General features: G+C 40.8%; 2 protein-coding genes across 11 annotated transcripts; both read left to right on the top strand.

Moving 5' to 3' along the window:
• The first annotated feature begins 3173 nt into the window (after window positions 1-3173).
• Window positions 3174-19790, top strand: tfr1a (transferrin receptor 1a). Its single transcript, XM_069164584.1, has 18 exons — window positions 3174-3294; window positions 8929-8978; window positions 10590-10827; window positions 11163-11349; window positions 11479-11704; window positions 11792-11914; window positions 12089-12184; window positions 12844-12983; window positions 13132-13283; window positions 13369-13488; window positions 13640-13725; window positions 14445-14508; window positions 14624-14691; window positions 14793-14857; window positions 14978-15071; window positions 15209-15430; window positions 16347-16505; window positions 17148-19790. Exons 2-18 carry the CDS (start codon window positions 8946-8948, stop codon window positions 17388-17390), a joined length of 2316 nt encoding a protein of 771 aa, XP_069020685.1. The 5' UTR covers window positions 3174-3294; window positions 8929-8945; the 3' UTR covers window positions 17391-19790.
• Window positions 19791-23535: 3745 nt separating this feature from the next.
• tnk2b (tyrosine kinase, non-receptor, 2b) lies at window positions 23536-81992 on the top strand. Of its 10 annotated transcripts, XM_069164573.1 has the most exons (20): window positions 23536-23742; window positions 33003-33222; window positions 47207-47421; window positions 59020-59197; window positions 61273-61343; window positions 64875-65144; window positions 65363-65515; window positions 65918-66081; window positions 67378-67497; window positions 67848-67974; window positions 68086-68232; window positions 68461-68555; window positions 69452-69646; window positions 69952-70043; window positions 71516-71560; window positions 71939-72369; window positions 72512-73738; window positions 75211-75306; window positions 77701-77831; window positions 79346-81992. In XM_069164573.1, exons 3-20 carry the CDS (start codon window positions 47341-47343, stop codon window positions 79350-79352), a joined length of 3630 nt encoding a protein of 1209 aa, XP_069020674.1. In that variant the 5' UTR covers window positions 23536-23742; window positions 33003-33222; window positions 47207-47340; the 3' UTR covers window positions 79353-81992. The 10 variants fall into 10 exon arrangements, with proteins under 10 accessions (XP_069020674.1, XP_069020680.1, XP_069020683.1 ...); XM_069164579.1 differs by lacking the exon at window positions 47207-47421; XM_069164574.1 differs by lacking the exons at window positions 23536-23742; window positions 33003-33222 and adding an exon at window positions 45571-47077.
• Window positions 81993-117015: the final 35023 nt, after the last annotated feature.

Genomic DNA, 117015 nt, shown 5'->3' with positions numbered 1-117015 from the left:
GCAGTAAAACGCAGTCAGTACAACATCACTTTTAACTATGAATTCAATAACAGGCACATGAATTTACACATTTCTGATGATGTCACCAAAAACTGAGCTTCAGAAAGAGAGATGATAGGTCACTCTCTTGTAGCAGATTGGATTACATAATATAGATGTACCTAAAAAAAAAAAGTGGACAATGGATGTGTTTCACTCTGAACCACAAATGTCAACCTTGTGTGCCAACAGGAAAAGTCAAATAATCACTGAAGTCAGTAGTGTGCAAAATGTCGTGGCAATACACCTGGCAGTTGTTGAGATATTTCAGCCTATTATTATATTTCTTCCCTGGAGCCACACAACTAAAGTAAAAACAAATCTTCTCTGGAGTCTGATTTGCAGACATGATACAACTCAGCAGGAAGTCAGAAATTCATTGTTAACTTTTAAAATGAGAAAAACAAGTGCATCTGATGTGCTTCAGCATTGGACTATATTCAACAATTGAATAATGTTAGAAATGAATAGGTTTTCACAAAAGAGGATGTTTTCATGAGTAGGACGAGAAGTAAGTTGTTGCATGAGGTGTTTCTCAATGATTTCATAAAAGTGGTTTATTCTTGCAGCCTCCTGAGTCTCTGTGTTCTTCTTAGTTCATTTTTTTTTATCCAGACATTTCCAGTGAAGGTCCAGAACCAACTCCACTTTGCAATGGGTTTTTTTGTTCTAAGAAAACATTTCCTCCTACTTTTGCACAGTTGGAGTTTTGTTATGGTGCCAAGAGTGGTAGCTACAGTTACCACACCTTCTTACATGTTTCTCGACACCTGCCAGAACACATTAGAGCGTGAATTAATGGTAACGCAGATAAAACACAATTAAATCTGACTACAGTCTCCTTGGTGACTTTGCATTCTTGGCCCTAAACTACATGAAACTACAACAACAACATGCTATAAAAAATGCAGCTGAACTTTCAGAGCTCTAAATCCTTTAAAGTGAGACCCCCTTCTGTCCAGAAGTGAACTGAATAAAGTCCCATCATGTCCACTGCTTTGTTTTGCAGAAGTTATATAGTGGAGTGATTTTGGGCACTAACACGCATGTTCTGAAAACAACCGCACTTTAAGGTGGTTGTCGTGGACACCTGGAAAATATTCGTACTCAGTCACATCAGCTCCTCTTTCACGTCTCTTGATTTAATGAAACAAAATGTGGGAAAATTGTGTCGTGGGAACATTAATAAAATCTGAGTTCACGTCACCTGACTACTTTGCCCAAAATACTTGTTAGCAGCCTCAGACCGTGCATAAACATACAATTACTGAAGCCAACCCAAAAGAGCAATTAGAGGGACAGCAACCCAATCTTACTAAGGCTGTTTTGGTTCAATAATCAATAATTAAAAGTGATGGTAAATAAACGAGATTGCAAAACCAGGTATCAAAAAAATAAAAAGAACTGCATGTTTACAAAGATTTACTAATAATTTACCTTCAGTGGCGACAGCTTTGCTCCTGCCCACCACAAATGCCCAATCACAGGAGTTGTTGATTTGTCAACCCTGTCACACAGCAGTGAGTAATATAATAACTAAATTATCAATATTTACCCCTTTTCAGCTGCTGGCATAGAATTTGTGGGTGTTAAGTAAAGGCCAATCAAACTGCCTCTGTCTTCGCACTAATTCATGTCCCATTTTGGCTTTTCAAACTGAGGGTTGATGGTCTCCGAACCTTGCCCTGCAAGCATGAATTGTATAATATCGGACCATATTACTTCTGGATATCAACGGTGTCAAGTACAAAAAAGGAATAGAAATGGTCCCAGACAAGTAACTGGAAAAAAAAATCTGTGTCTGACTTAGTCAGCAGACTGACCACACTAGGCCTGTGCTCCTTTTCCACAGGGCTAACATTTTCACAGCTGCAGTAGGAAAAAAAACACTGTTTTGTGGACTTTGGGGGTCTAACAAGGTAAAAGTCATGGGCAGACTGGTGTTATGTTTGTTCTCATTTCAAGGTGAGCTGTGGATGGAAGTCGCCCATTTGTCTGCAACACACTGGGGGTTATTCAAGGTGATCCGTGGTTTAAACAAACCCTCTGCTTCCTCTCAAATCAAAATACATGGTTATAATATTTATATATTAAACTAAAAAGAGTGTCCAGTGACATGAATTGGACTCTCTCATTGTATGGCTATTATTAACTTTGTAGATTATAATTGCCATGTGCACATTTCGTGTCTGTGGTAGGTCATATCGCAGTCACCAACAGTGGAAAAAGGAAAAAGCACATTGTAAAAATAGGATTCTTTAAATACCTTAATTCAAGATTACACTTCATTAAAAATGAGTATTGTCAACAAACTATACTTAAAGCATTAAAAGAACGTCAAAGTGCTCATTGCTATGCATCGTTGTTTTCATGGATTATATCATAGGATCTTGCATTAATGTGTAAATGGAAATTTTACTGTTGCTGACTGAAATGGAGCTGATTTTCAATAGGCTACTTTATACATAAATGTCAGGCTAATTAAATCTTAATCTGCAAAGCCATTAAATGAATGCAGTGACTATTTTCCTGTAATGAAGCGAGGAACCTTAGTAGCCTAATAGACATATAACAACGATAATTTCCTCCACTGACAGTGACCTGAATTGTTTCAACGTTATGTCTTTCTGTTTGATCTCATACAGAGCAGTGTAGTTTTTGCTTTGCAGCTGTAATATATTATCTTCTCGAATCTATAATATTTTCTAATATATCTTTTGTATATAATATATCGTTGTTGGTTGTTTGTATATAATAAATATAGATATATACTGTACTGTATATACTGTGCATTTTATATATTTTTTTACTGCTATTTTATTGCTTTTCTGTTATTCTATTATTATCTTATTGCTTCCTGTATGCTGCTGTAGCGAAACAATTTCCCCTCGGGCATTAATAAAGTAACTAACCTAACCTAACCTACAACAGCAGTTCAGTCATCGTTACAATTAGTTTAAACGTATGCGGTGAGGAACATTTAGTCCTCCACGCACATTTAAACGTCACACTACCAGTGGCGAGGAGCCACAGAAACATGCGCGGGACAAGACCCGACAGTGCCGACATCGATCTCGCGATGATTCATTTTTTGGCGCTGACGTGAGATCACGCTCATTGGCTCCGGGCAACCGGAGAGATAAAACTGGAAGCAGCGTGGCGGCTGGAAGAGACGCGATAGCGGCAGAGAGAGGAGCCTCGAGTCGAAGGGCTGTCCCAGAAGAAGTCGATCGGTTTGAGCTGTGTTGAAGCGAGGTGAGATTTATTTTAATTTATTTTCATAAACAGTTAGGGTGCAGTAGTTCAATTCAACCCGAGCTGCCGGGGTGCTAAAAGCTCGTCGTTATGAAAGGAGTTAACTCCCCACATCTGCAGACGGCTATAATCCCTCGTTTTTCCTTTGGAGAGCGCGGCTTTAAATTAAATTAAATTAAATTTAAAAACTCCTTCTATAATACATCTTCGGTGAAGGCTAAGCTATGAATGAGATGCTAACCTCATGCTCAGACGGTTGCCCCACCTGTCACTTTCATCGTGACGCTCGTTTCCTGTATTTCACCACAACCGGGACTCGTTTTAAACCACGTTGTTGATGCGACGGACGCCATCATGGTGGAAGCCGGTAGTCACGTTTCAACTAGGACGGGTGCTAAGATGCGGCTAGCGCCTCTTGAGTGTCTCTTCCTGCACTGACCCGTGTCAGCAGGTGGACATTGTCCCCGTCCCTGTTTTAATGACCTTGACGGAGATGACATATCCTGATGGCAACCTCGCCCCCAGACGCGTTTCACCGTGATCCGATTTGGAGCTGAAAATGGCTCACAGACATCTTGAATATGGTTGGACAAGAACTGGATGTGGTCATGGATGAGCTGCCTCCCAGCAGGTCCAACTCCTGGTTTTGACCTTTCTTTGTCCTGAAAAGAACCATTATTGTCTCTCCCATTTCATTTGAGGTCAGATAATGTCAAAGTGGTGCACGTTTTGTGGTATTTTGGATGAGTATCCATTAGTTCATGTGTTTTTTTAAATTTTTATAGCCTGCCACCAAAGGTTTAGTGTGTGCCTCTTCATCATGCACTGTGTTTACCACCTCGTCGGGGCTGCTGTGTTTTAAAACGGCACAAGTGACCACTATTACCCGTATTGTAGAGAAAAGCCAGTTCAGCTCATTGTCGACCTCCACAGAACGGGAACAAGAGCGTCCCGTGTTGCTGCTAATGTCTGTAATTCAGACTGTGCTGCTGTTTTACTTGTGCAGGCCTAATAAATGGGATTTGCTTGCCTAAGTGCTCAGCTTCCTGCTCTCTTTCCCATGAGCTACTTGAAGCTTTTCCACAGTATGACCGTCACATGATTTGCCCCACTGCATAATGATTCCTGCGCCCCCCGACCCTTCTTCTGCTGCCCCTATCGTTGTTCTCTTTTTCTCACCACCTCTTTGAATCCACACACCCCCATCGGTGTCTATCTACCAGGCACGGGGAGATAGACACCGATGGACTCTGTTGCCTCTCCAACGAGGCGAAGTTGCATTAAAAGACTTATTTTGCAAGACATCTTTTTTTTTAGTATTGGACAAAATTCAGATTTGGTCCTCATAGTTGTGGCTTTTTGGTTAGAGATAAAGAAGAGGGGAAACAAATACGAGTGTTTCTCCATGTCCATATTTAACGGTTATATGTTGCTGTATAATTGTCTGTTTACAGACGGTTACATAATTAAGTGTTGGAAATGCAAAGCACCACACTGGAGTGTTAACGACAAAGTTTAATAAAGGTGTTATACTGATCATGTATTGGTTTTGTTGATTAATGCTCAGTAGAAGTAATAATTATCTTCAATAGCTGTATTTTAATGAAATAAATATCTAGCTTATATACATGTCCAGATAATGTTATACAAGATATTTAACACTGGTTTGTCTCGGCACCTATGATTTACTTGAATCTACAAATGGCTGTAGACTTGGATTTAAGACAGCGTCATTGCCATAGTCATGTTTTCATATCCTGGTGTCATTTGCATTGTTTGTGGTTAGAGTTCAACTACTGGTTTAACAAGCATTTGGCCCGGACGGTGTTTGGCTTTAGGGAATGCACACGGGTGTAGTTTCTCCTCAGAGCAATTAGTGTTACAGGAAGAAAACTGTTATCAGTAAGTAGAAAATGTGAGAAAGTCATGTCATGCAATGCTACAAATGATGGTTCTTGAAAGAGTGCTGCTTCAATGCCGTAACATTGCAAAACATGCACATAAACAAACCTTAACCCTAACCTTTACACGGACAGGTGAGGTTTTAAGCACCATCATTATTGCTTCATCTACCATGTTGTTATTATGAATATGGTGGATGTATTTACAGTTGCACTGGCCAGTAATTATGCAGCCTCATAGTGCAGTGATAACTGATAATTTATCAAGTCAGCAGTTTAAACTGTATAACTAACAGTGGAATAACAATGCATGTTCACACTTGTCCCGGTGGTTGTTATTTTGGGATTAAGTTATTGTGTGAGAGAAGTGTGCTTTCACCTCTTACCTTTTTGCCACAGCTTCTTTAACCTTCTATTCATGAAGCAATGATTTCTTCATTTCTCAAAGGGGATTTGTTCTAAGAACAGTATGAGGAAGCCGTTTTTTGCAACATGTTTGACCAGAGAGGAAATCAGCTTTCAAACAGTCAGTGATATTTAATCTGTCTGCAGGGATCTGCAGTCCTTCAGGGTGAGTTTCAGTTATGCTGAATTAGACACTATTTCCTGGCTCTTTACAAAAAAAAACATCACAATCTCTCTGGATTATTTTGAGAAGAATAATCTCTAATGGGTGAGAATGGCTGGCTGTCCCACGTATTTTGTTTTAATAACCTTGAGCACAAGTGCACAGTATGCAAACTTCATCCGCCATTACAGCGCACCACAATGTCTGGCATGCCCTTGGCAGAAGGGTGTGACCTGACTTTGCACTTACTATCTCTTGCACACACACACGTGTCTTAAAATTCTACAATGGAGATACAGCATAAATAGGCCTCTTCGTTGCACTCGCGGTTCACGGACTGCTGTAGGGATATGGACCTTTTTTCAGTGACATAAAGCACCAGCTATCTCTTTTCTAGTGAGGTTGTTAGCGTAGTGCGTTTGTTGGTTGTCGTCCGTGAACCCATGAGTTCTTGGTTTGTGTTCTGTTTTATGGTGTTAATATCCATAGGTTTCTACATGTGAAAGAGTAGCTAATCTGATTAAAGTATTAACTCTGCCAAGGTCCGGTATGTTTGGTATGTAAGATTATGGACGTGGCTTTGCCCACCTTAGAGCGCAATTAGCTTTACACAGCAACTAATCCTTGCCTGATACCACTTTCCAAAGCCCACATCAGTCAGACTTAAAGTTACGTTACCAAGCAGGCTGTGAACAAGAAAAATGTGAGGCTGCTCATTTGTTGTACTTTGTGACCTTTAGAGCTAACATACTGCTCTTTTTAGTGGGGTTGATTCAGGCCACAAGGTTGTACAAGTCACGACAGTCCTGAGGCAGTCTAAGGCCAAGCATGTTCTAAAGTTAGCTCTACATCATAATGCCAAGAATAGTCAGAGCGTTTTCCGACCAAAGTTATGGTATGGCCAGCATCCAACACGTCTGCACCCTCTTTTACTTCGTTGAAATACAAGGTGAAGCTTTTTATGTATGCTACGATGGAAGCATGCTGCTGGGAGTTTATCAAGGACATTTGTTGGTCCTGCAAATTACGGCAGGCCCGCCTGCTGCCTGAGTGTTTTGTGTCCTGTTGGCATTCGCCCACACGAGCCCTCCTCACGCAATGTCCAGGCAGGGATCTCCAACCAGTGGTTGCAAATTGGCCCGAGGTTGGTTTCACAGTTTGTCTCTGCTATTTGTTTGCACAGCACCCATCCTAATAACTACCAGGCAAGCTCCACGTCCTTTAGTCTCCTTTCTTCATGTCTGTTGTAATACTTGGTTTAAACTGCAGCGGCAGTTACAAGATGGTCTGCAAATATAGTTGAGCCAAACTGGGCGCGTGTACTTGAGCATAATGTATACCAAGTGCTGTTACAAGTTTTTTTTTTTTTTTTGAATTTTGAATTTAGTCCAAAGTTCATTGTTGTAATGGTTAACCACCTTTGGCCATATCTTTCTCAGATAGGTTGATAGTTAAAAACTGGATTAACCTGCTTCAGGGTTTGATAAGACGAGGGTTGTTTCAGAGATTCTGGTGTGTTTTGTTCTTTTCTGAAGGTCAGACATGATGGAGGTTGTGAGAGTCATCAGTCAAATCATGCTGTCTGCGCCCTCGAACTGGGATTAGAGTTGGTTGAGCCATTTATGATAGTTTTGCATCGAAACACGAGTCTTTCATGTGGTCATCTATGGTAGAAATGCACAAATGCTTGGGATGCATAAATCTCAGTTGGATTCCTTTAATTTGGGTGAGCGAGAGTGTTGCAGGCAAGAGATGGTAAATATCATGATGTTGTGCAGCAACTACTCCAATGCAGCTCATAGACATGGTGGTGTGTTTCTTACCCTATTTTTTATTTATTTATTTTTTTGTAGGAAAGAAGGCTCGTAAAAAATGGTGCCCTTTTGAAAGCATTTTTAAAGGGCAATTTTCTTCTTGTCAATACAGGCCTCTGTAATCAAAATGGAGGGGGAAGCACTGTAAAAATGTGGCTTGTTCAAAACTGATGTTAACAAGAGAAGCAAAGATCCACCACCCTTTTCTGTAGTAATGTGATCAGTTGGGTAATATCTCCAAAGGACGCAAGAATCACTGCAGAAATATTGCAGCTTGCTTTTGCAATCTTTTATCACTGAACAACTGTGTGCACGTGTTTCCAGTGAAGAGCTCTTATTGAAGTTGAATGTGTGTACGTGTCGCCATTTCAAATCATTTTGCTTTTTTTTCTCTACAGTCTTTGTTTTATTGTGAAAATTACTACAACAAAAGTGTTTATATTGGTCAATCTGTAGACGTCTGACCATTGCATTCACATGCTGTGTCTGACTTCCATCAATCCACAGGTAAATTTTGTCTTTCATACTTGGATTACTAACCTGAGTCACCTGTCGGGTTTGAATAAGTGCTTCCTCAAAGGCAGTCATCAGCTGACATTGGAAAACGGCAGTGGAAGGCCAGGAAGCGATGATGCAGTGTCAAATATCAATGAATCATTAGACAATTCACTGTGGTCAGAAATTATATATTGTAACATTGCCTCTTATGTCCATGTTTAATAGGAAAAAAAAAAAAGAAAAAAAGTTATTCTGATGTATGCATGATGGTGAATATATAAGAGCTGCGCAAACATGATTGAGTTGTGATAAATATAGAGGTTTCAGCTCATCTCACTACATGTTTGAAGCACCTGACAGAACAGGCCTCTCTCCTGGGGACGATCACATGCCTAGCTCTTATTCCACTTGTCGTGGTTTACAATATTTAAGAATATATACAGTAGACTTGTGTTTCACGTTTCGTTGCTTTTGTTAAACTGACACTTGCTTTGTTTGGTAGATGATTTGAACTGAAGCTAGCGGGAGGCTAGTTATTCTGTTATTGTATTCTGCTGGCGATGGAGTTCACATGGAGGCAGGGAGTGTGAGTTGAACTGTGTAGGACACTGGTCTTTTGTGCCTGGAAACAGTGCTGCCTTTCTAATTTGCAGCATAGGAAACCCCATTGATGTTTAGACAAGAGGTGGGACGTGTTCTTTGGACACAGTGTTGTTCTCACAAGTGAATGAATAAGAGACTTCACGCGCTGTTAAGAAATATAAGTAAAAACCAAACTGTTATACTCCACCTAAAGTTGATCTTTTGAGTATTAAATGCACAAGTCTGACTTTTTTTTTTCTTTCCTTTTCAGAAACCTGTGAAGCAGCAATGGACCAGGCAAGGTCAACGATATCCAAAATTGTAAGTAGTGCAAGTCGCATTACAACCGAAATCCTAAAATAACAGGCTTTTCTTTGTGGTTTTATTCCTCCCTTAACAGGATGTTATCAAATACAAAGCAAGTTAGGGAAATAATTGTATCGCAGATTTAAAAATGCTCGGAGATACAAAGTATTACACTTTTAGAAATAACTGCTTTTAAAAGTTGATTAATCTCCTGAAAAAAAAAAAAACTACCTTAAATACATTCCAATGAGTGAATTACTGCTTTTATAGATCAGAAAACTATCAAACTAAATTCAGAAGTGTTATTTTATTGGGCATCTCCTTGACCATGGAGTTATCATTGACAAATATTTGTTACAAAATTCTAGAGAGGCAAATTAATTTCTGTTAGTGGAATAAAATACTGTTCTGCAGTATACTCAAGTATAAATGCAGTAAATCTCCTTCATTGTAAAATTCATAAATCTAAATGAACATTTTCATTGCAACTAATCATGCATCCACTCAGAAGATGGCCTACTAGTATATAAACACCAAAATGTCCCTTCAATAACTACAATGCATCAAGACAGCAAGTCAAACAAATGTACAAAAAAAATAGAACCTGCAGTTATTGCAGAAAGTTGAAAAAGATGGAAAATAACATCACACAGATCTTTTCCACCAATGGTGAACTACTTCCTGTTAGACTACTGCAAATGGCAAAATGACAAAATAAATTAAGCCGTGAAGATGAAAGGAAAGAGATGTTGTTCTCTTTTTCTTTTTAAATCAGTTACTGCTTAGTTTTCAGTTTCAGTCATCAACCATCATTTATTTGTTATCTTTCAGAAAGCATCAGCCGTAAGTTCATTTTTATTGTTCTGTTTGCTTTACTTTCAAATTTCATGCATATTATTTTTTGTGTTTTTTTTCCATATGAGCATATAATAAGATTGTACTTTTCTAGACTGTCTGCAATGTGCCCAGACTTAAAAGGTACCAAAGTCCGTTAAATGCTATGATCATATCAGATGAGTAAGAACTCATTAGAAAATAAATTAAATGGGCTGTTTTGGTAAAACAATGATTGAGACCAGAAAAATTGAGCAACAGTATGTGGCGCAAAGGTAAAATTAGACATAACATTTTTAATTGGTACTCTATCAAGTTTCAAAATTACAAATAAATTGTTGTTTATATACTCATTAGTTTAGACAATTGAAATTTCATCTATATTCAAATTGACGGCATCTTGCTGCTTCCTAAAAGAAAAAGGAAAGGGGATGTTGCACAGATTACAAATCAAATAAACTTCAATTAAGGACTTATTTACATGAGGTAATGACTTTACCAATTCAGGAAAGCCATTAGCTTAAATTTGCAAACTCTCTCATTTACAGAATGGCTTATGTATTCCTGATAATATAACATTTATGGGTGATGTCTGTTATACCTTTTCATCCATAACCCGTTAGTCATCGTCACAACTTAACAAAAACCTAAAAAAAAAAAACATTCACGCTGGTGAAAGATTTCTGCTTGAGTCTTTAAATCTTGGGGCCCCTATCAACAAAAACATGTTTTCTTTGGTAAATAATAAAACCATATATTCTCCTTATCCCTGCATTGTTTTGTTTTTGATAGTTTAACGGGGAGCCGCATTCCTACACACGATTCAACTTGACCCAGAACATGGAGGGTGACAACAGCCACGTGGAGCTGAAGCTGTCGTCTGACATGGATGAGGAGGTTGAGGGGAACGGTGTGGGAGACCACCTCAATCACAACTCCAACCGCAAACCCCACGTGGCTCAAAAGTTTGGATGTACACTCAAGAACCTCTGCTTCCTGGCAGCTGCCACCTTCCTCATCTTTATCATCGGTGAGAGGGACGGCCATTGAATGAAGAAACTGTTTTATTATATGTTTGTATCACTCTTGAATAATGTTCGGAGTCCCTCAGGGATCAATCTTGGGGCCAGTGGTTTTCTGTACTGTGTAAGCTTTTGTATCTCGCAGTCAGGATTTTGAATTGTAGTACCGGTAGTTATTCCAGTAAAATGTAATGTAATACTCAGAAATTGTTTGTCAGGAGCTGTGAGGTACATTCTGTGCAGGTACCTTTGGTCTGTACTCTGTCCCCTCTTCCTTCATGCAATTTCGATTGTTCCTGTTGGTCTCTTTCTGTTTCTCATTTGAAATCACTGATCCTTTCAGGATACTTGATCGGCTACTTGGTTCATCGGGGTAAGGACTCGTCCCCCATCTGTGCAGCCTCGGTTCTTCCTGCTGAATCTAAAGTTGTTGCCCACGAGACCGGTGCTGCCCCCCTCATGGACTGGGATGATGTCAAAATGCTCCTTGCTAAAAAACTCACTGCAGCTAAACTAGATTCTGTCCTCAGGTGAATAGAAACCCCACACCGTGCTTGTAAAACATGGTGGAAGATTCAATATTTGCATTGCAATTTTAAAGGGAGAAATTGTGTCCCATCTAATTGTCATCATTTTCTTTTCCCCATTTTCTATCTCAGTGAGTTTTCCAAAGACCACCACCGGGCTGGCTCCTCTGGTGATGAATTGCTGGCAAACATGGTGCTCAAGAGGTTTAAGGAGAATGGGATGAGCACCTGGACTGATGAGCACTTTGTCAAGGTTCACGACCCCCCAACGTCAGGCTTCAACAGAGTTGTTTTCAAGAACGGGTTAGAGGAGAGGCCAAGCGGATTCCTGTCCTACAGTGCCACTCGAACAGTCACGGTAATAAACAAGCGAAATGAAGACGAGCAAAATGTCCAAATTCAGAAGAGAAAAATGGAGTTAAATTTATTCCTCTTTTGGGTCCAGGGTGCTGTGCTGTTTGCTTATTATGGGCGAGAAAATGACTTCCGGATGCTGCGGAACCAGAACATCAACCTGAGTGGCAGGGTCATGCTGGTCAGAACTGGGAAGATCAGCTTTGCTGAGAAGGTGGGTGACTTCAGAGAGGTTACAGAAATCTTATGAATCACTCCACAGGATGGGACTTGGTATACATTATTTTGCTGTTAGTGAAAATAATAATTGATTAATTACAGTGAATAGATCTGTATTTTTTTCCCCCGCTACATGTCTTTACATTGTCGCCTTTGTTTTTGCTTCTAGGTAGCCAATGCTGCCAAAATGAACGCCTCTGCTGTGTTGATCTACCAAGACCCCACTGACTACTCTGTTGGAGAGAACGCTCAGCTGTATGGACATGTGAGTGAGGGATTTAAAGCTTAATTTTGGAAGATAAAACCCTCTGAATTCATTTAATGTCTCTAAAGTCTTCAGTACACTAAACATATGCATCTTTCCAATGGCACCATTTGGCATTTTGGACAACTGAGGATGTTCTAGAGTGATTGACATCTGCCTGTCATGAGTGATTTCACTCACATTAATGATGGCAGTTAGGTGCCAAGAAATGTAGGAAAAAAGGCAGGAAAGATGAAGACTGGTTGCCATTGTGAGAAATAAAAAGAATGCCAGTTTGAAAAAAAAAAAAGCAATAACATTCTTATGAACAAATAACATTGTTCATAGGAAGAAACAGTTGCACTTATAAGGTGGATTTCATTTGGGTGTTTTAGCAGTAAAGGGAAGAAAAAACTTTTTTCTGTAAAAGTAGAGCAGCCTGCCATTAATGGTATGGGGGAATAAACTTCCAGTTTTAACAAGAATAATCAGTCATGTAAGAGTGTAAAAATCATTGTGTAAATTGTCTGCAAGGTTTCTTCATATCATTTTCTGAAATACCAGTTTAGAAGACTTTGTGCTGTTCTGAAGATTCATCTGGAAGACAAATGTATTTCAAATGTAGTTGTCATACCACAGCTCATATTTCCATCTAAGTTTCTTGTGTCTGTGTCCCTCAGGTCCACTTGGGCTCTGGGGATCCCTACACACCAGGCTTCCCCTCCTTCAACCACACCCAGTTTGCTCCGGTAGAATCTTCAGGCCTGCCTAAAATTGTGGCTCAGACCATCACGTCAGACTTCGCAGCCAAGATCCTGAGGTAACGTACTCCGTGATGCAGTGTGGTTAGGATTATTAAATCTTGTAATATCAACTTCGAATATTTGTCACGCACTGTGTTCGTCTGCTGAAGTTTCCTCTGTAGTAGCTTACATTGTGTTTTAATATTGTCTGTCTCCAATCCACAGGCAGCTCGGGGGGCACAGTCTGCCAGATGGGTGGGAAGGCTTCAACAGACTCGGAAACGAGAGCGACACCGTCACCGTGGAGGTCAACAACGTTCTCACTGAGAAAAAAATCAACAATGTGTTCGGGGTCATCAAAGGCTTTGTGGATGCAGGTACAGTAAGGTGCTAAATTAAGATGAGAGGAAGTCGACCTATTAAAAAGAATATGAATGATGAATGTACTCTCACTGTCTTCAGATCGTTATGTGGTCATCGGGGCCCAGAGGGATGCATGGGGTCCAGGTTTTGCCGCGTCAACCGTTGGCACCAGTATCCTTGTGGAACTGGCACGTTCCATCTCAGACATGAAGAACAACGGTGAGTGTCAGGTGTTTTGTTTTAACAGTGCAAGATTTTGACTGAAACTATATATCATGGAGGAGCTAGAGAAAGTTCTCACTGGATGTGCTCTTTGAAAATCGGTTGCACTGCTCTTCAGTTAATTTACACCCGTTATTCACTTTGACAGATGGATTCAAGCCGAGGAGGAGCATCGTGTTTGCTAGCTGGAGTGCTGGAGAATATGGGAGCATTGGCGCCACCGAGTGGTTGGAGGTGAGACATGCATGACAAATTTAGTTTGGAGTAATCATCATGTGCACATTTGTACACGTGTTTGCCTGATGTTACCCACGATGCCAGTATGGCTATGAAACAGTCTTATGCACTCGACTTACAATTTCATCCTCACTGTTACTGCAACCTGGAAATCCACAACCTGATCCAATGGAGGCTTTGTGCAGTCTGAAAGAAAAATAAGAACACTATTATATTGTTTTTAACTTTTCTCTTTGATCATTTTATATTTAAATGTAGCTGAAATCACAGCACAGCCGTTGTCTTTAAATTCTGTCTGTACTACTGCAGGTTGGAAGTGACCACTGATTCGCTTGTTGTTTTAACAGGGCAAATTTCAGTCCCTATTTCACACTCGTCTTGCTGTTTGACAACAAAAACAGAAAATAATGTTAATGAGAACAGCTTTATTGGGAATTAGGCTTTATTGAAATATAGTATGCGTGAGCACAGCATAGGAGACAAACAACCAGACAATAAGAGCTGATATCATCTGACAATAGGCATAATGCAAGTACGTTGCATTGACATCACAAATCTGACAATTAGTGCTTAGCCTTTATATAGCAACTTTTATTGTTTGTTGAAAAGCTCCCGCCAAAAAAAGGATTTTAAAATTTGACATGTATCAATAGCGTTTATATAGTAGTAATAATACATGTACTTAGTTGTTTTTTTCTGTATTTGTTTTTATCCAGGGTTATCTGTCTTCTCTGAGCATGAAAGCCTTCTCCTACATCAACCTGGATGGTGTTGTAACAGGTATTTACTGTGCAACACCTTGTCTTTGTTCAACTCTTGAATATTTAACATTCTTTTTATACAATATGCTAGATGTGCGTTTTCAGTATAACTGAATAAAAGTCTTCTCTGTCAGGTCGAAATGGATTCAAGGTGGCAGCCAGCTCCCTGATGTACAGCCTGATTGAAAGCACTCTGAAAGAGGTAAATCCATAGTAGATCTGCCAATACCATTCCTTCATTCATCAGTTTGTTTCTAAATTTTTCAGAATATTACAGCACATGTACAATTGTTTTGTTCTTAGGTGAAGTCAAGCGACGGCAAGTCCCTGTCTGATCAATATGTAAAGCAAAGCTGGGAGTCAGATGTGTAAGTCAGTGACTGTACATCAGCGACATCACCGCTTTTCTCACCAGGATCACGTCCACCACAGCAATGTGTTGGCTGTCATTCTCACTCTCTCTTCTTTGTCATGTGTTTCTTTTTAAGGTCGGAGCCTCTGAGGATGGATAGTGCTGCATATCCTTTCCTTGCCTTCTCTGGCATTCCCTCCATGTCATTTAGATTCACCGCTGGGAATTCAGTGAGTCATTCGTCTGTGCTACAAGTTAAATCTTTTTGACCCTTTTTTTTTTTTTTTTTTAATTTTTTAAAAATTTTAAACCATAACTGATGATAAATAGTCTGTAATTCTCAAACCATCTTTGTTTTCCTTCTCAGGACTACCAGTACCTTGGCACAATGCTGGACACCCGGGACAAACTGAACGCGGGCACGTCCAGCACGGTTCCTCAGCTGGCCGAAATGGCGGGACGATTCGCAGGTCATATCGTACTGAGGCTGGTCCACGACCATCTGCTGCGGCTGGACCTGAAGAAGTACGACGAAGTTATACGTGGTCACGTGCGGCAGATAAATGGGAAAGTCAAGAACGTTCTCAGGGTGAGTTTGTAGTTGCAGCATAGCGTTGTGGCTAAAAGCAGCTTTGCCAGTTTCGGTCTGGTCCTGGGAAGAGTGGTCTGCAGGGTTCATACTGGATTAGTGGATCGGATAAGTATTTTGGACCCCGGCCATTCAATGATTTATGGACCAGTTAAGGTATTTTAAAGTCGATCCTTTCAGAAAGTGGTAGCCAACGAAGCGGTCTGAGGACTGGAGTTATGTGCTGAGCTTTTTTTGGTTCTTGTTGCAGCCCTGGCAGCAGTATTCAGAATCAGCTGAAGCCGTTGAATTGATGTCTTGGGCAGAGCTGTGAACTGTGCAACTTTCTCTGTATCATGTTTTGACAACAGGTCTCCGATCCTACTTATATTTTTGAGCTGGTAGAAGGTTGGTTTTGTTTTTGACTTTTAGTACTGAATTGAGGATAATCCTGAGATTTCTAGTTTTTTTTAATTCTATTTTTTTCAGTGACATTGTTGAGTTAAATACGGACTTTATCTCTTTCTTCTGTTGCCCAAAAACATGAACTTCAGTGTTATTCTCATTGAACCGGAGGAACTTTTGGAGAATTCAGCAAGTCCACTTGTAATTGCACAGTTCCAGGAGTTAATTGTACTATAATTGTTTGGCGACATAGCTATATACATATATATATTTGTGTATAATCGGCATACATGTGGTATAAAGTTGTAATGGAAGCATGAAAAGATGAAATAACGGCGGTCATAGAGTCGATCCTTGTGGGACTCCACATTGTTTTAGCCAGTTTAACTTTTTTTAGGTGCCATTTCATGCATTTTATCTTATTACTGCTTTGATCGTAGAACTAAAATGTGCCCAGAAGATGCAAATCTACTTCAACTCGTTTTTATTCAGAACACTGAACTCTCCCTCTGGATGTTGTGTGTGCTTACAGATGCAGCCCCAGCTGTTGCCCAAGTCCCTGACAGTGAAGTGGTTGATGTCCGCCTCCGGCTCCTACAGCCGTGCCTCTCGCGACCTGGAAGCCTACATCAATAACAGTGACATGGAAGACGTCGAGATGTGTCGCCTCATTAATGACCGCATCATGGCGGTAAGACCTCTAAAACTCGGGGATTATTATCATTATTATTATTGTTATTGTCATTATTGAGATCCCTAACGCACTAACTTTGGTCCAGATTGAGTCAAGACATGAATCTTTAATCTTGACATCAGTTTTGAGTTTAAAAAGAATTATTCCTTTTTAGTAATTTGCAATTTCCGTGAAAAATGTGATTTTGTTGAACACTTTTTGAATGTGCAGTAACCACAAATCACAGCTAAAAACCAAACCAACCCTCTCTTCGACTGCTTTCATTGTGTTGTGGTTTGTGCTGCTGCAGTCGCCTGTGAGCCGTTTTGTATTCCTCAATGTCACCGCTAACTAAGAAAAACGAATTGGACATGAACGCTAAAGAAAGCAAGCAGCTCAAACTAAAGCTACTTTTTATCGTTTGTTTTTGACTCTCGTGTAACTTGTGAGTGTGGTGTTGTTAAGCTACCTTTGGGTCATATATTTAAATGTATAAAATTGTGTGTTCTGTATACAGTAACGTGTATTGGTAGTTTGGACACGCTCGCTTCACTGCTTCTGCAGTAACCAGTCTCGGCCATTAGAGGGCAGAGGCTTCCTGTGACTTTAATGAAAGCGTTGTAAAGTTCCTTTTTTGCGTTTCTTGTCTTGATTTTGTAGGTGGAAAGAAACTTGCTGTCCCCCTACGTTTCTCCCAGAGAGACTCCTTACCGTCACATCCTGGTGGGCTCCGGCTCTCACACCCTCAAAGCTCTGTCCAACCACCTAGAGGCTCTCGGTACCAGCAACCCCGAGGCCGACGCCAACCTGTTCCACAGCCAGTTTGCCCTGGCGACCTGGACCATTCAGGGTTGCTCTAACTCACTAGCAGGGGACATCTGGTCTTTGGATAATGAAATTTAAAACCCATCCCGTCCGTTGTTCATGGTTTGGCCTTCTTGTCACAACCGGCAGTGTGAAAACTAGTATGCTGTCGTAATTACACAACACTTACACAACTTTTAAGATCAAATCAGGTTTAGAAAATGATGCAAAGAGATATTTCTAAATGGACACCTAAATCTGTCATCATCTCAGTTCCATAACTTTGATGCTTGGCGTTATGTAAAATTCAATCCATGATAAAATGTGCAGAAGCCTTAAAAAAAAAATTGGAAAACTAACTTCTTTCATTTGAACATGTGGTACCTAAATATCACAATCTTGAATACTTTGGTGCTTGTAACAACTACCTTCACATGCCCATGTTATGTGGCAGTACTACTTACCTTGGTGTGACCCTCTGAATGAGTTGAATGTAAATGAAAGTGATGTTTTTTTGGTTTTCTTCTCCAGCACAGTATCGGATCACAATCACAGTAAAGTCCGTTTTTACCAGCTCTGAAACACAATGGGTCGGCATGATAAATAAGCTGTCAACTTTCCATTTGTTACGATAATAATTACTGGTATTTCCACTGTTGCTGGAACCTAGTGATCAAACCTGAGCTGGGGTTTGCTGTCTATACTTTCATACTGTGCTGGATTCTGCTCTACAACTTGACATCAGAGATTCAGAAGTTGCTGAAAGGACTGAAGATCAATTTACAATAATACAGGCGTTGTGCCGCACCGGGCACAGATGTAGATTTGGGACAATCCGCTGCGCAGTTTACGATTTCAGTCGTATCAAAAAAAAGTCTGAATTACATGCAACAATGGGAAAAAAAAAGAATATATCTGAATCCTCCACCTGGTGGCATTAGAGCTCATCTGTGAAGGCCTGTCCAAAAGCAAGGGAGAAGATCTCCAACCTTGTGGCACTGAAACAGAAACCGTATGTCTATTTATTGTTATTTATTTATCAGTGGCAGGGTTCACTATAAATATTTTTTTTATTGCCTTTTATAAAAAATAAAAAAAAAAAACCTATAATTATCGGGAGCAGTGCCTTCCATAATTATGACAGTTATACTGTTGAAATGACAAAAGCAGCATCTGCTAAATGAAGCGTACATGTCGACCGACAGCCGGTACTCGACGCACAACTCTGAGGGCATGTTTTCCAAAACTGACACTGGACTGGTCTCTTAGCAACGCCAGCTCTCGTATCCCTCCCGAACGGCTCCGGATGCCTCGGCAGTACCGACTCTCGTCTACATGTACGCTTCTCCTCCTGACAACATTATCGGGAGCAGTGTCTTCCATAATGTGGAAAACAAGAAGGTAGTTTTTGCCTACCAGTGTGTGTCCGTATCGGAGGCAGTGCCCTCCATATTTCACTGTAGGGGTGGATGTTTTTATTATCGGGGACAGTGTTTCCCATAATGTGTATATACAGTTCATAGCTTCACAATGTTTGCATCTTCACGGCGCTTCCCTATTTCCACGCTCGTGTCTTTTTAAATGCGTCTCTCTGGCTGTTTGAGGTTGATCTCACTCTGTTGTCTTTTCTTTGCTGCATATTGAAGGCGTTTTCTCTTTTGAAGAAAAGCATGTTTGGGACCGCTGCGGTGATGGCGGCGTGGTCCGGGATTTCCATGAAAGATCACCACTCTATATTATGGATTTAGATTTCAAGGATTCAGTTAGTGTGAAAATACATTCTACCTTCTGTTTTGATGTGTTCCCTCTTCAGATTTCCTCGTGCCTTTCTTGTTTCTACATCCAGTACTTAGAGGTTTTGGAGGATGAATATTTGGATTAGTTTTGTTTAGTTATTAATGTTTTTTGTTTTTTTTCTCCCTGTTGTCAGCTAGAATCAGAAGTTACTGGGGTTAAAAGCTACAACACCTTTAGGTTAAAGAGGAATTAAATATATATATATATTACAAAAAAAAAAAAAAAAATCTGTAAATGTTTTAAAATTCCACAGAGTGTAAAAGTAGTCAATATGGCCTTCCTTTGTTTAGCTAATCTGCTAAACCAGTTCACAACGTCGCAGTTATTTATTCAAAATTGTAACGCCTGAGCAGAAACACGTGAATGAAATTTTTCGGTATGGAGGTCTTTTTCAAACGATCTATTAACCATTCATACATTGGTCTGTGGTGTTGTACTGAGGCACCACTGGATGTTGCACCTCTAACATCGGCAACTTGCTGCCCAACCAGAAAAAAAAAAATGAAGATGTAGAGTTGGGAATTGGTCATTTAAAAAAATGTCTATTTATTTGGAGGGTATATAAAAAAATTCTGACATTCCCGATGATGTTTGAAAATTGTCAAAATAATAATGTACTTTTTTTTTTTTTTGTCAAACTGTAGAAGTGTTCTTCGCTTTACATTTTTTGTTGCTGCAATAAACAATCGCATCTGCTTAAAACCTCGGCTTAATAATTCTCATTTATACATAATTGCTATTTTAGCATCTATAAATACGGCTTTATTAAATGTTACATCTTGGCTTTTTTAAAATTTTTATTTTGACAAGAATCTGAATTAAATGTGTATTTCCAAATCTGAACTTTGAACTGCATTAACACCATTACACCATTCCTAATTTTAAACAAACATTTGACATTATAAAGCCTTATTATTGTGCAAGTAATTTATTTATGAGCCAACAGTATTCCCTAAAATCAATAATCGATTTGCTCTTTCTATTCTGTTAATTTATGGCTGCTGTCTGCCCTTTCAGAAGAATCTGAAGCTGTAGTGACTGTATTTGACCAGATGATGGAGACAAAGTACAGGATAAAAGTGTTGTAAAGCTCAGAATTCTTTCAAAAGAGGGCTATCAGAGGCTCCCAAATCTTTTCCTCACAAACAACAACAACAAAAAAACACATTTAGAAAATTTGAAATGGATTTTGTGAGATGGATGATCGACCTTCAAATTTCATCACTTTTTGTGCTGCAGGTAGGCTGAGTACCACAATTTTGTCTTCAGTAACTATTTTGGGGTCGTGTTTTAACTGCATGAGGTGGACAGTAACTAAGTACATTTACTCAAGTACTGTACTTGACTACAATTTTGAGGTGCTTATATTTATTTGGAAGCTTAGTTACTTTTCAGGTGAAGAGTTGACGCAATAAATAATAGAACAAGTTATCTAAATACAGCACACAGTTAAAGTGGTTAAACCAGTGGTTTCTTTCATCTCCCAGTAATCATCTGACCACCCCTTAGATTTATCTGCTGTCACCGGATATAAAACTGTATGTAGAGTAATACATGATGATTTCACTAATTTTCTAATTGCCACATGCATACAGAAACTATTAGTTTGCCAATTTTGCTGTCGTCTAAATGGCAGGTCAGGACGGAATTCCACCAAAAAAAAATACAGCTGTGAATTGTGAGTTTGACTGATCAGTTTCCATCAATAAATGCTTGTCCGAGCCCGGTCTGAAATTAATCTGTTAGCTGCGGGATGTTGAAGCTTTTCAGACTTCACTTAAACTGCATGTGCAAAATATGTCCCTCAACATTCCCTCTGTTATACATGATGATCTACATATTGTTGGTGTTTTTTTTTTTTTTTTTTTTTTTAACAGGGACTGAAAATGAAGGCTTATAGTTTACACCCGTGTGTTTAACACCAGCGCCTCTTCACCACGGGAAGGACACCGCCGCCAGAGGATCTTTGTGAGAACCAAATTTAGTAAGTGTGTCTATGTAGCATAAATATCTTTCACAAAACAGCTTACAATCGTTATTATCTACTTTGCTTTTTTTTTTTTTTTTTTTTCATTCCCATAAGATTATTTGGGAATATTTGTTGGGGATAAGAGGCAAGGTCACCCACCCAAGCAAAAAACAAATGTGACAATTTAAAAGCTAAATACGAAGTGGGAGAAACAGTGTTGACAGGATTATTGTGTAGTCACATACCAATATACACACTTTTCAGTAAGCCTTGATGTTAAATATTATTCTGAAACATAAATATTGTGTTTCATAAGTTAGTTCTCGACCACAGAAGCCGCAGGACGTGACACACACAAAAAAAAGGGAAATCAACTTGAAAATCAAATCAAGCCAAATCGACTTGGCAGTGGTTTGTCTTCACGAATGAGCCATTAAAGCAGTTGATGGCCGTTTTAGCTTTTAATTGCATCAAATACAAAGCACAAAATATCATGCAGCGGCGTTGAAATGAACTGGGCAAAGCTGAGGAAGACGTTAGTGTTATGTTGAAAAGGTTTCCCAGATAAAGACTCAACTTTGATCTCTACGATATGTTTTGCATGTTTACACCCCTTGAAAAGAGAGAAAATCGGAACAGAGGAAATTTATACTCGGCACCGGTTCGAGTGAAAAAGATTCGCAGACAGGATTAGAATTTTAGAAGCAAAACACCATCCTTCTAAAAATCGATCCTTAAATATCTGAAAAGGGCACCCAGGGACCTTCTGCTTGGCCTTTTCCCCTCTAAGGTTCAGACTACATTACCTGGTCTCCAGGTTGGTGGTGCAGTGAGGACATGGATCCTGATGGTCTGACTGTCTTCACATTGAACACTTTGCGAGCCCAAACCTTTGAAAGGAACTTCCTGCTGGGCTACAGGCAATGAAGTACCTCACCACTGTCCATGTTTTTGTAGTTTGATTAAGTCTTTGCCCTGTGCCAAATACAAAGGCAGTCACATGAAATACATGATGCTATGTTCCTTTAAGAGTGGGTTGACAGCCTGAAAGTGTTTCAGAGATACAATAAAAACACAGAGCTCTCACTTCGCTATTGATTCCTGCTGTAATAAGACATCTTTAACATTATCCAGTGTGGTGATAGAAATGCAAAACATTGTCTTAGACTGGAGGAAATTCGAAGGAGCATAGAACCATTCAAGAACAATAAGACAGGGATAAATGTATGAATGTTAACAGCTCGCTGGTCCAACAATCACCAGCACAAAACATGTACAGCATTATTTTTCTTTAGTGCCTAAACATTATTGCAAAGTGCTGTATGTTATAACACCGTAGCCGCATTAGGTTGATTTAAATGAGTTCTTTTTACTTATACAGTATGTTGATTAATGAATAAATAGGCACACTCTTCTTTTTAAACCAGAAGGACACTCTAGTTCAGTTCAGACCTTTACCGAGGCCAACCGTGCACTGATATGCAGCTGCAACCATTATTACATGTCTAGATATACTCCCAAAACTATTACAATGATGTCAAAATACACTTGAGCCCATTGAAGTCTCACCTACCAGCTGTTGCACCAGTTCTTTCCTCTGAAACCAGTGTCCCCGAGTGCTCCATGACAACTGCTTGCTGTAATAAGTTTGAGAAAGGACATGTGTATCCCAGAGGATTCCTAGTACCGATGAATGTAGATTGTGATATGGAGTCATCACATTTCTAAATTAGCCTATTTCTTTTTTAAAAAAATTTACTGACATCTTTTAGATGTACTGCATTTAGTAGGCCAAATGTCCTCGCAGCAATGACAATGAAAAATAATTTGTGGATTCACTTGGATCTACACCAAAATGTAATGATTTATCACTGGTCCTTGTTACAACCTCTAACTAAGTTTCATAAAAATGGGGCTCGTAGTGTTCCCGTAAACAAACAAATAAATAAACAGAAAAAAAAAAAAAAAATCACACCAATTAGGCTCCATAATCTTTTGGATGGAGATAATAAATTAAACAATTGTACCTTATTTTTTGGTAATACCTTACCATAGTTGGCATGGTTTTAATATAAATTTAGCATTTGATGATTTGATTATTTTCATGCCCCCAACCTCTTACATTATGAAAATGATGTAAGAATGCAAAAAACAACAACAACAACAACCCGATTCCCTCTAAGCCTCTGGAAATGTGACGTTATTCTTGTAATGCTATTGTTGCAACATATCGTATTGTTGTATGAAACGTATTGTGAAAAACAAAGTCAAATATGTTCATTCAAACAAACAAAAACAACAACAACAACAACAACCGAGGAATCAAGCTAACGGGGAAGAGAGCTCAAACAAGAGTCGGTGTGTTTTCCCTCGACGGAGTGATCCATCTTCAGGAACACAGACGATCTTTGCGCTGTGCGCAGACAGTAGAGAAGTGACGGCAGCAGCCCGAGCAGCACTTCAGCCCCGGCCGCGTTACCGGACAGTGTGCAAAGTGAACCGTTCAGCCAGCGCGGAGTGGCGCAAACTCCCCTCACCTTCATTCACGCCGCGGCCGCCGAGGAACTTTAAACCTTTGGAGATACCAATGTTGTCATAGTTTATAGACGGTTTGTTGGAACAAAACAAAACAAACAAACACCGGAACAGAAGGTGACAGCAAGTGACTGGAGCTGAGATTGACAGGTAGGAGCACTAATTGAAAACACAACGAGGACTCCTTTTTTTTTTTTTTTTTCCAGATACAAATGTTAATTCCGCTATTAGAAGGTAATGTTAACTTGTGAGAATGACTTGTGTGAGTCCAAAAGCCGGTTTGCGTGACGGGAAGGAGGCAGCAGGTGAGAGCTGCTGTCACTGTCTCTATTGTGAAACACTGCAGCACCTTGTTGCACAACGGTGGTCACTGATGGAGACAACTTTAACTGCACGAGCTTGAGACGGTCCTGCATGTAGCTGTGAAGTAGTTAAACAGCACAGGTGTCTCAGTGTCAAGTGACAAGGTCAGTAAATATAAAACCAATATAGCAGTAAATATACTCGGTAAATGTAATAAATATTATAGTAAATATACTGTGAATACAGTTGTTATACTCAGTAAATATAGTAAATATACTCAGGAAATATAGTAAATATAGTAGTAAATATACTCAGGAAATATAGTAAATATAGCAGTAAATATAATCGGCAAATATAGTTGTAGTTATACTCAGTAAAAATAGTAAATATAGTAGTAATTCACTTAGTTACTATAATAAGTATAATAGTAAATATACTCAGTAAATATAATGAATATAGCAGTACATATACTCAGGCAATATATCTGCGAATAGACGGGGAACCCCATGCAGCAAAATACTGTCCTTAACCAGTAATGGGAGACATTTTGATGTGTCACATTAAGAAATCTTGAAATAATCAAATAAATGATGTGTAAATTCCTGGTAGCTGCTTTTTCTTCTGAAAGTCAAAATGCGTGCCGATAAAATAATAAGTCAAAGTTTCACTCAGACTACAACACCTGACTGCAGGAGCTCGACCTGTTTCTCCCTCTGCAAGTAAACATGACTATTTTAACTCGCTCACGACGCCTCCACCCAGGCTGCGACTTATTATTTGGGCAAATAAAGCATATACCTGATGAGCGAAGGAATAAAGCAACACTTTCAGCTGGTAAGAAGGCAGAGAGGGAATACATTTGAACTACAGATATACATTTCACAGTTAGTCCATATAATCCTCATCACTTGTGATGGGATGTAACTAAGTGCGTTTACTCAAGTACCGAACCAATACCAATTTGATTTACTTTATTTGTGTTTCCATATGGTGCTATTTTATACTACTAATACTTCTCTACTCTTACTCCGCTACAATTCAGACGGAAATGTTGTACTTTTCACTCCCCTTCATTTGTCTGACAGCTTTCGTCAGTTACTTTCATTTTCTAGTGAAAACCATATATTCTCAAATTTGGTGATTTGAATTTGATATTTGTATGCTAAACTGAAGGATTAAATGTTTCTTTGTGGGTCAAAACAATTCTCCCACTTCTTCAAGCTAAATACTGTGAAAAACAACTTGAAATAGATGGAAAACGTCACAAAGCTTTTTGAGACACCTGGTTCTCACAGGACAGCGACGCTACAAACATCTGGCCTTCTGATCGTCTACATCACTGGAGATCACACCACCCAACAGTATATAAAGTAGTTAAATTAGCATAACCTTAAATACACTTTCATGCAGCAGTAATATGAATCCATAAACATCATAAATAATAATAAAACACAAACAGTGTGTGGTATTCGTACTTTTACTTAAGTAAAGGACCTGAATACTTCTTCCACTCTACTCATCACGAGGAGTCTTTTCGAAATTTCCTTCAGTAAATCCAATTGGTTTAATAAGATCAGCAAACATCATCAGACTCTTGAGTTTGAACTTCATTGTAGTTGTGTGTTTGACTTGTTTACTCTTGCAGTTATGTGTAGTTACTGGATATTAAAGATGTGAATAAAACACCTGCAAGTCAAGAAAATATGTGCTGGACTCCAGCAAGACAAAATATGCAGCTCAGCTTCATAGGGGCTGTTCTTGTTCCCACTTGCTGTGTGTTATCTCCCTCTCTTCCTGTTCTCACACACACACACACACACACACACACACACACACACACACACACACACACACACACACACACACACACACACACACACCTGACAAAACCTGGTGTCAAATGGGAGACCTGAGGGCAGCAGAACAAAACTCTCTACCTCCTGCTTTGTAAGTGCAACTTCAGCTGGCCCAGCCTACCTACATCACATACACACACACACACACACACACACACACACACACACACACACACACACACACACACCCACACCCACACCCACCCACACCCACACACACCCACAGCCAGCTTGCCATAATAGTTGTCCTTATCTATAGATCTGAGTCATGTTTACAGTTTTATTCTTGCCATAATGGATGCTATTTGCTTTTTTAGTGAGACAATTAATTTTAATGCACGCTGGTGTTTGAGAGTAAAATCTGACTGACCCAGTGTCTTCTAACAGGACAAAGTCCAGGTTACTATCGTACAGTAGATAAATCACACAGTCACCACTGAAAGCTGCATGTACCTGTGTGATCGGTTTTCATTTATATTAATGTGTAAAAATCACCTTCTGTCTTCTGAATGCAGCTTGGAATCAACATTTGGTAAACACCTGACTAGAAAAACCCTTCAAGTGTGATGAGTATTAGTGGCCTTCTGTTAAAAATAAAATTTCATGACACTCAAGGTTGAAAAAAAAAATCTGGAACTTAGGTGGAATCTGTGTCAACCTAACTTTCAATTTAATGCAGGAAATATATTACTCTATGCTAATGTCTCTGTATTTGTATTTCCTAATGAAATATTATAGGATAAGTTGATGTGACACCAAGTTAACCAGCTTCAAGATCAACAGCAGGTTTTCAGCTGCTTAATGCATTCATCTTTGTATTAATTAGTTACATGACAGTAGATGATACGAGATGATGTTTGTTCTTCCACCATGTTGAATTGTGATGTGGGTGACTCGTCACTCTTGCGATTTCAGTCAGACAGTTGTTTCCTGATCTGCATGATGGAGATCATTACACAAGCGGAAGTTGTCTCCGCACCAGAGGCTTTACCTCACACCGAAACTCTGTTACTGCGGCGGGCAGATGTGTGATTGGCTTAGATATGAACGGCGAGATGTTTGAGTGAAATGCAACAACTGTTTTGAAGTGTAAAAAATGACAGCAATGGGAGTACTTTGTAAAATATAACGTGATTTATGCGACATGAATTTAACAGTGTGGTGTGCAAATTTCCTACACTAGTGCTGAAAGAATACTTGAGTTTGGGCACAAAATAGACTTTGTGCAATTGATTATGATATATATATTTGATTTGATATTATTTTGGTACATGAGGATTCATCAAATTATCTTTATCGTCTAACAGAGTAGGAAAATGAAAGTGGTGTTCGTCCTTCTGGAGTTTTGGCTCTGAACTAGTCCAGTAGATCCATGGTGTTAAATCTGCGGATCAACCGGGATGACTGGTCTTGGTTTCTAATATTAGGGGTTGCAGGCTGTAGTTTTTTTCATGACAGTAGAATATGATTCCTTGTGTCTCCTGCCCGACCACTCACCCCACAGACTTCCACTTATCACGTGCTCTAACTCGTAAATGTCTCACCAGGATCACACTGTGTTTGAAATGGATACGATCCAGCTCTGAAACTCCGGATTCATACTGAATATTTGACCTGCTTGTTGGTCTGTGTTGATAGTGAGATAAACAACTGTGACAGTGACTGTAGAGAGCTCATGCAGATTCTTCAGAAAAAAAAACAAATCCTGGTTGACAAACTATCTACCACCGTTCTGTGTGTTGAGGTTGTGATCTTGTCTACTGACGAGGACGGCTTTGCTGCTGTATAAAAGTGTCAGATGGCCTCCATCTTGTAGAAAAATATTTGTTTGTATTAAATCTGTCTGTTTGTATTTCTGTACTAAAGTCAAAATCCAGCTCTAATCTCATTACTTGCAGGATGTTCTGTTGAACTAGTGGGATGCGGCTGACAGTCATATGACAGAAATGCAGTTAAACACATTTACTGACACAAAGTCAGTCACGCACTCCTCACTGAGGACTCATTTAGTGAGACAGGAATCGGTTGTATGGCTGCTGCTGATTCTGGAGCTGCGAGGATCAGTCAGTCAGTCAGTCAGTCAGTCAGTCAGTCAGTGAAAAGAAAAATCTTCAGCAACTAATTTAATAATTGATCAGTCTCTTTATTATTCAAATATAAATACAAAACATTTGCTGGTTCCAGCCTCTTAAATGTGACGATTTGGGTCCTTTTGTTTACATATGACACAATGGGGAAATCTTTGAAGTATGTTTGGGTTTAGGACGGTTGGTGTGACTAAAGAAGACATGTACAAATATTCTTGTGCTCTTGGACATTTCATTTTTTGTACTATTTTCAAACCTTTTAGCGACTAAATGATTAGTCAGAAAAAAATGGGAGATTATTTGATCATGAAAAAAACACAGGCTTTCAGGTCTAGTTTCTTCTCTTGCCATTAGTGGTGTCAGGCTTTGCAGATATTTCATGGTACATTTTCAGGTTTTCAGGTTTAGTTTTCTCTCCCACTGCTTTTTACTGAAGAAAAAGAGTTGAGAGTGTGTATATCTACCTTCCCCTTATTTCCAAGCTGACATTCAATTCAGAATAAGCTGCAGTCTATTTAGTTCATATTTAATTGTAGAAATGATGGAGCTGTAACTGATCTCTGCAGCCACATCTCCTATGCTCTTTCTTTAATGTGTGTCCAAGAAATGTCAAATAGCGGCTTCTTAATGACAGTGTGCTGATGACTAAAAGTGTTTTTGAAAATGGAAGAAACAGACTCTTCTTTGTGACATGTTTAAACACAGCATTTGAACTGTTATTGCTGCTCTGACACATTGTGATTGCAGGTGATTCCACATGTAAAGGATGGATTGAGAGGAAACTGTCAATACTGGCTCGATGCCCAGTGAGCAGTTATCAGTCAAGGACTCGTGCCAGGTTTGTTGTGTGCCAACTCTCCAACAGGATGTTGTATAGTCTACGGGTGTGTAGGAACTTCCTGTCCTACATGAGTAAAAAAACAAACAAACTGTGAAAACACTTGATGACTCAGAGCAATTAAAAATGTACTTTACACTGACAGTCAGAGTCGGTAATTAAGAATGACAGTGAGGGAGAAGATGTGCCAGAGCTTTTCTGGAGGGAGGAGTTTCAGATCAGCTTGATTATTCAGCAGGTTCTTTGGCAGATCACGAATGAAGGACTTGAAGCTGGTTGACTCATTTTCTCCACCCCACCACCGTTAACAGTAACTTCTGCGAAAGAAAGCCTGTTGATGTAGAAATGTTTTTCTTGCTTCATAAAAAGTAGAAAAACGACTTGGTGTTTGTCCATAGCCTGTCGTAGTTTAGTGTCAGTTATAATAAAAAGCACATAAAAGCAGCACAAAGTTACACTGAAATATTCCTTGGTCATAATAATCACACAATTTATTTTGTGTCCGTCTCTCATTCACCATCCTGGTGCTGTAAATGCATTATAAGACCAAAGGTGTATGAATCTCCTGCTGAAAATCTTCGCATACAAATGCACTATTTCCTCCTCTTTCAGTTATGTTTGATGGAAATGACCCTACAGGAAAAAAAAACACATGAATTTGACACATGATTGTGCACATGTAAAACATATTTTGCCCAGGGGAAGCATGTGGTTTTGGGACATTTCCACAGTGTAATGTGTGAAGCACATGTAGATTCTGATGTAAAAAAACCTTTTCTCATGTGTGGCAACAATGTGGTAAACGTGTCATTCATGTGTCCCATGTGGAAAACATGGGAAACTTGTTACCTTTTTTTTACAATTACAAAATACATTTATGACACATTTACAAAATAGGACGTCTGTTAATCAAGCCTGAAGTTTGTAATGTGCTGCTTTTCTAAAAGCAGCATTATGACATGTAGCTACACATACCATGTGTGATTGTCATGCCAACACGGCAGGTGATGACGGAATTCAGCTTATTTCTGATTTGTTCTCTATTTATGTTCTAAACTCCTACTAAAGGTGCGTGTATGTGTGTGGCATAGCAATAGAAAGTACTGGATTTCCTGTACTGTCTCCTCTAGCAAACAGAGGATAGTATTTCACTCCTCCTAACTCTTCATAGTATCTCCTCTTTCTCACTGCCTGGCAGAGAAAGTGTAGATCTCCCATGTTGTATCATATGACCCCCCCCCCCCCCATCTCTCTCTCTCTGCAGCTTTGTTTTGTCCACTGTAGAGCTTATAGTTGGCCTGTCCTCTTTCCACTCATCTCTTATTACCATAGTAGCCCGAATGGTGGAGTATTATCATCAGACAAGTTCTGTTAATATTGATTGATGTTAATTTACATTCATGTTAAACTTGTGTCATGAGTACGTTATACAGTTGTTCTTCTGTATGTTATCACATGAGTCAAACAGTAGTTTTAGACAAAGGCCATTGTCTGTGTTTGAGAGGTCCTGGAAAGATGATGCAATTGAAAACAGTTTTTTTTGGTGAGTGGTGCCATGTTGACATCATCAGTGGGGGGATCCAGCCTGGGAGAGAGGCTTTTCTGTTGACCGTGCAGTGCATGAATCAGCAGTGACTCTGCAATGGAAAAGAGAGGAGAGGCAGCCTTTCTATTCAGCCTGCTTAATAATTAGCTTATTTAAAAAAAGACAAAGAGCTTTGAGACCGGATGAAGAGCTGTCTGCACTAATATCGTTTTAATAATGCTGTAACATTTATGATCTTGTTTGGCCATTTCTGCAGCCACTTTTTTGGGCCTATTTCCACCTGATTTCATATTCCTCTATTTAGTGCTGAATAACTTAGCATGGTTAACAGCTCAAATTGAAGAGAGTAGGAAGCATAAACTATTCAAATTATAATTTATTACCGTGAAAATGTAGGCCATTTAATACCCTTTTAATGCTTATTGTTTTTTACTTAAGTTCTTTGTTTTACAGTGAGCCTAATAATGTATGAGGTTATTTACAAAACTCTTGACACATCAACAGTAACCAAGTTATCTCCTTTTGTCCATATGTGTGTAGCGGCGGCTGAGCTCCGCCCTTTGTGAAACACACAGAGAGCAGAGGACATAAACCAACGGGGACATAGTGAAAACCTGACTCCACCACAGGCCTGTCAATCAAATAGACACGCCTACAAACATAATTCTTTTTGATGTCTAATATCGAACTAGTGACAGAATTATTTTCAAATAGACCTCCAGAAAACGAATAAGAAGGAGTGACTTTAGCTAACAACGCCAAAATGAGAAGAGGAAAATATTTATCCACATTGTATTTCATGAGCAAAGTTGAATGGGACTCTATGGAGCTGGAGGCTTTTTGGAGCCAACCTCTAGTGGCCATCAGTGGTATTGCAGCTTAAGGCACTTCCTCTTTGACCTCATTGACCTAATTTTTCAGACACGAAAGCTATGTCCATTTTTATATAAAGTCTAAGATTTCACATAAAACCATAAATGTGAACCTTGTGGTGGAGCAAGAGGAAGTTGTGATGTTGCAGTACAGTAAATCATTGTTGGGATAAATCTAAAGATACCAATCTCATTCACCATTTGAATACCCACAAATGTTTCCGTTTTGTGCTTAAAATCAGATGAAATTGTCTGTCTGCAGTAAATAGTAGTAAACATACTGGCAGTAGTTGATCCTCTCACCTCAGTTAAGCCGGAGCTGCTGCGCCTGTACATTTTAAGTGTTTTAAGTGGCCTATGTGCCACATTTATGTGTGGTTTACTTTTGGCCTTTCTCACACTCTCTAGGGACTGGGTGGTGTTTGTGTGTCTTTATGTGCCAGGGTTGGGGCTGCAGCCATAAACCACCTTCTCCCGGTTACGTAACAAAAATGTAAAATCCGCTGGGATCGTGTGATGCCGCCCCTCTGGCATGTTACAGATTTTTGCCAATAAAAAAATAGACTTACTGTGTCAGCATCCGCCACTAATGCGTGAATCGTGCATGTCGATAAATAATTGACATCACAGTGGCTATTTGTCACTTAAAAGCTGACCGGGCTGATGAGTGCTTGTGTATTTGTTTACAATTCACGCCTATGAATGTGATGAGTGTGTGTTGCTGTCCTGTTGCAGTGCTCACAGTGAGACGGACAAAGGAGTCCTTCTGTCCAGCGTGTGCAGGGAAAAAGAATAGCTTGGTGTGTCTCCTTGTTGTGGGCTTCTCCTGTGACACTGTGGGCTCCAGTCAGCTACTTTACAAGGTGGTGGGTGGACTGTGTCCTCGTGTGTCCGTGTGAATCGCATTTTATTCATTCATACTGCCCCTCTCCTGCAAAGGGCCCCTCAGGCATTCCTACCCCAGCCCCCAGACCTGGCTCGGAATAATGTCACGCCAATTCACATCCAGCGCTGGAAGTTGCTTCCGGTTGTGGCCCACTGTAGGTTATTGATTCGGCAGGGCAGAGTGTTATATGCTTTTAAATTGTGTTTTTGTATTAAATCCTCTGTGTTCGATTTGGAATTGTGCTCCTAAGTGATTTTATTGTAGATTCAATAAAAAAAAAAAAATCAAACTTATTCAACTGCAATGTTTTCAGGTATTATGACGTGAGTTACTCATCTCTGTGGTTAAGTGGCTTCAGGTGTTTCCAGCACTCTGTTGGGTCATGTGTGAGTGGGTGGATAGTTGTTTCTAAGCGCTCAGCCTCGGCTTCACCTCAAAAGATGTAAAGTTTCATTTGTCTTGAAATAGACTCGTGAACTTTAAGCCAAACTGTTTGATTTGCATGAAAATAGTTAGATAATGTACTGTATATATGCAGTATGTATCAGGTACGTCTTCAATTTATCTCGATTGTTTGGCCTACCATTTCTTAAACAATGAATGGACACACTTTCAATTTTAAAAGAAGTTGTTTCTTGTCGCATACAGAGACATTTTTCCAGGCAATTTTCAAGAATGGTTGTTTTTGATCGATTTTCCGTAATCTTTTTTCTTCAGTGGTAGGAAGTGTTGTGCTTGCTATCATGCTCTGTGAGTGTGTGTCTGCAGGGGGCCCTCCGGGGCAGTGAAGGTCTTCTCTGTTGCAACCCTGTAAGCCCCTCCAAGGTCCTGGCTCGGTTAATTCTTTCATCACTGAGGGTGCAGAAAGATCCACGGTGCTGCCTCTCTCAGGGCGTTGAGACGGCAATGAGGAAAGCTCATAACAGTCAGACTTGTTTTCCTGACTCTACATAATGCTTCATGAGAAGAAACAGAACTTAAACGGGATCATTTTTTCCTTCATGTTTTTGTTGGTTTTTCAGCTAGCTCCAGCTACAAACTCCTGGGTTCGTGTTCATCAATGGATGGAGATGAAATCATGTGAGCGTCCGTCCACCTTGCAGTGCCGTGGACTCGTAGCTCGGCGAATTCTCACCTCGATGGACTGGGGCCCTCGTCTGTGTGAGGTTGACCTTCTGTCATCAACCTGAGAGGAGAAGACGTTGGACAGAGAAGCAGCTTTCTGTGGTGTGAATAAGACAGGTAAGAAGTTTAGTTGTTAGTGTACATATGTAGGACTGTATGAATGTCTTTTCTGGGTGTGACTGTGGGCTGTGTAAAATGTCATCATAGTGTACACTGCTTAAACACACGCAAGTTTGAGTTGTGTATTTGAATGTCTATCTGCCACACTTTCTGTTTGCTGTTCTGCCTGTGTGTGTGTGTGTGTGTGTGTGTGTGTGTGTGTGTGTGTGTGTGTGTGTGTGTGTGTGTGTGTGCCGGCTATACAGACATGAGATCATGCCAAACAGTAACTGTGCTTTGGTCCACAGACCGACTCAGTGTAGGCCTGAAAGAGAACTATTCACCTTTTGAATTGCGGAGGATCAAACTCCGGGGATGATGTCATCTGCGGACACACTGTTGGTTTTTCTTGTGTATGTGTGCAGAAATTATGGCAGAAAGAAAACAGGATTTTTGTATTTTTTTGAAAACCCTGTGTGTGTGTTTTTTTCCTTACAAAAGCAAAAGATGGATGTGGTTGACCGTTTCCTGTTCTGGGCTCATGTTTGTGTTTCTAAACATTCTCTACTTTTGGGCCACAGTCACTGAATAACAATTCTTTGCAGATGAGGTAGAGCAGGAGGAAGTGAGAGTCACACTGGCGGCTTTAATAGAAACCTCTCTGTTCATCAGGCACAAACAGACCCACACACAGGATGCCGGCCAGCCAGACACTCCCAAACAGGTGTCTGAAGAGAGAAATGATAATGGAGTGTGCGTTGGACGGCTGATGTGTGGTGGAGGGAAAGTGAGAGGAGATGTGTTCAGTATTTGTTGCCTGTGACTTTAGGAATGGTGCCAACATGCCTTTGTGTGAGTGGGCGCACTCGCAGACGCTTTACATCTTCTTTTGTTTCGTGAATACCACACAAATGAGCGAATGTTGCTATCAGGCTGCTTGTTTACATATCAGAGGCAGATCATCAGTGTTTAGGTCTGTGAATGACTCTGTAATTGGAGCAGTGTTGAGCTGCAGCCTTGATAAAGATGCTTATCTCACAGAACTGTTAAAATCAGGCCTCCTCCAAGAAAAACTTTACTTTACATACAGCAGTAAATAAAATAGGCTCCCTCTGTCTGGCTACAACATCAAAACCAAATGCAGTAATGCAATATATCAGTATGTGCTGCCTAATGAGCACTTTTACTTTTGTTACGCTCATTGGGGATTGATGCCAACATACATTTGCTTAAAGGAGCAGTGTGTAGGATTTAGTGGCATCTGGTGATGAGGTTGCAGATTTCATCCAACTGAACACCACCTACCTCTCTTCTTCAAGCGTGTAGCTGAATCTACAGGGGCTAAGAAACTTGTCAAAACGCAAAAGTCTCTCTGTGGGCTACCGTAGAAACATGGCGGTGCAACATGGCATACTCTGTGGAGGAGGTCCTGCTCCCTATGTAGATATGAAGGGCTGATTCTAAGAGAATTAAAACAATGAATCTCAGTTTCAGGTGATTATAATGAAAACACAATTATGAATGTTATATTCCATTTCTGCCACTACATCCCCCTGACTCCTACACACTGAACCTTTAATATTAAATAACTAGAACAGATGATAAGAGACAACCTGGTATTCTTTCTTAACATCTAAGTCTTGAATATTTGGACAGTTTGGATACATTTTTTCCCCCTCTGTGCTTCAGCATATTCAGTTGGAAATAAAATAATGCACACAATCTTGGTCTGCATCAGAGATACAGGACAGCCATTTGAACACACTTTTAGATCTAAATTGTGGTGGGTGCCCTATTAACACAATTAGCCACAAATCACAGCAGACCAGTTCCTGTATCTACTTGGAACCAAAGTACTGTTCTCATGACATCCCTACAGAAAAGCACTGGTCCAAGAATGACCCCATGTTTCCTAGAAAGGTAGTGATTGAGTTACTAAAACGCAGGATTTGACAGATCCTGACAGACAGAAAAAAGGATGGACATAGTGTGTGTGGCTAGACAGAACGGGCCAAAACTGGAGTTGGAAAGCAAAGAGGAAGCTCCCAGAATAGCAGCAGCGATCAGCAGCGTGCTTTTTGTGGACGGTGTCTCTGAATGCTTGGGGGGCTTTGGGGGCCCAAACTGACAGAGGAGAACTTGGAGGAGTCGGAGTGTATGTGTGTGGGTGTGAGAGAGCGCATAGTGTTATTTTAACCATGAACCTGCATCCGGCTGTCACACCATACCCCTCCCCTCCCCTCCCCTCCCCTCCCCTCCCCTCCCCTCCCCTCCTCTCCTCCCCCTCCCCCCTCTGTCTCAGTTAATCTACCTGCGGACCAGTTGTCACACGCCTCGCTGTCTTCTCCAGTTTTCCTGTACTTTCACCGTTGGCTGTTTGCATCAGGTTTTCTGATGAAGTGACCCTGCAATAAATCACCTTGTGAGACTGTTGACTCAGCCACAGAAGACTGCAGCTTCTCTTAGCTTTAAATTCAAGCTCTGCTTTCACACCTGGAGGATAAACCTCAGAGTACTGACTAGTATCTGCTAGTAAGTAGTTTTATAAGAACAGTCTGACATGCAGGATGTCCACACATTGTCTCTACTAGTGCTATGGACAATATCATGATATCTTTCACGAAACACCGCCATATCAATATTGTGATAATATTGTAGGGACAACTACAACTATTTGTGCTTTATCAAATATGAATCAATAAATATTCATGAAGAAGAGCAGTCTGGTAAGTTCATAAGATTACATCCTTTCCTGTAAGGCAGCCTTTAAAACCAGGAAAAAAGCACACTAAGGCCATATTACGATATCAAGTCTCATATTGTAATATCGATGTAATATTATTATATTTCCCAGCTTTCGTCTCTCCACCTCTGACATGATTAATTACTGCTTTTAGATAAGTTGTCTCTTTAAAGGGAAATTTCAGGGCATCCTGTGGCCTTGTAGAAGAGTGCTATAGAGCCACAGGAGAGAAATATACAATATACTGTAACTGTAAAGACTAGTGGGGACTATTGTTGCATGTCATATCCCCATTCACTCCTTGTGCATTTATTGTGTGCGTATCTGTCTCTACCAGTTTCAGACTAGAATTACTATGCCGCGGTTGTATCTCCTCGCCAACCAGTCAAGTTGTAGTTTACACCCACGTCCGTCCAGACTCATATCATACATATAGTGGAGTATGGGGGTGTGTGACTGCCACAAATCAAGAGCATGCTCTTTGAATTTGACAGCGTGATTTATTACAATATTTAACTGTGAAAACAGGAAATCATGCTCTCAAATTGAAAACGCATGCTCTTTGAAGGCATTCGGCCAATAAAGCTAATTCTGAAAGAACACAAAGTTGTAGCCGTGATAGTAGACAATGCTCCAAATATGGATGTCGATGCAGAAAAGCTACACATTTTAAAATGTGGAAACTTCACACATCTTCAACCTGACAGCACAAAAGATCTAAAGAATCAGCGCAGTTTCAAGATGGACTGCCCAGATTATTGTCACCAATTCAGTATCAGACTAAATGTTAAATATGGTCACTGTTTGCCCTTCTGTTCCTGAGTTCTGGTGTTGAATAATGTTCGGAGAAGTGTTTCTGGAGAACATTATAACTTCACTGTGAAGTTGACTTTTGACTTTTTGGATCTTAAATGAATCATTTCCTTTTCTCCTGAAAAAAAACATTTGTTTGAACTTTTGTCATAATTAGTGTGTGAATTCTTGAGTTGGGGCCACAAACATGTTTTGTGAAGTCAGTGAAACTTTGACCTTTGGTCACTAAAAACAAATCAGCTCATCTTTGAGTCCAAGTGGAAATTTTAGCCAGATTTGAAGAAAGTTCCTTAAGGTGTTCCTGAGTTATCGGATGCCTGACAATGGGACGGTCAACCCCAAAGCATAATGTCTCCAGATGTATAAAAAGAAAAGTTCTGTTATTTCTCAGTCGAGGTGCTAGTCTTATATTTGGTCCATTGATCACGATTTTACACACCACCTTTGAAGAGCGTTCCAACAAACCTCAGGGTAACGGAGTTAATCTCGAACATTCATCTTTGATTGTACCCCAAAATAAACAAAGAGTACGGCCCTCAAGAAATCACTGCAATTGTTGTAGCGGACTGCATAGTGGATCCACTTCATGGCAAAATATCAGCCGACTGAAGAATGTATGTCGTCACATACAAACACAGAGTTGAGGCCAGAGGGTACAGTGTATATTGTTGTCTCTTATCTGTTGTTACTCTGCTCAGTTACACACTCCCGAGTGGAGGGGACCGGAAGAGCAGCTTACATATTGACAAGGCGCATGCACGCGCGCACGCGCACACACACACACACACACACACACACACACACACACACACACACACACACACACACACACACAAGCACACATGCAGACGCAGACACAGACACAGTCACACAGTATTGTAGAGAGTGATGATGCAATTCTTCTGGCAAGTCCTTGACAGAGCTCACAGCACCGCCCACACACACTTGCACACCAACATGCACTGTGCCCTGCTTTACACACAAAGAGAAAACTTTTCTCTCGTCCAGGCAGCAGCAGTGAACAGAGAATAAGAAAAAGACCTTCAGCCTCCAAAAAAGTCATCGATAATCCATTTTTAAAGAGTTAAAAGTTTGAAAGTTTACAGGTTTTTCATGAATTTGACGAGTGTATGTTGGCTACTCTACGTGTTATTGTCATGTTGCAGTTGTTGCGGGCTGCGGTGATGGTGTCAGTTTGAAATCATTAAGCTGGCAGTTCACATTTTACCATTGCCAATCTGAAGGATAAGCGTGCCACTATCATCCTGGGGGAGGGGGGGGGGGTTGTGGGCTTTCTCTAAAAATAGAAGAGATTACATCCCTGGAAGCTGCAGACAGACATTACAGAGAATTATTAACATGTAACCTGGCATCAGTTTGTACTGTAGTCGGGAGACTTTCCCACTTGCTGAATCACTTGACTCACGTACTATCTATTGTCCTACCTAGCCTTAAAACACTCTGAAAATGATGAAAATTCCTTTGAATGTCCAACAGGGATTTTAGACACAAAATTTGAACTGAAGCAACATTTCAAATAACTCTGTGTCACCAGACATGAATCAGTACAATCCACAATTTAAGAGGTGTTTTTAAAGTAGCAAATTCCAGGTACACACCAGATTAAAAAAAAGAAATTAAAAAAAAAATCAGGCTTGGGCTTCTTACACCTGCCTGAAACATGAATACAAAATGCTGTAAGTGCTGCTTTTCCTTCTCACGCCCTCAGACTGCCCCCGTGTGGCCAGATGGAGTAATGATAAAACACATCAAAGATTATTCAGATATGTTACAATAGAGTGAATGGAACTGCTTTTCTCCCTGCACCTTAAATTACAAGTGAGAATTAGCACAGAGTCAGTGAGGTGTCTGACAACATGCTGTGCTTAAAAAGATATTATCATTACATTTAGTTCAGAAGAAATTCTATTTTACGAGCTTCAGGTGCTTAATGAAAAGGTTGAAGGGAATTATTTTGAGCAGCAATTAGTTGAATAAACAATTCGTTGATCTGAAAATATATTGATAATTTATCATTTTAATCAGCATTTGCTAGTTTGACCATCTCAAATGTTAAACTTTGTAACTCATACCTCTGGGTTTAGACGGTTGGCCAATAAAATTAGTAATTTGGATACCATGAATTCCTATACGTTTCCAATATGATGGGAAAATCTGAGCATAAATTTATTGCTATTTTTTTTTCATGTTTTAAAGGCAAAGTGGTTATGGAATAATTATTGCTGGCCCTTAACATTTGTCAAAGCATGAAAGTTTTTTTTTGTTCTTAACATCCACCATTCAGCTCTTTGCACATCCAAAATCCACAATATTTTGTACATTTGTACTTGTACTGTTTATTCGACCTGTATATATATATATATATATATATATATATATATATATATATATATATATATACATATATATATACACACTACTATGAATTTTTAACTTTTAATTTTATTGTATTTTTACATTGTATTTTAATGTATCTGGCTCCTATGACACTTTAATTTCCGTCCAGGAATTGATAAAATGTATTAAATCTTTTTTAATACAAATTTAATAAAAAAGATAAATGATAGATATAAGATAATACAATAAACTTGCATTAAACTGTTCAGTGCTATCTGTAATGTTCATTACATCAGACAAAACTTTTCACTTAAGTAAAACTTCAACCAAATTACTTTAAAATTAAAGTAACAAAACAAGATTATGTCAGAACTATCGTGTAAACATTGGTAAATGATAATATTGATTGATATTATATTATTGATCATAGTGCAGTTTAAACCGAGAAGCCACAGTATGTGGGGGATCTGCCTTTATTCCCAGATAGCAGGGTTGGCATGTGAGCTGAGAGTGTGAATGAGTCAGTATGTTTGGTGTCACTTCAATGTCACCACAATGTCACACACACACACACACACACACACACACACACACACACACACACACACACACACACACACACACACACACACACACACACACACACACACACACACAGCCCCTGGCATGATGTATGGGCTGGCATCCAGATGGCAGTGAAACACAGAGAGCTTTAGCTGCTGCTGATTTGCATACCTCATCACCTGTGACCTTGGACCAAACGCACACTAAGTGAGACACCGGGACCCTCGTCCCGCTCTCTTCTCCCCTAATCCAGCCCTCCGCTGCTCTGACCGGCCTGGTGTTGCCCCGCAGGCTTTAGATCACCCTCTTAAATCCCACCTGTTTAGCCAGCAGGAACAGGGGAAAGCCTACACCACGAACACTCACGTGTCCCCTTCAACACTTCCTAGAAAGTCGACATGAGAGCTGAGGGTTATAAAGCGGGGAGGGCTAGCTGTCTCTCAGTCTCTGTCACATTCACACTCACCTATATTCTGTCTTTGTCTCCTCATCTCTGTCAAACACACCTCTGTCCACAGTGGATTTGTAGTGCGTGCCTGTTCCCCTCTGTTTCAACTGAAGTGTAAATCTTTCTACGAAAGGGGTGATGAGAGAGGATTTGTTGGGGATAATATTTCTCCTGACGACTCAGTATGAAATATTGCGAGTGAATGGAGGTCGTTATGAGGTTTGAATCTGTGCTTGAACCTGATTGATTCCAACCGAGCCTGCTGGGTTCAGGCCAGGGGACAGGCCATCTTTCAAGAACACCTTTTTCATTGAGGTTACGGTTTTGGACTGACTGCCTTCAAGCTGCAAAGTTTCTTTGTTTATCTACACATATACAGTCAGTTTGTATTTAAGCTCACTGCCTTGTCAGATTAGTTAGAATCAAATACACTTACTCAGAAATATATAGATACAAAAATAATATAAATAATTAAATCTTCATGTGCCGAGTTGAGATCTATTTCTTCGTTGCCCGAAGGAGGAACAAAATCTGCCATCTCAATCATATAGAAAATATAAAAAAAAAAAAAATGTTGTTTTCTGTTCTCCTACTTACCAGGAACCATGCAATTTTTATTTGTATTCTTTATTGATACTTTTAAACTCGACCTTATTTATGGCTACAATAATGACACTTCTAGTGTCAATTATTTTGGTTTGTCCTTTTTCAATGAATCTAATTCCTGCACGATGAAATTAGAGCCTCATTGATTCTGGTTTTTTTTGGGGCCAGTGACATTAAAAGAAAAAAAAAGACACATGATAAATACAATGAAAAATGCATTGTCTAATTTTACAGAGCCTTTATGACATCTTTGAATTGCATTGTTTTGTCCGACCAACTTTAAAATATTTTTTACGATGAAACAAAAAAAGCAGCAAATTCTCCTATTTGAGATGCCGGACTGTTTTGTGGCAGTTCAGTCTCGATAAAGGATTAATAAAATAATATGATACGACTGACTGGTTGTTCCAATGTTGAAACTAGTTGCAGCTCCAGTTTATATGTTCACCTTAAAGTTTTGGGAGCTCGAAGCATCATAGACATAGAAAAACTCTTTTTGTGTTTAACAGCTGCATGACCTTTTTCTAAAAGACACTGAGAATTTTCTGCTGCTTTTTCCAGAAATGAGGTGGCGGCAACATCACATTTGCACTTGAAAATCGTTCTGAGCTTTCTCAGCTGCTGGGTTGGTGGTGAGGATTTAAGGAGAGGAAAGAGGTTTAGTTTTGACTGATGCACACACATCAGCGGGCAGGTTTTCAGCCCACTGCTGCTCTGTTGATGGTAAAGGTAAAAATATAACTGAACAGAAATGCTGAGGGAGCCGCTGCACCACACCCAGACCACAGCGACCGATGACACTTTTACTGTGTCAGCGTTTTCCCAGGAGCCCTGACCTCAGCACAGCCGCAAAGTCATTGGTCAATCTTAACGTGTTCTTTTGTTTCGCGGAGTCGTGAACCATGTGGTAGTTCTCACTCTGTCGGTTTTCACATACACTAAGTTGAAGTCATCGGCTAAGTCAACAAGATTTGATCTCTGACCACAAGTTGTGGGTGGGTGTTGCTACTATCACCTAGAAGAAGAAATATTTATTTTTACATGTGTGCTTTGTAATATCGGGGGATCAAAGTAGTTGTGCAAAGAATTCATGTGGAGTCTGAGCAGAAACAGGTCTGTAAACGCATCTCAAGTTTAACTATCGCTCAAGAAACCCACTTTTGATGCATAAATTATTGACTGTGAAGCAATGTTAAAGTGTTATTATCAAAATAGCTACTTTTTCTTTACCTGTAAAAACATTATTTGCCAACATTTCCAGGTACAAGTGGAGGGTCTTTGTAGGTCACAAGTTCTCGCAGAGTCGAGAGAAAATCGTTGAAATGCAGGTCAGACTAGCCAGGTTTTTTCTCAGTTAATTAATTAACTGTCAAGCCTATAAATTGTCATAAAAAAGTAAAAAATTCCACCTTAGTTCCCTGAAGTTTAAAGTCTTGTTTTGTCTGACACCAAAACATATTCAGTTAGAAATGATAAGAAAATCCTCATGTTGTAGAGACTGCAACCAGAAAATGTTAAATATAAAAAAATAAAAAATTTGATTGATCAATTATCAAAACAATTGCTAATTAATTACTGTATCAGTCAGTTGGCTAATTGATCAAATGATTCTTGTGAGTTCACCAATTTTATAGAGAAGCAATAATAAATAGTTGTGGATATACAGAAACTACAAATATTGTATTTAAATTAAAATCGTTGCAATTTTACCAAAACATATAATGCATAAAATGAAATAAAAAATAATGGCAACAAGTTTTTTTTGTTTTTGTTTTTGTTTGGTTTGGATACATGGATAAAAAAAAAAATGTTTATGTTATTAATCGTTTTAAAAAAAGAAAAGCTGAAGCCTTGAATTTAGGCTTTGGTAACGGACGAGCATTAGTTATTTGCTCTGGTCTCAAAAATGTATTTAAAATGTAAAAACTATTCAATGGATTAAAAGTATCATATCGTATCGTATGATACGAACGTATAAGTTTATGTCTGTAGTCCTTCAATCATCTAATGATTTCAGATGCGGAACCTTTTTTTTTACACTTTTTGTACAGTCTATCAAAGCCAATAATATATATGATAAGAAAAAGACAAAGAAAGTGTAATACTTTCCACAGAATCACACACATACAGAACACCATACCCAGCAGTGCTGCACTGTACAGTTACTACCCTGATTATATTTCCACCCTCCGAGCCGTGCATCAGTAGTAGACATCAGGGATTTGATCCAGCTCCTGTTGAAAAGCTTACTGCTGCCCCCAGAGCCTGCGCTCTACCCACCAACGGTCGTAAAGAGACAGGAGGGACCCCGCAGTCGCAGCGCTTTCAGTCTGTCAGGGCTTTAAACGGCCTCTTAGAGGCAGGTTTGAAAGAGGCTGCGATGTTTGTGCTGGGAGCGCTGCATCGTTCCACCCACACGGCCTGTCTGCTGTGCTTCTCCTTGCTCTCTATCATGGGGACGGAGAAGGCGTTTACATGTTTTAACAGGCTCAGCTTTAACTTCCCCTGACACACAAGACGGCTGACAAATGAAGCTACTCGGGTCAAAGGTGGAGGCCTCAGACTTTGTCTATTAAAAGGGGTTTTCCAGGTTTCTGGAGCAGAGTTTTTGAAATGTGGTCGGTAATGGTCTCGGGGAGATTCAAGATTTGTGTGTGTGTACTGTATTTAAATATGTATACATAGAGAGATTTTATGGGAGTTTATTCTTGCAACTCTCTGGCAAATAAAAAACATACCTATACTAAGTCACTAAGAGGCATCCTGGCTGAGCATTGTGTGATTATTATCCACATATTCAAAGAAAAGCATTTTGTTCTACCGCTATTTTTTCTTTTAACAGTTTTTTAATGACATGCTGTTCAGCTTTAACCTCACATCTAACCTTGCCACACAGTCTATAATGGAGTGTGTTAAGTTCTTGTACATTTCACATTTGATACAATAGACTGATTTAGACTATGTGCTGGAATTTCCAAAAAACACCTTCACCAAGGTAGTATCTCTAACAGAACAATGCTGTGTTGTTTAACACTGTGTTGTAGTGTTGTTGTCCATGTCTCTACATGTCTCTACATGTCTCATGAACTGAGGGAGTGTAAAATGTTTAGCAGCAGTGTTTGTGGAAATATATTAGGGCTGCACGATTCTGAATCAAATGAGATGTATGATTTTTTTTGTTTGTTAGAATTGAGATCACTATTCTCTCACGTTTTTCACGATAAATGTTTTTTTCATTAATTAATCTGATACAGAAGACAGTTAAAAGTACGGTGCCTAATATAGGACATTAGATGTTCTAGTCAAATATTGACAGTAATATAAATTTTGAGATTAATCAAGGAAGCCTTGGAAATTGTAGTATCAATAAAATGCTACGGAGTCTAATAACACACTGGTGACTTCAATAACTACAGACTTCAGATCATTTATCATTACAGATGAACCCCTTACAGAACACATTTGATGACATGGGTTTTTGCACGTTTCTGTAAGGGACCTGACAGAGAAGATTGCATCGTATTTAAACAACAGGCAAATAATAACAAAAACTACAATGTCTGGTAGTTTTCCCTGCAGCTGCGAGCAGTCCTGCGAGGTGCATGTAATTGTCAGCGGGCGGGCAGAACTCAGCATGATATCTGTCATAATACCTACATATCAACCTTGGACAACAGAAAGGGAACGCTCTGTTTTAGGCTTAATCAATCACTGAACTTAAAAACAATCAGCTCCAGTCTCTTGTCTCTTATTTAAATTTTGGACCACTATTTTTCTGACCGTTGTCTTTTTGTCGGTGTCTCTCACGTTGGATTTTCTTTGCTGCCGGTATCGTTGTAACTTAATAATGAGATCACATAGAGGCAGGTTTTGAGATTTTATTATGATTGTAATGTATATTGGTCAAATGCATTTATAATACGTTGAATTTCTGTTCTCATTGGCAGTGGGGTGCATCATGAACATGGTGGGCTGAGACAGCGCGAGTCAGTATTATATCATTTACAATGGAGATGGTGTTAAAGCGGTGCAATGGAGATATTTCCTGAGAAACTGCTGCTGCCTGACTGTCCATTCAGTTTCTATACATGAATACATGAATGGAAGAAAAGGAGATGATGGTGATTTGGGATTCAGCTGTAAGACAGGGCGGGTAACAATAAAACAGCACACCCCACAGAGAAGAAAACAAAGCCCTATCCATAAAGAGGGAGGAAAGAGGAGGGGTCAGCCTGTAACAGCTCGTTGGTACATGAATGACTTGTTTATGGCAGTGAGAATTTGATGGCCGTTGTTTGCAGTCCCCTTAAAACCTGCAGAAAATATGTGCTTAAAGATATACTAATATTATATCCATTGGTAAATGTGGACATGCTGGGCTCTGTGTAGCTGTGTATTATATTTGCATTCATGCAAAATGTATCTGGTGCATGTGTGAGACTACAAGCTCTCTCAATAGCGCCGGCCGGCCTCCAGAGGAGCAGATTCAGCGACAGAGCAGTGGAGAGGTGAAGGAAAGAGAGCTCAACACGAATGTTGTTCAGTGGGCTGCGAATAACTGGCCTGAGGACATCGACGGGGCTGGAACGAGCTCGGAGAGAGAGGGAGGGGAAAGAGGGAGCAGGAGGCAGAAATGAGATGAGAGGAGGGAAAAACAAATGAGGGCAAGTGTTGCGGATCGGGGAGAGGAAAGGATTAGGAGTGACATGCACTGTGTGTGTGTGTGTGTGTGTGTGTGGGGGGGGGGGGGGGGGGTGCATGACTCAACACACTGTCATTTATATCTGATAAAGATTTGCTCAGTGGCATCAGTGGTGCCAGTCACACTTTAACTTGGGAAAGACCAGGAGGGAGACACACACACACACACACACACACACACACACACACACACACACACACACACACACACACACACACACACTGTTCTTTTATTCTATTTTCCTCTCCATCCAGATGTCCACTCAGCAAGGATCCAGATGGCCTGGATACCCTCCCTATAGTGGAGAGGTGCTTTTGACACACACACACACACACACACACACACACACACACACACACACACACACACACACACACACACACACACACACACACACACACACACACACACATAAAGCAGCATGGCCATGTTTTTCTGCCTCTGAGGGAAGATTAACTCTCCTCATTAGGCTCACCCGCCTCTCGCTCTCGTTCCTCCTCTCCCTCCCTCCCCTTTGTCGGTCTGCCTCGTCCTCATTGGCTGTTTCTATCAGGACCGCTGCTGACTGGATCGCTGTGGCTACAGGACACGGGAGCGGGGAAGAGGTGGAATGGGGTTGATGTTGCCACGGTAATAGAGGAGGCGACTATTCACCAAATCGCCAAGCTGGGGCTGAAATGGAAAAAAAAAAAAACAAGCGGAGGGTTGCAGAAAGCGGGTTACAGGGTGAGAGGAGGGGGAAAAACAATAACAACAACAGCAAGGGATTAGGCATCGACCGAGCAACTGGCAAGTCCATTTAGGACAAAGCAGTATCAAAAATCCTCCTAGACTTCAGCCGTCAGCATCAGAGCTGAGCTGCTAGTCCGATTGGATGGCTGATCCAGGGGAAAAAAAAAAAAAATATATATATATATATATAGAAGCACACAAAGGAGGAATGAAATGAAACAGGTAAAAAAATGAAGAGCAGCTCCTGGATGTTAGCTGCTGTGATATTTCCCTCCTGTCGATGAGCGAGAAGAGGTAAACTGGCCGGGGTGATGCCTGGGGCAGAGGAATAGAAACAGAGAGAGAGAGAGGGAGAGGAGCATCGCTGGATGTGAAGAGCATGCGTCAGCAGTAAGGCAGGGTGAACAAGAGAGAGAGAGAGAGAGAGAGGGAGAGTGTGTGAGCGCGCAGGAGGGAGATTGAAGGTAGAGGTTGATGGGACGACACAAATAGAGCCTGCCGGATTTGTCACCTTCTGTGCCACACCTCGGCCACATCACCCTCCCTGATTGCAGCAGCTCAGAGGCAGGACTTCCCTCATCTCAGGGACAACAGCGATCATCAGTTTGGAATGATCAGCTTCACACCCCATCTTGGAAGCTACTGAGACACTAAAAGGGACAAACTGGATATTTCTCCTGAAGAGCAACAACCCCTGCCTGCACACAACAATGCAAGAACTGAGCCTGTGTTCATCCTGCGTGGAGAATTATTGTCTGCAGCTTCAGAGACCATAAAGACAATCATCTGTGTTTGGACAGACAGCTCTGTCACTGAACGCTGTTGCAACTGTTTAAAAAATGAGGAACTCATTGTCCGGCCATTTTCAACGAATGCTGACTCAACCTAAATGACGAAGACAATGAAGGTGATGCTGCCGGATGCGAAGGAGCGACAGCGTAGTTAGCTGAATGAAGACATATTGTGCCGAGATCATGCGAAACAATGCAACCCTGCTGTGTGAATGACATACTGTACTCGTCTTCCTTGATGACAGCGTGGACCTCGAAGCGAGCTGGCTGACTGACTGACTTCGTGCGTGGGTTGCTCACCGACTGGAGCGGCGGCTGTTCGAGGAATTTGAGGACACGTAGCCCTGGGCAGGCAACGGCCGGGCGTTGCATCCCTACGATGGGGGAGACGGCGGACTACCAGAGACTGCAGGAGACGGCAGAGTCCGACTACCAACGCCTGCCCAGCGATGACGAAGAGGTTAGACCTTGACAGCTCCCTCAATTATACAATAGTGGTGTTCCTCCTGCGAAGCTTTAGACAGATGACAGATAAACAGCGAGCAGCCATTTCAGCAGGTACTATGAATCCCGTCAAGGGAAAATTAAACAATGTGAGCTGATCTATGGCTTTGTTGTTGTGGCGTACAAGGTGGGTGTATCTCTCACTGTCCAGAAATTCATCCATGGAAATATGCATCAACTGTGGCAACAGCTTGAGCAGGTGTCGATGAATTAAGTGATGCACTTTTATTCTGAAGGAACATTTTCTTTATTCCTGTGAAAGGACGTTTTACTCCTCAGCCTGTGTCAGGGGTTTTCAAGATTTTTTTGGTGAGTTATTTCTGGTCAGTTTGCGTATTAATAGCGTGTGATGGATTCACGGCAACTCACCAATAGTATGGTAATTAACAGTAATATTTTCAGGATAAATGTAAACTTATCTGTATGTGTTGCTATGGTAATGACACACACGTAACTACGCTGGTCACGGGGCTTTCCAACAAACAAACAAAGTGCCAGCAAACAGATTATTTCGGTGTTGGTCCATTTACTGTTGTTGTCGTTGTCCTCCGTAGTGCCAAAATCTACTCTCTCTAGTACAGTAGCACTGCTAGTGGTAGCATAGTTTCCACTCACTTTGTCACTCTGAAAATGATGTCGTCATTGTTTGTTGCTAGTTACGTAAAATATCCACCAGAGCATCCAGACTGAAAAACATCCTTAGAAATCCGATTGGAATTGCACCTCCGAATGTGGTTTAGATCTATTTGCAAAAAAAAAAATATCGCACTCCATGGTTTTTTTTGTTTTTTTGCTCTCCAGACTTTAAAAAAAAAATCTATCCTGATATGACAAAAAACTGATTTGTTCTGGGACTCTGAACAAGGCCTTTGTCTTTTTTTTTCACAACAGTGTGAAAGTACATGGGTAAAATGACAGCTGGCTGAAGATCATTTAGCTGCTTTAGTTTTAGTCATATTGTGCGTTTTCGCTCATTGTCACACTGTCGTGGTTCACTGGAACATTTTGAACATAACATGATCATTGTTAATAGTATCACCCGGGCTTTTCCTACCAGGACAAGTCGGCTGCGGAAAACGCCTGTCGGATCGTCTAAACAGAACTCCACTTCACAGATTTCCCCGAGTGCTCGTTCATCTGTCACACAGCACGAGCTCTTTTACACTTGCATATCACCGGCACCCTGCTCAGCTACCACATACCCATACACACCACACACACACACCACACACACACACACACACACACACACACACACACACACACACACACACACACACACACACACACACACCACACACACAGCGATTCTCACCCACACACAAGGCCAGCGCCTGTGTGTGCTGAGTTATTGAATACAGAAGCATGAGGTCATTGATGAAGTGCTGCCGAATGAGCTTGGTGACAGGTGAAGTATGACATTTTATACCCTCCCACCTCTTCCGCAACCCCCTCCCCCCCTCCCACACACACACACACACACACCCTCCCCAAGCCATTTCACAATTATACATCAGTATTAATGTGTTGGCCACTTGGTTGCTGAATAAGATTTTATATTTCTGCAAGTGGTTTGAGGTCATTTAAAAACATTATCACAGACATTACATAGTTTGCCCATGAAGGGATCCGTATGAAGATTGTAAGTGCCTGATAGGTATTTATTTGTAAAAAATAAACTGGATCAAATCAAACTTTTAAAGCTCGAAAGGACGTGTTGGCCTTAAAATTTTAAAATATTGTTAAAAAACTATTAACCTGTGCGGAATAGGATTATTTGGAATTGTAAATTGTGGCCTCTGCACTGCGACTCACTCATTTTTGTTTGGACTGTTTCTGATTTAATTTGGACTAGTCCTCTAAATTGTAGTGTATTTTCTCTTTTCTAAAGCTGGTGAAATTATTCTGTGGTTGCTAGTTGTTAACATTTGACCACTTTAAATAATACCCAGCCCCACACTTCCCTCAGCCTGTACTGGGTCAGACAGCAGTTCTCGACTACCCTACAAAGGATAAGCGACTATAGAAAAACGATGATTAAATAAATGTGTACATCTGTGCAACTGTTTAAATGTCATGAGTGTTCTCTGTGTGTGTTGCGGGTCTGTGTGCTAGTTCGTCGGAGTTAAGCTGGGGGACACTGCAGCTGTCCTGGCTGCTGCAAGGGAGCTAAATCAGATCAGTCTCCTTCTACAGCTGCAGCTCTGTGCTGAACACAGCGGTTTGCTAGACTTTAACACACACACACACACACACACACACACACACACACACACACACACACACACACACACACACACACGACGACGACCCAGGCGCACTGCACATACACCCACCTCATCTTCATCAGGCTCAGAGCGAAAGAGACATAAGGATAGATGGACCAAGGCAGAAAGACAGAGAAAACTAAAATTCAAAGAAGTAAAACAGAGAGAGGTTAGACAGTAAATGAAGAGGATAAAGTCCCTTTAAATACTGTTTAAACCCTGCTTTATGTTGAGAGAAGCCATTTTATCCTTAAAACAGGTCTATTCTAGATATGCTTCCCTCCTATGGAGCTTGAGGGGATTAGCGGGTTAGCCTCGCGACTGTAGATCAGTCTCTGCCACTGTCTGAAAACGCTCAACTGGTATTGTCCAGCTGTATTACTGAGCATCTGTTGTGTATTTTACAAACTGTCGATGTGGGGATATGGAATATATTTTCCATTTATGCCATTTTAGTACAACTACATGCTGCTCTGTTGCTTCTCTGCACATCAATCACGATGCCTGACTGATATTTTTACTGGCACCCTCCTGTACCCTCTTAACCAGCTTTAAGGGATCAGAGAAGGGATTGCTGGGGGCGGCTGCATTTCCAGGGAAGAAGCGACGTTAGCAAGTGTTGTTTTGTGGGGGTTGTTTTGGTCTGCTGGCATTATGCATACTAGGCCAAGCTACCAAAACAGCCTTTGTTGACAAAAGGCCCGACGCATATGTTCCGTGTTGGCCTGGTTTGTATCCAGAGCTCTTTTTTTTTTTTTTATTCCCACAGTCGCTTCTCCTCCACGTCACGACGCCTCGCCTCACCTCATCTCACCTCCCCTGACTGTGAGTGATGAGGTGCTGTGGACGGTGAAGGGGATTTAAGGAAAAGCCAGACTTTGGCATATGGTTGCTATCTGTGAGATCAGGAGTGACACATCTCTCTGTCTGTGCATGCAGGCCTCCGTCACAGTCTGTGTGTGTGTCTTTGGAGTTATTCTACTTGCACAGTTGTAAGAGAGATTAATTATGCTTGTTCTACTACTCCTTCACTCTGCTCTGCCAGGTTTTTGGCACCCGGCACTAAACCCGCATCCAAAAGGTTGTCACCAAAAGGTTGCAACTTATTTTAGAAAATACGACTGGCGGCCACTAAGCTCGCTTAATTCCCAATGCCGTACATCAGTGTGAATCCAGCCGATGTGAGAGCTTGCCTCTGCATGCCTGCGTCTGTGTACAGTGAGCATCATATTACAGAATCAATTTTAATGTGTGTGGGCAGCATGCAGACATAATGTAGACCTCACATACAGCACTTTGTTCTTTATAATAATCTCATTAGCCAGCAAGCCACTAATTTGATGTCAATTCACGATAATACAATCCACACTGTCAGACATTTAACTCAGGCTTTACGGTATTCACATCCATTCATATTACAGTTGTACAACCAGGGAGTCACACTACGTCGCATGTGTGTGCACGAGAAGAAGACTACATTTATATTTGGATCTTTGTTTTTAGTCTCATATCTGGTTTTGATCACATATGCAATATGACACATGGATGGAAAAAAACCCAGTTTGATTTCTGGCTGTTTGAACGGTTTCTTCAGCAGATTTTACAGCTCACAGTGTGACAAAAGATTAATGTCAATACATTTTAGAATTTGTATTACCGAAGTCCAGCTTTCCCTTCATTTGAGTATGGAGTTAAATAATGTCATTTTTTTGTTTTAATTTGATTGACTAATTGCAGTCTAACTTTAGTTGATGATACACCTGCAGTCACTGCAGTGAATATATTGGAAAACTGCAGCCAGCATGTCCAAGTTTCTCAAGTTAGAATGACCCTTAGAGCCACAACTCCCACAATAATGGGAAATAAAGCAGGTTGAAAAAAAGCAGAATTAGTGTTGAGCTTCTCTGTGAATTCGGATAATAATAAGGCACAGAGACTAAGCGAGAAGATCTCAACTCATAAGTCATTATAAATGTAGTCAGGAAGACAAATTCAGCTGTGTTTGACTTGTAAAACTGACAAAGGGTCAGTAATAAATTGGTTATTGCCTGATACCTAAATATATAACCATTATGAATATGAATCAGTGATAATAGATGTTTCATTGGTCATCTGACAGCAATAGTCCATGAAGGATTTTAGGTTGAAAAATTAAGTAGCTACACTATAAATTGTGAGTTAATAAAAACTCACTCACTGGCCCCCATGGTAGTAAGATTTGGTGCCACCTAGTGGTACTACAGTATCACTGCATGTTAACGCTGACCATTAATCCTATTGCTGTACAGTCAGCAGTCTTAGTGACACATTCCTTCCACTGATTTACAGTAAACCTACCAAGCATCAGCTCAACTCACAGATTTGATGCTGTATAGTATGTATATAGGTCAACACTGAGTATACAATATACATGAAACACAGTACTGTCACACACCCAGCCTCTCATGTTCCTCGTCTCGTGTTCCTAAGCAAGCATTATTTTCCTGTTGGACATAATAGAAATAACTTTACTGTGACTGGGAATTATGCACATGATGGCAACTCATGAAACTTAGTGAATATGGTTGTCAGCAACATACTATAGATAGATCGATTTTCTGTGTTGCTTTTCCTCTTACATGTTAATCATTTAGATACACTATAGTTTTTTTTTTCTTTTTTCCCGACTGTTGACTTCCTGGAATCTGTTAAATCTGGTCTGTCTGACAGAGAAAGGGATTTGTTTACTTACCAACTGTATTTTCCTTATTGGTTCTGGATGAACATGTAGTGTCCATGGATTGCTCCAGCTGATGCAGTGATCAATTTTGTCACCTTACAGGGAGCACTTGACCAATTTCGATTCTTGGTTGTACTTCTTTTCCAACCAAAATGTGTCTGGGCCGCCTTAAATGAGGGTAAAAGAGATCATTAATTCAAGTTCATGTTCAAAACGACATTTGTATGAATAGATAAAAGAGATCAAATGTATGCGTGCTTATTTTCACTAATATTTGGAAATCCTAAGACCTTAGGACACATCTAAACGTTTTTAAATAACTGCTGCTTTATTTCTTAATGACTCAAATAAGTCAATAACTTATTGTGAATGGAGGCTCGCAGACAGAAACCAACACACCAACATGACTCGCAATCAAAGCCCACAGTACACAGCACCGCCTGCTCTTCGGAAACGTCTGCTGCCCTGGCTTTGATCAAAGTCAGACACTTTATGACAACAATTCCCATTTAGTTGTTTCTTCTCTCTTCCTTTCCCCCGTCTGCTCAGCTCCCTTCCTTCCTCTAGTAAACACAAAACTTCCTAATTAAAACTAGAGGAGTGGCAATGAATGAAAGAGAGAGAAAAAAAGAAGCAGTAAAAAAACTAAAAAGACAACAGGCAAATCAAATATTGGAGAGGTTGATGGATTAACCTGCACAGAACAACACGATGAAAGCGCAAAAACCTGTGAAATTGGAAAGCAGAACGCTCAATAGTGTCTGCCTGCAGAGTGAGACGGGGCTTGCTGCTACTGATGGTTTGAAAAGCAGCTGGTAAGGGTTTGTTTATAGTCAGCAGAGTGGAAGAGAGATAACATTTTTGGGGGATTACAGGCAGGAAATAAAAGGCAGCACCAAATAAAGAAGAAAATGCAACGGTTTGGCTGGACCCTCGGTGGGGGGGGGGGAGGGGGGGGGGGGTGAGAGAAGGAGGGAGGGAGGGAGGGCAGCAGAGTGAAAGAAAAGATTAATGAAGGAGTGAAGGGTAGGGAGGAGAAGGGTGATGGCAGGAGTTTATGCCACAGTGGTAAAAGGCAGAACAGACACAGAGAAGGAGTGAGGAGTGACTGCAGTCTGGTGGCCTGGGCAGGTTCAAGATAATTATTTTTAATTATTTTTAGCTGTAACTATTAGTCAACCACTGACAGACATCTGCTACCTTGTTTTGTACAATTGGCAGTCCATACGCTGTTTCCCATAGGCTGTGTGGATGGGTGGAGCGGTGTATAACAAATGTGCAGAGATTCATGCAGTTTAGAGACGGCGAGTGTCACCCAGGTTATTTCAATTTACAGATTTCCCTGGAAATGCATCACGTGCAGACTATCAGTAGACACTACACTTTACTATGTTTCCTATATATCTCACATGCAGGCGTATCTGTAGATGCTAGCTAGCCGGCTGCACACAGAAAAGTCCGGTCTCCACTCGGTTACTGCAGTGCACACAACTCGTACGTGGCCAAAACTAATTTGAAATTGTATTTATGTTTTTCACCTAATTTCTGTGCACTTCATTTCAGCTCAGTGTGAAAGTCTCTGCTGCGTTTCACTGTCGTTGAGGGTCGTGCCAGTGTCTTCTCTGCTCACCGCGTGTGTTGCATTATGGGCGGGGCTCTGCTCCCGTGACACACATGGAGCGGAACATAGGAGAGACAGGTGAAGTGAAGATAACGTTACTTCTGACAAATAGACGCGTTGTGTTAATTTACGTGCAATAAAAGACAACAAAATTCGGTTTTTAACTGACAGCTATCGACTCCAAATGTCCAACTTCTTGCAACTGCAGAACAGTCAGATACAGGAGGGGCAGAGAAAGGGGAGCTTGTCCAGTAGTATATCATGGATGGTATCATTATCTCAGACAGGTCAAAAAAGAAAGAAAAATACTTCAACAGCTGTTAATAAACAAATCAATCAGTCTACTGGTTCTAAATGAGTAGATTGTGCTTGAATTTGGCTTCTGGGGTTGTTAAGCAGATACTCTTTCAGAGTGCACTGGTTGTGAGTGATTTTAGCTCATGACAAAGCAAAGCATACCTAAAACCTAAAATGATTTTCTTCTTCAGGGAGAAAGGATCTTTTTGATAGGCGGAATATCTACACATAAATATTTCCATACATAATGAATTGATCAGTCTGTTGTCTTATGATTATACAAACTACTTGTTACAGTGTTTGCCAAACCAAAAAAAAAAACTTGAAAGTGAAATTTCTCAACCGCGCTGAGTGTTACAATAAGCTGGCTGAGAAATTAGGAAGAACTGAGGACAAGGGGAAGGAGTGCTAGTGTGGTGGTGGTGGTTGTGTGTGTGTGTGTGTGTGTGTGTGTGTGTGTGTGTGTGTGTGTGTGTGTGTGTGTGTGTGTGTATTTGAGGGGTTGCATCACAGGAAACAAGCTCCCCATCCTGCAGTTGAATGTGACCCTTTGGCCCTGGATCAAATGCTCCTCCGGGCTGAATACCATGAAGCCTCTGTCCTCTGCACCACGCACTGCTCTGCACTGCATGGACCATCTCAAGGCTCACTGGAGGGGAAGGGGCTATGGTGAGGAGTAGAGCTGCAGGAGGAGGTAGGAAAAAGGGGGTACATAGGAAAGACATTTTGGGGAAAATGTAAAGTAGGAAACAGTCAGGACCACGTCAGAGGAATCAACATACAAGCACAGGCTCTACCTGTATTATTGTCCCGAAACCACCCAAACACGCATCTCGTTGCACCCTGAAATGTGAAACCAGAGACAGACACCCTGGCTCTACTGCTGCCTGCCCAACTGCAGAGCCATTGAATCGGGGAGAAGTCGCTCCTATTTTTAGTCCCATGCTTGATGGAGGGATGGAAAAGCAAACAGACAGTAGCTGCATGGGCAAAGCTGTGAGGCAGACAGAGACAGACAGAGAGAGGAAGAGAGAGAGCGAGAGTGTGTGAGAGAGAGGAAGGGAGGAAGGAGGAGTGACTTATTTGTGAAGTTCTGCAAGTTTGGATGACTGGCTTGCTGCTGTCTGAGGAGGATACATGGCTGGACTGGGCAGAGGGCAGAGCTGGGAGGCTTTCTCTGCTCTAAACAGCAGCTCCTGATCACTCTACAGCCTTTTCCACATATTATGTGACAGCTTCAGTTCTCATGAGCACACTGAAGTGCTACATGAATGCCTCTTTGACTTACTGAAGGAGCTGAAGCTGGTAGAAGGGGCTTACAGGAGGGTTGCCCCGCCATGGAATGTTGTAGATTTGCGTGCAGGGTTGCAGGAAGTCTTTCTTCCCCCTCTCGGGTTCGGGGCTTCGGGTCTGGATCCAAAAAGTGTTTAGAGTTTCCTCCGAGACTTGGGACGTCAGAGCGGGAGTACCGAGGCTCTGGTAACGGTATAAAGGACGAGCGGCCACCTCCGGCCATTTAAGACGTTCACGCACATTATTTTGCACCTAAACTCATCCAGACGAAGGAATTCAGGATGCGACGCTTTGACAAGCTGAGAAAGACATTCCCTTTCCTGGCACACTTCCACGTATACCGAGTAAGTCTGTCTACTCTCTACGGTCCACTGAGGGATTTCATTTTTCTGTGAAAGAACACAGATAGTTGTAGTCAGGAGCATGTGGTTTAATCAGATGGTAGAATACATGAATCATGAATAATGGTATAGTGGAAGTCTGTCAGTGTGTGTGTGTGTGTGTGTGTGTGTGTGTGTGTGTGTGTGTGTGTGTGTGTGTGTGTGTGTGTGTGTGTACTCTCCAGCTGGACTGAGGCTGTCCTCTGGGAGGGTTGTTGTTATTACAGCAGGATGTTAGAACAGATCTAATACAGGACATGGTTTTGGCCAGGAGATGTGTGTGTGTGTGTGTCTGTGTGTGTGTGTGTGTGTGTGTGTGCGCGCGCGCGTGCGTGCGTGCGAGTCTCCACCACCATGAGGAATGAGTTCAGGCCAGAAGTATTTCTCAGTGGGGACATAATGTTGTTTCTCTGCATCTGAATTCCTACATCCCTCATTCTCTTCGCTGCGTCACACTTGTTTCTCTCACTTTGTTTTCACTTTCTGGCAGTAAATCTAAACTTTAAAAGTTCCGGGGAAAAATGGACGATACTTGTTCATTTTTTACTTTTACTTGCTTTTTAGAAATGTGGAGAAATAAAGCTATTTAGAGCCCTAATATCAGACATCTGACCTCAGTTGGATTCCTCAGAGTCCTGCCAGAAGTCACGCCTAATAGTCGAACCATAGCATTCCTCCTGTCAACCTCACATCTACACAATATGGATCTTTCTTTTCATCACATTGTAGGAGAAGCCAGGTGATACAAAAGTTTTACATATAAAAGAAGCATTTCCTAAAGATTTATAGGTGTTGCTTGGCTCTTTAACCACCTCCATAAATGGATGTATGATGACTTATTGTTATGCAGCACCTGTCTCAAATACTGCAACATGTTCTATATACCCTGTATTTAATTGGTTTATACATTAATTTTCAAGTTGACAGATAAATATAAATGTTTCATCACCTTAGTTTTGACCTTTCGTGCCTCAGATATGACACTGTCGTGGAAAGAGGACCAAGAGGAAGCTAACTTGCGTCTCTGGCACCGTCCAGAAAAATAACACTCATGTGTTGAGTGCCAGGGGAGGATCAGACCTGGAGCTGCATTGGATGGTGTATGTTCCATATAACTTATACAAAAAGGCTTTCTTTCATGGAAGCAAATGAAAAACACAGTTTATTTAAATGTTGTTGGGGAAAACTTTTTTTTGTAAAGTTGTAATAGTATGAACTGCAGCTCAGCCTATACATGCCACATGGTAGGAGAGCCTTTGGCACAGCTCAGCCTGTAGAGGAGCAGCCAGACAGACCGTTGGATCATCTTTCTCAGGGTAAGAGTCAGCCATGATGCAGCAAAATGCAAAATATTGAGATGGATTCAAATGACTGCAGCTGTAGTTCATCCTAAAGCCACAGGCACTCGCTTTAACCTCGATCAGTGCATCCAGGTTTTTACATCATATTACCTTACAGGTTATTTGGTTATTTATTTGGCTAGTAGTACTTTTTTACTTTTGCTTCCAACAAAACATCAAAGAATGCTCTCACTGCGTGAAGTTTGGCAAAAACAATTGGACAAAACCTCATGCTGACTCAGAGAACCAAAGCCGCACATTTGGACATCGCAAAAAAAAGAAGACGTCGGCTGACTCAGTTTTACAGCCATTGGAATGAATTTGTATCACGATTAAACATCTGGTGTAACCGTCGGCGAGCGAACCCTCCCAGTAGATTGACCTCACGTCTAGAACTCATGGAAAATAAGGTGCAGTGTTTTAAGACTTTAATTTTAGGTGTGTATTGTGTGTGAGAAAGCATTCTCATTCATTAGGCAATAGGATGTGACCTCTAACCAAGCACATTCTGAAGTTTAAATGACAGAGAGGAAGCTGTGACCCCTGTGACACTTTCCTCTGGACCTTTGTAACCTTGCCTCAGCCAGCACAGGAAGTTCCTCATTCACAGTCTAATTACGACTCAGCGGAGTGACCTTTATGGCCCCCAAGCGTCCACCCTGAAGGTTTCCCTGTCAATCTCTGCTGATGAGGAATGTTTGTCATGCTCTGTGTCGATTAGGTTGATTTACAGGTTCACTGGGAATAATGCTCGGAGCAGGTGTAGATGGATCTTCTTCACGGTTCTTTACTCTAAATTTAACCGAAGTAACCGCCCCATGAAGAAGCCCATCGGGGTTTTAATCGGTTTTCAGTGGTAGTTTCAGGAGGTTACATTAAGTGGACAGTGATGGATGACGTTTTAAGCCGAGGTTTGTGTTTTGACATTGAAGATTGATGGTCGGACTCTGGATTATATGGAGGCATGTAGTATATAAATTGTGGTCAGATTGTTTTGGAGCCTCGTCTCTGTCTTCACTGACACTTATGGACACCAGATGTACATATTGCATCTCATGTACATCTTTTTATGTTGCAGCACCGTGATATCTATAAACTGTCTACAGTAAGGCTACCAAAAATACAACTTTATATTTGTAGAAAGTATTTATTTGAGCTCTTATGATCTCATTTAAAAATTAAATTGTACCCTAAGTGGTTCGTTAACAACATAGTGCAATCAATGACTCTGGTTGATTTAAAGTAAAATCAATCTACTTCCCGAGCCATTTGACAAACAGCTCAAGCTATATTTGGCCTCTTGTCCTCCATGACATTGCTTTTTTGCTCATTTGGACTACCCAGTCTTCTGTGTGTGTGTGTTTTAAAGTTGGGTACATGGCTGTTTATGACTGCATGGATTCTGATGTGAATTTCAGTGTGCCGAAGCAGGTATTTCAGTGTGCTATAAACAATTAGTGGGCAGGAAACAATGGCTCTGAGCTCAGCTTCCTCTCTTTATGGTACAGAAAACAATGACTGTGACTTTTTCGTTGGCTGTATTTAGCAGATTTTGGAGCAAGCACTGAGAAAAGGAGAATGAATACTGAATGTTGAATGATTTAAACTTAGTTTCCTTTATTCTTTTTGTTTCCCAGAAACTGGGCAGTAGCATGCAGTGTGAGGAGGGAACAGAATGGTTGCTGGAGCTGCTGATGGAGGTGCAGCTGCAGCAGTACTTCCTGCGGATCAGAGATGACCTTAACGTCACGCGGCTGTCACACTTCGATTACGTCAAGAATGAAGACCTGGAGAAGATCGGCATGGGTCGACCTGGTGAGACTGAATGTTCGTGTGTGTGTATGAGAGTCCAGGTTTTGTTGTACTAAAGAAAAAACATTAGTTGGCGAAGTAGGTTTTTTGTATAATTGTGTGTGTAGTCAACCCAAAGGCGGAATTCTAGTTCAGTACTGCTGGGATCCTTAAAAGAATCTGGGTTACGACAACATCACATCAGACTGAACATAATAAATGTCAGTGAGTCCGACCCAGCGTGAACCCTCCCACGCAGGCTGAAGAAATCCAAATATTTTGTAATATTTGGCTGAATCCAGGGGAGATGCCTCACAGTTCAAATGTCTTTAATGATCCTCTAACATTTCCTCTTGTGCGTCCACCAGCACTTTATCTAATACTTTGGTTTGTGACCAAATACCTGCAAAACTAATGACAATCCCATCAGCCTCATTGCTTTGTGTTCAGTGCTAATTAGCAAACGTTCAGTAATCAGGCTAAGCTCAGGAGCTGAACCCAACAGCGACAGCTCTTAAGAGTACCAAGCCTACATGACATAGAACACGGTTTACATTATGGGATTTATTTTTAATAATCTAAGCACATGGTCTGAAGCGCAATGTTCAAGTGCATTTAGGATGTGTCCAAATCCACGTTTACTGGTTTAAAGGTGGATAATCTGAGCACAAACTAAGGTGCGTGGGTCACAAGGGTTGTGCTTGGTGTCTCATTTAATCACAGGTGTGTTTTCCCGTAAAAATCCAGGTTAGCCCTCAATTTGGCAGATTGCTGTCGTAACCGCAGATTTACAAAGTGGTAAGAAAGACTGTCTCTCTGCAGAGGAAACAGATCAACAGACCAGGTTCACAATAATAATCTTTCACGTTGCAATCTTTATGTCCTGCATGTTTGAGTCTGGCTGCGTGTCTCTGTGTGTAACAAGAAGAGTGTATGCGCATTGTGCATCCACCTGTGTAAGCGCATCTTTCCGTCGTAATAATGTGTGCATAAAATGACAGTAAAATACTGCGCCAGGACTCAGGACAGGTTTTTTTGTTTTGTTGGTCAGTCACCACCCGCTGCCTCACAACAGCAGCACAGCAACGATTCGCCTGGCCAGTCCAAAATGTCCGTGATGAGCTGTTTAGCTGCTTGCATTAGAATGATAACCATAGACTGTCGATATTAGCTTTAAGCTCAAGCAGTACTTCAGTTCAACATTATGGATCTGATAGCTTGGCTGCGCACTCTTTAATTTGGTTTGGTTGTTTCTTTCAATAATCAGTTTGACAGAGTATCATTTAGCATCCTCTCATCTCCCATCTTCTCTAATTAGCATACATGTCATCAAGTTAGAGTTACTTCATCTTCCCCAGTGCAGGGATACTGTCCTCCTCTCACACTGAAAACTGTAATTTCAGATCAATAATTAAAGCTTGATTAAAACTACTTTCCTGCAGCATGACTTTAGTGTTCATTAATGGCAGCGTGCCATTCGGCTCCCCCTCTGTGTAGCTGGAGCAAATCCTCCATCACTAAAACCCCTAATATCATTTTAAAGTTACAACTAGTAATTAGGTACAAAAGGAGGGGACACTGAAGTGCCAAATTTATGGTCTGTGGTGTGTGTGTGTGTGTGTGTGTGTGTGTGTGTGTGTGTGTGTGTGTGTGTGTGTGTGTGTGTGTGTGTGTGTGTGTGTGTGTAGCGGATCAGAGCATGTTCTAAATCCAGTTACTGAAGCCCTCAGGGCCTCGGCTACACAGCCGCTTAACACTAATTACATTCATTTCTCCTGCTCATATATTCATTCACATCTCAGCTCACTGCTCTCCTGGCTTTTAATATCTTCTTCTTTTTCTTTCTGGTCTTTGCTGGTCTTTTTTATTCATGTTTCATCTCCCATCCACTCTTTCTGTTTGCTTTTTGTCTTCTTCCAAATCAAAGCTGGGTGTTTTGATTTTCTCTGGCTCTTATGTTTTCTGCCAATTATGGGCGATAAATCAATATTTAGTAGACATCTTGATGGACTAACAGGAGAAGAAGCAGCAGCAGACTTTATTCTTTTGAGGATTTTACCTTTAACCGTGATCCCATTTGTCTCTTTCTCCTGATAAAGGGCAGAGACGCCTGTGGGAAGCTGTGAAAAGGAGGAAAGCCATGTGCAAGCGCAAGTCCTGGATGAGCAAGGTGACGGACACACACACACACACACACACACACACACACACACACACACACACACACATGCAGTAACAATTTATTATGGTACATGGTATGTTTGACAGTGTGTGGGTACCACTTTGGCATCTGTCTGTATGTAACTGTAGATAAAGTAATGTAATTTATGGACAATACATAGGAGCAATCAAAGATTTTGACCACTTGTTTTGCAACACGTTCTGGAAGAATTTTGTCTTCATCAATTTTTTATTATGAAAGGATATTAACACAGACAAATATGCTAGAATGCAGCCTACCCTGCAATGATGTCTGTTAATTTGATGCCAGTTTGCTGCAAACAGGAAGCAGTAGTGCTGTGGTTTTAAATCATGACATACAATACTTCACACTGGCAGCTTGTCAATGGTCACATGGTGTTTAAATAATGTCAAGGTGTTGCACGTCAATGTGACTGTCTATCTGGCTTCACTGAATCAGTCGTGAAGGTGATTCTGAACTGATTGTCTTCTTTTGTTTGGAAAAACTCAGATGCAAACAAATCTGTAGGAAACATTCCTCCAGGGAACACATAAGGAAGATGAGCACGTCCATATTCACATACAAACACACACACAAGTGAAGTCACAGCAGCTGGTGACACACAGACTCAGAGCATGCTCCATTCACAGAAATGATTCCCAAGTTTCTCGGTTCACAGATCACTGTGTGACGGTTTCTTTAGATGACGTCTGTAAGACAAATTTAAGTATTTTCTACACAAGCTGACAAATACTCAAAGGAATGATTTGTGGCGAAGGAGAACTAAGGAGAAGCTGTCAGTGCTCTGTGTGTGTGCGTGTGTGTGTGTGTGTGTGTGTGTGTGTGTGTGTGTGTGTGTGTGTGTGTGTGTATCTGTTAGCTGTGTGTAGTCGTGGTGCCATCTATAATTACACCTGTCTGTTTCCGCCTCTGGCACCATCCTCAGATATAGTAGTCTGCTTCCTCAGCCAGCTGCGTGTGTGTGTGTATTTGCGTGTGTGTGCGCTGCTCTGCCATAGTCCGAATGGTTTGAATGTCCAGCCTCCTATTTGAAACCGACGGACCACAGCGTGCCCACAGAGAGGTGGTGTTTTTAAAAAGCTCTGCAGCATTATGTCATGTCTGGTCCAGCGTGAATGTGAAACCACATGCCGTTCGCTACTGTTTATATCCAGCCAGTCAAATATATTTGGCGGTGGGGATTCGTTGGCACCTCTTTTTCACTAATGACACTTAATCTCACTTAAAACTACATCAGCGATTCTTCGAGAAAGGCGGAAAATATATTGACTTTTATGTTAACTGCTAAGTCATGTTATTTTTTTACCTGACATGTCATTGGCGTGACATCATCCTCGGCAGCTGATGTCACCACCGCTTTCTGTGCATTCCTATTTTGGTAAACAATCTAATTCAGGGCCTCCAAACAAAGGTTTCCCTGAATGGCTCAAACACAGCACACACATTGTATGGGTTCAGATTTAAGGAAATGGAAAGGAACTCTCTCTCTCTCGCACACACACACACACACACACACACACACACACACACACACACACACACACACACACACACACACACACTATGTGCACAGACATATTCAGGCCACTTAATCTAATAGTACTTCCTAATGAGTACTTCCTAACAGCGAAGTCATTCCTGCTGTGTTGTCAGTACTTAAGCCAAGAGGCAGGACATTTCTCCTTCCCCCTGATGATAAGTGTTTGTGTTCACTTGTGTGCTCCAGAGTTTTTTTTACTGACTGCGTGACCTTTGGCTCGTGTGCGGCGCATTCATTTTTCAACACATTTAAAGATATGACCTAAGTGTGCACAGGAGTGGATGTTTGTGTGTGTGGATGTTGAGGGCGGAGAGGCTGCTCCGTGTGTCCTCAATCCCAGATAAGAGCCGATGGATCACTGTTTGGTGTTTTCTCTGTGAAAATAGGCCACACATGTCCGACCACACGGTCCTCACAGGCAGCACATACACGAAACGCATAGGTGCACGTTTATGTCCCTAACCCAGCAGAGGAGGAAGCAGGATGAAGAAGCCTTCCTGTTTATGCAGAAAGATAAATTAAGCTTCTACTTTGAAGTTTCAGTACCTAAAGCAGAGTTTGCCTTGTGGCTCTGTAGGTATGTAGAGGCCCCGCCAACGCTGACACCCCCATAAAAACCATAACTACACTGCGTGAGCCTGAGATGGCAACAGTAGCAGCTGCTATAGGTGTGAATGCGCCCGTATTTATTTTTTTATTAGTGTGTGTGTGCCAGTAGTGATGGTTACTAAGTCATCTCCTAACTGCCATTGTTGCTAATGTCACAAAGTGAGAGAGAGAGTGTAAAAACTGTCTGATAGAGACGAACACTTGTATTCAGTGAGGTAGAAAGAAGAGAAGGGCAGATGAGAGAAAGAGACCAGGTCACTGAGCAGTAAAAGTGTTGGATAAAACACCAAAATTCCGCCTCATGAGCGCTTTTTCAACCCCCTAAGCAGCACATGGTTTATCCCATATTAACGGGTTATGGCCTTAGGTGCCCTCTAAGACATTCTAAGAACCTCAGCCTTTGTTTGAAAGAAACATCCTGAAACCTAAGTTTTTTTTTTTTTTTAAACTTCACAGTTGTCAACGTTCAATTAAACCTTTAGCCTCTGAAAAAAAAACCTTTGACAGCTTAAATTTTTTCCTAGAACTAGAGATTATTGCCTTTCCCCAATGTTCATTACCATGTATAAAAAAAAATCTGTAAACAACAATGACAAATAAATTAAAAAAAATTGTGGGACTGAACGAACAACAATAGATTAAACCTCTTATGGCTGGACTGTGTATGAAAGATTCAACCTATATGAGCATTAAAAGCATAGCGGAAGATGAACCAGTAATAATACAAATATTAGTTCCACTAGTTTTAATAATACTGAGGTTTTATAATACATTGAGGGCTTATAATTTGAAATGAAGGGTTTTTATTTGAAAGGGCTACAGGAAGTCACGGCATTCGGCCAACCAATAGTGTAACTTTTAGCATTTACTTTTTCAGGGACAGACATTCCCATCGAAAGGGTGTTTGCAGTCCAGCCTAAAAGTGGCCCCCACTGAAAAATATAATGGAACTGCAATAAAAAAAAAATCATTATAAAGTCATCATCTACTGTAACTGAAGATGTAGATCAATGTTCTGGTGCAGCCTCATTGCATCTTCAGCCATAGAAGAAAGCATCATGCTTTTTGCCTTCCTGGCATTTCATTGGTCAGTTGTCTTGAAATGAATGGTTTTATCTATAACTCGCTCATGCCGTGTCCGGTTCTAAAGGGTGAGACGTGCAAATGTCACACCTGGTCTTGAAGGGATATACACGTAAATGTTGCATCAATCTAAATGCGTTATGGTCCACACACTTGTTCATAAGCAGGTCACTACAGCATTTCTCCAAAACATAAACACACGTTTCCATTTTTCTTACCTCGCAGTCGGCTTCACTCTTGCTTTCCGTTCCTTTCTTTCTCTCCAGGTGTTTAGTGGGAAGCGTCCAGACGGAGGAGATTTCCCTCAGCAGAGCCAACCAGCCTCCTCGTTTCGTAAGCTGTCTCCAACGCCTCCCCTGGGCATGGGGGAAGGAGTCCTGACCACCCAGCCCATCGGCGGCGCTCCACTTGACGGGCAGCAGCAGGCTCTGACGTGCCTCATCCCGGAAAAGGACCTGACGCTGTTCGAGAAGCTCGGCGACGGCTCCTTCGGCGTCGTGAAGAGAGGAGAGTGGCTGACACCTGGAGGGAAGGTGGTGAGGAGATATATGCTTGTGACATTTATTCACAATTTAAAAACACTTTTATGTCGGAGAATTTTTCAAAAATAAAAAACAGTGCCATTAAAACATGTGGCTTGTTTGCATCTAGTGCTGATTTCATAATAAATAAGAGCAGGCACATAGATGTGTTAATGAGTTTCTGGTAATTTGATTAGAATTTCTGTGAATGAAGTCTGTGTCTGGTTTTCCAGCTGAATGTAGCTGTGAAGTGTCTGAAGACAGACGTGCTCAGCCAGCCTGACGCTCTGGAGGATTTCATCTGCGAGGTCAACGCTATGCACTCCCTGGACCACCAGAACCTCATTCGCCTCTACGGTGTGGTGCTCACACACCCAATGAAGATGGTAGTGGACACGCATAAATGCGCACACACACAGGGAGGAATACACACTTAAAGACACGTAAAATAAATCACACAGACAGAACGCAGTTGTATGGTTGCTTTCTCTTAATGAGTTTACTTATTTCCTCTGCTGTATTTTTTATTGATACTTCCACACAATTTATGTACCATGTTATGATTACAACATTATATTTTCCTTTGTCTTTCACATATTCCTTCTCCTCCTCCTCTTCCTCCTCCTTTTTCTTCTTCTTTTTCTTTTTCTTCTTCTTCTTCTCCTCCTCCTCCTCCTCCTTCTTCTTTTCTGTGTCATCTCCTCTTCTTTCCTTTTGATTTTTACTCCTGTGTCCCTGCTTCCTCTTTTCACCCACTCTCTCTTTTTGTCTCTGATTTTATCCTGTAGGTGACAGAGTTGGCTCCTCTGGGTTCCCTGCTGGAGCGTTTGCGCTGCGTTCGCCCTCAGGGCCCCGTGTTGATCCACACTCTGTGCCAGTATGCCGTGCAGGTGGCGTGCGGCATGGCCTATCTGGAGCAGAGGAGGTTCATCCACAGGGACCTGGCAGCCAGGTAAAGGAAGGAGAGCTCCAGCAGCTCTAAGAAGGACAAAGAGGTTGGATTGTTCACATTTAGGGATCCTTTCACTGGTGTGGTGGATTATTTATATTACCTCTCCTTCTCCTCCACCCAGACATTTACAGGCCATTACAGGGAGACTTGGCCCGTGAGTTAAATGAGTCACTGGTTGACTGGCTGTAGTAGGTGGTCCAAGGTTTTGGTCCTGCCCAAATTAGTCACTTTTACTTAAGTGTTGACACCATGTGGATGTTTGAGAAAAACCTTTATGGTTGGTAGAAATGAGTCACTTTCCCCCATTAAAGCTGTGATAAAAATCGTAATGATTACACACAGCTGTTATAACACACCAAACATTAAGAAGATGAAGTCTGCTGAAGTCTTCTCACCTACCAGAAAGTTCATTTTACTACCAGGTTTATTTGATGTATCTCATACTTGATGTAAATGAAAATATGCATGGTATAAATGATGAAGGGCTGCATTCAGAGTGTGAACCTCCTCTCACTATTGACTAAGTATGAAACAGTTGGATCACACTCTAAATCAGAGGTGGCCGAATTTTTCCTATAATGAATCTGGATTGATGGCTGCTCGCCAAAAATATATGCTTATGTTATGTGAAATTCCATTTCATTCAAATTAAATATATTTTGCAGAAAATTGACAATTTAATAAAAAATAAAATGTTTGAATAATTCATATTTTACTCTTTAATAATAGAAATGTAATTATTTTGCATGAATTTTTGCCAAAACCCATCATCTTGCCAATTTTTTCTCCAGATTCTCTTGTCAGTGTGTCACTGCTTCGGTCTCTCATCTTGATCAGCAGAAGTCAGTGATGTAGACACACTATTAGACTATCAGAATTCTTCATAGATAAGACGTACGCCAATGTAATTTAATAGGGAAGTTTAACGGCATTCTATTGCTTCACTCTGCTGAAACTCATATTATGAACTTTTTAGCTGCACAAAATGTACGATACAGAGTCATTATGGATTTGACAGCACTTAAGAATAAGGAGGATAAGTACAAGCTTGTCAAATGCCGTGGTGGACCAAAACAAAGAAGGTGCAGACCAAACTTGGACCAAGGGCCATAAATCGGGCTGCTCAAAATTGACCATTATCATATGAAACAATTTAAAAAAAAAAATCACTAAAAATAGAAAGCAATTTCACTTTAATTTTTTAAGGTCAAGGTCCAGCAGTTCTGTTCAGTTCAATTTGTATGTCTATATTAAAATGTACAGATAGTCGTTAAACACATCACCCTCTCTCTGCAGGAACATCCTGCTGGCCTCGGCTCACAGAGTGAAGATCGGTGACTTCGGCCTGATGAGGGCGCTGCCAAATAACCATGAGCACTACGTCATGCAGGAGCACCGAAAGGTCCCCTTTGCATGGTGGGTGGACTGATCGAGCAGCACAGTAACTAGAGCTTTCCTTGGACACATTACAGGGATGGATTGTAGTGGGTTTAGAGGTTAGGATGTGAACCTTGTTTATTTTACAGCCTGATAGTTTACAGAAACTTTCAATAGAGAAATCTGATTGGTTAAAGCTGCAAATTCTGTGTTGTTTTTAACTCTTAAGCATGTACGATTTTAGTTTAGTTTCCAAATAATTCACTTTCCTTAATTATTATCTGTCAAAATTGCCCCCTTTAAAGACTCAATGAATCCAATCTTCCAGCCTGACATGTACTTTTAACTAATTTAAAAACTAATTTATATAATTTGATGTCATGTTGCAGGTGCGCCCCGGAGAGTCTGAAGACGAGAACATTCTCTCATGCCACAGACACGTGGATGTTTGGAGTCAGTCTCTGGGAGATGTTCACGCATGGCCAGGAGCCTTGGCTGGGTCTTAATGGTAGCCAGGTAAACAAACAAAGAAAAACAAACTCTAATGTATTCAGTGAATTCACTCAAAATTACACTAATTTAGTCTTAATTTTTTTCTTTCTTTCTTTTCTCTTTGATGGACCTCAGATTCTCCATAAGATTGATAAAGAAGGAGAACGCCTCCCTAAGCCGGAGGACTGTCCGCAAGATATCTATAATGTCATGCTGCAGTGTTGGGCTCAGAAATCAGACGACAGGCCAACTTTTGTCGCCCTGCGTGAGTTCCTGCTTGAGGTACGGCCATCAGGTGTCTATACATAGGGTTTAAATATGAGGGTTTTATTTGTGAACTGTAATATTTGACAAAGCAAAAGACTTGATGGTAATCTTAACACCTGTGTGAATCTATAAATGGACCTTTAGCTCCATCTAGTGGAGCTACTATGACAACAAACAACTTCCAACAACGGGACTCATAAAGATTTGTTGTGTTAAAGTGTCTTTGTGTCTTTGTCTTTTCAGACCATGCCGACAGACATGTGCGCTCTGCAGGACTTTGATGAGCCAGACAAACTGCTGATTCAGGTCAATGATGTCATCACCATCATAGAGGGGAGGTGCGTGATTAAAGTTTTAGACTGACTTTACCGAATACAAACATGGGGCAGTGGTTAACACTGGTGCTTCACAGCAATGAGGTCCTGCTTCCAGTTTCCTCTTACAGTCCAGCATGTTAATTGGGGACTCTAAATAGCTCCTAGGTGTGAATGTGTGTATTTCTGTCTCTGAGGTTGTGTTCCAGATGACATACTTCCCTTAGTACACTAACAGATGTTAGGACTCTTACTTGTGTGGTACTTGAATTTCGACAGTGTAGTGTTGTCTCAATCCGCACACTGCTGTTCTTCACTTACCGAAAATAACCATAGCATTTAAATGCATCACCCACCAATGTATCAGCTGTCTGTAATTACTTTACCCAGAATGAACGTGTTCGCATAAGACACATAACAAACACACTGATGGCTTCTGTCCAACAGCAGTATGGTTGCACTTCTTGAAAAATAAACACGTTTCTACGCCGGTCCAAAATAGCTGCAGCTTCCTCAGACGCCGTCATTTAAAATTTGTTTACGATGATGGTACCTCCCTTTCCACTATGTTGCCAAGATGCTGATCACTGAGTGTGGAAAGTGTCCAGCACTAAATTTGTGGGTGCATCATGGAGACTTTAAATATACTGTAGCTCATCTGACAAAACAATCAGCCTCCAGGTGTTGAACATAACGATATTTTGACTAACATAGCTCATTTCTGCTTACTATTAAAATGTGTTAGATTTACTTCTTAAATTAACGCTCTTTATTTCTAAATTTTTTCTTTCTTTTTAACTTGTTAGATGTGCAGTGGACTTATGTATAATCCCCTGCAGAAGTAAAAATGTAGCCCTTAACTTTCAGTGCCTGAAAAAGCTGGTCGTCCTGTCTCATACTAAATACTCAACATGTTTCAGGGCAGAGAACTACTGGTGGCGAGGTCAAAACAAGCGCACCCAGAAGATGGGACAATTCCCCAGGAATGTGGTGACGTCAGTGGCGGGACTGTCAGCACACGACATCAGCAGGCCGCTCAAGAACAGCTTCATCCACACGGGGCACGGAGACAGCAACCCTCACCACTGCTGGGGCTTTGCTGACAGGATCGACGAGTAAGGAACTGCTTTGTATTTGGATGTAAAATAATCAATAACACAATGCACCCAGAGAGGTTTCTACATGGCCCACTAAATGTATCTTTATCACGTTATAAATATAAATCATAATTCTGCCCCATGTCAGAAGTTCTTGGTAAAAGTCTGATTACTTTTTGTACTAATAAACACTCACCAATAGATGGCACTAGCATGCTTTTTTAAATGTCCACCAGCTTATTGCAAAGCTTTAACACAGAGGTCAGTTACATACAGTATGCTGACATTTACAGTGAGTACATCTGTCCCTCTCCTCCTTCCAGTTTGTACCTCGGGAATCCCATGGATCCTCCTGATGTTCTGGGTTTGGACCTCAGTGCTGCCCGGCCCACACAGCTACCGGGACGATCCAAGAGTGAGTGAAGGAGAATAAACTTAGACCGCTCTACAGTCAGGACCACTTTAACTGACAAACACTACATACACTGGATGTGTATTGTTTGAATTGTAGTTGGACGAGCCACTGACTGACCGGCTGCATGTTCAATGCAGCACAAAAGATTACTTTATCGTAACTTTAAATGCAAGTGTGTAAACACATCTTACACAACACGAGGAAATATAATGTTAGATTTAACTATTCAGTGTTTCCCAAGGATTTTTGTCAGCAGTGATGCTGTTGTGTGCGTGCAGAGCCTTTTTATACCCGGAACTGTATTTTCTCACACTGACAGTGGACTAATTTAAACCTTTTAACACCAGAAGGGCCTCAACACAACAAACCAAGAAAATGTGATGTTTTTTTTTTTACTAAAAACACAATTTTGTACCATTATCATTAAATTTGTATAAAAAAACAACAGTTTTTCACAGTACACTCACATAATTGCGAGTAGAAAAGTGAAACAAAAAGGCTCACTGATGAATTAAGCACTATGCCTTGAAGTAATCCCAGTTTTGAACAAGATTAGAAATTATTTATATTTTAAATAGAACAACAGCATTAATGTTTACAACAGCAAATTTACTATTTAAACTCAGGAATTCGCAGTGGTAACAAGTCAATACATAAATACATAATATATTTATGAAAATACTGAGTGAAGTTTAAACAGAATGAAGGACATATAAATCTGACAGCAGCTAAATTTATAATAATTTACCAGATTTAGGAATTCATGGCAAACTAAAAGAAATAGACTACATTCAAACAGCTTTTCTTTTAGATTATTCATAATTATTAGCTATTAGTTTAACCAGTGCGCTGTGGCTGTCCAGGCAAACCTGATGAGAATATCACGTTTCTACATTTTGATGCTCTTTGGATCAGATTCTTTGACAAAGTATTGATCAGCTTTCCCTCACGAAAGTTTTATTGCACTTTAAGTAAAGAGTGGAGCGGTCTCTGATTCGAGTAAAACACTTTCCCTTCAGCTGGTTCGCTGTCTCCACCGCGGCCTCTCTGCTGTCTGTGGTCCAACAGAGACACAGAGAGCAGAGAGCACAGAGAGGAGAGGCTGCAGTCAGCTGTGATCATCTACAATGTGAAATTTCTGCTGTGGTGTTCATCGTTTTAGCTGCCGTTGAAAGCATTGAGGGGAAAACGCTGCTGTTTCTTCTAGTTCGTCTGTATAATGATACTGGACACCTGCTATTAAATTACAAAGTGATCAGACTCAATATTGGATTATGGATTTACATTGTAAGGTTATGATGTTGCAAAGACCACCAACTGTACCAGCTGTTTCTTTTATCCTAACAAAGCTTTTTATGCAATCTGATATTTGCTTGTTTGTTTTCTTTCTCTAATCTTACTATGTTTGCTGCTGTTATTTTTTTCCTTCCTCTTTGTTTCTCTTTTGGCTGCTGGTATTTTAATTTTTCCAGAGGAGCCTCCTCCCCGTCCTCCTCAGCCAGCAGTGTTCATCAAGAGTAAGTCTGGTTTCTCTCAGCAGCTCCTCACCCATTGCTCCTGCCCTCTCTGTTCCCTCCTAGCTCCGCTTCTCAAAGGTAGAGCCCCATGTTTTTGTTTTTTTATATCTCCTTTGCCTGTCTTTGCGGTGGTTCTGTCATCTACTTGTTTCCTTTCCTGACATCGTTGTGCCTCCATCTTTCCACCTCTGTGTCCCTCTAGCAGGTGTGCAGTGTCCTTGCTGTGCACTGTAGGACTAACCTCACACTTGGAGGCTGTTTTTTGGAGCAGTGTGTGTCTTGCAATTTGCGGTGACAAGTGATTTTTAAGAGCTTTGGTGTCATTGCTCTCCAACGTCATTCAGTGATGTAATGAACGTCGTGTGTTTTTATCTCCAGAACCTTGCTATGATCCAGTAAACGAGGACGAGGACCTGACCTCCGTGGGACAAAAGAGGTTATCGCTTCGGAAAACCGGTTCCGTCAAAGGCCTCAAACTGAAACCGGCTGCGTGGGTCTCTGCTTCCAAACAGGGGAGTGGCAGGACTTCGGGCCACAACCCCAACAGCGAGGTGTCCCTTATCGACTTTGGGGAGGAGTTCCCCCCATCCGCACCCTCCCCCTCCCCCGTGGTCGAAATTCAGATGATCCCTTTGTTGGCCAGGCTGGCGTTGCAAGCAGAGAACATTCTGGATAAGACTCCACCTCAAAGCCCGTCTCGAATGCTGCCCCGCCCCCTTCACCCCACGCCGGTAGTGGACTGGGATGCGCGGCCGTTACCACCGCCTCCAGCCTACGATGATGTAGCCCAAGATGAAGACGACATGGAGGTATGGTGGCACAATTAACTAACATTTAATGGAAGTGGGGTTATTTCCGTTTATCGTCCTTTTATGTTAGATCCAAAGAAGGATGAACTTAAGTTGTAAATTGTTGAAGGTGAAATATGTTAAATTGTCTCTCTCCTCACAGGTGAGCTCCATCAACAGCTTGGAGCTGCTGCATGAAGAGGAGCAGAGTGACGTCTATCATCCCGATGAAGCTCCCTCCTCTGGTCACAAGGTGGAGGCTGAGGCTCTCGTCTCCAGAGGTCCAGACAGACCGGGCCTGGAGGACAACCTCTTCCTTCCCAGCAGGCAGAGCCAGAGTCTGTCCACCTCCTTCTCCCAGTCTGCAGAGATCTTCCAAGAACTGCAGCAGGAGTGCATGAGGAGGCTCAACGTACCGACGGGCAGCGCCCATCGCTCGTGCTCGCCGTCCTCAGCCTCGTGTCCCCAGACTCCCCTGAACCCCCAGACCCTGGAGGGACATCTGCAGAGTGGGCTCTCTTCCAGTGAGGAAAAACCCCAGATCCCCCCACGTGTACCCATCCCCCCGCGCCCCGTAAAGAGGGGCGACTACACCTCTGCTCGCTGGTCAAGGGACCTTTCCCTCTCTCCAATGCCGGCAGACACCACAGAGGACGTTTCAGGTACGGGCCCGGACCAGCCGCCTCAGATCCCGCCCAGAGACCCTTTGTCTCCGCCGGGCTCCAGAACTCCCAGCCCCATGGGTCTGGTAGTGGGCTCCCCCCAGCAGAGACTCTACTCTGTCAGCCCCGCCTCCATGCAGGCTCCCCTCACAACCTGCCCCTCCACTCACACCTACAGCTCCTACCTCTCCACCTCTCCAGGTAAACTCATGCCTACTACGCACAGCTTTGCCTCAGATCCTAAATATGCTGCACCCAAAGTGATCCAGGCCCAAGCGCAGGGGAAGGACCCCGCCAGCAAGGGCCCCTGTATCCTCCCCATCGTCCGCGATGGGCGCAAAGTCAGTAACACCCACTATTACCTTCTGCCAGAGAGGCCGCCGTACCTCGATCGATTTGACCGCTTCTTCCGGGAGGCGGAGAGCCTTCCTGCCGGCGACGTGGAGGACAGACATGTGCGGCAGGCGAACACGGCCACCGTCAGACCCATGGTGGTCAACAGTCAGACAGCCGGGGGACACGCCCAGGGACAGGGGCTGGTCCAGCCGGGCGAGCTGAAGGCAAACTTCTCCTCCAATAATAACAGCAGTCTGGGAGGGCCGCGGTCAGGGATGAAGACATCAGTTAGTCTCCCTCGCGTCTGCTCAGACGGGCTGACGGCACCAGTGGTCACCGCCTCCTGTGCCAGGACAGACGCAGGAGGGAGCTCGGCTGACAGGGTCAAACTGGTAAGGTCGGACGTATTCGGACAGCATAAACACTGTAATTAAAGTGTGCAGAATATCATTTATTGCATGTGTAATTAAAGTTCTTATGATGGATGTGAAACCATTGCAGCGGGATAGTTTACCTGTTACATGCATTTGACCTCACGTTCTCCTTAATGTCACTCTGATACTTTAAATGAGGTAAAAAGAGCTGACCTTAACTCGACAGTCATCTGTTCTCAGTGCTTCATTATCAGTGTTCAGAAGTAGTAGTTTAAGACAGTTGATAAGCAGACTTTACATGTGATGTAACCGTGTACAGCTTATATTTAATGAATGGTTTGTGCGACTCCTCTCAGCTGAAATTGCCATTCAGTGAAGTGACACAGTTAATGTGGCTTTTGAATGCAACGGCTTTGTTGTCTGTAAGGAAGCGTGTGCGTGTGTGTGTGTGTGTGTGTGTGTGTGTGTGTGTGTGTGTGTGTGTGTGTTTGTGTGTGTGTGTTTGTGTGTGCGTACAAATTTGTGTGTTTCCCTTTCTGTTACACTGAGAAAGAGTGAGAAATTTGCAGACTTTGGCCCATAAAGCAGGAGCTTCTAACTGCTCTTATCTGTTGAATTGAGTAGATTACCTCTCCATTCAACTTTAGATCATTATTAGAATCAAATTATGATTGATGCGTAACAGCATTATTTTCAAACTGGAGCTGAAAACTCATTAGATCAGACTAATCAGACAAACAGAAAATTCCTTCTGACTATTCTCTCAGTACAAAATTTCTAAAATCACGTTCATAACTTATTTGAAATATACCAATGTTCCTTGGGAGACAAAGGCCAATATTAACTTTGGCTGAGAATCGAATCTGAAAGATGAAGAAACCAAAGTTCGATTGGTTTCCTGATGCCGGCCGATTGATTGTGAAACCGACTGAACTGGAGTCAGACTCACTGGCAAACCCTGAAGGCTCCACATTGATCTGGCACTTGACATTTAGTAGAACATACTGCAATCTTTGGCCGCACACGAGGAGCAGTGCAGCGAGACTGTGGGAGCGTATATAAAATGCACTGCAGAGGAGGACAATGCGAGACAGAGACAGAGACAGAGACGTGCACTCGACATTTAGCAGCTGTAGTGTTTGAAATATCATAAGCAGCAGGAGCTGGCGATGGATGATATTGTTAATATGGGTATCAATCAAATTTGTGCCAATTAAAAAGAAATGATGATGCCGCCATGAAGTCCCACCACACAGTGTGTTATCTCGGCAAAATTCGAGTTAGTTTAAGGTAGAGGTGAAGCTAAAAGTCGGCTGTGAGTCTTTAAAGTTTATACAAAGTATTAATCTCGGCTAATACAGATGATTTCATCCCAAAGGGAAAGAGGTGCTCCTGATGTTTATGATGAAAGTCATGCTGGGAATCAGAGCCAGGAATTCAAAGCGCGTCTGGATGTTGCAGAGACGTAACGGGATCGTTGTGTGATGCAGGTGCAGGAGGCGGTTCACGGCGTGACGATAGAGGAGTGCCAAGCCGCCCTCCAGAACCACAACTGGAACGTCCAGAAAGCTGTGCATTATTTAAAGGTGAGAGCCGTTATATTTACGCGATGGGAAATCTTACGCTCCGTGGACACTCAGTGAAAGCCCTAAATCTGCTGTTCTCACTATAAGCGTTCACTAATAACAACAATAGATTGTTTTCATAAGGGTTTTGTACTGTGAGGTAGTAAAATGTTGTCAGACAACATTGTTAAATAATAGAAATAAAGTTAAGTTTATATTTTTTACTCAGCTGGTAAAATAGAAAATATATTTATTTATCTCAAATTGATTAAAGAACTAAATCAATTTTATTTTACAATCTATCTGTCTATCTTTTACCAGCTTTTAAAACTTTTTTTTTTATATATAATCTATGAGCTTCCTGGTTTTCCTTTTTTGTCTTGTTACACATTTAATCATTTATTTCTTATTTCAATATTTCCAAGTTTTCTTCATGCTTATAATAAGATAGGCGTGTCCATGGTAACAATTGGTTCAGGCTGTGCGTGTGTGCTTAAATTAGGGATATACAGTATCCTGTTTGTGTGTGTGTATCACAAGTAAAGAAATCCTGTAGCTAACTGCACAGAAAGTACCGGTAGATGAAGAAAGTCTGTTCAGCAAACTGTCATCATGCAGCTGCTCCAGTGAGCAGGTAACATTAGTCATGTATATACTGCACTGCATGCTGCTGGAGTCACAGCACAATAGAAACTCTTTAGCTGGCACATTAACACTAACAATGTTGGCCTGATAATGTTTCTTGGAAGTTCACAGACTCTTTATCTGTCTTCATCACGCTTTATATCGGTCTGCCTTTTGGACTGCAACTGTCTTGCACATTTTAGAGATCATAATATCAAAGGAATCTAACACTACAATAATAACACTAAGGTGCAGCACCCAACTGCTTTTTCACAGCATCTACGCCACTATAGCAGAGATGCCCAAATTCTTTCTTGTGAGGGGCCGACAATTTATCTGGATGGAGGGCAGCGGGCCAGAAATACATGTTTATGTTATGTGAAAAATACATTTCATCATAAGGTAAAATACTTTACAGAAAATGTACATTCTAAATCTAAAATAAAATTTCAGAATACGACCAAGTCAAATGCCATGATGTGCCCAAACAAAGGTGTGGCTCAAACTGCGCTGCTCTGCTCTAAAGCTTCACTGCAAGCTTTGTTAAATGTTTGGTGATTATAATTTTTATGGCAAACAGAGCATTTTTTTTAATATATATATTCTGTAATGATTAGATTACAGAATTACATGAAAATGTAAGAGTTTTTACCTCAGGACCTAAACCCTCCAAAAACATAGGAAAACACTAACGCATCTAATAAATAAAGTTTGTAAAAGCAGTGAATCAACTGATAAAAAGACAGGAAGCTATCAAAATGGGAACCTTCTTTTTTTTTCTAACTGATTGAGAGTAAAAAAAAAAATTGCTTTACTTGTTTTTACACGTTATTTCAATGATTTAATTACCTATTCAAATTGTTTTATACCAGGGGTCTCCTACCTTTTTCCCTCTGAGAGCTACTTTGACAAAATGAAAGTGTTCCTCGGACACTGTACCATTTATTCACATAGCTGAGCTCCACCAAACCAACAGAATAAACCTTTTTTATGTGAACAATAACAAACTGATAGTCAACACACACATGGGACTGGTTGAATACCCCTGTACACTCTCAAAGTGCAACACACACTTTTTTTTTTTTTTACTAAAAGAGAAGCGAGACCTCGGTGGTAAACACTGCTGTGTTGCAGAGGGATCCGCTGAGATCCAGTTCACTGCCTCCCAGGTCACACCTTGACTCATTCTCTGTAATAACCCTTTTTTTTGTGCAGGTTATAACTGCAAACAAATAGTCAGGGAAACTTTGTGAATGTAATTTTCCCTTTATAAGTTCATATGAGGATAACATAAGAGAACTGGGTTCGTCCTTAAGGGAGAATCAGGACATCGTTGCTTCAGTGAGCAGACTATAAATAACAAAAAGCATATAGACACTGCTGTGTCTACAGCCATTTCAACGCCCTCTTAACTAGCTGTGCTCAGACCCGCTGTGGCAGGATGGAAGATGTGTTTGGACGATAGTGGGCACGAGGGAACACTTGAGTGTTCCTTGATAGTGGCGGCAAAGCCTATAAGATAAAGAAAAATACAATTCAATTCAATTCAATTCAACTTTATTTCTATAGCGCCAAATCACAACATAGGTTGTTTGAACAGGGATCTGTGCTTGTAACACAGACGGGGATCATTTTATACTCACTGCCGCTCCAGTCAGGCTTACATTAAGGAGCACAAAAAGATAGAAATCGGTTTCCTATTGAGACCTGACAGTGTGACCCTTTGTTATTGTTGCACATCATCTCTAACTCCTCTTCTGTGTGTGCTGTCCGTTATCTGTCTGTGTGCAGGTGGAGCAGTTGTTCTGTTTGGGTCTGAGGAGCAGGTCAGAGTGTCTCAAGCTGCTGGAGACGTGTGAGTGGAACCTGGAGGCGGCCAGCACTCAGATGTTAGATAGCTACGGATCCACGACGAGACAGAGGTACAGCTTTGTGTCATCACAAAGAATCTATTCATTTAAATGGCCTGTAATGACTACTCACCTGTTCTGACTTTACACAGCAGCCAGAGCCTTTAATCTACATTTAAAACACGCTCCAGACATGTAATCTCACGTCTGTGACAGTAAAGCCCGCTGAACACTGATTGGGACATTGTTTCCGGAAATTGAATCCAGTCACCTTTGACCTTGTCCGTCACGCTGCACGAGGCCAGTTCTGTCATATCTGTCGTTGAAGAGCACACCATTAAAATCTGCTTCCTGGTTCGGCTGCTGCAGATTCTCCAAATATATTGTGACTGTAGGTTCACCTCCTGCATACACAGAAAGTAGACACCCAGCAGTATGATGCAATGAGAAGGCTGGTGTGCTCTGTTAATGAGGCTCATTTTTAGCTGCTACACTGGGAAAGTTTTCTGTTTTGTTCAACTCCTCTATAGGATATAGTTTGGAAATTGTTTTTTTTAATGTTTGAACAACTGGAAATATTCTTCTCTGAACGGGGCCAAACAGCATTTAGATGGTGTGAGTTTATATTTAACTTCTGATGGCAGAAATTTAAAAAAAAAACAAAAAAAAACATTGATGAAGCCCTCTATATGGCTGCATCAATCAGAGATATGAGTTTCGTATCTTATTTCGTAAATGGTCACATCATACTGAAAGTTGGAAAGAAAAGACACACAAGTTTGTTGATTCTCAGTAATCAGACATCACATGAACAGCAGAACACTGAATCTCCTTTAAACTCAGATGTCTACTGTCATCTTAAAGTCTAAAGATGTTCAAAATGGTGTACTTACGTACGAAAACTATTTTGATTGCATAGGTGCGTTCACGCTAACAAGTATGGAAACATGCAGTGCACAACAAGTACCCGGATGGTGAACTCACACAGTCCAAAAATGTTGCGTAAAAGCTGGACACTTTCCACACTTAACAGTCGCAATCTTGGCTACGTAGCGGTAATGGAGGGACCGCCGACGTAAAGATTTTCAAATGAAGGCGTTTGAGGAAGCTGCAGCTGTTGTAGAACACCTCCCAAAGTGTATTTTTACAAGTACCACCATACAGCTGTTGGACAAAAGCCATCCGTGTGGTTATCGAGTGTGTTAAACAGAGGACACAAAAACACGTTCATTTCTGTGTAAAACAATTAAAGCTGCAGTTGGCAGGTGACGCATTCAAATGTTACCGTTATTTCTGGCGAGTGCAGAACAGCAGGGTTTGGTTTGAGACAATACTACCCTGTTGACGTTCAAGTACTACACAGGTAAAAGTACTATATGTGAGTCCACTAAGGGAAGTAAATCACGCGTTGTCCCCTTAATGTGAATCTCACTTAAGAAGTCTCAAAAGTTGAAGTCTCTTGCAAGACAATATAAAAGACCATTGAAGTTAATGCAGCAGGGTTTAGCATTTCATCTCATGATTTCATCTCATGATTTCATCTCATGATTTCCTCAATCTAACCTGAAGCGTCTTTATATTTGCAGATGGTGACAGAAATCTCCAGCTGCTGAGCTCTGATTGGAACTTCATCCTCAGTAAAACATCATCAGAGGAGGTGAATCTTCTTCCTGACCCTTTCTGTTTGACGCCTCAGCTGCACCTCCGATCAGATCACTGTAATGTGAGGAAGGAAGATTCGAGCACAAACTTCATTACGGCTCCGATCGTACTCACCGTGGATACTAAGGAGAAAAAAACAAGAACTGGGACATATTTTGACTTTGGTCTGAAAGTTCTGTGATTGTTGCACTTAAGGAATCAAATACAGGCATCCACCATTCAAATGACCCACCGGTCCTGAACCTCGTCACCCTGACAGATCCTCACGGTGTCACAGACTCTGGGTGCTGCCACACTCTGATGTCAGATCCTCTCACTGTAATCGTCACTGCCGCAGTTACACTGTTGATCAGTGAGACACTTTAAGCGTTTCTTCTGTAATGGCATTAAAAAGACAGTTTGGAAGTGAATATGAAGAAGACAAAATGAGACGACGAGCACAATCAATATACACAATAGCACTTTCTCAATAAAAAAAATAAAGGTCCACAAGTCAGAACAAGAACACATACAGTTTACTGAGAAACTCTCCATGAACCTGACTACCGTCTAGTAACGACCAAAAAAAGTCACATCCAAGCACAATAAAATTGAATTGACTGTCGATGGAAATAACTTTGCCCAAAGAGGGGTGGAGATATGAAGATTGTCTGCTGCTGAAACCTTGTGGAGGAAAGGGAAGCTGTGCAGAAAGAAAACAGCTGCAGAAGAAACATCCGCAGTGGAAAAAAAAAGCACCGATAAATGTAGAGTTTGGAGAAGAGAGTCCATCACAACGCCGTGCAAAGAACTGAAAGGTCGAAGCAGTACAGTGTTGACCTGAATCAAGACAAAAAGACTGGAGAAGCAGTTTGTTCACTTCTTTTGAACACGTACAAAAAAGTAATTTATATTAAGGGTTTAAACAATATACTCTTTACAAAGGAGGCATGTATGTATTTGTGACAACTGTATTAATATATTATTTTAATATATTTTCAACATAATCCTCAGAGACAACAGAAGACTGTTATGTCCATTACTGGTCACAGCATTTTTGAATTTGAATTTTCTCCTTCTTAACTACTAAGAAAAAGGAAAAAAAAGAAAATTAAAAAAAGGGGGTGGGGGCACATCCTGTCAGTTGAAAATTCGTCTAGCCCAAACACGGTATAGTCTTTCCTCATTTCCTCCCTCTAAGCACTTTGCCCACTCAGACCTCCTGTGCATCATCAGCTGAAAGCTCCTGCCAGCGCGCTGCTTTCTGTGTGCACCCAGACTACGTTGGCAGCTAATAACAGCAGCGGAGTGAAATTTACCCAAAGGCACACATCCTTTCCCATAATCATCACTTAAAACCACAACTACAATAATTTGGTCAGCAGCTTTAGGGGGACTATAATTTAAAACTGGGAGGATGCGTCAGCTCAAGGTGAGCTCGGCACCGCATGTGACAATACATCTTCTGACTGTCCTGTCACAGCAGAGCCAGTCAACACGGAGAACATTTGGGGCTGTTTGTTTTTTTGTTGTTGTTTTTTTATTATTCCAGTGTTTGAGCACTCTACTGACAGGAAGAGGACGTAAAAGGCATTCCACAAACTTTGACTTCTAAAATTCACTTTTAGCGAGTCAAATAATACTTTACAGACCCCTGATCTCTCTGGTGCTCCTTTTTGTAGAAAAAAACCCCTCTCTTTACTAAGTAGTACCCGTTTTTAGAATTCAAATATAAACGTGTGTGTGGCCACATGTCAGCCCTGCCGCCTCCATATGTCCAACAAACCCCCCAGTATGTGACACGATCTGTTTGAGCACAAACTTCAAATGGCCTCTGAAAAAGTGATTATAAAGCCACAGCAAATCAAGAGAGAGTTTGGAATATATTTCTAAAGGACGTCCAGGACTGATTTGGGAAGACTACTCCCAGTAAAAAGTTTCCTCCTGTGTGCAATAGGGCTGTAGAATCTGTAACCTCCCAGCCTGTCCGTCCATCCCGTCGTGAAATTCTCCTAATTAAATGCCATGGAAAGACTGTTTTCAGTATAAAATGTGTGTTGTTTCAGTTTCCCTCACCAGAGTAAGTTAAAGTTGTCCTTAAGCACTGATTCAGGGTCAGTTTTTCCATTGATCCCTGTGATGTAATGTGTTGAAACTGATAGAAAAACCAGTGTGTGAGGACAACTGGATGTGCAGGCTGCCTCCACAGTCTCTTCATGTGTTGTTTGTCTTCATACCAAGCTGCTGTAGATGTATTAGAAGGACTGAAGTGAACCTCGTGGTGTTTTTGATCGATCCAAAGCGACGTTCTCCTGTTGTGGTGTTGAAACATGTTGAGTTCCGTTTCCAGTTGTTTGTCGGATCTGTTTCTTCAGAAACGAGTCTGCTATTTTAAACTCATTTATTTCATTTTTTTGCTGTTTCTCCTGAAGTTTCTTCCTCATTTCTTTGTATCTGCTCCCCTGAATGTGTTTAGCTATAAATGCCTACTGTACAGTTGGTTTTCATTCTTTCCCTCCTTCTGGGTTGATGGAAATGAAGTTCATGCTGCCGAATTTATAAATGTATTTTTTATTAAAGAATTATTTTTTACTTCTTTTCTTCTTTGTATTTACTGACCTCCACACACTGCACTCAGATTGATTACTATAACGGACACTTCAGTGTTTCTGTACTGTTTAAAGGAGCAGCGTGTAGGATTTAGTGGCATCTAGTGGTCAACTAGACACCCCTGGCCTCACCTTTTCCTTTCAAGTGTGTAGGAGAATCTAAGGTCGCTAAGAAAACCGCAAAAAAAAACCAACCTCTCTGGACCCAGCACTGTCTGGGCTACTGTAGAAACATAGCGGTGCAAAAAGGCACTTCATAAAAGAGGACCTGTGGCCTGGTGTATAATTAGTCCGCACATAAAACGTTGCATTCGCTGGTTTCCACGCACCCAGTCAGATGTATAAAAATGAACATGACGTGAGAATGTGCATGCCGTGCCGCAAACTCTTGTCTTGTACTGTAACTTGCCGATTTAAACCTGCAAAGTGCTGAAACTTACCAAATGTTTCAAAATGAAGTTTCCACTCCAGTTTCTGTGATATGTCGTTTATGAAAAACCATAATTATGTCCACTGATCCACCATTATAATTTAAACATGGATGTGGATAATAACATCGGAAAGACCAAAATCAAAACAGATTTGTGAATAAACACTAGTCCCACCCTCTATAACTAAAATAAGATATGATGGCATTAAATGAACGAAAACAGCTGCTTAGGAACTAGATAAAGGCACCATCTTTATATGTCTCACAGATGAAATGCCTGACTCTGGCAGCAACAAGATTTCCAGGGAAAACAGTCGTTTTTTTCTGTTTAGGCTACGTGACTTGGAGATATTAACACACTTCAGGGTCTGTATTCAACAATGTTTAGTTTTAGGTGATTCCACACTAATGAAAACATAATTATGAATATTATATCGCTCTTCCCTTAAACCTTTAATATTAATTACAACAGCCAAGTAAAGGAAACCTGTGTTTTTAGGACGCTCATATGGTTTTGTTACTTAACATCTTAAGCTAGAATGTTTTGGCAGTTTCGTTCTTCTGTGTTTCAGCATATGATCAGTTTAAAATAAAAAATATGGAGACAATCTTAAAGGAACTACGTCACAGCCACACTGCAGACGTTTGAGCAACCCTTTTGAATCCAAATTGCAGAGGGTGCCTCCAAGTATTTCTATGTTTGCATGATTCACAGGCAAAAATACAGTCATCTGACTGAGTTTGCAGCCGTTAACCTTTTTTAAAATGTCAACAGTAAACAGCAGTGTGGAATCCGGCGTGTACTTCTTATAAACAGCAGAATCAAGGCCAGTCTTTTTCACAAGAAGCGTTCAGCCAGTAAAAAGGGAAATGATTGAGCAGACGAGGTGCAACCACATCTGAAGCCTGGTATTCAATTTCTAGGGAGAGACGTCAGTTGGCCCAGAGGAGGGTTTCAAATGCAGAACAACATCCGGTAGTTTTCCATCAGAGATTGGAGTGAAATTGTTCAAGTGTTTGACTGGAACATGTTTATGAAGGAGACACGAGGAGGAACTTGGTAGACATGCCTTTCGTTTTGTCAATGAAACAGGCTGAAAACTTCACTAAATGAGTTACACACACCAACGTTAAAGGGAAACATGTCATTGTTTAGCAGGACAACAATCATAAACATACAACCAAAGCAACCAAAGAGGTTGTCAGGATGACAAGATGAAATATCTTATACTGGTCAAATCAATCAGTTGATCTAAATCCAACCTGACTAAAGGCAGAAAGCACACAACAAACAAGAGCTGAAGCTGTCTGCAGTGAAGGCAGCGGCAGAGAGCATCACATTCAGATACAAAGCCTCTGCCCAGGACTCTGACCTCAGACAGTCACTGACTGCAAAAGATTTTCCACAACATATTAAATATGATAATTTTGTCTGACTTCATCTGGATCTGTCCAATTACTTTTGAACCTGTAAACTTTGGGCTCTATGTGTTAAAAAGGCAATATCTCCCAGACATTTCTTTCTGTATTGACGTAAACCAGCTCAAAATAAAGCTGAGACTTGTCGCTTTCATGCAGTATCCATCATCGTGTTTCAACACTGTGCTGAAATCAGAGCCTGCAGAGCAAAAATGTGCAACTATCCAAATATTAATAATTACAGCCTGGACTGTATGCTTCTAAAGTGCTGAGGTTCACAGTTGCTCTGAGCTAAATGCTAACGCAATAATAATAATAATGATATCCTGCTGATCTGTAGTGGGTACATAACGTGTGGAAACACAAAGTACAGCTGAGACTCACGAGGGTGTCATTTTGTATTAAAGAGGCAATATGTGGTTTTAGGGTTTTAGTGGCATCTAGAGGTAGCAGATTGCAACCAATTTACACAACCGTTTATAAGACATGGATGTAGCCTTGGTGACATCACACATAGGCTCAGTTGTGGATGTTTCTGGCCGTCGCCATCTTGGCTGTGCCTGACTCAGCTCCTGGCTAATCCAAAAATGGGCAAAGAGGTGGTGTGTGGGTGGAGCAAAGGCATGCCAAATGAAAATGAATGAAAAAATATAAAACAAAATATGAAAAATTGTCTAATCAACCAAAAATTTCACAACCCCCTGTTGAAGACCTCTGATCTAGAGACCAAAACCAAGCTATAAACATATTTCTGGTGTAAAGTTGGGCATTTTAAAACAGGGGTCTTTGGGGATTGACTCAATATTGGAGCCAGCCCCAAGTGGCCATTTGAGGAACTGCAGTTTATTGGCCCTTCAACTTCATTTTTAAACCACTGAAAGTTTCCGCTTTAATAGCCATCGATACTTCAAGCAACATTAGAACATGAAAGTCCCTCTCTTTGGTGTTTGGTTTGTCCCTGCTGGGCTACTGTAGAAACATGGTGATGCAACATGGTGTGCTCCTTGGAAGAGAACCTATGGGAGCCTATGTGGATATGAAGGGCTCATTCTACGATGATGAAAACACAATGGCTCTTAGTGTCAGGTGATTATACACTAATGAAAACATAATTACAAATATTATATTCAATTTCTGCCAATAGATTATCCTAAATTGTACACACTGAACCTTTAAGTCCTGGGAAGTTAAGTTTGACCTGATAGCGCCTGATGAAAAGTAAAGGGAACCAAAGTGAGTACAGTCATTCTTGTCGGTACCAAATTTAAAGGCAATGGCAAAAAGTTAATAAAACATTTCATTTCAAAATATCAACCTGCTAGCTACAGCAAAAGTCAGAAGATCACTGCAGTCAAAAGCTTCCAGAGCAGCAGATGTGACTGTCATCCCTTGAGATATTGTGAGTGAAAAATGCCGAACAGCTGTTGGTTTCAGGTGCTTTTCTATGTTAATATTTATAACTGTCAATTGAATAGTTTGTGGGTTTTAACATCTCCTCAGACACAATAGAATTTGTATGTTACCTCCGGGAACATGTGATTAGTATTTCTTACTGTTTTCGGACTAAACAATGAATCATTTAGACCAGGGGTGTCAAACTCACTTTAGTTAAGGGGCCACGTACTGCCAGACCAATAAAATCATAGCATAATAACGCATACATAACGACAACATTTCTTTATGTTTAAATCATTGGTGAAGGTTTTTGGATGATAAACCCTATTTTAAAGGTCTTTCTACAATAAACTGGAAACATAAAGACCAAAAACTCAAGACATCAGCCCACTGTTTATCTGCCTGGGCTCTCTGCAGATTCCCTCGCTTTGTGACGCGTTTGACGTCACACTATTGGTGTCAATAGTCAATTGACTGTTTCTGAAGCAATTACTGGATCGATTAAAAAAAAAAAAAAAAATTACAAAACATTTGTACTCATAAACCTCCATATTCTCATAGAAATGCAATGCATGTCTTTCTGTAATTTTCACACTTGGCAAAGTCATCCGGCGGGCCGAGCTGGACCCCCTGGCGGGCCGGATCCGGCCCGCGGGCCGTATGTTTGACACCCCTGATTTAGACAAACGTATTAATCAATGGATTAAAGAGGGATAAAAATCACTGTTAAATGTGTACATATAACACGTGGTACAGAGCTGTGCAGTGGATTATGTGACACGTGTAACTTACAAAGTAAGCTGTTGACACTCTCCCTCTGCAGCCCCTCGTGGCCTCGGGGTGTGTGACGGGACAGATCGATCCGGATCAGTTTGGCCGTGTTTATGTTTGTGATCATCGATGTTCCAACAATGCGAGGCCCTGAGAAAATAAACCCCAGATGCAGCATGTGTCGACCGCATTGATCCTCGCCGCGCACCTATCAGTTGACCTTCCTATTGTATATTCATGGCGTCCAGGACAAAAGCCATATGATTCACCGTTCATGAATTGTTTCCAATGTGCCGGGATATAAAAGTGCATATCTCAGGCTCATTTGTTTATCGATGATTCGACTGAAATCCCGATGATGAAAAATGGCCCGTAGTCAATAAAACAAAACACTTGATTACAAAATAAAATTGAACAATGTGGCCGAGTGGAGACCGCTGAACACTTCGGACACACGAATGCTAATTATCTTTGATCCCTGTTCCTCCCTCATCACTCACCATCCTTCTCCTCTCCACACACACATCTTGTCTTACTGAGGGATGCCACGAACTCCTGCATAATAATGAGAGACCCAGTAGGCCCTCCATTCATCTTTGTGTGTGTTTGTGTACAGTATCATTACTCAGTCCCTGGTCAAATTATTAATGCTGTGTTCCAGTTGTTTTGGACAGTAAAGCAGAGGGCTCACAGGGATCCCCAGAGAAATTATCACAAACAGAAGAGGGTAAATAAAGAAGGAGGAGAGACAAATCAAGAGCAGAAGGGAAGCTGCCAAAAAAATACCAAGGAGCAGATAAGAGTGTAACTTGTGTCGTCTGGAAAAAAAAAAAAAAAAAAAAAAAAAATCCTCTGGCATATATATATATATATATACATATATATATATATATATATGCGAGTGTGTGTGTGTGTCCACAGTAGAGAATATTATTTCAATATCTCTCCGTCCTTTTTCCCAGTTTTTCTTTCTTTTTTTAAATTTCTCAAGAAAAGTACGTTTTTCTTTCCTCTCAAAGCAGTCTTTTTTCCTTCCTCACCCTCTGCTTTGTTGTTGGGAGGTGAGACTTTACGTGGCACCACAGCACAGGCACAAACCTTCTGTGCACGATGGATCGGCTGCCTGTGGAGCAGAGAAAGACAGAGTGTTGACAGGATGACGGGGAAAAAGGAAAATGCACAGGAGAGACGTTTGAGATACCGGAGTACAAATAAACAAATCTGAAAAGAGAGGAAGGGACCGGTGACTGGACTGAGAGGGAAGTGAGGGTGTGAAACACTACATGGATCCCCACTAATCTTTCCTTCACTTCCTATTTCTGTCTCAGTTTTTAGCCTCATTTGTTTTCCTCTCTGCTTCTGTGAGTAAAGCTACTCACTGTAGTAAACATTATGTCTATATCATTTCTCTGCACGCAGTAGAGGCTGGGCTGACACATTTTTCTAACAGCGCTATGCAGTATATCACAATATATGATTACTTACAAAACTGAAATCTGATATTAAACACAAGGAGCTTTTAAAAGATTTCTGGACAATTTTGAACTTCTCTGTTTGGGCACCATTGATGGAAACCGTGTCCAAATCAACAAACTTCCCAAGTTCAGCTACTACTTCAGTTACAAACAGACCTTCTCCATTGGTGTCATGGTTGCATATGGTACACACTGTCACTTCACAATGGTGAATGAGGGGGCCTAACAGTCATGAAAGAAATAGTGTCATATTTAAGGAGAGTGGTTTCGCCAAGAGTTTAACGCCATCTGTGTGTCCTCTCCTCAAAATAAACATTTGTTTTGCTTACTTGGTGCATCAGCAGTCAGCACGCTGAGAGTGCCCACAATCTGTCATGAATTTTGGGCTGCGTGCAGATAAATGCAGAAGAATCCGTGCAAGACTCTCAGACCTGGGAAGAAAACCAAATTTATGCCACATTGACGCTTGCTAACACAGACAATGCATGTATAAACTGGCCTTTACAAGTGATGTATTAATAGGTTTTTGTTAGCAGTGATAACAAGCTGTAAACACAACACTGACAGATTACTTCAAGCTGATAAGGCTACTTTGTTAGCAAATAGTTGCCTATCCACAAACAAAACTTCAACACTTTATGTTATAACTTACTGACTACATCGTCAACGACATCACTAAATGAATCCGTTGCTTGTAGCAGTGGAGCTCCCCTCACTGGTGACTGCAAGCATTACAGCCCTTCGTCACAGCGGACATTCAGAAGTGCATTGCACTGATAAAGGCAAACTACTTACTGACTATCTGTTAAATACAAGAAAATATCTCATAACTATGAGAGCTGTACTTCGCAGTTGGGAAGGTGGATAGCAATGATTGCAACTTAGGAGGACAGGGAGAGTGAGGTTACCTGAACATAATGTAACGTAATGAACATGATCTTGAATATTACCCTATCATGTGTTTCTTTTTCCAACATTGTAATTTTGGAAAACATCAAATTAAAAGTCCTCATTTGTGTTAACAGACAGGAAGTAAGTTACACTAGGTATTGCAACATCTGCAAAGTATAATTAGCCTATATTTGTTTACATTTTGGGAAATGAAGTCCGCCAAATTAGCTACTAACAGTTCCTTTTTGCTAAATACCATCAGGTGTACTGACACTGATTCACTTGATACTGAAGAAATCCCCAAAATCGGATGACTCCGCTGCCATTTCTGAAGCATTCCAGTTCCTGCCACATTATCCCTCCCCATATAGCAGCCTACATTTTCTTAATCATGAGATTTATTTTTTATTCTGGTTAATGTTTATATGTGTCAAAACGTCTGCTGTGAAAAAGGTCTACAGTCAGTTTGGCCTTGACATAAAGTCTGTGACAAATACTCATTATAAGACAAAGAAAGCTGCAGAGAAAATAGCGACGAATTATTTATATTGTAAAATAGTTGGCAGATGATCATTTGGCCGTGTACTGTACTAAACAGTTTGAAACGGCCACAGATAAAAGCAGTGCTAAATTTCTCAGCCGTATAAATGTTGATGAGACTGCTTAGGTACATATGCAAGCAGACTACATGAAGTCCTTAATTTGAAGTAAAGAAATTAACTGGGGAAGTGATTTGTATTTTACACTTTTAAATGTACAGTGGATTTATTAGAGATAATAAATCATTGAGCCTGCTGGAAATTTTGTTGATGAGAACCAGTAAGGTCTGTACAACCAAAACAGTGGGCTGAAAGAGGCTAAAAGGACCACTAGAGCTGAGTTCACAACTACAATTGATACCTTTAACATTGTTGTTTTCATTGTTAGACAAAGCAAATAAAACGTATTTCAGAAATTCTAAATTCCTCCAAGTGTTATATACAGTGCTGTGAAAAAGAATTCAACCTCCTCCTGATTTCTTTTATTTTTGTGTGTATCTCAAACTAAACAGTGCCTGATAATCAGAGAAACTTTAACATAAAACAAAGGCAAGTTAAGTAAACACAAAATATAAGTTTCAAAAGTAGGGCAAATTATCATGGAAGTAAAAGATTATATGTTCCCAACTAAGCCTAAAGGAAAAGGTTTTTGTGCTTTTAGTTTCAGAAGCCTTTAGTTGCCTGAAAGGTCTTACCAGGTAGCACACTATGCTAAAACCCAAAGAGATTCCAGAAGGAGGAAGGTGATTGAACTACATATGACTGAGGAATTCAAAAATATTTTTAAGGCTTTAGGACTCTACAGATCCCCGTTATCTACAAATAGAGACTTGGACCAAAGGTAAATACTCCCTGAAGTGTCCCACCTTCCAAAATTGCTCCACGAGCACGCCAAAAACTCATCCAGAAAGTCAGAAGAGATCCAAGGACAAGATCCAAGGAACTGCAGACTACACCACTATCCGAAAGGACACGGGTAAAAGTTGGCATCCATGGGGAAGTGGTGAGGTAAAAACAATTGCCACAACACACCTTGATGACCATCAAACCTTTTTGGGAGAGTTTTCTCTGGGTTAATGAGTTTGAAGGACAGGGGTCCTGTTACAGCTGGCGTAAACCAAACACAGAAATCCACCAGAAGAACATAAAACCTACAGTCAAGCATGGAAGTGGCAGCATCATGTTGAGGATGCTTTGCTGCTTCAGGGAAACTTGCCATAACTGAGGGAAATGTGACAGCGTCTGGTCATCAGTCTGTGTTTTCACATTAGTGATTTAAGTATTGATAACCTTTTTGCTTCAATACATACAATTACCATGAAAACTTTTTATTATAGCATTTTATGTTTACTCAGGTTGCCTTTGTTTAATGAGATTTTGTTTGAAGATTTGACAAAGTTTAGTTTGAGATACACACAAAAATAGAAGGAATCTGGAGTAGTTCAAATACTTTTTCACGGCACTGTACTTCTCTTTCCAAATTTCCTCCTCATCTCTCCCTCTAACTTCGGTCACTTGTTCCCTTATTTGCTTCTTCAACAATACAGTAAAGACACAGTACACTGTGTGCAGACCTTAGACGGAGAGATCAATGAGGTGCAGGGACAGAATATGCGGTTTCCCACTTACATAGAGTAGAGTAGCGGATAAGAACTCAGAGAGGTGGAGTGTGTTTTGTCATTGAGAGTGTGGACACAATAATGAACCTCCACACAGAAAACATCAATTAATCATTGTGCCCATGGCTCGAAGTAGCCTTTTGTTCAATGTTCCCCAGTGCTTGTAGGTTATTATAGAATTATCTAACCTTTAGCAACTAATGAACTCCCATTTGATTGCTAAACTTAACTATATTGTATTTTTTTTTTTTTTAACCTTGGTTCAATACGTGACGCTCAAACCTCCATTTTGTAACCCATTGTGGTGGCGGGGCGTGGTTTGGCTCAGCTGCTGATTGGGGGAGTGATTCAGGGAACGGTGCTTGGAAGAGGTTTAATTGGCACAGCTGCAGGCAATTACCGATCTGTCTCTCTCCCTATAAAAGCACTAGCAGGTCACCAGACGCTCTCTCACTCCGGAGGACACAGAGCAGCAGGCTGGCTGTGGACAGAGCGTGGGGCAAGTGCAATCAAATAAGCCGGACGTCTGTGGAGCATGTCCTTTCATTTGACATAATGAGACATGAACGTGTGAACGTTGGCTCTGAAATGTTTACAGAGCCCGGCTGTTATTGGGCTTATGAATGACTGTTATGTTGGGGAATTATGTGCATGTTCTCTCCGCCGACCTCCACTCATGGATGTAATTGGATTTCTGGGAAGTCCCGATAAACGTGCATACCTTGAAATATTGTATAGAGCAGGTGCACGTCTGAAATGTGCAGGAGTGGTAGCTTCAAGGAAAGAGGATGTAGGACTGTGATGTTATTACTGTACGACAGCTGCAGGATAAAAAAAAAAAAAACCCAATACATTATTCGATTTTTCTGCTGCAGTAACCGATGTCTGTTAATATAAATTCAACTATTTGGACGTGTTCTTCAAAAGGCAATTGTGCATTAATATAAGGAGACTGCGATGTTCAAGCCGCTTCGATTTTCCTGTATAATTGCTTTAATCACATTTCTATGGCAATAAAATCCTCTACAAGGCTCCTTTCATATATGATTACAGGTTCTATCAGGTGTTTTTGACAGACAAATAGGAGGAACTCACTCACTTCAGAGGAAATGGTTTCATGCTGCTGTGGTGTCAGTCACTTTTTAGGACATGAAAAAGTCATTTTGTGATGTTTAAAACCTGATTTAAAGACAAAAGTCTCTCCTAATGGCAAATCCTGGGCTGTAATTAGTTAACCCTCGTGTTGTCCTCGGGTCAAAATGACCCGCAGCTGTGTTCAACCAAGTTCTATTTTATTTCTATATTTTTTTAATATTTTTTTGGGATCATTGGTCATCATTCTTTAAAGAAGCCCTCACAGCCTCCTTGTCACCAATGATCCCAAAAAATATGAAAATAAAATAGAACTTGGTTGAACACAGCTGCGGGTCATTTTGATCCAAGGACAACACGAGGGTTAAGATGTGTATCAATGGTAAGTTTAAAAGACCCCCGTGGAAACATTTTTGAGATGACAGAGGGAAAAATTATTCAGACGTATCGTTTGTCCAGTGATGACATTTCTGAGTTTTTGAATGAACTGAATGATGATTGACAGCTAACAACAAGGAGGAGCCATGAAATATCAGCAATTAAAAAAACTTCTTACGACTCATTTTCCTGCCTCTGGGTTGGATCAGATTTCCTTTTCCTTTTGCGGTCACTTTGTTTTCCATTGCTTGACTCACTTTAACACACGCAAACCCCTCATTTAAATACAGAGATTTGCACCTGATATCAGTGACGCAAATACTCCAGAAAATGATGGGAGGAAGAACAAGAAAGATGTGGGGAGTAAAGATATGCTGTTAGATGGGTGGTGAAGGATGGGAGAAAGAAATACAAGCCTTTTTCATTCGAAAACTGGGGGAATGATTAGTAGAGATGATGGGGGATATGAGTAGTAGGAAAGGAAATGGAAATATGTTTTAGTATTAGAGGGAAAACAAGCAGTGGAGGTCAACAGCTGCAAAACTGTTCCTAACCAGACTTTCAGTGTTGTACAAATGTGATATAATCCAAGCAACAATAGCTCAAGGAAAATCCTTCAAGAAGGAGTCACAAGGCTGCATGTGCCTGGGGTAGCACAAAAGTGCAAAGAAGATGGTATTTAATTGACAGAGAGCTGGGGTGGTCTCAGAGGAGCGATTTCTCAAAACAAAAAGCGATACTGCAGATCGAATAGAGTCCAGTATTCTGTTCCAGCAGTGCGGGATAACACAAAATTAGATTTGAAATCTCCATCCTAAAAGTGATGGTGCGACTGTTAGTTGTTCGTGGTCAGATTGTTGTGAACGAGCTGGCTCTTAAACCTGAATGATTTAAGGTAGGTGGGTGCCGAGAGAGTGGTCAATTTGCAGGCGAGCATTAGTGATGTAAATTGAAGACCAAGTAGGCTGCCACATTTCAGACCATTGCAGGGGTTAATGAACAGTTGTCAGGCCAAGAGATGACCAGCGACTGTATGAGGAGTTGAGTGGCACACATCTTCAGAAAGGGCCTGATCTTTCTGGTATGTTACATGATGCGAAGCCACATGAAGGAGGGACATATGCGACAAGCACAGGGAAAGTTAGTCATCAATCACAAGGCCTGGATTTCTTTCAGACTTTGTTGGAGACAGGAAGGCCAACTGGAGATATCTAATGTCTAATCGTCTATTTTAAGATGGCCGGAGATCCGCACTGAGACAGTCTGAGGGACAGATAGAGACGGTTATCATCAGCATAGCGTAAGAGAAATCTTGTTAGAGGACAATCAGACCAGTAGGTTGAGAAGAAAATAGGACCAAATATCGATGCAATGGAAATGTTGTGATGTTTGGACTCCATCTTCTCTCCCTGTGAGGTAGAACTCAAATCAGTGTACTGAGACGGGGTGGAGAGGAGAATAGAGCAGTTCAAATGCTATAACTCTTTTTAAAACTTCAGAGAAAAAAGGTGACAAAAACTTTCAACAAGAAAGATGATGTAAGAAATAATCGATTTAAGAAGTTACTGCTCCTATCGGGTAATAAGAAAAAAGAGCATCAAATAATGACTTTAAACCCTGAGATGAGTTGGGAGGTGACACGTACAGGCAGAGGGAGCTACTGTAATGACTGCAACAGAAACACAAAAACTAATAATTTTGAGGTTTGGGAAGACACTAGGGGGAAAACTTAAAGCTTCTATGTGTGTGTGAGCGTCTCTGGTAGGAGAAGTGTCACTCATCTCTGCCTCTGGCTATCTCCCTCTGGGTTGCTCCACTTGCAAGAGGTAGTGTTTGGCTTCTGCTCTCTTGGTGTTCACCCAGTGTGAGGACATCCAGGGAGCCCCCGTCATAGTTTATTTCCCAACAGCTGGCTTGTGATCTCACTCGGATAAATAACAGCAATCTGACAGCAAAGTCAATTGTTCAATATTTTGAGTTCGCAATAAGCGGCAACTATAGTGACGGCACCCATTGGTTTGTGAATGGCTGTTATGAAGCCTTGAGTTTGGATATTGGCCATCCCAATCTTGCCAGTTCAGAGGGGTTTGGAGCCAGAAGTGGCCATATTAGGACAAACTGGGGAAGAGCAAGCGGTGGATCTGACTCGATTTTGAAACCAACCAATATCGGCACTCACTCATATTGCGGCTTGAGGCACTTTCACATCGGACTCATTTTTCAGACCGAGAAGCTACATCCACTTTTATATACATTCTATAATTTGTATTCGTGGTTGGTAGCGGACCGGCTTCTTCACTGGCTTTTGCTGGCTCGTTTCTTGAAATGTTACTGCAACCAACTGGAAGTGAAGCAATATGAAATCATTGTAAGAAACGTGTGTTATGTCACCTGCAAACAGACTCAACCTGACGTGCATCCTTGTGTGCATTCTAGTAGAGCATGTGATACAAACAAAATGAGACCCACTTATCCCAACAGAGATCCAATGCTGGGATACCATTAGATTTTATACTTGCAAAAGACATGGGGGAAAAATCACATCCAGCTAGCAAAGAAACCCACTGACTAAAGAACTGCTTTGTAACAGTAACCAAAGGGCCTTTTGGGAAAAGTGTTTTTAATCATCTTAAACAGTAGCACTTATAACATTTCCACAGTCTAGTCATACAGTATTTCCTATATGTTTGAAGATTTTGGCTGCGACCATGTTAATTATCATATTTACTAGAACAGTAATTATTCTGTACCAGTAAAAGCTAGCAATGACAGACTACTGCTTATTTAAAAAAAAAATTATACAAAAAAGGTCTTTAAATATATATGACTCTTCATGCACTGAATAATGAGGCAATTAAACAGCAATGTGTCTTATGAACTCTCTCTACACTGTTCACTCATGTATCTTGTATATTTTTGTAGAATTTTAAAACCTCTACTAACAGTGTATCTGCTCTTTTAATAAAATAAGATCTGAAAGCAAAAGAGTAATGGTCACACACCTGAGTTATAAATCACGTTGAATCACTGATGTTAAAAGATTTAAACATTATTTGTATTCCAGTGTTTGCTGGCTGCATTCAGCAATGTCTGCCAACAGAAGCAGGTGAGCAAACTGATTTGTTTGGAGACTAAGTGTGTGTGTGTGTGTGTGTGTGTGTGTCTGTAGAGAAAGTAACAAATGCTGTGAGAGACTCCCTCATCCCTTCTTTCCTCTGCCTCTTTCATCTTTAAACTTTCATTGGTTCAGTTCTTTCTCCCTTTCATCACTCCTCCCTACACCACACACACACACACACACACACACACACACACACACACACACACACACACACACACACACACACACACACACACACACACACCGAGAACATGAGAATCAGCTGGCTGTCCAAATGTTACAAAAACAGACTAGCAGCACATCTAAAGCTTCGTAACTCATCATTTCTAACAAACTAGCCAAAGGCCCCCGATTCTTCCTAAACAGAAGCAAGTCGCCCAGTGTACTGTATATATGTGGCTGTTATGAGTCTCTTTGTGGTTGTTTTAAGTCTCTTTCAAACTGTTTTAAATCTCTGTGGTTGTTTTCAGTTTCTTTGTGGCTGTTTTGAGTCTCTTTGTGGTTGTTTTAAGTCTCTTTCAAACTGTTTTAAATCTCTGTGGTTGTTTTCAGCTTCTTTGTGGCTGTTTTGAGTCTCTTTGAACTGCACCAAACTGTATAAAAAGTACTACATAAATAAAGTTTGATTGATTGATTGACTTATTTGTGGCTGTTTTGAGTCTGTGGTTGTTTTAGAGTCTCCGAGGTTGTTTTGAATCCCTTAATGGTCATTTTGAGTCTCCAACTGTTTTGATTAAGTTAGAAAATTGTCATTTGATTAATTTTTTAAACAAGAAATGTTAACTGGCACTTCAGAGAGTTTCTTGACAAGTGGTGTATCTCCTTATTAGTAAATCAATATTTCTCAAAACGTCAAAGTATTTCTTTAAGTATTCACTAATATATCAAAGCTGTTTTTTTTTTCTTACCTGTTCAATAGATTTAAAGTGTGTGTCTTTAAAATAAGTTTGGGCATTACACTTCATCTTCCAGTGAAATGTACCTTACACACACACAGTAGTTGAAGTAGTTCTGAAAATGCACTTTATCTGACATATACTGGATTACGTTTTCTTTAGGGAACACTAGTCATTGGCTTGCGACATGGTGTCCTCTCTCAGACAATTTCCCTGCTTAATTTCAGCTGGCATCTACATCTCACCCCCCGGCAAGAAATGATGAAATGGGATGCTTATCAGAGGGACACATTGCAAAACTGGACACCAGACATCCCAAGTCTGCAATCTTCATTCTCGCTGATTTGAGCTGGAACTGGTTACCTTTCCAACCCGTGAGGACAAAATATTCAATTTTTTTTTTCAGTATTTTGCTATATTAAGGGTACATCTTGCCCGAAGCATTTCTGACCAGGCATTTATTCAGGTTGTGCCATCTGAATTTCAATCATGCCAAACCAATGTTGCCCCCTGAGGATAGTGAAAAGCTCGGAGACTGCAAAGTAGGTAGTTTTTACATTCCCGCACAGACACGCTCTGGGCTTTCTGTCCTCCAAGGAAAAACCCATTCTAATGTGCACCGAGCGTTTTATGCAATCGTCTTCTATTGACAACTGCCATCACTTCATCCTCATTATCAATGTGGAAGAAAAAAAAAACAAGGCACAAACTCTTTCAACGACTTGACCACTGGATGCCTCCGACACAACAAGAACCAGAATGTCCAGCTTCTCCTGTCCTCAAGTTTCTACTCAGTTTAACTTAAATGGCCAGAGGCCAGTTCAGCTGACCTCAGTTAAAATATAGACCTTATGCCCAGCATTCTCCTCTTGGAAAGGTGAAACACATCTGCCCCTCAACTTCTACAGTTTGCCTGCACTGCAAAAATGTCAGTGAGAATACCTGTCAAATATTGTCCTGGAGTTCCAAGACACTCCTGTTTTCTACTGTGTGTCTGCATCGTTCTTGTGGACTTTATTGTTCTGCTTCCAGCAGAAAATATTCGGCACTTTAACAGAGGAGGCAATTCGTTCACTCGGACCTCTTCTGGCCCAGAAAGTTTGGGGATTGTCATCACTTCCTTCACACACAATACCCACACACTGCAGGACTTGACAATGCTTCCTGAGTTAAAGGTGACGGTATGGACACACCTGTCTATGAAGATGAGCTTGGAGGACACATCAAACATTATATGACGAATTGATATTATTCATACAAGTACAATAGGCCCAATAAATTAATTACGAGAAGTGGTCACACAATATGTTCATGAATGTTACTTAAGTATGAGACGTCACTAAGAGTAATTTGTCATCCTTTTGTGAAGATAATTGATTCTTCGCTATGCTAACAACACTCAATTCAGTTTATAAAATCAACATCAGAGATGAATGTTGCTAGCTATAACTAGCTCGCTAATTAACAATAACTTTGCAAAATGGCTTAAAATTCTGTCTTTCATCAATTTTGTCTTGTTTCCAACCGAACTGTTTTATAACAAGAACCCAGTAGGAGTCCTGAAAGTGTTAAATGATTACATATTCTACACTGTGCTAACAATTTGAGGCTAAAATTACATGACCCAGGCAAAAGTTCAGCAAGCTAACCAGCTGAAAACATGGTTAAATAAGCAATATTTTGGGGGTATTTTAACTACATCAGCCGTATTATTGTAGTGCAGTCTTATAATATTGGGGATGAGAAATAACTGATGAGTTCGGAAAACATAATACTGTCTCTGGTAATGAGTTTAGCTGGAGCTGTTTGGGACTATAAACTTCCCCAAATCAAATACAGAGCAGGGCGACGTCGAGTCCTAAATTTCTAACACTTTCTTTACACTTATTTTTCTTATATTTCAGGTTTTCTGAAGTAAATACTATCTCCCAAAAGGTTGGGATATAAGAGAGTTTCTGTTAGCACTGAAATCGAAAACACTCAATAGTGCTGCCCAGTTATGGTTACTGGGGAATATTGATAGTAGCAGTTTAAGAAAAGGGCTTTAGCCCAAACAAATAAACAGCCATTTCCTCAACAATTTATAATCCATCTTGATGGTTTTTGTGTTTTAAAGCTGGCAGTCTAAGGAGGTGGTTTACTGTCAGACACACCCCCTTTTAGCCAGATTCTTTTTTTTCATTCTCCTCTGCTGCAGGAATCAAATACATCCTCGTCTTCTCAATCATAATCTGTCTTTTTATTGTTCCTCCTTATGATTTCTATCAGCTGCCACTTATTATTATCATCATGGAAGAAGGAGTGGCAAAGACCCTAACTGTTCTGATTCTGCAAACTCCCCAGCCAAAGAACTGTCCCACAAACCTCCCAAAAATCGGACAAAAACTGTAACAAAAAAAAGCCGCAGTTTCTGATCAATAGATTCAGGTCAGTCAGCTTATTGCACACGGTTGTTTTTAATTGATATCTGAGACATCATTGTAATGCTGTACTCTGTACTCATCAGAAACACAGATCAATAATCAGACACTTGGAAGAGGCATAAAAAATATCAAACCAGATAATAAGAAATAACAACGCACTGACATATAACAAATTAAAACAGCACTGTAGAGACAAGGGTGTATATGTGTGTGCATGCATCTATATTAGTCCCTTCAAAATAAAAGCAGCATTTTAAAATGCAGTTCTGGACAAGGTGATAACTATGGAAATGTCACTGTTTTTTTTTTTTGTATTTGCACCGTGGAGTTGATCGTGTGAGTTTAGGCCTGCTATAAAAACATGATTAGGATGCACTGTGCTGCTGAAATAGTTGCAGTTGAGAAAGAAGTCTGTGATGGTATTTGAAGCGTAAAGAGTGGTCTTATTACGCAAAGATGTGAAGGAGACGGTGATAGAAGTGACTGAAGTGTTGCTTTGAATGTTTTTCAAGTGTGGGAAGCCAGACTGAAGAGCTCTGTGGAGTTACACATTTCCCCTTTTGCATTGTATTAGTTATCATGACGGTAAGGTCCAAATTAATTCTGATAGTTGGATTTGGGTTGTTCAAATACATAAACCATGACATTTTATTATGTTTTGGAAAACACATTGCACACACAATGACACACATGCACACCTACACACGAGTGATACGTGATGCTTACACAGTTGTGGCTTGTTATGGGAAGAACACTGTTAAAACAGACTGGAACTTTCTCTCGGTTACCTACTAATGGCCCATGTTGTCCTCATTAAACTGCGCCTTCCTTCTCTCTTAATGTGATATGTAAATTCTTAATAACTCCACATGACTCTTTTGGCCGTTCTAACACAGGGAATAAAACCCCAAAATGAGAACAAAGCCAATGAAACATCTCGCCTCTGCTGTGGCCTCTTTCTGCCTCCGCCATCTGTCCATTTATTTTTGTCTAGAACAGTAGGGGTACAGAACAAAGCTGAACTGTGCAGTCAGACCCAGGCTGACCAGCACCCAGTTTCTGATGTTTAAGCACTAAGATCATCAAAGTTCCTTTAGAAAACACCAGACTAAGCAGATTTGAGCTCGCAGGGACAACAGAGGAGAGTAACAGGACAGTTAGTAGTCTGTTCATGGACTGCTGCATGCTTCACAATCAAAAAGGGATGGTTATTGAGAAGGACCCATATATGTATAGATGACAAATGGATGTTTGGGCACCTGAGTATTTGAAATAACTTGTATTAGGGTTATTTGAGGTGACAGTATAAAGGAGGATAAGTATAAGATAACACACTTCGCACTTTTCATTACAATAGTACTCATAACGGAGGTCCTCCGCTTGTACTCCACCAAAAATATATGATTTGATTGAGGACCACAGGGGACAGTTGCTTCATAACTTCACAGCAATGTGAAAACTTTGCTGTTCGTTTCTTCACAGAGAAGAAAGGTTGTGATCAACTTGAGTTCACAGCAGTTAAAACAGATTCCAAAAATGTTTCATAATCTAAACATCCACTTTTAAAATCCACTAATGCAGCACAATCCATGTTTTCACTGTTTATCCATGTGTGTCCTCCAAAATAGGTCTTTTGTCCTGGAAACGGGCACATTGGTTTGTGTAACCCGAAGCTGTTACATTGTTTAGAACAACTCTATACTATTGTGTGATTTAGTATCCGTGGATACTGCAGTAATAGTATGGGGAGTCTAGCATTTCCTTAGTTGGTGTATAGCTCTGCCCAGATTGTGATTGCTGATTCAGTTTGTGATTTCCTTGGAACAAATCTTGAGACACAGTCAGTGTATGTCTGCTGTGACCTTTGGATGCCATCTCTGCTTTTTGCAGATGACACTGTCAAGTGGCTGAGATGAGGATGACCACCTTTCAGTCTGGAGCAGTGGTGCTTTACTGGGGAAGGGTGGTTTGCTCTCTTCATGTTAGGAGCAAGTCATGGCTTTAAGTCAAGGCTTAGAGCTATCTTGCTTAGCTTACTGCCAATACGACCCTCACCTGGATAAGTGACACAAAATGTCTGGCTGGCTGGCCTCCAGTTTCATGGTTTTAAACAGGCAGCAAGACTCACCTATGCCACAGCGATGTATCCTGTTCTGGTTTCTTGGTGTGATTTGAAAATGTTATCCTCCTCTTCCTGTTATCTTAATAGGTCAGGCAGTCCGGATCAATCACAGAAAACATCTCCTGCTACTCTAATGACAGCAAAATACAATAAGCAATAAATACATTTCAATAATTGAAACCAGCCAGGATTTCATAGTGAAATTTTAAACTTGCAAACTGCAGGAAGTTTTTTCAACTTGAGTATATTTTCTGCTGAATGTCAGGGAGTGTACAGAATGAGGCAGATGGCAGTTGTTAAGTATATTGCTTTGTCAAATCCAGTAGATTGCACACGAGTTTTTAGTTACAACAGCTTAAATCTCATGAACCAAGAGACTCCCTATCCAACTCGGTTAAACAGAGCACAACAGATAGAATATGACACACTGTAAAACTCATATCTGCAATTACTAGTCGCCACACTATCCCTTTCTCATCTTAAAAGAGAACACAATTCAACTTTCTCAAACAATTACACTTTGGCAAACTTCTACAATGGCGAAGAGTGAGGAATGGACCGCGGGGACTGATGCAGCAGTTTTATGTTTGTTTATCTACGCTTTACTTTATCACAGTTTACATCACATTGTTGCAGTGGTATTTCACTTTGGTTGCCTGCAGCATACATACAGTCGGCAACAAATATTGGCCATCTGCGGCGATGTCATCGCTTTTAAATTGAAATCCCTCTGTGGAAGTCATATTACATTCCTCACACGCGCATAAATGTACGAAGGTGTGGAGCCCAAGTTTGATTGTTTTCTGTATTTATGGCTGTTATTTTGTTCATTTTCTAGAACTGATAACACACACACACACACACAAACACAAACACAAACACACAAACAAACACTGTAAAATAAGCAGTGGCTATGGATCACCAAGACGGCCTAACTGCTTTTGGAAACATGTACAATAGAACATAAAAATCCACCATAAAACTGGAATAAAAGCTCAGAATTAATGTGTTGAATTAATAATTGAGTGATTGAATTCACTTCTTATAAACATGGCTTTGATGACAGGGTCAAGCGGGTACTTGACACACTCGCAGAAAAATCCACAGCTAACAGATATAAGCTGCTATGTGCCCGGCTGCCTTGCCCATGGGGCTCCACTATCGAGCAGTCTCTCTCTTTTTATTTTTTTTTTTAACCACACCTCAGTCGTCTGTCTCTTTCCTCTACGTGTGCCTCGCTCTCTCTCAGTGCCCCATTAGTGCTGTGAACAGCCTCCAGGATCGCCCGGGGCTTCTGGGTAAAACACTGAACAGTGCTGACAGGAGAGGAGGAGGAGAGGCCAAGAGAGGAGCGAGGTAAACTGGATGGAAGTGTCCTCCTGCCACAAGGAAGTGGAGGAGAAATACATCGGCACAAACACACCGTACATTATGTTTCTATAGGCAGAGATAGCGAGTTGGAGTTCTCTCGGAAATTCTAGAGATCTGAATGTGCTCTCTCTCCAACTTTTTCACCTAGAACCACTTTTTACTTTTGTTGTTTTCCTAAATCTTTCTCAGAAAACTCACTTACGCTTCTTGGAAGTGATGCAGTGTGTCTGGTTCTTGTAAGATAAATTTGACTTGGTTTTACTCTGTCACTCTTTTATCTACTTTACTCTCCCTCTGATTTGTTCTTTGGTGCTTCTTTCCAAACATCAGTATTGTTTCTGACATCCTCTTCCTCCCACTAAACAATGCAACCCTGTAGCTCTTCCCAAATAAAAACAAAAAACAGGGCTACAGCTAAAGAGAGTTTATGTTTTTTTTTTTTAGGTGCAGGCAACTAAAAACACTTATAGTTTAATTAAAGAAAAATTTAGGCGTGTATTTAATGTTAGAGTAACTAAACGCATTGCTGATAAGCTGGTTTTAAGTATAAATGTTCTTATTTTTTAAGTTTCAAGTGTACAAACAAACCCTAGACTATGGAGCAATAGGAGTGCCATAATGACAATTAAATCACAGTAAGGAAATGAATGTGGAAATATATAGAGGAACAATAAATGAATAAGCAAAAGCAATACAGGAAAAGCAAAGATGATACACTAAAAGAAAAGACAATACGGGAAAAGTAAAGACAATATGGTAAAAGCAAATAAACTTTGTTATTTGTCTTTATATTTCCACAGTTTTGTTATTTATTCATTTAATTACTCCCATTTATATTTCCACAGTTTTGTTATTCATTCACATAATTACTCCCCTTTTTATTTCCATATTCATTTCCTTTTTTTTTTTAACAGATGTATTCTTCATTATGGCACTCCTATCGCTCCATACTGGAGAACACTTTTCCACCACTGCACCAAGCTACACTTTTGAGTTTTTTACCACTAGTAGCGTTATGAAGCAATGCTTTTACAAGTGGGCCCACTTTTACTTGCTTTGGTGCATGTGCACAAGAAGGTTGATGATACGATTCACATTCCAGATGATGGCTTTACACTGTTCCACGGGTAGTGATTATGTGCCAACAAAGGCAACAAAAAAAGACAAAGGCCAGTAAGTTAAACATGGATGTAAGCAATGAAGAATAGAGATTTTTGTGAATATTTTATAAAGAGGGAAAACACTCTCTTTAATTTCCTTCTTCCACTTCCTTACATAGAAAACAAATATTGCTATTTTCTAGCAGTAATCAATTTCCCACCAATCCTTATTTGGCAGAGCAATAGCATAATATAAACTTTTTTGCATGAAAAAGAACTGCAAATAAACACCACTAATATCATTGTTTTGTCCATGTCCGTGTGTCTTTGAAGACATGCTGGTGTGTGTGTGTGTGTGTGTGTGTGTGTGTGTGTGTGTGTGTGTGTGTTTCTGGTTGTTACAGTTATTTTTTCTGTCATGCCGACATACAGTTTCCCATCTTTTACAGAACAAGCCAAATGCCTTAAGTTGGTCTTCAATGCAATTCAATGTATTCAAATTAACTTGCGTATGAATGAGCTTGTTTTCACAGCTGAAAAATAAGCTTGCTGATATTGTAGATGCTGTAAACACAGCTATCCCCTTGAATATTATAAAAATGTATAAAAACTAACCGTGACTCTTAATAATGCCATCTTCTGCTTTAGACGGCAGCTGGGTGTGTATTTCTGCGTTTGTACGGTGTCTTCATACTATATACTGTAGGGCCTGGTAGTATCCAGCTCCCAGCTTTTAAGGGAATACCTCTCCTCTCCTCTCCTCTCCTCTCCTCTCCTCTCCTCTCCTCTCCTCTCCTCAATCTTGTCTTTCCTGTCTAATTCATTTACATCTCTTTTTTAAATTCCTCTATCTAAAATCTATTGGTGATTCGGCTGCACTCTCAGGTCTTAGTTGTGATGTTACATGCGCTGCCACATGCTTATTCATCTTCCATGTGTTTTAGCAAGGCTCTCAGCAACGAAGTCCTGTGTCATGACTCGCATGAAAAAACAGGGATAAAGGAGAAGAACAGATACCTGACCGAGACAGCTGAGATCGGCGGCAGAAACTCAAAAGGACTGAGGTAATAGAGTTGTTCATTAAAAAGGGGTTAGGCAACCTGCAGATCAGGCTTACACTGAAGGCCTGCTAAGAGGAATGACTGTTAGCACAGACTGAATTAATAGGATCAGAAGGTCTTGTTGTCTCTCGGTCCCATGAGTCAATCATGTAATTAGATGTGGAGTTTGTAGCAGGCTTTGAAAGGTAGCTTGTGTCTTTAAAGTTAAATCAATGCGAGCTTGCAGGATATCTAAAGGACCATGACTTTCAAACTTAAAAGAAGGAAATACTTATGATGAAAAGAAAAAGTATTTTTTCATTGTTTAGCTTCATTGTAAATTCAGCTAATTGGTTCATGACTAACTGGCGAGCCAGAGGCAACATACCATGATGCCGCCCATTGGTTTTTGAACCATTATTTTGAAGCCTCAAGTTCGGCATTTTGACCATTGCCATCTTGTTTTTTTGGAGCCAGAAGTGACCGTATTTGGAGGAGCTGGGGAGGAGTGAGTGGTGTATATGACTCTGTCTGACTGAGGAAATGAGAGAAGTTGAATGGAAGTCTATTGGAGCGAGAGGCTTTTTTTTGAGCCTGCCACCAGTGACCCTCAGTGGTATGGCACTTCTGCACTGGCCTTATTTTCAGATAACCATCGACTACGTCATGCTTTGTTTACAGCCTATGCTGGCAAACTAACCACTAACACACTAGCATATTCCTGACAAGTTAGCCAGTCACAATCGATTTCTTAGCTTCTCTATTTATTCTCTGTGCTGAGCTGTTTTACCCACTGGTCATGTGACTCCATTGAAATGAAATTGTTTTGCCGCAGTTTGTTTTTCTTTTAAAGAACTGGTGCCGGCCCTTTACTGCACTGTTTCTTAACAGGTGACACAACAACAACAACAGATAAATATTTTGTTAATTTATGAACCTTCGGACACTTTCTAGGAGAGAAGGGAGAAAATGACACCTCAGCACTATTTGCAACTTTGTATTAATAATACCAGAGTTTGTCCATGTGCATGTATTTGCATGCTAATACGCAATGCTTATATATACATTTGATGTGTAATCAACTGATCCAACTTTTTCACCTTTGAACATTAATCTTTTCTACTGATATCGCTTTGAATGCAAATGTCATTTTTGCTGCTCGCTGACTTTTATGTTTGAAAAAAAAAAAAAAAAAAAAAAAAAAAAAAAAGACCAAGATGAAAAATAATTAAATAAGCGTGACTGAAATTTTAGTCTGACAGGTTTCTTCTCCCTGTTTGGCCTTTTGCGTCCGACCAACATGAAAGACTTCCATTTCACCAATGAAAGATCAACAGTTTGAAAGAGATAACTTACTCATTTTCCACTATGTAGTTCAACATTCAGAGCAGAAAGCTCACCTTTCCAATCAAAGGGGAAGAGGAGGGGTCAAAGCACAGTCACCTTTGACAAAAATCTGAACAGTAATGAGTTCACACACTGTCAGAGACTGAACTCACTAACATGCTGCAGCAGTAAAGATGTTGCTGCTCCTTGTGTCTTCAGGAAGAGACTGTATATGTACGTCTATTGTGCCCACCAAAACTATGTAGCCTAAAGCAAAAAAGCATTTGTATGAGGTGTGAGTGTTATGACCCTCTGCACTCTGATTCTGTGTCAGCAGGGTGAAAAACAAGTTTCATTTGCCAAGTTGGCAGGTAGACAGTCGTAGCATTAGCAATACATCAGCAACATATCAGGTCTTTCTTCAGCTGCTATCATACTTTACCTTTACCGGTCTGATCCGGAGAGACGGCATCCATCCTACTTTGGATGGTGCAGCTCTTTTTTCTAGAAATACGGCCATGTCTCTTAACAGCCCTAAAACCTGACATCCCAGGGTTGAGGCCAGGACCCAGAGTTGCAGTCTTACACGCTCCTCTGCAGCTTCTTTAGAGCTGTCACTCACCCAAAACATTCAACATCCTATAGAGGTTGTGTCTGTATCCAGACCACCTATATTTAAAAAACTCAAGAAAAGATGCATCAATAAAAATGTAATAAAAATTGATCCTACCAAATTAATGGATCAAAAAAAAAAAATCTGACAATTAAAAGCGGACTATTAAATATCAGATCTCTCTGGTCTAAATCTCTGTTAGTAAATGACTTGATAACTGATCATCAGATTGATTTACTCTGTCTCACAGAGACCTGGCTGCAACAGGAAGAATATGTTAATATTAATGAAGCATTAATTAATTCATTAATCCAAAGCCGAAACTTAGTTATAATTCATTTGAGAGTCTGACTCTTTGTCTCTCACGGCCAAACTGGAAAGCACAGAAACCGATTCTATTTGTTGTTTATCGCCCACCTGGTCCTTATTCAGAGTTTCTAACTGAATTCTCTGACTTTTTATCAGATTTAGTGCTGAGTTCAGATAAAGTGATGACAGTGGGAGACTTTAACATTCATGTTGACGTGGACAACGACAGCCTCAGTTCTACTTTTAGCTCATTATTAGATTTTATAGGCTTTTCTCAGAATGTAAATAAACCCACGCACCGTGGTAACCACACCCTCCATCTGGTTCTGTCATATGGCATAGAAACTGAAAATTGAATTGTATTTCCTCAAAACCCCGTTTTGTCAGACCACTTCTTATTAACATTTGAAGTTACAATAATGGACTACACAGCATGTGGGAATAAATCCCACTACAGTAGATGTCTGTCAGATAATACCGCGGCCAAGTTTAAGGAAGTAGTTACATGCTTATCCTTTTCGATGCCGTGTGTTAAAGCAGTGAAAGGCATCTACGTTGATCTTAGTCCCACACAAGTATATCATCTGATAGAAAACACTGCAGTATCTCTGCTACAACTCTAGATGATGTTGCCCCTCTGAAGAAGAGAGTAATGAACCAGAGGAAGTTGTCTCCATGGTACAACTCAGAATTACGCTCTGCTGGGCAGGCGACTAGAAACCTGAAAAGGAAATGGCGTTCCACTAATTTAGAAGAATTTCACCTGGCCTGGAAGGAGTCTAATATTTCTAAGAAAGCTCTTCGTAAGGCCAGAACTTTATATTATTCATCATTAATAGAGGACAACAAGAACAACCCCAGGTTTATTTTCAGCACTGTAGCCAGGCTGACAGTCACAGTTCTGTTGAGCCCTCTATTCCTTCAGCTCTCAGCAGTAATGACTTCATCAACTTCTTTATCAATAAAATTCTTACTATTAGGGAGAGAATCGGGCCGACCCTTCCTGCCACCGTCACTGATGTGATGTTAAGCACAGCAGCCCTGAAAGCAACTGTAGGACCAGATGTATACTTGGAAAATTTCTCTCCTGTTGAGCTCTCTGAGTTAACTAGAATTATTTCTTCATCTGGATCCTCTAGCTGTCTGATAGAACCCATCCCAACTAAACTTTTTAAGGAAGTCTTCCCTTTAATTAATACTTCCATATTAGATCAGATCAACCTATCTATTGTAACCGGCTATGTACGCTTTTAAAGTGGCTGTAATTAAACCTTTACTTAAAAAGCTGACTCTTGATCCAGCTGTTTTAGGAAACTACAGACCAATTTACAACCTGACGTTTATTTCTAAAATCCTTGAAAAAGTTGTTTCAAATCAACTTTTTGATCATTTACAAAGGAATGATCTGTTTGAAGATTTTCAGTCAGGCTTTAGAGTTCATCATAGCACAGAAACAGCTCTGGTGAAAGCTACTAACGACCTTTTGTTAGCCTCAGATAATGGACTCGTCTCTGTACTTGTTCTTCTGGACCTCAGTGCTGCTTTTGATACGATTGATCATACGATCTTATTACAGAGATTAGAAGATGTTACGAGGATTAAAGGAGCTGCATTAGACTGGTTCAAATCCTACTTATCAGATAGATTCCAGTTTGTCCATGTCAACAATGAGTCTTCCAGACAAACAAGAGTTAGTTATGGAGTTCCACAAGGCTCAGTGATAGGCCCAATACTTTTTACTTTGTACATGCTTCCATTAGGAGATGTCATCAGGAAGCACTGCATAAACTTCCATTGTTATGCAGATGACACTCGGTTATATCTTTCTATAAAACCAGATGAAACTAATCAGTTAGTACAACTTGAAGCCTGTCTAAAAGACATAAAGGCCCGGATGACCAAAAACTTCCTGCTTCTAAATTCAGACAAAACGGAAGTTATTGTACTTGGTTCTAAACACCTCAGAAACTCTTTCTGTAATCACTTAGTTACTCTAGATGACGTTGTCTTGGCCTCCAGCAAAACTGTGAGGAACCTTGGAGTCATCTTTGATGAGGATTTGTCCTTTAGACACCATATAAAGCAAATCTCCAGAACTGCCTTCTTTCATCTACGTAATATTAATAAAATCAGGAAAATCCTTCCTCAGCGTGATGCAGAAAAACTCATTCATGCGTTTGTTACTTCTAGGCTAGATTATTGTAATTCCTTGTTGTTAGGATGTCCAAATTACTCATTAAAAACCCTGCAGCTGATCCAAAATGTTGCAGCAAGAGTACTGACAGGATTTAGCAAGAGAGATCATATGTCTCCAGTTTTAGCTTCTCTTCACTGGCTTCCTGTGAAATCAAGAATAGAATTTAAAATTCTCTTGATGACTTACAAAGCTCTACATGACCAGGCTCCATCATATTTTAGAGATCTTATAGAACCATATAATCCTAGCAGAGCACTTCGCTCTCAGTACGTTGGTCTACTTGTGGTTCCTAGAGTTTACAGAAGTAGAATGGAAGGCGGAGCTTCAGCTTTCAGGCTCCTCCCCTGTGGAACCAGCTCCCAGTTTGTGTTCGAGGGGCAGAAACCCTCTCTAGCTTTAAGATTAGACTCAAAACGTTCCTTTTTGATAAAGCTTATAGTTAGGGCTGGCTCAGGTAGACCTGAACCGACCCTTAGTTCTGCTGTTATAGGCCGAGGCTGCTGGGGGACCTCGTTACATGCTGAGCTTCTTTTCTTTCCTCCTGCTCTTTAACTGACTCATACCTCACCATCTTTTTCTCTCCCATATCTTTTTCTTATTGTCTGTTGTCTCCATTCAGTTCCCTTGCTCGCGTAGTTTCTCTTCTTTCTTTTCCAGATGTCCTGTCATGGAGCTGCATGTTTCTGCTCTGCACTTGTCGTCTCCACCAACAGTTCTTCTCTTGTATCTCTATGCTGTCCTTTTCTCTCTCTGCTCTCCTCTCACCCCAACCGGTCGAGGCAGATGGCCGCCCACCTCTGAGCCTGGTTCTGTCGGAGGTTTCTTCCTGTTCAGAGGGAGTTTTTCCTTCCCTCTGTTGGAGGTTTTTCTCCCTTAAAGAGGAGTTTTTTTCCCTCCTATCTTATGTGGGAATTGTTGAATTGTTGGGTTTCTCTGTATAATATTGTAAAGTTCTTCTGTAAGGACTTTGATGTGTTAAGGGCCATGAAATAACCTCTGTTGTGATTTGGCGCTGTATAAATAAAATTGAATTGAATTGAATTGAACCTTTACGAACATGAGCACAATGGTCTCGGGGAATATTTACATCCTATTATTCCATCTGCTATGTTCTGTTTTCTGTGTGAATCTGCTGTTTAATAAAAACAGGAGAATGGAATGATAAACATCCTCTAAATTTACAGTGTTCCTGCAGAAGCAGGCGTGCCATCACCTGATGCGAAATAGATGTATGTCTGAGTATGTGAATGTGAATGTATGAAGATTAGTGGAACAGATTATGAATTTGCTGCTCGTGCTGCAGAACTAAACAGAGATGTAAATCTGTAAATGCTCCACTTCTTTTGTCCCTACAGTGACAGAGAAGTGACAGGTGTTGGACTTACATTCAGACCACATGATCTGTGTGGGGGAAAAGAAGTACATTTAAAAAGAAAAATGACAAATGCAAGTGAATCTATTTTCTAGGAGAAGCTGGAGTTGTGCCAATTTGGATATTCTTACTTTTTTTTCTTTATTTGTAATAAATATGTCGAGTGACCACAAACATTCCCTGCGCTCTTTAGATTTCAATCTTATCAGCCCTTTGAGAAAGAAAAGCACTGCCCACTTTTGGTCAAATAAAGTATGTGTTTATTTTTTTTTTTTAAAGACAGCATTTCATGAGCTTTAGCATCAATGTGGTTTTTCTTTAACAAAATATTTTGGAAAAGTCACGTTAAAAGTCTTCACTTGTATTAACAGGTGCAAACGTTGACAAGAAACAGGAAGTATGATGTTGCCGTGGATACAGCGAGTTTTACTGTGACCATTACGAGTCTGTTATGTATTTGTGGAAAATCAAGTTTGCCTAATTAGCCACCAGCAGCTCCATTTTGTATGTACTGACAACTATCACTGAATCACTATTTGATGCTGAAGAAATCTTAAGATCTGGAGGATTCTGAAGTTTTGAAGCTTTCAAGTTCTCGACAGTTGTACATTATCTAGACTATGAGAAAAATATCCCACAATCAGAATCGGAAACGGTGTTTGCACTCAGATCTCATAATTGTTTAATGTCTACCCAAAATAAATATGTAAGTTAAAGAACTTGTGTACTGGGACAGATATGGGAAGACAGTTACTATTACAGTTGCACACTTTTAATGGGAGTTGAATCTTAGAAACTTTATAACGTTATTAGAATGCAATAAGAGGGCATTTCCATGGGAGACTGGCTATAAGCAGGAAGTGAGTAATAAAAATGATTCAAGCACTGCAGTTTAGCAGTTCTGGTGAGAACAGTTTTACTGAAAATAAGCTTTGTATTTGCAACAATAACAAGTCCCTGAAGTAAAGAAAGACTTCCTCCGACTGTGTGGGCAAATCTGAATGAGACAGTGTTCATGTTTTGTGGAATGGAAATATTGGTTCCATGATATGTTCTACCAGAAAGAAAAAGAAAAAAAGCCTCTGACAGCAGCGGCACATTTCCTCGGCTAATGGTTAGAGAGCTGATGTATAATTCAATGCATTCAGATCATATGAGAAGTAATTTAAAATCAGGAGTCTTTCTTGAAGGCTCAGCCTCCCCACGGCGAAATGTACATCGTTAATGATCCCTTATGCACTTTGCAATTCAGATACGACTCTGGAAAAAAAAAACAGTATCATGGATGATTTATTGTGTCAAAACCTCCTGCAGACCACAACGGAGCTCGCAGTTTATTGTCGAACTCTGCGTTGTTAAAACTGTATCCTAAAAAATGTTGCCCACAGCATGAGGGGCTTCTTGTTCTCTCACAAACTCAAACACACACACACACACACACACACACACACACACACACACACACACACACACACACACACACAGTTAACCTTCCAGTGCCAGACCTCACAGACAAGCGAGAGGCGAGTAAACACGTGAAATAGAATTCTAATTCGAGAGGTTTTCACTCCCCAATCCTCCCCACAGGCCTCCTTCTGACACCATGATGAATGGATTTGAATTCACTAGATGTGCTTGTCTATGTGTGTGTGCCCGCGATTGTGTGTCTGTAGTGAGGTTTAAGGCACAGAGGTTGTCACCCCTTCTGAAGCCCCCTTTACTCCCCACCATTAAGCTGCCGGTGGATAATTAAACGTAGTTTTGAAGAACGGCTGCGCTGATATTTATTTACTTGTTTGTCTCCGAAGCTTGGGGTGGATTTTGCCAAGCGCGGCATATTCAGAGACATGCTCCCGGTTAATAACAGAATGAGGAGAAGTAATGGACTTTCATATATGCTCATGTGTTTGTGTGTGTGTGCGCGCATCATGTCTGCACTTCTGGCTGTATACAAACAATACCTACTGATGTGTTGGCAAAGAGGTTTTTAGACAGTGATTAATTATTGCCTGGAAGTAACTTTAAAATCTGCAACTCGCTGCCGTCCTGCCAAACAATGGCTATGGCCTCGACTTAATGCTGAATCACAAACAAATTTGGCTACAAGGCCCAACTGTGGCAAAGATACTGCTAGCTTAGTGTTGTAAAACCTTCCCTCTGCTCACATATGAGACACCGGCTCAGGTCTCTCTAAAAAGTCTCTGGGGACGTTTACAGCGAGGATGGCTCATTAAAAGGCCGAATCTTGGCAAACAAATCTGAGTTATAAAGGGATGAAAAACAAAAAAAATCGTGACTCAGATGACTAACGTACTCCAGCTAGTTTCTCCCAACTGAAATTATGTCCGAATAATTTAATGTTTTAAAATAAAAAAGTAAAGCTATAATGTAAAATTATGAACAAATTGGAACATTGTGATGATATTGTGTGTATTGTCTTTTTTTTTTTTTATCCTACCCACTTTCAGTTTAATTAAATGTCATACATTATGCTGTATTACATGTTTTAATTACAGTAGTTTAGTTTGAGAATTAGGTACACATCTTTTTAATAAATATTTGTCATCACAAAAAAAAATCTAAACATGTTTTTTTGCCTCTGTGTCTCAAATATGAAGTGCCTTCACTTACACAAGCCTGAGCCTAAACTGTATCCTCCAGCTGCGTAGTAAAAGCGGCATGTCAGCAGCAGCTTCAGACCTCTCTGCACTGGAAGCTTTGAGCCACAGCAGAGCTGCGGCCCCACAATGCTGACAGTGAAACTACTTACCAAAAGGCCTCTGATGTCGGCTGGATGCCGCAACACTGTCACGACTGAATAACGTCTCAGCTGCGGTTCCAATGTGCACAGGAAGTGTTTCACACATTGTACTGTGCACCTTCTAACAGCCTGCACCTCAGAAACAAGTTATTTTGTTCACCTCTGTTGGGGCTTCAAATGTGCCTGCTGCCAAGCATCCACCAACGGTCATGTCACCCTTTAGTTTGTCGTTATTACAGCTGTCGCCGTCTTGCTAGTTTGAAACGGTTTGCAGCCAGAAATGATCATATTTGGATGAGCTGGGAAGGAGTGAGGACTGGATCTGACTCAGTCTGATTGGAAACCCACCGACTCTACGTCATACACATTGATTGAGGAAACCTGACTGTACCGCAGACCTGTCAATTAAACAGACACCGCCCCAAAAACACAGCTTTTTGAGGCCTATTTTCTAATTAATGACCTGATTATTTTCACATAAACCGCCAAAAACGAATAAGGAGGAGTAAACTTTAGCTAGCAACTTGAATAGCAACAAAACATTTATTGAATGGGAGTCTATGGAGCTTAAGCGAATGACACCAAAAGAAAAATCCCTGTTCGTGTTGTGTGCCGAAGGTGTACAGCACAGAGAAGTGCATAGATCAGCAGGAAATTAAAACCTTCATGAGTAAATATTCTAAGTTTTATCACTTGATCAACATCAGCATCTAAATTACACGGTTTTGTGAGCAGCGGTCCGGCTGTGTCTGCGATTTTTGTGTGGACAAGACCAGAGGGTGCACATCGAATTTTGTGTCAAACTCAGGAAATCAGCAACAAAGACCCTTCAAATGCTTCAGAAATCCATGGCGATGAAGCAATGAGCCTGGAGAAGTGTTTTGAGTGTAATTTGAGGTGCAGAACATCATTGTCCAAGACTGAAAAAGGTGCACCAGGTCAGGCGCGCAACCAGGTGGGTTTTCTTTGACATTCATGGGGGTTGTGCACCTTGAACTTGTCGCCCCAGAGTCAGACTGTAAACCCTGAGTTCTACTGTGACCTTCTGAGGCATCTGAGGGAAAATATTCACTGCAAACCACTTTGATAAGTCCCTGAACTTTTTGATTCACCCTGGTAATAGTGGCACAAAATAAACAGAAAAAGCAAATTAAATTGTTAATCACAATTATTTGGATAAAAGTTGTAATAGAGTTACATGGTCAGGATAGCCCTGACTGTATTCACCAGTCACTTGAATGTGACTTTGTGCGTTTACTTTTCATGTACAGTTTGAGTCATGAATGTGCACCTGTGAATGCCATCAGAAGGGGTTTTTAGTCAATACAGTACAGTATACAATGTACTGTATATATGCCATAAAATGTTTAGAGACTGTACAGATGTGACACTTATAAGATATTTGTCGACTTGAAGGTTTGGGTGAATAAATATTGATACAAAAACATTGGATTTGACTGCAGGACCAGATAATTGGATGAGCGCCACCTCAACGTCCAATCAGAATCTTTACTGGAGACGGTCCCACCGACCAAAGGTCACGATGCTGTCAGGGACGCTTACTCTTTCTTGTCGACTTCCCTGTTGACTTTTCAGGGATTACATAACAGTGCAGAATGCGGCTCATGATCAAACCTATTACTGAAAGCTCTTCAAAAAAACTATTAACAAAACTAACTTTGATCCTTGAGGGCCAACACGAGATCAGCTCATCAATTCTCCTGTCTCATTTCCTCCGAGCATCTCCGACAGAAGCTCAAAGAATAATGCGATAATATTGTGACCCCAGCTTGATAATATTGTGTGGTTATTCCATGATATCTGAACAATGGGCATCCGTGAGGGATAGCTGCGAGAGGTACTCCATGTGCTATGTATTCTTTGGTGGCTCGGCTGAACTGTATGTTTAATGCACATCTCCCATGGTAAACCATTACTGTGCCTTCTGTTCAACACAGCTCCCACTCCGGGGAGAGCTGCAACCAATTAAACCAAACCTTGAATAGGAGTCGCTCTCACAGAGGATTATATGCTAGTCTGTGACAGGCGGACACCGGTGCCATGTTGGGTTTCAGAACACGTGTGTGTGTGTGTGTGTGTGTGTGTGTGTGTGTGTGTGTGTGTGTGTGTGTGTGTGTGTGTGTGTGTGTGTGTGTGTATTTTCTGATGGAAGACAGCAATAAAGAGAGAGGTTATTGTGTCAGAGTGTTTGCACATGGGATCTTGTGCTGCATCTGTGCCAGCTGTGGAGAGAAAAGCAGCACGACCAGAGTGGCGGTGACGGTGGGAGGGGCCTGACATGAAGTGCGCCATCAACTTCAAGCTCCTGTCACTGTTATTTATAAATAGTTCACTGAGTACATGTTCTGTGCTGATGTACCTGTCACTCGCCCGGTGACAGTGAGTAATGAGCTCCACTCACCACCTCTGCATTTCATTTACTGGACAGACCTTTCCAGTTCCATTTGAGGTCTCACAGTTTTTTGATATTGGCTTTATGACCAGTTAAAGTGAATGGTTCTGCACTCCACTGATCTTGATGCATGTGTTTAGGTTGAAAGCGCGCAGGGCAATCAGCAAAAACTTATAAACATTAAACATTACTCAAACATAAATGGTGTCTCAATAGGCTATTCATTTAACTCCAATTGCAGCTTAGCAGGCATAACTAAGCAATATATGCTGCCTTCACATGGGGTTGTGTTTACTGTGTTAATGAGAAGAATCTATATGAACGCCCACCTCCTGGGGAATTCACAACCTCTGACCTTTCGGAAACTGTCACATTTTCAGAAATGTCAGAGGCCACTGAAGTTAATTTTTAGTTAGAGAGTAAGTTATTATATAGTAATCTTAGCCATATAATTTTACCTTGTAATTTGATAATATGTCCGAAGAAAATGTTGATGTTCAATCCATCATGCCTTTGTATTTCTTATAGAATATATATAAAAGTGGACTTTCGGGTCTGAAAAATGAGGCCAATGCGGAAGTGCCATAAACTGCAATACCACCAAGTCCCACAAGAAGTTGGCTCCAAAAAGTCTCTGGCCCCATAAACTCACATTCAACATTCAACAAATTCAATATATTTTTTTCCCTTGAGTTATTTCTGTGTTGCTAGCTAATGTTTGCTCTTTCTTGTTAGTTTTCTGGCAGTTGACCTGAAAATAATTCTGTAATTCAGAAAATAATCTTCAAAAAGCCATGCTTTTGGGTGACAGATTGACAGTCCTGTGGTGCAGTCAGTTTATGGCTATTGGTGGGCAGAACGTAGTATTGACGGGTTTCCAATCAGATTGAGTCAGATCCACCGCTCGCTCCCCCCCAGCTCATTTAAATATGATCACTTCTGGCTCCAAACTGCTCCCAACAAGCAAGATGGCTAAAAACAACTGCAATGACATGTAAAGCAACTACAATCGAATGGAAAATTACAACATGTACAATGTTCACAGCGGCGCAAAACAGGTTCAAAGAGACACAAAAAACTACAGTAAAGTTAACTCACAATGTCTACAAAGGAACACAAAATGACCATATGAGGACACAAAATGAGCAGATAAGCATGATCCTCATTTATTCTGGGGATGTCTCATAAAATGGGTGGTGGCCCTTTAGATGTCTATGATCTGGGGTCCATTGTCTCATAATCGATCCACGTGTTCACACAGTCGCATGCCTGAGACCTGCAACATTAGCTAATGCTTTTTACTGGGGAAACAACACGCCAGACAAAATGTTACCCAACATGAAATTACATTGATCTTACATTTTTCTGTGTTATACTTACTAACAATAGGGCTAACTAGCACTACAGCACAATACAAAAACAATGTTGATTTCTTATTTCATGGTACATCAATGATAGGAGCATTTGTTTAATGAGCTAGCAAGCAAAAATGTATCAAATCTGAACTTGAAATTAATAGTCACTGATTAGAAATGGGAAACCTGCTTTTGGTTGTCCTTTTTTTATATTTATTACAAAATTAATCTCTGAGTTGTAAATCAGCACCCATTGTTATTGTAAAATGCATGAGCAGAGCTTTACAGGCACTGCAACAGTAACCAAGGGGGGTGGGGTCTAGCAATTGATCAATTCTATCTAATATACTTATTCCACATTAAAAGTGACATTTGGGTTTGTAAAGTGTTCACAATGGAAAACTGTTGAAGCTAAATATATTGAAAAATACCAGTATGCACTCGACAGTGTGTGTCCCACAATGGCACATGGAAAGAAAATAGAGAAGCCACTTAAAGCCTTTATAAAAGGAGCAGATTATTTTCACGTTAACAGAATGATATAAAGGGCACTGTGCAGATCAGGATATACTTTGTAC

The sequence above is a fragment of the Embiotoca jacksoni genome, unplaced genomic scaffold, assembly GCF_022577435.1.
Source record: "Embiotoca jacksoni isolate LCO1_2020_lvr unplaced genomic scaffold, fEmbJac1.0.p SCAF_31, whole genome shotgun sequence".
NCBI lineage: Eukaryota > Metazoa > Chordata > Actinopteri > Embiotocidae > Embiotoca > Embiotoca jacksoni.
This window is presented reverse-complemented; position numbering and strand designations above follow the sequence as displayed.

Excerpts from the sequence above, each read along its gene's own strand:
- tfr1a (XM_069164584.1), top strand. The coding sequence starts at position 8,946 with ATGGACCAGGCAAGGTCAACGATATCCAAAATT. Across the intron at positions 8,979-10,589 it reads GGTCAACGATATCCAAAATT|TTTAACGGGGAGCCGCATTC; the intron begins GTAAGTAGTGCA and ends TGTTTTTGATAG. Across the intron at positions 10,828-11,162 it reads CTTCCTCATCTTTATCATCG|GATACTTGATCGGCTACTTG; the intron begins GTGAGAGGGACG and ends TGATCCTTTCAG.
- tnk2b (XM_069164573.1), top strand. The coding sequence starts at position 47,341 with ATGGGGGAGACGGCGGACTACCAGAGACTGCAGGAGACGGCAGAGTCC. Across the intron at positions 59,198-61,272 it reads GATCGGCATGGGTCGACCTG|GGCAGAGACGCCTGTGGGAA; the intron begins GTGAGACTGAAT and ends CTCCTGATAAAG. Across the intron at positions 61,344-64,874 it reads GCAAGTCCTGGATGAGCAAG|GTGTTTAGTGGGAAGCGTCC; the intron begins GTGACGGACACA and ends CTTTCTCTCCAG.